We start from the raw sequence: 142,630 nt of genomic DNA, 5'->3' as shown, positions 1-142,630 counted from the left end.
ATGCCATCTCCCAGGAGTACTGCTTCAAGCTTCCCCAGGAGAGTCATGATCCTACTACCCCTCCTGCTTTTAGGGAGATACCCTTATCTACTTAAAGGTCTTCCTTATGCCTTGGAGATTGTGGTGTACATGAAGAAGCAGAGATCTCTTTATGAGGCTCTGAGATATTCTTGAAACAGCTCCCCCATACCTACTCATGAAGAGATAATCAAAGCAAAGTAAACTTACAAAGGTCAACAAGATTCTGTGGGCTGGAGGAGTTGGCCTCAGATCAGATCGCCAGCCTCTTCCCACCACACTCAGGCGATTATGCAGCATATACAGCAACAAAGTTACATTGGCTGGAGTTGCCTCTGCCCTACACAGGGACTTACACTGATGGGCAAAGAATGATGTGGGAAGTTGATAAAAAGAATGAGGCTCAGAACGGGGCGGTGGTGGCACACACTTTTAATACCAGCACTTGGGACGCAGAGACAGAACTCTGTGAATTTGAGGCCAGCCTGGTCTACAGAGCGAGTTCTAAGTCAGGTTCCAAAGCTACAGAGAAACTCTGTCTTAAAAATCCAAAAACAAAAAAAGAAAAAAGAAAGAAAGAAAGAAAGAAAGAAAGAAAGAAAGAAAGAAAGAAAGAAAGAAAGAAAGAAAATAAGGAGGGTCGGGACCTCTCTTTCTTAGAAAAGTTACTGGTGCAAGGTCACTGTGGTGTCATATGACCAAGAAGCAAACAAATGCTAGGCTTAGACCTATAAAGAAATTCTGTAAAGATATAAAATGTAAACTTTGAGTCATAGCAGAAATTGAATAATAACTGGAGTGAGCTTGGCCTGAGGATTTTTCTTGGGTGCTCTGACCATTAAGAGTTAATAATACACTGCTCAGACATGGCAATCTGCCCAGGCTGGCTTGGAGATTTTCTGTCTAGTGTCCTTGAAACCGCAAGAGCTGCCTAGAATTTGGGTTATGGGGTTGATGAGTAAAAATGATTGTAAAAGATAGCTCTGTTGTGTCATGGTTTATCAATGATGATTAAAAGATGTACAAGAGGAAGTTGAACGTGTGTCCAAGGACAGAAATGATATGATCTATGTATTCAAACAACATGAATCTATCCCTGCTTACTGAATTCTGTACAAATAAACACTCTGACTGCAAGTCAGTCAGGCTATGAGAGTCTCCTAACCTCCATGGCCTGACTCGGTCCTTCCCTCGCCTGCTCCTTGCCTCCTCTCAGGAACTTGTCCACTGATGGGCTGGACCCTGGCAGAAGACCTCAACTCTGTCATGGTGGTTTGAATGAAAATAGCCCTGCAAGCTCATAGGGAGTGGCACGAGTAGTGTGACCTTGTTGGAGGAAGTGTGCTACTGGGGGTAGATTTGGGGGCTTCAAATACTCAAGGCAGGCCCAGTGTCTTTCTCTTCCTGCTGCTTACTGATCCAAATGTAGCATTCTCGGTTACCTTTCCAGCACCAAGTCACACCACCATGCCTCCCACTATGATGATAATGGACTAAACCTCTAAAACTGTAAGCCAGCCCCAGTTAAATGTTTGCCTTTATAAGAGTTACCATAGTCTGGTGTAAGGGCCATCTGGCTGTGACATCTGTCACCCCATTGATCGCCAGGGTTGATTCGGCTGATCTAGTGGCTAGGCGGGTGTCCCCTTCCTCCCTCACCGCTTAATGGGCCATACTAGTAGGAACATGGAAGACAATGGTGCTGAGATTGATTTGAACTGTGGGGGCTGGCTCAAGAGGTTTCAGAGAAGAAGAATTTTAGAGATCATTCTTGTAATATTTTGGTAAAGAAAGTGACTGCTTTTTGTCCTTGTCCAAAGAGTCTACCTGAGGCTAAAGTGAAGAGAATTGGATTAATGAATTAATGAACTCTCAAGACAGCCTAGCACAGACTCTGTCATGTGGTTACTAGTGTTCATGATTATAAAGATTTATAATGAAATTGAACAAGCTGAGCAGGGGATAAGGGAGCACCAAGAAGTGTAATGGAGCCAAATTCTCTGTTCAAAGTGATAAACAAACTAAGAAATGAAATAAAGGGAGTGGTGACCTCAGGGAAAGAACCCGGCCAGCTAGGTTTTCAACTTGTAAAAAGGAATTAAAGAAAAGCTTAAAGCTGAGTGGTGGCAGCACACGCATTTAATCCCAGCACTTGAGAGGCAGAGGCAGGCAGGTCTGTGAGTTCAAGACCAGCCTGGGCTAGAGATTCAGTTTCAGCACAGTCCAGGTTAGGCAGTGAAGGTGGAAAATAGAAAACTGGTGAAGATGTAGTTGGATGAAGGGGACCTGTTCCAGCCCCAGCAAGCAGCAGAACTTGGCAGCTCAGCCATGTGGTTCTGGCTTTAGAGCCAAAGATAGAAGAAAGGCATTATGGATTCTCCCACCGCTACTAAGGAAAGCTGCTAAGGCCAGGCATGTGTCGGGGGTGTAACTGAATGGAGGTCTAGAGAGGCCATTGTGCGAAGCTAAGAAATTGAAGTCTTGCCTTGGAGAACTCAAGATCTTAGAGATGCCAGAGTCATGAGATACCTGATGAGGAAAGCTCCTAACAGGGAGTGGAACAGCCCAAGAGAAAGAAATGTGTTACAGTCAACAAAGCTGAAAGGAGTTGGAAATCTGAAGAGAGTTTTAACATGACACATGGAGATACAGGTTTGGAGTTTTCCCAGATGGTTTTTGGTCTCACGTTGGTCCAGTATTTCCTTGCTATGCTTCCTTCCCTATGTTTTGGAATGGTAATGTATATCCTGTGTCATTATATGTTGGAAGTTTGTGATCTGCTTTTTGATTTTAATTTTATAGGTGATTACAGTTAAGATATTGCCATGAGTCTCAGGAATAACTTTGAACTTTAAAACAAACTTGAGACTGTTAAAGACTATGGGGACTTTGAAGTTGAACTGAACGTATTTTTGCATTACGATAGGACTACAAGCATTTGGGGACCAGGGAGTGCAATGTGGTGCTTTGAAAGAAAATGGCTTCCATAAGGAGTGGCACTGTTAGGAGGTATAGCCTTGTTGGAGTAGGTGTGGCCTTGTTGGAGGAAGTGTGTCACTGTGGAGGCAGGCTTTGAGGTTTCATATATGCTCAAACTACATCCGGTGTGGCACATAGCTCACTTCCTGTTGCTTATTGATCAAGATGGAGAACTCTCAGCTCCTTCTCCAGCACCATGTCTGCCTGCATGCTGCCATGCTTCTCACCATGATGATAATGGACTAAACCTCTGAAACTGTAAACCAGGTACAATGAAATGTTTTCCTTTATAAAAGTTGCTATGGTCATGGTGTCTCTTCACAGAAATATAAACTCTAACTAAGATAGGTGATAAAAGAAATTGAGAATACATCTGAAGGTGCCTATGGTAAGTAGGCAATTAGTAACGGATTTGGCAGGGTTTATTTGCTTTGCTTGAGACAGAGTCTTATGTAACCCAGGCTGGCCTCTGATCATCCTCTGCTTCCTCTTCATGTGGTATGCACCACACACCAGCAATATTACTTTTTAACTTTGGACTTTGAAACCAGCTTGAGACAGGTCTATAATCCTAGCCCTTGGGAGGTAGACAGGAGGATCAGGAGTTTGAGAATAGCCATGGCTACCCTAGAGTTGAGGCTGGTATGAGTGTTTGTTTGCATGTATGTAAGTGTACCGTGTGTGTATCTGGTACCCAAGGAGACCAGAAGAGGGCATCACAACCACCTATAACTGGAGTTATATACACCAGTGAGTTACCATAGGGTGCTAGAAACTGAATTCATAGTCTCTGCAAGAGCAGCAAGGATTCTTATCCAATGATCCATCTCTTTATTATTATCACTATTATTTAAGATTTTTATTTTGAGTATGTGTGTCTGTGTGTCTGTGTGACTGTTGTGTTATCTTGGAGTACCCTTGTAGATCAAGGAGGGTATCAGACCCCTAGAAGCTGGAGATACATGTGGCTGTGACCTAACTGGATGGGTGCCAGGAACCAAACTCAGGCCTTCTGTAAAAATAAGGAGTTCTCAACTACTGAGCCATTTCTCCAGCGCCCTACCCTGGGGTCCCCTTTTTCCTTGTGGTCCACTGGCCACCAGTCCATGAGGACAAAGGGGCAGAAGCAATGACAGAGAACTTTGTATGGTCTCTGAATATGACAGAAGAGCCTTCTGGGATATTGCTTCAGTGAGATGGCTCAACTTGATTCCAGAGTGAGGGGAGATTTAAGGGAAGGGGACAGTGGCTGAGGCATCACCTAATTTTCATTCAACAGCGTGCTCCTCTCGTAAAGCTCCCAGTACAAGTCTCAGTTATCGCCTGTGGAAGCGTGATTCTATTGTAAAGCTCCTGGCACAGTGTCTAATTACCATATGGGCAGTAGGAGGAAGGCTTCTGCAAGGAATTTCATCAAGGGTCATACCAGAGGTAAGTCAGGCATCTGGACTGGGAAGTCTCCCAATAAGGTCAGGTAGAGAATGGGGCACCTTCCATGGATGGGAGGTAGTCCTCCATGTTGCCAAGCTCAGAGAGAGAGGTGCCAGGCCATGGGAGACTGCAACCTCTGACCAACAGGGCCTCCTAGCCCTACCCCCTTTTTGAGATACAGTATCACTATATAGCCCTGGATGGCCTGGAACTCTTTATTAGACCAAGCTGGTCTTGAACTCACAGAGATCCACTTGCCTCTGCCTCCCAGGTGCTGAGATTAAAGGTGTGCAGCACCGTATCTGGCCTAATTTTTTTGAAAGTAAAGCAGTGAAGCATAGTGGCACATGCCTTTATTCCCAGCTCTTGGGAGGTGGAGACAGAAGGATCAGTGAAGTATCATGGCACACGCCTTTATTCTCAGCTCTTGGGAGGTGGGGACCGAAGGATCAGCGAAGTATCATGGCACACACCTTTATTCTCAGCTCTTGGGAGGTAGGGACAGAAGGATCAGTTTAAGGGTAGCTGTGGCTACCTTAGAGTTGGGGGCCAGCCTGCGATAAGTGAGACACTGTCTCAATGAAATGAAATAAACCAAGTACATATAAGAGTAAAATGGTTTGACAGTTATACACACCTTCGGTTCCTCCGTGGAGTCTGAGGATTGTGAATTCACAGTTAATCTGGATTCAATAACTAGACCCCGTCTCACCTAAATGAATAAATAAAGGCAACATTAAAATGTTTAAAGTGAAGCCCCTGAGGCAGAGTCAAGGAGAAGCTGTTTGTACGCTGTTGTGTTTCCCACGTGCATTCTCTCATCACCTTTAAAGGTGCGTTGTTGTGATATGACAGTTACATTCCTCCAGCAACATCTCACAAGGCGATACACACATCTGACACAGGTCACGTGTGAGTGTTCTTCCCCTTGAATGGAACTCCCCCAGCCTATGTTAGCTCAGCTGATGAAATGACATGCGTGCTATCACAAAAGATAGATCAGGCCAACACAAGTCAGAAAAGAAAATGTACAGATCACACTGACACCATTCAAAATAGACAGGCAGAGTTTAATTGTTGTTAGCGTGTTGCCTCTTATGACATTTTTAAGAATCAAGTCACAGCTGTGTGAACTTTACACTGTGACCATCATAGGCAAATATGAAAAGAAGCAGTCACAACAGATGGACCCATGGTTGCCCATCAGTCCAATGTCATCTAACACGAAGGACCAGTAAGAGACATGTGAGTCAGTGGGACAGAATTTCAACAGGGCCTGCCCTGGCAGCTTTAGCTGGTGCCTGTGGTTCGGTTTGGTGAAAGTTATAATGCTTCTGGTCAATACCAGAGAACCAGAGGAGAGTTAGATATGTGTTGCCATGGAAAACACCTACCACTAACAATACCAACTGATTTCAGTCGTTTGGCCAGAAAAGGGTTTCTATTGTCTTTGGTTCCCACTTTTTCTGCCTTCAATTCCTCATCTCTCATTAACAAGTAGAAATACATTCTCTGGTTGGTACTAACCCCCCCCCCCAGAACTGTTCTGCATTTGAAATGATTGATTCTCAGAGTGACAAATTTGGTCAGATGGATATCACCATATCAGAGCTCTTGACACCATTAGAAGAGTCACTACACCAGAAGTCTGCCAGTGGCGCTTGAGCGCCCTGCTACAGGAGGATGTTGCATACTGCTCTGGTCTCCACTGTGGGAAAATTGTGGAGCTGAGCATTGACTTTTGCCAACTGCACAGCATTGCTGTATTTTTTGGTTGTAACGATTTGTGTTGGTTGTCTGCTGTGACCTACATTGCCTCCCTGGGAATTGTTTACAGAAAAATCTGAGTTGGTAGGTTCAGCTGGGAACACAGGTCAAAGATAAAAGACACCTGGACTGAGGTGGGGGAGTACCAAGCTTGGGGAGCCCTGTTGGTTCCCTAGAGCTGAGGCGTGTGTTCAGATGAAGCACAAAGCTTTTCCAGGACAGTGCGGACTTCCTCTGGATTGTAGTTCCAAGGACCAGGTTTACCCTGCAAGAGAGATGAGTCAGGTGTCATCGATCCCATCCTACAATGTTATGTCTGCGGCTTGGCTGAGAGATCAGGGCTAATGATGTCTACGGAGTTGTCAACACGGGGCAGATGCAGCCTTGAGGTAGGTCATGCCGCTAAGGGAAATTGTGGAGAGTGTCACCAACATTTAACCTGAAGACTGGGCAGGGAATTAGGAGAGAGGCCAGAGGCAGAATGTCAGAGGTTTAGGAGAAGGGGACAAAACCATAAGTCCTTGCAACATCAACCTTCACATTGAGTTCTTCCCATTCTGCAGAACCACCTCTGCCCTCACTCAGTCCTCTCCATCCTGATTGGGACAACCACAGTACTTTCTGTCTTCGGTCCCCAATCCCTTTGTCCTCTCTCCACAGACACCAGTGATCTTTCTAAAGTGTAGATCTGATCAGATTATGCCTGTCCTGTTCAAAACCTTCCTGTGACTCTTCTTGGCCTTTGGAGGAAGATGAAATTCTCTGGTTGTCTAAGTGCTTAATTCCCTCCCTCCTCACACTTTACCCACCTGCTTCCAATAGTTTCAACAAATTTCCCTCCTCATGGTGGCTGGCCTGACTCCTTGCAGCCCAGGGCCCAAGCAGGCCAGATCCTTGAAAAAGCCTGTCCATCCCCCAGAAGCTGGGAACCTGAAGTCTGAGAGCCAGATCAATCCTGACACCCACGCTCTTCCATTTCCATGTTGCCCCCAACAGCTCTGGTGTTCTAACAGCAGCGTCAAATTGCTGTGGATTCAGAAACTTGGCTCATAAAGTCAAATATTTACTCATCGACAGAAAAGTTTCACTGATCCCTGCTCTGGCTCAATATCACTGCCTCCCCCCTCCCTCCCTCCTTCCTCCTCTCTCTCTCCCCATTCTCTGTATGGAAAGGGGGATGTGCACTCCAGAGCAAATACTCATGGAGTCCAAAGGAAGGCGTGAGAACCCCCAAAGCTGGAGTTATCGGAGGTTGTGAGCTGCCTGGCTTGGGAGCTGGGAACTGAACTCAAGTCCCCTGGAAGAGCAGAACAAGCTCTTAACAACTGAGCCATCTTTCCAGCTATAACCTTGTTTTTTGAGGTAGGGTCTCTCACTGGTCTGGGACTTAGCAATTAGGTTAGACTCTGTGGCCGCAGAAACTGCCTGAATGCAGCCTCGGCAACCCAGTAACAATGTCTGTGTGCCGGGATTACAGGCATTCGCCAGCACCACCACCCCAGTAATGATATCTGTGTGAGATTGTCAGTCCAGGGCAGTGTCCAGCTGCCTGTTTCCAATCCCTAGTGTGGGAACTGCAAATACATGCCACTGGGCTCAGCTTTTTCACATGGGATCTGGGTACGAAATTCAAGGCCCTGTGCTTGTGCGACAAGCTCTTTAATGGCTGACCCATCTTTCCATCGCCACTGCTCTTGCTTGGATCTTTCTCAGCCTTTAGAAGATGGATCCCTTTGACATAAGTCAGGGGTCGGTCATTTTAAGCGCATTCTATATTTCTTGTACCTGCACAGGGCCGAGCCCAGGGTAGGAACTTGGAGACCAGTTTGTCTTAATAGTGGCATCAAAAGATGAGGTTTCAGGGGGAAGAGAAGATGGGTCTTCTACTGTGACCCTTGCACCCTGGGGCTCCAACTGTAGGCTGTTCTTTGTTTTACCAGCAGACTGTAGAGGCAGTCTGTCATCTATGCGACTAGGCATTCCGAGTCTGTTCTCAAGGTTTGAAATCCACTCAGAACTATACATTTTAGCTTCTACCCTCCAGGTAGGCCAGTTGTGCCTGATGGGTCATGGCCATGCTTACCCTCTTTACGCCAACCAGGCAGAGACCCACAGGGGAAACTGTGGCTAGGAAACCGTTGCTATGAAGCTGGCCTGACTCGGTTTCCAAGTCATTTTCCTACTGCATTTCTAGCTTCTAGTCACCGGTCCTTCTCGGCAGTGACAGCTCCAGAGCCTTCCTCTTCTGCTTGCCTGGTGACCATGGGCAAGTTATCCCTTCTCTGAGCACCATGGATAAAATAGAAACATTTTCCCACTCATCTTAAAGCCAAAGGCCACTGGGATGGCTCAGTGGGTAAACGTGCCTGCTGCCAAGTTGGATGACCTGAGTTTGCCTGTCAAGACTCATCTGGTGAAAGAAGAAACTGACCCCCAGAGGTTACACTCTGACCCCCCCACACTCACAGTAGCATGCAGGTGCCGTCCTTCACACATGGAAGATAAATAAAATATGACATTTAAAGAGTTAAAAATAAAGACTGGGCATGGTGTGCACACCTTTAATCCCAGCATTCAGGAGGCAGAGGCAGGTGGATCTCTGTGAGTTCAAGGCCAGCCTGGGCTACAGAGCAAGTTCCAGGATAGCCGGAGCTATGTGTAGAAACCTTGTCTCAAATAATAAATAATAAAATAAATAATAAATAAACATGAAGAAGAGATAAGGACTAAGCCAGACTCTGGATGCTGAGGCAGCCAGGAGGTTGCAGCTCTGCTCAAATCTGGCATGTTCGGGGGCACTTTTCACACTGCATTGGGTTGAGACCAATCTCATTTTGCAACAGAGAAGACCGGAAGGCTTTGAGGTGAAAAGATCTTCCCAGGTCACATGGTGAGAAGCAATGGGATATAGCTCTCCCTGGGCTGACATCCTCTTCTGCTCCCGGGACACCAACCCCTTACCCTTCCCTGGACCTCTGAGCCCAGGTCACCTTGTAGCAGATCCTGCCCTCCTGTACCACGTAGAGCCTCTCGGGTAGAGCTGCATAGAGCTGACTGCTCTGGTTCTGCATTGTGTCCACCACCACGGGGCACTGGGGACTCCTGTCCAGCAGCAGGTGTGCCGCCCGCAGGCGGTCCTGGAGGCTCCGGTGTTGCCTGATGTCCACGTTGTTCTTAAAAGCCCAGCCATCTGCAAGAGGAAGGTTAGGCTGCAGCCCCGTGGGTGTGCCACACAGGGACTGTGGTCTCAGTCCCACCCACTTTTAGCACAGCAGATCAGTCAAGTTCTCCTGTCAGAGTTGAAATGCAAGGCCAACCAGGGGTTACCAGGATTCACGCGCTACCTGGGTGCTGACTGACAGACCTCGGGTCTTCAGTGAGACACGGCTGGGCAAAGTGTTTCTTGATTGTTAGCCTACATTTGAGCCACGCTGGGCTCTGTTAGAGGAAGAGCCTGTGGGGGAGGGAGAGAGTGTAGCCCTCAAGGTTGTTGGTGCCTCAACTGCATTTAAAGGCAAAGGTCAGAGCAGTGGTTATGCAGGCCTGTGGTCCCCCTGGGAGGTTGTTAGTCACCGGAATTCCCAGTCCCGCCCTAGGCCACAGAGGAACAGTTTCTGAAGTGTGTGTTTTCACAGTCTTCTCTGTGATTCTAATGTACATGACAGTTTAAGAACTACTACCCTGACTGAGTGACTGAGCAGTGGTAGCTCACGCCTTTAGTCCCAGCACTGGGAGGCAGAGGCAGGGGGATGTATGTGAGTTCGACGCCACCCTGGTCTACAGAGAAAGTTCCAGGACAGTCAGGGCTACACAGGAAACTCTGTCTGGGAAAACCAACAACAATAACAACAACGAACCCCACTACTGTGGAATCTAGACAACCTCCCTCCCCTAACTCTTCCTCACAATGCTGTCCTTTCCAGTATGCAAACCTGGCCTTGCTACGCTCCTGCCTAGATTTTTTGATGGGTTCCTATCACCCTCAAGTTCGATCCCAGGCTCCTTAGTGTCTTCCGGCATGAACGCCTACAGGAAGGAGGAGCTGCGGTACCTTATTTCACTCTCTCTCACTGAGCTTGAGCCAGTGCTGGTTGAACACGGTCTCTGAGGCAGGGAAACAAGCCTGAAGGTTGACCAAGGTCATATGGCCAGCATGTGATGGAGCAGGAACTACACCTAGGTCTAAAACCCAGTCTGTGTGACCACTCTGTTGCCCTGTGCCCATACATCTTAGCTGGATAAACACGGCAAAGCCAACCGACTTTGGCTACAGACCCCTGAGCCCCTAAGGTTGGTGGACCCTTGACTCTGCACACTTTCTCTCTCAAGTTCATGTCCAGTTCTGTGTAACTGACAGAAAAAAGCATCTCAGAGCAGGAGGCAGGGAGGAAGAACTGTCTGCCGCAAGGGAGCAAGACGCATGGGGTGACTACGGTAGGGCAGCGACAGGAGGCTTTTCCTCCGTGGCTCAGGTGGACAGGTCTGGGCTCTGGAAAGGGTGGGACTTGCTGGGTCTGACTTCAGGGAAAGTACAGCAGGCATCAGAACCACAAGCCAGTCTGGGGGTAATCCCACCCCCACTACAGCTAGCAACTTGTTCTTCTGGAAATAACAGCTGGGTCCTCCCGGACTCAGTTCCTCAAAGTGTGGTCCCTGGACCAGCTGCCCCGGCTCCACCTGGCCACACTCCTGTCCTCCTGCATCCCAGTAGGATCTCTAGGTGACCTTACGGAAGTCTGAGAAGTGCCACCCCAGTACCTGATCGGCTCTGTCATCTTGGGGACTGTCCAGGCCCTGTCTCATCTCGGCTATGGAGACTCTCATAGGTCTCAGTGGACTGCCCAGGGCCCACTGCTCACAAAGAGATTCACTGGCCTTGTGTTTGAGCTCCTGCTGCCTAAGCTGTTCTTTAAAAATTCTATTATGAAGAAGTTTACACATACTTAAAACTGCAGAGAAGAGCATGCCATACCCACGCACTTACTACCCCATGATATCTTAGTTGTCCCCTGAATGTGAACGAGAGCAGACGCGTCCTCGGGTAAGAGCTGTCCTACAGCACTGCTCCTCTGAGTGTGGTCCTCACTCCAGAGGCAGAATCATCTCCTAGATCTCAACCCAGATCTGTGAAGGTGTCCGCCATAGCAGGGCCCCTAGAAGCATGGGGCCTCCCTAAAGTTTGGTGAGCTACAATCCAGACAGGTATGTCTTTCTGATCTTAGGATATAGCCTGAAAAATAGCTATAGGGCAGCCATGTTCATTTGTGACACAGCAGGTCTCAATTCCTTGTAAGTGGAGTTCAAATCAGTTGCCCTCCCTGGAACCCTCCCCACCTTGTCTAGGTTCCTCTTCAGACTATGTGTGCCCTGATTAAAAGCAGACTATGTGTGTGGGGGTGGGGGGGGGAGGCAATGCAGGGCTTCTCTGGTCCTCCCCTCTCCCTTGCCAACTATAAGATGGACTCAGAGGACGGGAGAGAAGGGGTGGGAGGAGAAGAGGCAGAGTCTCTGTACCTGTCGCATGAGCTTCTTCAATGTAAATGATGAGGAAATCTGCTGTGGAAGCGAAGTCATCTACAAGTCTCTTGAATTGGTCAAATTTGAAAAGAAAGGAAGGTCAGGTGCAGCTGCCAAAATTCAACACCAGCGGCCGGTTGCCTGCAACAGAAGGAGCCATTGGGAGCTATAAACTGCACAGTTGTCTTTCTGCATGTAGCATCTTCCCTCCTGCATGCAAATCTGTCCCTTCTGTCCCTGTGGGATGAGTCCTGGGCATAGTGTAGCGCCCAAGCCTACACACCATGACTACCGGGGGCTAAGCCTGGTTTTTGCCCCCTGAAACCAGACGTTTTGTTAGTGGTCTCAGTGACCACTGTAGATGCTAATTGATAATTAAAATAACAGAAGAGTCCCTTCCCCTCAGACCGCAGTTTATAAGTAGGCAGATATCTATCCCCCATGCAGTGTGGTTGCTAATATTCTAGGTGAGCAGTTACCCCCCTCTTTGAGACAAGGTCTCACTATGTAGCTCTGGCTAGCCTGGAACTCACTATGTAGACCAGGCTGACCTCGAACTCACAGAGATCTGCCTCTTAAGTGCACCACCAGGCATGGAAATTCTCTCTTATGTTCACGAAGCATCTGAAATTTATGGACTTGCTTCAGCACCCACACACAGCAGGTCAGCGGTGAAGTTCAAATGAACTTGCAAGCCAGTGCTCTTTCTGTGAACAGTACCTCAGTTTCCCTTCACAATGGACATGATAATACACATTCTACAGGAAGCTGAGACAATGGCTAAGCAGTTTAGAGCCCTTTCTGACCTTGCACAGGTTCTGTTCTCCACACCCACATTTGAGGACATTAGGTGACTTACAACTGCCTGCAATTCTAGTTCCAGGGATCAGACTCCCTCTTCTGGTCTCTACAACACAGGCACACAGCTGGAACACATACAGATACACAGGCACTCACACGTACACATACAATAAAAAAATAAATCTTAAAAGAACACACACTTTACAGCATCATTATGAAGATTAGGTAAACTAATGCTGCTAAGGCCTTATACAGTGCGTGGTACAAGCAAGACCCTCAGCAAATGTACACCATTGTATCTACTCCTTGAGCTCTCGGGTAGTGAAACAGCTTAGAGTGCATCTCAGAGGGAGTGGAGGGTGGGACGTGATGCAAAATGAAATCTTCAGAAATGAAGCTGATGCTGCTAAACTTGCAAAACAGATGCCTCATGCTTTCTGTGGTCTCTCTCATCACCCGGGACGCTGCTGTTTAATGACATCCTCCCCTAAGCCAAGGACATTGGAAGGGTGAGAACGGTCCCCCATGGTCATCTTGCAGCCCCATAGCTCAGTGGGCTTCTGCATGTATCTCCCATCCCCTCCAGACCCTAGCAGATCCTGCCTTTCCTGGTCAGTGATCTTGCCCCTTCTGGGGCAGAAGGTGGCAGCAGCCACTGTGGGAGCAGAAAGACACACCCAGCAGTAGAAGAGTGAGTCCCAGAGGACATGCCTCAGGCATTCAGAAAAAGGCTGCACTTGTGTGGGCTGAGGGTCCAAGCCCTCAGAGCTCATCCACTGTCCCACAAGGCTTAACAACTAAATATAGGCGCAAGGATGGAAACCCGGCTGGACGCAGAGGTTCAAGCTTGTGGAGAAGGCCACCAGACGCCAAGTACAGTGAAGTGTGTTCAGCAGGGAGACTAGCCACAAGCAAGTAGACAGTAAGTGGAGTGTTGTGAAAATGTTATAAATGTTAAGAAAGAGATCCTGAAGGAATGACCCAGTGCAGACACATGGAGCAGGGAGGGCTTCTGGGGAGCGGGCATTCAACCCGAGAGGGGGAAGGGCAGGAACAAACCAGCCCCGGGAATGGAAGAAGGGCATTCCAGGCAAAACCAGTCAATGGACAAAGTCCTGGAGGAAGGACAGAGCCCAGTTTGTTTAAGGCCCTGCAAGACCGCTGTCTGGAACCTGGCAGGGGAGCACCAAGGATAGAGTTGGCACAGACTGCCATGGGCCAGAGCAGGAGTTGCTGGGTTTTATTCTAGCTGCGGAGGGAAGTCCTGGAGCTGTAAGGCAAGGATGGTAGCTGTTTGCTGTAATTCTTGCCCGTCTGTCCTTAGTCCTTTTCCTCATGTGGAAGTCCCTATTCTGTGTGACTGATGAGACAGTGCCCAGCTTTGCTATGTGGAAGATGGAAGAAGCAGGAATGCCCTCTGCCCCAGCAGCGGGGGCGGGCAGCACTCTCCATCCAAGTCTTTCTGACTGAGATGGAAGAACTCATTCACGGCCTGGTGGTACCTCAAGGATGGCGATGGGTACCCCAACCACGGTGACTGCAAGATCTGGTCTAAGTGTTGATGTTAAAAGAGGTCCCATACTCAAGTCTCCAGAGGCTTTGGGTTCTGGGGAGCCCAAGCTCCTTCTCATTTGTTCCTTGGTGCTAGTGCAAGTGTGCATGTGTGTGTATATGTGTATGTATGTGTATGTGTGTGCATGTGTGTGTATGTGTGTATATGTGTGTGTATGTATGTGGTATGTGTGTGTATATGTATGTGTGTGTATGTAGATTGGTAGGTGCCTATGTGTAGGTCAGAAGATGACAACTTGCAGGAGTCTGTTCTTTCTTGCCGCCTTGTGTGTCTCGGGGATTGAACTCAGGTTGTCTGACATGATTACAGATACGCTTACCCACTGAACCATTTTGCTGGGCCACAAGTTGTTCTCTGACCTCCACACATGCATCATAGCACACTTGTAGAAAACTTGTACCCATATCCATGTACATTTACGCACACATCCATATAAAAATAAATTAAAGTATGTAATAAAATTTTAGAAAGGAGATCAGGATGAGGTATGTGGCTTGCAGAAATCCCTAGCTTCACGTAGCACTCGGATTCACACTTGAAAGGCACACTGGCTGTCGTGTGGAGAGAAGACAGAGTGGGGATGGGGGCAGGCAGCAGCTGGGCAACACTGGAGAAGTGGGAGTATCAGCTAATGCACAGGCAGGGGGCAGGCAGAACCAAAGGACATGCTGCTAGATGGTGGCAGAGGGCTCCTCAGCTGCTTTGTGCTTTGTGTCACCAGTTATACATCTCCCTTCTTCTGCACAGGATTTGAAGCAGCTTGCACACATGTTGAAATAGCAAATAGTAACCAAGGGAAGAGATCCTGGCCTTCTGAGAAGTGTAGAACAGGAGAGGAAACAGGGCAAAGAGGCTCTCGGGTGCTATGTGCCTTTGGAAATTCAGCTTAGCTTTTGGCAATGCTGGAGATCGAACCCAAGGTCTCAAACATGCTAGGCAAGAGTTCTACCACCGAACTGGGTTCCCGGCTACTGTGCATTCATTATGACGGAGCTGCACATTTGACTGTGAGTGTTCTAGTAGTCAAGGAAAAGGAGAAGCACGAGTTGTTATAATTTCCTAATACGGGGCCAGCGAGATGCCTCAGAAGTAAGGGTGCTTGCGGATGTGTCTGACACCCTCAGTTTGATTCCCAGAACCCACATGGTGGAAGGAGAGAACCTGCTCCTTTGTGTTGTCCCCCTGACCCCACGTGAGCACTGTGTCATGTGTACATGTAAACACACATTAAATAAAAAAGTTTTCAACCTTCAGGGTGAGAGATAGACACGTTAGTTTCTCTGCAGACACAAAACCCTCCTTGTTTGGCTTGCAACTGTTTTCCTAGGTGGCCTGAGGAGGTCCCAGAGTGGGGCCTTCTCTCTCCCTGACAGTTGATTGCCTGATGATTCCTTACCACATGACAGGGAGGCCCCGACTTTAGCAGGGGAGGCTCTGAGGCCAGTCACACTGACAAGTGTCTGGTCACTGGACTGTAATAACCCTAGAGACTCGCTCTTCAGATAAGAAAAGTGCTTTCAGGTCAGAGCAGCTTGAAATGTTAGCCTTCCGGAATGTTGCTTTCAATGGGCAAAAATTCAACAAGCCCGAAAAGGGACAGAATTATTTGTTTACTTATCCAGAGAGTGGTCGTCATGGTGATGAGTAGTGGTGGGGGGCAAAGTCTACACTTCGTGCCCCGCTGACCTGGCAGCAGAGAGAGGAAGGATGGGTGCTCATGCCTGGTGTCCTGCTGGTGTCCACAGGCCACAGTCCACATCGTGAGGGTGTCAGGTAAGGACTTGGAGTTAGGTCGGCTGTGTTACATAAAGAGGAAACAGTTCTAGAGTGCCGCTGGGCTGGGTTCATGCTCCTGCCTCCGGGGCCAGCGCGTGAGCCTCTGGGGCAGGCTGTTCCTAGAGAAGCCATCCTCTGTGCACTTGGAGAGACTGCAGACCCCAGTTTACGCTCTGTGTGTGTGTGTGTGTGTGTGTGTGTGTGTGATGCTCAGGAGTACGCACATACTGTGTGTGTGCATCCTTGTTCAGGGCCATCGTTCTCTCTCTGGCATGCTGGGGCAGAGGCCAGCGGCATTCATGTCTGTTTCACCAGTGCCAGTGACTTCAGGGCACACCGGGTCAAGGTGCCAAAAGTCCACTCCGTTTTATAAATGAAGGTTAGGTGGTCTAGCTCAGCCTCTCACATGGTTTCTTCTCTGATGCGGCTGCAGGGATCAGGCAGAAAGTGCACACTCCTTTATCTTTTCTTTAAAAGGGCTTGTGTGTGTGTGTGTGTGTGTGTACACACGTGTGTACAGAGACCAGAACAGAGAGGTAGATAGATCCCCTGAGACTAGAGTTACAGGCAGTTGTGAACTGCCCGACGTGAGTGCTGGGTGCCAAACTTGGGCTTTCTAGAAGAGCAGCAACCATTCTCGGCTGCGGAGTCATCTCTCCAGTTCACCACATCCCACTTTCTTTGTTTTAATGAGTGTCTCATGTAGACCATGGTGGCCTACAACTCTCAAGGTAGCATGGCCTTGAACTTCTGATCCCCTTGCCTCCACTTCCAGAGTTCTAAGATAACAGGCACCTGTCACCATGCCTGACGCGTTCTTATTTCTGTACTGAATGAAGATCAGACCTGAGGTCTTGGGTATGCTAGGCAAGTGCTCCACCACTGAGCAAGTCCCCAACCAGTAGTTTTTGATGTGGCTCTCATTACACATCCCAGGTTGGCTCTGAACTCCAATCCTCCTGCCTCTGCTTCGCTAGTGCTGGGACAGCGGGTGTTTGCCACCATCCTGGAAAACTGACTTCTATTTAAGTCAGAGTGGACAGTTAACGGATACCGTGGATTCCGTGAACTGGCCCTGAGGCAGGGTGACTTCCAAGGAACTGATCTTCAGATAAACACCCAGGACATTGTTCTGTTCCTCCAGGGTCTGGCACACAGCAGACACAGCATAAAAGCTGCTCCTCCTATTGTTCTTTTTTCTTTTTCTTTCTTTCTTTTTTTTTCTCTCTCAAGACAGGGTTTCGCTGTAGCTTTGGCCCGTTGTCCTTATTGTCAGTGCTTGTGTGCTAACTGTTGGCTGACCAAATTAAGATTCTTTCCATGCTATACTTTAAAATCATTAAAGAGGAGGGACAGGGAGGGAGGAAGGAGACAGACAGACTTGCCTTTCCTCTTCTACTTTGAACAGTCTCCTTCTCATATTCTAAACACACCTCCTCCAGGAAGCCTTCCAAGTCCTAAAGGCAGTCAGGTCCTCCTGGCCCTCCCGGCCCTCCCTGACCCCTGTATTTCACAGGATCATTGGATTAACTTGTTCTGTCCTTCTGTGCTTGTGGAACCGTAAAGCCCTTGAGTCTAGGGTCTTGCCTAGGCTCCTGAGGTCTAGCAGACAATCTGGCGCCGGCAGGGACGGCTCCCTGAGAAAGGGGAGTAAGAGGTCTGATCCTGGGTCTGATTGGTCACTCAATCAGTCAGTCAGTCAGCTCAGCCTCTTAGGTCTCTCCATTCCCCTTCTAGAGACAAGGGGGCGCGGTCAGGTCAGCGTTTCCCAAAGGGTGGTATTGGGAATCAGCCTGCTGCGCAAAGGCTTTCCTTGAAGAGAGAGGAGTGTTTGGAATGGGGGCTTGCTTTACCGATCTGCTTTTAAGTCTCAAACCTCTCTGGACCCGCCACGTGCCCACTTGTCTCATGGCATCACAGGAGCTGACACAGGATGTGGGGTTTCCACACTGGTTTGGCAGGGGATCTCTATGTAGTGAAGCTTTTCACGGGGGCTTGGGTCCCAAAGAACATGCTGTGAAAAGCAATAGGTTACCCCCGCGTCTCGGAAACCAGGGGGTTAACTGAGTCAGGCACAGCTATTTCCCGAGGAGCTCTGCTGGTGGGGAACAGGGTGGTGGGAACTGGGTAGGAAGCGGCAGTTCTTTGAGGGGAGGGGGAGGTAGGGAAGCCTGGATCCAGAAGGGAGAAAGCAACTCAGCGCGTCTTCCTCGCTATAGAGATCTGAGGTGGCATCTCAGAGGATGAGGAATAAGAGCTGGGTCCTCATTCCCAGAGGAAAGTGGCTGACCACACAAAATGGTGTTCCAAACCATTTCACGATGTTAGAAAAGGCACAGAGAAGCCAAGCCCAGGTGGGCAAAGCCCCACGTTGGTCTAACGGAGCTCTCGTGAAGGAATCTTGGAAATAGCATCAGGGTAAACATTCCAAGCTTGACCAGGCCAGGGCTCCTCTGAATGCCGATGTGGGATGCTACAGTCACACACACACACACACACACACACACGCGCGCGCGCGCGCGCGCGCGCCGCACTGGATAATCTTAGGATGAAGTGATCAAGCAGCCATCAAGGGGAGTCTGAAAAGAGACAGGAACTCGAGTAGAGAGTTCTGTCAGGGAGGGGAGCAGTGAGGACTAGTTAGGGCTTCCAGAACCCAGACAGACCGTTATGGCAGATGGGGAAGAGGCCAGAGGGCTGAGAGATCTTCTCTTGCTACTATGTGCCCACATCAGACATGGGGCCCTGTCGTGGGTTGCAGCTATGGTCCTCTGCTGTGGAATTTATAGGCTAGTGAGGGTGGCAGGTGAAACTTAGGTACCCACTCATATCTGCAAACATTCAGTGCGGATAAAGTAAAGTTGAAGATGCTGGTTGGCATATAACAAGGGTAACCTGGGGAAGTGAGGACGGGCTTCTTGCAGGAAGTGGCACTGTATGTCAGACTAGAGCCTGAAAGGATTTCATCAGGTAAGGATGAGCTGCCTACATCCAGGGGCTGGAAAGCCAGAGTGGACGGCTTGTGATAGGAACTCTGGAGAGATATCAGCTGAGAGAAAAAACCTCGGAGTATTCCGCCCCTGAGCAGCAGGACAGGAAGCCCCACAGCAGCAGCCTGAGCAGTGACAGAAAATTTGGTGTTTTCCAATTTACCTCTCCACCCCATTGGCCCCCCTGCTCCAAGCCCCTGAGCCGGAACAGCCTGCTGACCTTGAATGAAATCCCAGATGTTGCACTTCTGTCCCGAGAGGCGGATCACCGTGCAGTTAGGGGCCAGCCCCCCAAGCTCAGCCCTGTCCTCCAGTCTCTGCCACCGGACCTTCAAGACGAACCAGAAGTACTGGATGCTGAAGAAGGTCGGGACCCAGTTGTCGGGGGAGAATCGGGGATTCCTGGTCATGCTGGTCTTTTGGCCCATGGCCAGGATGTTCCGCTTGGCTCTCTCTGGGAACAGTGTCATAAGCACCTTGCCCACAGCCACCTCCACGGCCACCTGCAGGAATATTCCTAGCCGCTTCAGCCACAGCCATAGCCAGGGCAGCCCCATCTCAGCAAGGGGTAGAGCTGACTTCGAGATGGATGGACAGACAAGAGGGGCCCCAGACAGACACCGCTGGGCGGAGCTGGACAAAGGTGCAGGGCATAGCAGCCAACCCTGACAAGAGGACTGGGGCAGACAGGACAGCAGGTGTTTGCCTTGCTGTCAATTGGCTGGAAAATTGCCATATGTGCAGAGGTCTCGCTTAGTTATTATCTCCTCGGGCTTTGGTACCTTTGGAGAGATTCTTGATGTCCCTCTGGTTGATTTCTTTCTTTCTTTTTTTTTTTTTTTTAAACAAACACTTTAAAGGATCACACTGAAAGGGACTTTGTTGAGTCATAATGAATCCCACTATTTTATACAATTAATATTGTACAATAAAAAAATACAATCATTTTTTTTTAAGGAACAAAAAAAGAGAGCCTGTTAAAAGATCTCTTGCTGCTGTAGTGGTCCACACCTTTAATCCCAGCACCCGGGAGGCAGAGGCAGGGGGATCTCTGTGAGTTTGAAAGCAGCTTGGTCTACAGAGTGAGTTCCAGGTCAGCCAGGGTTGTATAGGGAGACCTGTCTTGAAGAAGAAGAAAAAAAGGAGGAGGAGGAAAGGAAGAAAGAAAAAGAAAAAAATCTCCTACAAATGAGAGCTTTCAATGTCAGCTGTCTTTGACCACGTGCACGTGTGTATCATATAAAGAGTGGCCGGGATTAGGACCCAGTGATAGCACGAGAGCCAGGCATATACATATATATAGTTCTGGGATGTATCCCCAGAGCTACAAAATAAAATAAAATTGGGTTCTTTCAGTAATGAAAATTAGTTTTCTCAATCACACTTATAGTGGACGGTTGACTATTTCAGAGACAGAGCCCTTTGGAGAGGGTGTGGCCTGGACCTTCCCCATACCCTCAATTTCGTGTAGTCACGGTCACAGTTTGTAGCGTTTTCTATTTCCTTCTTTTTCTTAGTCGTATTCATTTAAGTTTCCTGACTTGATAGCTGATTTCTTCTGAAAGTTGTAAATAATTTCTCATTGTCTGGCTATACCAAACTCGACCCATTCATCAACTGGGGAACATCTAGGTTGCTCCTAGGATCATAGACAAAGCAGATACAAACATCACATGAGGATGGAGACAGTTTGTCGACTAATTTGGATCAGTTGATGCAACTGATGAACTGTATAGTAGAGTGTGCTTGGTTTTGTTAAGTTTCCACTCTCTTGCAATGTGTCAGGGGTATTTTACATTCCCCCAGCAGTGAGCAAGAGTCCATGTCTGTTGCTTCATATCTTTGCCAATATTTGATGATATCAGTACTTTGGATGCTTACTATTCTTGTATGTGTGTTCTGGCATCCCTCTCATTACAATTTGCAAGTCTCTGATACATATGATATGGAGCACCTTTTGATAACAGATAGATAAATTATATCCTGATAAATATGCTGCAGGTCACAGTTGAAAATGCATTTAATACAATCAATCTATCAAGCTCAATAGTAGTGTATCACTTAAAAATCAAATTACATTTATATACATGTGTGTTGCGTGGGGGGGGGCAGGGGCCATGCTTCCCTTGGCACATGGATAGAGCTTAGAGGATAACTTTGTTAGTCAGTTCTCTCCTTCTACCATGTGGGTACCAGGGATTGAACTCAGGTCATTGGCCTTGGCGACAAACGCCTTTGCCCAAATGTACACCTTGGCACCACAGTAAAGTTAAGTGAGCTAAGTGAGCATTGAGAGTCCAGCAGCATATTTACTCTTGGATGAGGTAGCGACCACAGCTTGATTTTTATTTGTGGTTCTGTGCACCACATGCATGCTGAGGGTTTTGTGCATCCTAGGCGAATTCTACCACTGAGCTATATCCACAGCCCCATCTTCTGCCCATTTTGAAGTCAGATGTCCATTTTCTTGCTGAGTCTTCAGAGTTCTTTGAATATTTTGTGTAAGATTCTTTCTCAGATGTGTCTTTTGCAAATGTTTTTCCCCATCTAGGCTTGTCTTCTCATTCTCTTGATTGTTTTTCATTTGTGTGTCTTTTTGGGGCAGAGTCTACCTATGTAGCCCAGGCTGGTCTCACTCTGTAGCCCAGACTGGCCTCCCTACCCTTGCTTCCCAAGTGCTAGTACTATAGGAGTGTACACTATACCTAGAAATTACTCTGTCTTTATAATAAATCTTAAAGTAAAATAATGTTTGTCCTCTGATTTTGTTCTCCTTAATTATTATTATGACTCTTCTAAGATCTTTTTCTGCTCATAAACTGTAGATGTGGGTTGTATTGAATCTGTAGATCAACTGGAGAAGAATGGAAATCTTGGCTGTTGGGTCTTCCTGTCTGTAAGCATGGAAGACACACTGATTTCTCAGCTGTTCTTTGATTTCTTTTGTAGAGTTTTGTAGATCTTGTTCATATGTCTTTAGATTTATACTGAGTTGTTTTACTTTTTGGATGTTAATATAAATGATATTGTGCTTTTAATTTCATTAGTCAGCTGTTTACTGATCTTAATTGTCAGTTGAGAGAACCTAGGGTCACCTGGAGAGGGTGGGCCTCTAGGTTTTCATGTAGGAGGTTATCCTGCTTGCATTAAATGAGGTAGGAAAACCTGCCCACTGTGGGTGGTGCCATTCCCTGGCTGGGAGCAACAGCATGCATTCATCCTTTTCTCCGACCTGGCTAGTGTTGCAGTGTGGCCCACTGCCTCAAGTCCCTGCTGCCGTGGCTTCCTTGTCATGATGGACTGTGACCCTGAACCGTGAGCCAAAATAAACCCTCTCTCCTTGAAATTTGCATTTTGTTGGGTATTTTGTCACAGTAATGATGTAAGTAACTAACACACACACACACACACACACACACACACACACACACACACACACAGACCCAGTTATATCCCCAGTCTGGATACGTGTGTGTGTGTGTGTGTGTGTGTGTGTGTGAGAGAGAGAGAGAGAGAGAGAGAGAGAGGAGAGAGAGAGAAAGAGAGAGAGAAAAAGAGATCATCAAGTGCATTGCTGCCATTGTTGTTTTGAATAAAAAATCAAACATTTTACTTTCTCCTTTCCCTAGTGCTGTTTTCTTTATGTAAAACTAAGGTTCTTGCTGATACCATTCTCCTTCTCTGTTAAGAAGATGGTGTTTCTTTCAATATAAACCTTGGGCAACAAATTCTCTCAATATTTCTTGCTTGAGAAATTCCTTATTTCGCTTTTATTTCTGAGGGATAATTTCTTTCATATGCTGTTCTTGTTTTCTTCCTAAGGTGTAGATATGTTACTATTGGGTTTTCTTGGGTTATATCTGTAACATATGTGGGTGGTGATGGGTGTGTGAGTAGGGTACAGGTTACATGCCATGATGTGTGTTTGGAGGTCAGAGGACACCAGTAGGGGACAGTTCTCTTCTGCCATGTGGGTTCTCAGGTTGTCAGTCTTGGTGGTGAGCACCGAGCTATCTCCCCAACACTGAATTTGTCTTTTGTTATACATCACATTAATAAGAGAAAGATATGCTTTCTCATTCAGCCTAGAAAAAGCATCTATAAAATTCATTTTTTTGATAGCTAAAGAGATGGCTCAGAGGTTAAGAGCAATGACTGCTCTTCAGGAGGTCAAGAGTTCTCACTGGGCTGCCCACTGGAAGATGCAGCCCAGTGAGAAATTCTGCTTCAAAGGAGGCGGATGAGGAGGGCTCAAGAATGACACCTGGGATTGTCCCCTGGCCTCTACACATACATGTGCATGTATGCACACTCATACATTGACCATATGCTCACTCATCAACAAAAAGTATAATTAAGGGCCAGTGAGGTGTCTCTGCAGGGACAGGCGGCCTGCACACCTGATGACCAGAGTCTAATTTCCCAGAGCCCTCATCAGTGTGGAGGGAGAGACCTGACTCACTCCACAAAATTGCCCTCTGACCTCTACCCAGGCACTGTGGAGTGCGTGTGCGTGTGCGTGTGTGTGTGTGTGTGTGCACTCACCCACTCACCCCCAATAATAATAATAAAAAAAGATAAAATTGTGATTTTTTTTTGAGAGCCAGTTTTACCATGTAGCCCCAGTTAGCCTAGAACTTGCTATGTTGACCCGAATGGTCTTCAACTCACAGAGATTGACCTGTCTCTGCCTCCCAAGTATTGGGAGTAAGGGCATGTGCCATCATGCCCAAAGATAAAAGTTTTTTGTTTCTTTGTTTTTTGTTTATTTGTTTGTTTGGAGTTTTTAAGTTTGCGCTGTTCCTAAACATCAGGAATCCTCCAGTTCCTGTGATCATCTTGTGCCTCATCATGTCCTTGCTTCTCAGTCTGGTGGAGCCCAATGAGGGTGCAATAAACCAAGGAAAGCAGAGGACTCCGAACTGTCTGGTATGTTCTTATTTCTTCTGAAATAGGGTCTCATGTACCCTTGAAATTCCGGTGGTCCTGCCTCACTGGGGCTGGGACTTCAAACATTGCCACATCTAGTGCTGGGAACTAAACCCAGGGCTTTTGCACGCCAGGTGAACACTCTGCCAACTGAACTGTGTGCCCAGCCTCTGTTTGAGATCTCCTATTACATTAGCATAATAAGGGCTAGAAAAAGCAGGGAAAGCTAAGTCAAAGGCTCAGTATCAAGATGAAATGCCACATCTGCTGACATCTGAATGTACAAAAGGACTCTTGGGATCATCTGTGAGGAAGTGAGAGATGTTTATCTACTGGAGCTCATCCCTTTTGGTCAAAAGTCTCCCAGAGCAGGACCTGACGGCACACTCCTGCAATCCCAGTGCTTTAGAGGCTGAATCTGGAGGATTGCAACTTCTTTTTGTGTGTGTGTGTGTGGTTTTATTTATTTATTTATTTATTTATTTATTTATTTATTGAGACAGGGTTTCTCGGTAGCTTTGTACCTTGTCCTGGAACTAGCTCTGATAGACCAGGTTGGCCTCGAACTCACAGAGGAATCTGCCTGCCTCTGCCTTCCTAGTGCTGGGATTAAAGGTATGCACCACCACTGCCCAGTGAGGATTACAACTTTGAGGCTAGCCTGTTTGTCCCTGGGATGTTATGTGTTAACTCCATCACATTCCAGGACATATGTTAGGCAATGAGAGGGTCCCTGTGGAAGAGCCCTGAAGCAGGCTCCTGTCAGGTAGCACCCATGAGGAGCCTGTTGCGGGCTACATCAGTCATAGCAGAGGTGTCTGGAAAACATGAGACGGAGCCAGAAAGATAAGAAGCAGTGATTGACAGGTGTCCAGTGCCGCTTGCACATCCCCTACTCTGTTACACTGGTTTAGTTACATCAGGACCTGGTCCCTGCCTCATCAGCACTGATAAGGGCAAATCAAATCTCTCTGAGTCCTTTCCACTGAAGAGGACAGCTCAGTATGCAATAAAGAGGTGTAAAAGGGCCATTAAAACACCTTATGTTCTATGATGCCGCAAGGGGTGCCGAGGCCAATCAGAATCCATCATTTTCTCCCTCCATTGCCTCTCTCCTATTTCCCTCACCTTCAGCTGGCATTTTGGAATGACTCAGCCCTTAGAGGCCCTTGCCAGGATGCAGAGGCTTAAGTTGCCTTTATTCTTATTGCTATGTGTGAAAGTCCCAGGAGATGTCCGAGGAACTCCCTTTTGTGTCTGCTCTTGCTATGCAGCTCAGGCTGACCTTGAACTCACAGCAATCCTCCTGCCCCAGCTTCCTAAATGCTGGACTTACAGGTGTGGGCCACCACCTTCTCCCAACTTTTTTGTCTTAACACAATGTTGTATTGACTCTTTGGGAATTTCACATCATGAGCCCCAATCCCACTCATTTCTCTGTCCCCTTATATCTGCCCTTCACCCCCATAACATCCCCTGAAAGGAAAACTTTGAAAATACTAATTTAAAACAAAACAAAGGTGGGTGGTGGTGGTGCACACCTTTAATTCCAGCACTTGGGAGGCAGAGGCAAGTGGATCTCTGTGAGTTCGAGGCCAGCCTGGTTTACAGAGCTAGTTTCAGGACAGTTAAGGCTACACAAAGAAACCGTGTCTCAAAAATCCAAATAAATGAATAAACAAATAAATAAATAATACAAACTAGCAAAAAGCCATTTTGCTCCTCCATCTTTCCCGCCTCTCTAACCCGTCTTCATTTACCTCAGTGGCACTGGGAGCTGCGGCGTGTCACGCAGTAGACCATTTTGTCCACGCAGCTTTACTTGCAAACGTTCATTACAGGGAGTTGTTGCTCTAGTTCACGGTTCTGGCTTTGGTACACCATCAATACTGGACCCTCACCTCAGTAGATGATGGTCTCAAATGTCCTACTGTTGCCCCTTGACACGGAGACCCTGTAGCTGTGGTTCTGCAGGACCAGTTCCTTCACACACACACACTCAGGCAGGTCATAGATGGGGTAGATGCCGGGGTGGGCCAACTCAAAGCCCCGGATGTGGGTCTGGGTGGTAGCTGATTTAGTGGGTCCAGGCTGCAGGCACCGACCCCATCAGGCAGGGGGAGGGAAGGGCAGAGGCAGATCTACACCCATGCCATCTGGGCCAGCTCTCTCCTGCCTGCAGTGAGGGGTGGGGCCAGCTCTCCTGTGAGGAACCAGCTCTCCTGTGAGGGGCAGGGCCAGCTTTCCTGTGAGGGGCCAGCAAGGGACAGGGCCAACTCTCCCAGGGGCAGCAAAGGGTGCTCAGCACTGACCTTGGATTTCAACATACATGGTTTTATGGCTCCCTGTGATAACATGGGCCACAGAGATAAACACAGATCCCAACCTCAGCAAGGCCACAGACCCAGACATGGCCCTCAGCAACAGCTCTGGCCACTCAGATCAGCATGGTGCCAGCAGTGGCATAGCTTCAGACAGCAACATGGCCACAGGCTTTGTGGGAACATAGGACACAGATGTCAACACAGACCCTGACTGCCTCCTAACTTTTCAAAGCATTCATGATTGATTATCCCTACCATATAGCCTTCCTCTCGTGCACTGGAGGGAGGAAATGTCGAATAAAATGACGAAAAAAAATGTCAGGAGATAGTTATAGCCTCCAATTTCATGAAGCTGGCTAGGGAACAAAATCATTCTCTTTATAGTGCCTATAGCTTTCCTGATGTCAAAGGTCATTGTTCCACCCAGGTTTGTTGTAGCTGATTATGATAAAGTAGTCCCACACTAGCTTAGAATGGAGTATATAGGCCTCTTTATTTAGGGGTAGACTCACAGATCAGCAGTCCTCTGCATGAGTGGGGAACAGGAACCAAATCCAGCAGCCAAGGGGCTTGCCCATGCCCCCACCTCTGCCCATACAGTACCCAAGACCACGCCCAAAGTGGGCCAGCATCTCCAAGGCCATTGGCTGAAGGAGTTCCCACAGCATTTTATCTATCAGTCAACCATCTTAAAGATAAGGCTGTTGGTACCTTTGAAAGATCAACAGCTGTTGTCCCTGCTTATGTACAACCTAAATGTTTGCTCTGTGACTGTTCTTTTAATTTCTTTGTGGATGAGTTTCTCTGATGCTGGCAGGGAGTGACTGAACCGAATTTGATATTGGGGCCTGTGAGAGGTCCCCTAAGGTGTTTCCTGACGGCAAAGGGTTACCTTTCTTGTCCCTTGTTGATCTGCAGTCATTAGTCCAATGCTGGCTTTGCCACTCTGCGTCTCTAGAAGAAACATTCTTTCTACGAATGTCTTGTCTACAATCCCTTTTCAAATGATCTTGTTTGTCACAATTAAAATGTTACAGGATATTTTGATTGGAATTTGACACTCTCGAGACTGACAGTAAAGTTTGCTTTGAATCAGAGGATGGAGCTAGCTACTGGCTGACCAAAACCGCCATAGAGGTTTTGGAGGACTGAGGATATATAGAAGACACAGGAAGTAATAAGGTAGGGTTGAGAAAGATCCTTGGCTCTTTTGGATAGAGGAAGGAGAGAAAGAGGAGGTCACTGGTTGCTTTCCTGCTTCTCTGATCATTCAGGTTCTTACCCTGGTATCTGACTCCCAAGTTTTTATTGACAAAGAATAATTAGAAAAATATTTAATTAAAATAGGATTTTAAATTAATTAAAATAAATTAATTAATTAAATTTAAAAATTAATTAAAATAAATTAATTAATTAAATTTAAAAATTAATTAAAAATCTGGCATTCTGATTTTTTTAAATTTCTAGAACTTACTTTTATCAAATCAGCATCATTCATAAGTGTGAGATCCAGTATTAGCTGTATTTCAAATCCATTCATCTGTTGGTGCTGATCTTGCCTTTAAAGGCTTAATCATTCTGAATTAGTATTTTCAAAAGCCAAATATTCAATTAATATTCATCTGACTTCAGAATCGGGTACTATCCTATTTATAGCTGAAGTCAATCTTTATTAAAAAAAATCAGAGAAGGCTTCTTTTGGGTCTTGTATAATTTTAAGTAAATGATTCAAATCTCTTTCCTGATTCTTCAACCTTGTCCCAAGCATTTAAGGCTGCTAAACTACCTAGGACCAATGTGTAATCATCTAATTCACACTGTCTTTGCCAGTCAGCATACTGGCCTTCACCTAGAAGCTAATCTTGGGAAATATTAATGGCTCAATCCCTATTTTATTGTTCTATGGCCCTAGCTTCCTCTTTCCACCATGTTCACCATTATAACTGAGGACCAGCTCCCAATATTTCCATAACTAAATTCTTCCAACCTTGGTGGATAATTCTATTCTGAGTTGCTCATGAATTTAACATGTGCTTCACACAGGGTGAGTGTATACTGCTTCCCTAAAGCTCCTTAAATTTACTATTTCTATAAGATTCCATTTAACTTGGGTGATGTAGGATGTCCTTCTGTATGCTGTGACTATGTGTTTCTCTTATTGGTTGATGAATAAAGCTGTTTCAGCCAATGGCCAGGCAGAATATCCCTAGGCAGGAAATCAAAGCAAAGATAGGAAGAGAGAAGGCAGAGTTGGGGAGATGCCAGGGCATCACTGGTAAGCCACAACCACTTGGTGATATATAGATTAATTGAAATGGGTTAATTTATAAGCAAGAGCTAGCTAGTAAGAGGCCTAGATCATTGACCAAACAATTGTAACTGATAAGTCTCAAAATGGTTATTTCATAAGTGGCTGCAGGGACCTGATGGACAGAGAGAAATCAGTTCAGTGGGACCGGTGGGATGGAGGAAAATCTCCATCTACACTTGGGGGTGCCTTTCACCTGCTGGTTGTTCTTGTATAGCACTTAACTCTCTCCTTAAGAATTTCCCAGGTGTAGACGGAGACTGCTCATTTGTTTCCTGGCCGCCCAGACCCAAATAATCACACAGAAACTATATTAGCTATAACACTGTTTGGCCAATGACTCAGGCATATTCCTTACTAGCTCTTACATCTTAAATTAACCCATTTCTATTAATCTATGCATCACTACGAGGCTGTGGTCTGCCTAGAGGTAAAGTTCTGTCGTCCTTCTCCTTTGGCAGCTACATGGCGTCTCTCTGACTCTGCTTACTTTCTCTAACTCTGTTCAGATTTCCTGCCTGGCTTTACTCTGCTAAGTCATTGGGCCAGACAACTTTATTCATCAACCAATAAAAGCAACATATATACATAAAGACATCCCACATCACCTAGGTGTCTCACCAAATCTGCTGACTTCTCAGTGGTGATCTCAGGGTCACTTCTGCAGTTCCTGAGAATGAGCCTGCCCTCTGGAGTTCCAGTGAGGAGTCCCCATGAGTGGCTTTGGCAACTGGAGCAGAGTCTCAAGAGAGTGGCAGCTGATGTGGGTGGTACCAGCTGGCATGGCTTCTTCATGTGTGTGGTCATGCCCAATGTTGGGTGCCAGATGTTGTTTTTCCGTTAGCTTAGCAGCTGCAGCTGAAATTTAACTGAGTATCATTCTATTTACCTCTAAGACTCAGGTGTCAGCAGACATTTGGATGAAAACCTGCTGGCTCAGAGAGGCCGAGAAGCAATCAGCTGACCTTCCTTTCTGACCAGAGACCCAGTCAGAGAGCATCTCTCCAGCTATGTCAAAACAAACAAACAACAACAACAACAACAACAACAAAACACCAAACCCTCAAAACCCCAAGTCCCTCCCTGCTCCTACCTGTACACCTCTCCATCCATCTTCCTGGCCCTGCCATACTCTCTACAGCTAATTCCTGTCAACTAGTTGCTGGTTCCACCTCCCAACCCAAGGTTGATTTTGTTAGTACAATCTTGGGTTTCACAGTGTGATCAAATATCCCAAAACACCCTGTGGCTTACAGAGCTCTGAACACTGCATATTTCCAGCAAAGCCCTTTCTAATTGAGAAGCCATTTGTTTAATGCCATGTGCTTTGTGATGGAGGACAGTGTTGCCATCCCTCTGGTTTCTTCAAATGTGCTTTGGCCGTATCCTCGACAAGTGATGACACAATTCTGCAAGGCTGACTACCTCTGTGCCTGAGTTCCAAGTAGATCCCAGGTCTAATGTCCCTGTTGAAAGCTTTTTCTGATTAACGTGATCCTTTGGTCTGAAACAATGATGAACAAATTGCTATTTTTCGTGCTTTGAATCAGAAATCCCTGCAGAGGCTAGCAGGTTAAAGACTGGTGGCTGCTCATGGGGCTTTATGGAAGTGACTAGATCATGAGGGCTCTGGCTTCATCAGCAGAGTCATGCACGGATGGATCATAATCACATGACGCTATTGAGAGGTGGGGGTGGGGAAGCTTCAGAGGTAGGAGGAAGTATGTCTCTCAAGAGCATCTTGCTTCTTCCCGTCTGTCCCTCTATGCTTTCTGGATGCCATGTGATGCACAGCCACTGTCACATGCTCCTGCCACTATGATATTTTGCTTTTTTTTTTTAAAAAAAAATATTTATTTATTTATTATGTACACAATATTCTGTCTGTGTGTATGTCTGCAGGCCAGAAGAGGGCACCAGACCCCATTACAGATGGTTGTGAGTCACCATGTGGTTGCTGGGAATTGAACTCAGGACCTTTGGAAGAGCAGGCAATGCTCTTAACCTCTGAGCCATCTCTCCAGCCCCCTATGATATTTTACTTTATCTTAGACTCCAGATCACCTTAGGCTGAAATCTGTGGAACCAGGAGCTCACAGAAACCTTCTCCCTTTTAAATTGCTTTCCTTGGGTATTTGTGGCAGTAAGAAACTGCCTGGAACTCTGACAATGTACAGTATGGATCAAAAGAGGAGCTTTCTTCCTTGGGCAATGGGATGAATGGCTTCTGCCTCTCTGGGAGACCCAGGAGAACTGGGAGTAGGGCTTAGACAGATGTGTCTGTCTTTCTCACCTGGTTATCCACATTCAGTGCTCAGGTTTCCCCTTCTTTTGTCCACACTGGGACTCTGATGGAAGCGTCTAAGAGACTGTGCATTCAGTACCCTTAGACGCTTGGCCATCCTAGCAATAAACTGATTTTTCAGGCAGCTTTTCTTTAAAAAAATGCAGAGCCGGGCGGTGGTGCCGCACGTCTTTAATCCCAGCACTCAGGAGGCAGAGGCAGGTGGATCTCTGTGAGTTTGAAGCCAGCCTGGTCTACAAGGACAGGCTCCAAAGCTACAGGGAAACCCTGTCTCAAAAAACCAAAAAAAAAAAAAAAATGCAGAATAAGTTTCCTTCTCAGCTTCCGCAGAGGCTCTGCAGTGTCCACAGTGCCCCTTGAAGGACAGCTGGCTGGCTGACCCTTCTTTCTCAAGGCTCCCAATGACGTTAAGAAAAGCCAGTCTTCGGGCTAAGCATGGTGTCACACACTTTTAATCCCAGTACTCAGGAGGCAGAGGCAGGCAGATCTCTATGAGTTCAAGGCCAGCCTGATCTATGGATCTATGAAGTGAGTTCCAGGACAGCAGGGCTGTTACACAGAGAAACCCTGACTCAAAAAGAAAGAAAGAAAGAGCTGGATACGGTTGCACATGTCTGTAACCCGAGCCTTTGGGGCTGTGTGGAGATAGGCTAAGGCTATCCTAGCTAAAACAGTGAGTTCCTCCTAGTTCAGGGGCAAACCCTGACTTAAAAGAAAGATAAAAGATGATGGAGGATGCCTGATGCTCAGTTCTGGCCCAGTACCAGGTGTGGGATATTGTCCTTCGAATTGTGGGGGGTGGGGTCCCCACCTAGGACACTGCTCATGGTTACCCACCAGAGGTAGATGAGGAAACTCTTGCTGCAGCCTCCACACATAGGGTCATGGGACATGGAGAATTCAAGGAGGTACTGACCTCAGTTTCCTGCCCACTGCCTAGTGTGCATAGCACTGTGCTGGCTGGTATTTTGTCAGCTTGATACGAGCTATGGGTCATCTCGGAAGAGGGAACCTTACGTGAGGGGTTCCCTCCATCAGATGGCCTGTAGGCAAGTCTGTGGGGGCATTTTCTTGATTAATGATTGATGTGGGTGGGTCCAGCACACTATGGGTTTTGACACCCGTGGGCAAGTGGTGTTGGGTGCTATATATAAGAAGGCAGGCTGAACAAACCATGGGAAGCAAACCAGTAAGCAGCACTCCTCCGCAGCTCCGCTTGAGTTTCTGCCCTGGCTCCCCTCAGTGGTGGACTATGACTGGGACACGAAAGCCAAGCCAAGCTTTCTTTCCCAAGAGGCTTTTGGTCATGGTGTCTCTCACAGAAACAGGAACCACACCAAAACAGTGTCAGAAGGGGCTGTGCAGGTGGCTGGTAGAGGAAGCTTTAACCTACCTGTGAACACTTACACACTGTGTGCGTTTCCACCCCCCGCCCCCTCCCCTGCCGGGACTCTGCTTGAGGCCTGTGCACCTCAGTGTGGCTCTCACGTGGGTAATTTAGGACTAGCAGAGAAAGAGGAGTAGTGGAGGGGTAGGGTAAGTCAGGGGAGAAAGCTTAGCCATCGCAAGTATGCATCATCAAAGGGCTCTGACTGCTCCATCCTCCATCGTTTGAAAGCTGCAGGAGGCACCTGTGGGGATCTATGTGCTGCTGAGTGTGAGGTAGAGGTGTTGGGCACCCCTGCAGGCTGAATCCCTAAGCCGATGTTCACCCTGACACCCACCCAAAGTGCAGGCACATACCTTAAGCAAGCCCAGTTTTTCCTTTAGACCGTAAGGACGGTCCCTTCAAGTTTGCAGCATTGCTCCGAGAATCAGAGGTCCTGCCTGGACAAAGCCTGATCAGGGTGTCTGTTCAAAAACAAAAACAAAAAAAAAAACCAAAAAAAAAAACCAACAAAACCTTTCATGTGGCTGGGCACGGTGACACAGGCCTTTAATCCCAGTTCTTGGGAGACAGAGGCAGGTGGATCTCTGTGAGCTTGAGGCCAGCCTGGTCTACAGAGTGAGCTCCAGGGCAGCCAGGGATACACAGAAAAGCCCTGTTTCAAAACAAACAAACAAACAAACAAAAAAACAAAAAACAAAAACCCCAACTCCCAACTCTTTCTTTTCTTTTCTTTTTTTTTAAAAGCCCCTTCATATGAATTATAATGACTAATGTGTTATTACATCTGACTGCTAGCCAGTTAAAAAACCATTATCAACAATAATTAACAAGCAGAGTATGTTAGAAGTCAAATGGGAAGTACCCTGTGTGGTGAGGCCAAAGACACTGGTCTCTTTGTGTGGGTTGTGAATCAAGCGTCTGCCGTTTACACTGCTCCAAACAGCGAGAACTATCTATAGACCCTTTCAGTCCGCGTTAGAGCCGTGAATAGTTAACTGTGTGCTGCCGCCCTTGCCTGGTACTGGCCTCCCAGAGAATAGAATCCTTCCAGGTCTCTGTTCTCCAAGTGTTCACAGGATGGCAAACATGAGCAAACAGTAGCAATTCAGGCGAGCATTGCTAGGGCAGAGGGAAGCCCAGGGCATTAAAAGAGCAACAGGAGGAGAAAGTAGCTTCCTCTATGAGGAGGAGGCGGTCCCAGAAGTCCGGAGCAGTTCGTAACATTAACCAGGTCCAGGCAGGAGACCGGCCACAAGGTTGCTTGCCAGACCACTCCAATGTTGCTGAGTCCTGCTGTTTTCGAGGTGGCTGTCAGACACTTGGGTGGCACAGCTGAGGGAGGCCATCCGCAGCCATCGCCCACGCTAACAGTGATCAGGAGGACTCCTTTTATTCAGAAATCAGACTGCTTGGACCCTTTCTCGCTGGTTAAGTTTTCCAGATAAACCTGGAATTAATGATATATTTTTCTCAATTATTTTTCATTGCTCTATTTTATATTTACATAAGAAAAAGGTATAAATAGTAAGTGAAACACTCCCGAACTCCTGAGAATTTCCCTACTTGCGTCTGTCTCTTTAAGTCCTTCGGATGGGCGGGGCCGGCTCGTAGAGCTTCACAGCTCGGAAGTCTTCCAGGGCCGCGTTTGCTTTAAGAGAGGGGGCGGTGCTCCGCCCGGAGGAGGCGGAGAAATTTCCTTCCCTCCCCCGGATCTCCGGCTTCCGGGAACCGGCTGGAAGGCCCTTAGTGCTGAGCATCCCAGGCCCCAACATTCCCTGGACAGCTGGACCCTCTCCCAGCGAGGTGAGGCTGTCGGGGCTTCTGGGCCAGTTGGGGAACCTCCTGCCCGCCCGGACCACTTATTGCTCAGCATCCCTCTCCCCAAGTCGGCCTGTATATCCCCCGGGACCCTAGCTTCAGGGTCGCCAGCCAACACTCAAACCTACTAATTGCCTGGCTCTACGCTAAGCACCCTATACACACTATACCTTACACTCATTATCTTACTGCATGGTCTAAACACCATCATGAACCCATTTTACAGATGAGGAAGCTGAGGCCTCGAGGAGCGCACACACAGCAGAGAAGCAACAGAATCAGGACTCAAACCCAGGACTGTTTGACCTCAGCTTCTAAAACTGGCTGCCTTGGAGTGCCTTCCCCATCACTACTTCCAAATCCTAGTTTCCCCTTCCACTTGCTTCCATCCCCAGGCTTCACCTGATCCCTAAACAGTTACCCAGTGAGTGACCCTTGCAGCCAGTCAGTTTTTTGTTGATATGGGGCCTCGTGTAACCCTTACTGGCCTCACCAAGTAGTTTAGGATAACCTTAAACTTCCCGATTCACCTTCCTCCACCTCCTAAATGCTGGAATTACAGGCATACACCAGATTTTGCAGGTTCTGGGTATTGAACCCAGGACTTCCAGCATGCTAGGCAAGCTCTCTCCAATAAGCTACAACTCCAGCCTTCAGTTCCTTTATAACAGTTTCAGTAATATCTGATGTTTAGACGTAATCCTTAAATAAGCTATCAGTCTCCCCTGGAAGTAGGCAAGGGAAGGCATTTGTGGTAGGGGAGATTGCTCAGTAGGTGAAGGCGATTGTCCCCAAGCATGGTCAGAGTCCCATTTGGAGACTCACGTGGCGAAAGGAGAGAACTGATTTCCACCACCACACACGATGAAAAAGTGTGCATACAGTTTTAATTTTTAAGACAGGAGCTCACTGTGTAGAGCAGGCGGGACTTGAGCTCATAGAACTCTGCCTGCCTCTGTCTCCGAGTGCTGGGGTAAAGGTTGGCGCCAGCCGCTGCAGCTGGCTGTAGAGGTTTCTTTTACTGTGATTTCTTTTTGTAGATTGTTCCCTTTTCCTAAGCTTATGTATTTCTTTGTTTTAGGCCCCTGGAAATTCTCTTCCTCATCCTTGGGAAGGAGCCTCTGGCTGAATGGCAGCCGCGGATGACTTACAGTTTGAAGGTATGGCAGTGGGTGCCCGCCTTTGTCCTACGGTCATGGCTTCCGCTGCCACGGCAGTGGATTTTATTATTGACACATACGTTAAAGGATTTTATTTCAAACATCGTGGTAAGAAGCTGTTGGCCACACCCAGGTTTTTCTAGTTTGACCGTCCCAGCTGCTCAGTTTTCTCACAGAATTCTTCTTATTGACAGCAGGCATCATGACCTGGACACAGTGGTTGCCTTGTGTTTTCTAAGCACATGCTGTACGGACGCTGTTGTAAATACTTTACGAGTGACAACTTATGTAATCCTTCTTATGTCGAGTTTATAAAGTAGTCACTCTTCTTGGGTTTTTAGTACGGAAACTGAGGCAAAGAAAAACCCAACCTGCCCAAGATTCATACAGTTAATAAACCAGACAGCCAGGACTTGAACCCAAGCGGGGTGACATCACAGACTCTCCATTGTCTGAGGAATACTTGATGTTTGGCAAACACTGTGACAACTATAATTCTCTACCTTGTATTTGACACCCGTAAGAGCACTTGCTGCTCTTTCAGAGGACCTGAGTTGGGTTCCCAGCACCGATCCACATCAAGTGGCACCCAACTGCCTATAAATCCAATTCCGGGGGATCTGATGCCCCCTTTTGTCCTCCAGAGACACCCCCACACAGGTGGCATACACTTACCCAAACACACACACAAACACAAATAAAAGTAATCAAGTATCCGACTGTCCCGGCTGTTCCACACCCCCTCTTCATCCCATCAGGTTCAAGGTACACGGTTGTCTCTGGCATTGTGTCTAAATTTCAGTCCTGCCTTCTCGGGCTCCTTGCTTCCCGTCTCACCAGGGCGGAAGCTTGGAAAGCCAGACGCCACTCACTGCCTCTAATCTTTTCATTATCCTGTCTTAGCCCGTGTCCTTCTTCTCTTCCTCTGCCACACCGAGCTTGTGACCTAATAGAGTCCCGGCTGAGGGCCATTGTGCTGTTTTCTGTTGGAAGTCATCTTCCAGAGAGTTCACTCCGCTCCTCCTTGCTTTCTTCAGATCTTGCTTTGTTGGCCATGCTACCTAGAAATACAGTGCAAGGAAGTGCAGGTGTTGTGAATGGCGTTTGCAAAGCCTCTGGGGATGGAGGAAGGTTGTTTAAGTTTTTTCTCTCTTTAGAGGGCTAAAAGTTGGCCTGTGTTCCAGATCATAGACTGGACAGTGGAGCTTGTCAGCCTGAGGTGACTTGAGAGGAGGCCAGCAATGCTGAAGATGAAGCTATAAAAATGGATGCTAAGGACTCCGGCTTCAGGAAAGAGCGTGTGGTACTGAGGATAGCACGGAAGGCTGTTCTGAGGTGATAGAGTGGAGTTCAGGAGCCTTCGGGCAGGAGTCACTGTACTAGGAAAAGATGGAAGCCAAGGAACTTCTGATAGGCCAGAGTGTAGAGGCAGAAAGCATTACTGTCACAAGTCTCACCATCCCAGCCTTGCTTAAGGGGTTGAGGTTGACGAAAGCACCGAGCTCAGAGGAGCGTCTGTGGGTTATTGTGGCAGGAATACACAGCTCACACTCCAGAGAGAATGTGTCGGTCATTGTGGCAGGAATACACAGCTCACACTCCAGAGAATGTGTGGGTCATCGTGGCAGGAACACACAGCTCACACTCCAGAGAATGTGTGGGTCATCGTGGCAGGAACACACAGCTCACACTCCAGATGGTACTGTCGGCTGTCCTTCCAGAGGGCACACACTTCTTGTCTGCACCTGCTTTATAGACCAGGATGGTCTGGAGCTCACAGAGATCCACCTGCCTCTGCCTCCTGAGTGTCGGAATTAAAGGCATGCGCCACCACTGCCGGCCTGGTAGTAGCCTGCCTCTTAAACGTGCTGTATTGATTTTCTGCATGAAGTATTCACGGAGCAGTGGGCACTAAGAGCTAGCTGAACTAAGAGTCTCATCCCCCTGCTGGGCCCTAGGAGTTACAGAACCACTGGTGCTTCTTGGGTAAGCTAGGTGTGGTCGCACCTACCTGTAATCTCAGCACTCAGGAGGCAGAGGCAGGAGGATCTCAGGTTTGAGACCAGCCTGGCCTATGTAGTGAGATCTTGTCTCAAAGGAACATAAAGAAATTTTAGTACTGTCCTGAACCTCATTCAGTACAAAGTGTTGGGTTGTTCAGAAAGTCTCCATCACTGCTGGTGGAAGTTAATGAGGATGGTTCTTCTGGACAAAATTTAGCAGAATAGTTCAAGAGCCTAAAAAGCTTGCCTAGGGCTGGCAAAATGGCTCAGATGCTACGCAAGTATGAGAGCCCTGTGAAGAAAGTGGGCAGATGTGGTGGCTGCCTAGAATTCCAGCACTAGTGACTAGTGAGGCAGAGACAGGATTTGGTTTGAGTAGGTTTGGCCCCTATGGACTCATGTTTGAATGCTTGACCTATAGGGAGTGGTGCTATTAGGAGATGTAGTCGTGTTGGAGTAGGTGTGGCCTTGTAGGAGGAGGTGTGTCACTGTGGAGGCAGGCTTTGAGGTTTCATATATGCTCAAGCTACCACCAGTGTTGCAGACTAGTTCATTTCCTGTTGCATGCGGATCAAGATGTAGAACTCTCAGCTCCTTCTCCAGCACTGTGTCTCCCTGCATGCTGCCATGTTTCCAGCTAGGATGATAGTGGACTGAACCTGTGAAACTGTAAGCCAGCCTCAGTTAAATGTTTTCCTTTATGAAAGTTGCTGTGGTCATGGTGTCTCTTCACAGCAATAGAGACCCTAAGATATCAAAATTGACACACTTTGGGTTTTGTAAGAGTGCCTGCCTTGCAAGACAGTGGTGGTGCATGCCTTTAATCTGAGCACTTGGGAGGCAGAGACAGGTGGATCTCTGTGGGTTCGAGGCCAACCTGGTCTACAGAGAGAGTTCCAGGCCTGGCTCCAAAGCTACACAGAGAAAAAAAAAGTGCCTGCCTTGATAAATAAAGTAGAGAAAGATGGAAGAAGATGCCTGATGTCAACTTTAGGCCCCCAAACATATACATACATGCACAGATGATTACACAGAGCCCCCCCACCAAATACACAAAGATGACTTAGTGGTTGTACTGTTTAGTGGCCATCTTAAGACTGTAGCCACCAAATTCTCATATTCTCTTAGTTTCCTTCTTTTCTTGTTCCTTTGTTTACAGGTTATCTTTCAGGTTAGCATGGAAAGTAATGGATTTCACCATGGCATCTTCATATGTATAAGTCATAGTGTTTTTTCCCCATAGTCTCCCCCCAAAAACTTTGCCTACACTGTTATTTCTTATAGACTTTAAAAACTATTATAATACAAAAAGTCATTGTTAGCCAGGTGGTGGCACATGCTTTTAACCCCAGCACTTGGAAGGCAGAGGCAGGTGGATATCTCTTGAGTTTGAGATCAGCCTGGTCTACAGAGTGAGCTTCAGGACAGCCAGAGCAACACAGAGAAGCCCTGTCTTGATAAAACAAAGACAAGAAGTCATTGTTTCTATATAATCACCTGTAGACAAAACATGTAATAGAGTTGTTTGTTAGATGTTAGCACACCGAAGAGCAGGACTTGGGACCCTGTTGACTGAGGTAGGTGTTCGCTGTGTGAGAGCGTGACTATCGCTGGCAAGAGTCTTGCTGTGCATAGAAGGGAAACTAACCAGGATCTTCTAGTGCTTGCCTTTGTGTGATAGACCAGAGTGATTTGTTTTTCAAGATAGTGTTTCTCTGTCCTGGCTCTCCTGAAACTCACTGTGTAGCTCTGCCTGGCCTTGAACTCACAGAGATCTGCCAGCCTCTGCTCCCACCAAGTACTGGTATTAAAGGTGTGCACCACTACCCAACTATAAGCTGAGTGATTTCTATTCTATTATTTCCACTTTGTTGTTGGTCCTCATGGTTTCTATGGTGATTATGTAGGATTTACTTGAATCAGAGATGTTCAGATGGATCAGGCACCCTACTAAAGATTTTAGATAGTACTCCCCATTCCCCTTCTTCACTGTGTTGTATGGTCAGGGGGATCTTGAATGCAACCCTCCAGCTTCAGCCTCCCTAGTGCTGAGCTTGTTTTCAAAGCCCCTTCTGCTTGTCATAGATAAGGTTCGTAGCAGAACTGAGACAATGAGGAAGCATGAGGGCCGGAAGCTGGGTCCTTAGGCATGCTGGACGTGTGTTCTACCACTGAGCTTCACCCCCAGCACCTGACTGCAAGTATGAAACGGTCTCCAGGCCTCTGTGCTTTGCTTGGTTTCAGAATTTGGCGATGGAGCCACTTTGCTAGCAACAAATCCAGACGCTACCACAATAAATATTGACGACCCCGATGAGCCTTCCAAACCCCACCCCCGACCCCGAGGAAGCTCGGGAAGAGAAGAAGACGAGGAGCTGCTGGGGAACAACGACTCTGATGAGACTGAGGTTTGATTTACCATTCGGTTTTGTTCCTGTTACCTTTCTCAGAGCTTAGGGTCCATGCGTTTACTCATTACTTTTGTGTGCCTTGTGACCCGAAAGTAGGTGACCCGTGACATCACTTTGTGGGGGAAACAGACAGGTAAACAGGCCGTCCCCTGTGGGAAGCACTTGTGTGTGGGGTGTGGGTCAGGGGAACAGAGGGGAGGTAAAGGAAGGCTTCCTGGGGTCAGAGGCGCCTGGCTAAGCCTACTGGAAGAGGGAAGATGGCAAGGTGGATGGATGCAAAGGGAAGGGTCTTAGTAAAGACCCAGAGTATGGAAGAGCATGGCGAGGGCCGGAACAGCCTCATCGTCTGCGTTGGAGCGAAGGGTCACAAAGGCTGGAGGTGAGGCTACAGACAGGCCAGGACCTAGTTTGTTCTCATACATTCTGAAAATCATCAGGAGCCAGTGAACTATTCAAACCATCTATCTAGATGAGTTTAAAGATAATTTAGAATCGGTTGTCTTAAATAGATGTTGGAGGAAGACAGACTAGAGTGCAGAAGACCTGAGAGAACCAAGCAAAATGGTCTTGACTACAGCGGTGGGTGAGGACCCGGGCAGGACTTGTGAAGTGGTGGAGGTGAAGGAGAGAGCAGAGGGCTGCAGAGAGACGTGGAGGTCTCTGTCCCTGTCTCTCTGGTGTTTCCATCGAGTGGGTCTTTGTGACCATGGGCACAGTTGGAGTGTGTGAGGGGTTAGTAATTCTTCAGTATTTTACCCGTTGAATTATGCCCACAACTCCTGAGAGGGACACTTGCTCAGTGTGTAGCGTTGGCTTCACCGTGTAGCCCTTGGACACCACCACCAGCCTTGTGGGTCCTTTTGTCACAAGTAGGATGGATACCAGACACTGACTAGCCCTGCAGTGATGGGAATGCGAATCTGTCAACGGAAAGACATCCAGGAGACTGTGGAGAACTGGGATTGGAGAAGTGAGCCATGGGCTGCCCCACCAGGGGAGTGGCCAGGAGCAAGGGCTTACATCTCATTTGGAGGGGAGATTTTAACTGTCGTGTATTCTCTGAGAAAGAACAGAAACTCCATGTAGATATGCAGAGTATATCTGTATACATGTAGATATGCAGCCGTGCTCGTGGCTCAACACGTAATTGTGTGTGCGTTACAGCTCCTGCTGACGGGGCTCTTAAAATGCTACTGTTTTACTACAGCCGTGTAATGAAGCTCGGGGAAGCCTGCATGGTTGTGTGTACCTGAAATACAAGGCGCTCTAGAGGTTGAGGCCGGACGATTGAGAGTTCAAGGCCAGCTTAGTGAGGGCTACAGAGTGAGCCTCTATCTCAAAGGAAGACAAAACTAGAAAAGTCTAGGAACAGTCCTGTCCTTGGTGAGAACGAGTGGTCACTGGTCTTGACCAGTTTGCCCATAGCTTCCTGTTCTTATTTTTCTTGGCTCGCGTGCAGGCTGCTTGCAGTTCCCTGTCTCACACTCTTCTTAGAGGTTTCCAGAGGCCAGGACAGAAGATGGGTTACTAACAAAATTATAGCCATGAGAGGGCCAGCCTAAGGGGGTAGGAACCAAGTTGGAAGAACAGGACAGTTTTCAACCAAGTGGCCTTTGGGTATGTGACATCGTACCTAAAGAGAACCGAGTAATCTAGAGAGAGGTGGCTCAGTGGTTCAGAGCAGTTGTTGCTCTGCTAGAGGACTAGCATTTAGTCCCCAGCACCCCATCAGGGGACCCTAAGCTACCTATAACTGCAACTCTAGGAGATCCAACACCCTCTCCTGGTCTCTGTGAGTACCTGCATGAATGTGGTGAACACACAGATACATACACATAAACAAGAATAAATTAAAAAAAAATGTAAAAAGTTAAAAAAAGAACCAAATATTTAGTCTTAGGGTAGAGCACAGAAAAGAATTCAGCTTGGCAGAAGGCTAAATGAAGATATTTATGCTTTTGTGTGACCTGTGAGCATCAATCATCAAATAACACAGCCTGAAAAAATAACTTCTGTTATGGACCCAAGCCCTGTCATCTGGACTCTATTCTGTAAACCTAAAGATCTTTGTAGTTACTAACTCTAGATAATTCAAATATAGGTCTGAAAGAGACAATACTTACACAGCTGAAAAAATATATATCAAAATAACATAATTGCAGCTGGGCATGGTGGTGCACGCCTTTCATCCCAGCACTCGGGAGGCAGAAACAGGCAGATCTCTGTGAGTTTGAGGCCAGCCTGGTCCTCAAAGTGAGTTCCAGAACATCCAGAGCTGTAACCCAGGGAAACTCTGTCTTAAAAAACCTAACCAAACCAAAACAAAATCACAGTGGCAGCTTGGTAAGAAGAACTCGAAGTCCATTTGTAGAAGAGCCAGTGGAAGTGGATCCAAGCTTTTCGGGGCTGTAGGTAAAGTCACAAGGAAGTGACTAGAGATTGTTGGGGTCCGTCAACTTTTCTCACTGAACACTGGACACTGGTGTTCTTTTTGAGCAGATCCTAAAATAAACAGCTGACATAACTCTCCCATTTTGTCTTATTTCTTTTCATTTTCCTTTTTTGAGACAGGGTTTATATAGTTCTGGTTGGCCTGGAACTCGGAGGTCCACCTACCTCTGCCTCCTGAATGCTGGGATTAAGTGTGGGCCACCATGGCCAGCAATCAGTCTCTATTAGATTTGATTTTTCTTCTCACTGATTTGAAATCTTACTACGTTTTCCATCTTCAACTGTGCTTTCCTGTGTTTAAGCCTGAGAAGGTGGCCCAAAATACCCCTTTTCCTCTAATGTTAAGGTTAGTTGAGGTCCCTTAGAGTTGTGTTAAGCCTGTGAGAAGCCCGTTGGCTCTGTTAACCTTTGTTATGTGTTGGCTCTTCTGCTGGGACATATCAGAGTCTCATGGCCATGTCTTTCCGTGGAAGCATGGGGGTATTCCCTTTTCAATGACCCTCCTCTTTGCTGAATGACTCTTCGTTAGAGACCAACCTCAGATAGCTACTGCCTCTCTGACCAAGAGGATTGGTAACTTGCTGGGGCTGCAGACCCCTTTAGAGGGAGCCCCACATCCTCTGGGTGTTGTCTGACTATAGGGGCCAAGCACTGAACATTGACTTTTCAAAAAAAATAAATAAACAAAACAAACAACCCCCCCTCAAAACCTTCTGTCTTTCTTGGCAGTGCTTCCAAGCTTTGGTTGTGGAGCACTGGGGTCAGTTCCTCCAGTCTTGAAGGGGAGTAGTGGACTCTAGTTTTACTTGCTATGTGGCCCTGATTAGTTTGAAACTCATTGTGCAGACCAGGTTAGCTTTGAATTTGCAGCAATCCTCCAGAGTGATGGTAGTAGATGCATGTGTCTTTGTCCCCTACTGGACAGAATTTTAATTTGGCTTGATTTTTTTCACTTTGGGGCCATCGTAACACAGAGCAGGGTCAGAAGTGGAGCCATAGTCCAGATAATTCAGGCCTCTGAGAGGAATCTTAAAGTGTTCACATTGTCACCTTTTAATTAATAGGCTTTCATTATTGTTATTACTATTATTATTATTTGGGTTTTTTTTGTGACAGGGTTTCTTTATGTAGCCCTGTCTGTCTTAGAACTTGCTCTGTAGACCAGGCTGACCTCAAACTCAGAGATGCACCTACCTCTGCTTTCCAACTGCTGGGATTAAGGCTCTCATTGTTTTTATAAAATCCATTTTTTTTTCCTCCGGAACTGCCAGGATGGCTCCATGGGTAAGGTGCCTCCAGCACAAACCAGGTAGCCTGAGTGTGATCTCTAACCCATGTAAACCAGGTAACTTGAGTGTGATCTCTCTCTAACCCATGTAAACCAGGTAGCCTGAGTGTGATCTCTAACCCATGTAAACCAGGTAGCCTGAGTGTGATCTCTACCCATGTAAAGCAGGTAGCCTGAGTGTGATCTCTAACCCATGTAAACCAGGTAGCCTGAGTGTGATCTCTAACCCATGTAAAGCAGGTAGCCGGAGTGTGATCTCTAACCATGTAAACCAGGTAGCCTGAGTGTGATCTCTAACCCATGTAAAGCAGGTAGCCGGAGTGTGATCTCTAACCATGTAAACCAGGTAGCCTGAGTGTGATCTCAAACCCATGTAAAGCAGAACAACTCCACAAAGTTGTCCTCTGACCTCCATGCACCCTTCCTGCACAAAGGAAATGAATAAATATAAAAAACTTTTGCTTTGAGACAGTGTCTCGTGTAACTCACGCTGGCTTTGAACCCATTGTGTACTGAAGCTGGCCTCAAACTTCTCATCCTCCTGTCTCTGTCTTCTTTGTTTCAGAATTACAGGCACATACCACCATGTCTGGCCCCATAATTTTATTAAGAGGTTACTTTTTAAATCAAATATTAAATGACATAAATCCATTTCCTGGATGGGTATGATGGGCATATTGTAGCCCCAGCACTCCTAGCCCTTAAGAAGGTATAAGCAGGAGAATCTAAAATCTAAGGCCAGCCTGGGCTACATAGCAAGACTCTGTCTTAAAAAAAAACAAACAAGCAAACAAAAACAAAAAGAAGGAACTGAAGCCAAAAGGAAAGAGAATAACCTTTACCCTTTGTTCTCATTTACAGAAAGACTTCCTAGGTGACTAATGTCCAATTCTTTCAATTATCAGAATGCCTCTTCCTTCCTGGAGTGTCAAGTGTTCGGGCAGGAATAATTACCTCTGCTTGAGGATGATAGTCATTACTTAATTAAGAGCATGCAGACAAAGAATGGCACTGTTAGAAAGTGTGGCCTTGTTGGAATAGGGGTGATCTTGTTGGAGGAAATGTGTCACTGTAGAGGCGGGTTTTGGGGTCTCATATGCTCAAGCCACACCCAGTGAGACAGTTTACTTCCTGTTGCCTGCAGCTCAGGATGTAGACAGAGCTCTTAGCTTCTTCTCCAGCACCTTATCTGTCTGCGTTACCATGTCTTGCCGTGAAGATAATGGACTAAATCTTTGAAACTGTAAGCCACTCCAATTAAATGTTTTCCTTTATAAGAGTTGCCATGGGGGCTGGAGAGATGGCTCAGTGGTTGAGAGCACTGACTGCTCTTCCAGAGATCCTGAGTTCAATCCTCAGCAACCACATACCTGTCTATATGAGATCTGGTGCCCTCTTCTGGCCTGCAGGCATACATGCAGGCAGAATACTGTATACATATTAAATAAATAAGTCTTTTTTTAAAAAAAGAGTTGCCATGGTTATGGTTTCTCTTCACAGCAATAGAAACCCAAAGTCACATGGGATCCAATGCCCTCTTTTGATGTGCAGACATATATGCAGACAATTTATAAAATATATGCATATATATGAAATATAAATATATATAAAATACATAAATATATGTGTAAATAATTAAAAGAAAAATAAGTTGGGTCGTCTACTTGGAGTTAACCATGTTTCACTTCCCCTCTGACAGTTACTTGCTGGTCAGAAGAAAAGCTCTCCCTTCTGGACATTTGAATACTATCAGACATTCTTTGATGTGGACACTTACCAGGTTCGTGAACCAGCTTCACTCTTTATTTTCCATACTGGGGACTTGTTTCTTCTGAGATAGAGCAGCCATCATGTGAGAGCCACTGTACTGGAAGCGGCCTTCCTAAACACAAGGCTCGCTGCACATAAAAGCGCTGTGAGAAAAGCTGAAATGACGAACTTAGTTGCATAGATTAAAGCCTAAGGAAAATGAACCTTCCGCAGAATTGCTGCTGTGTTGCCTTGCAGGTCTTTGACAGAATCAAAGGGTCTCTGCTGCCGGTCCCTGGGAAGAACTTTGTGAGGTTGTATGTCCGCAGCAACCCAGATCTCTACGGTATGTACGATGCCCTCGCTTCTCTCCCACATCCCGCTAAATTCCAGTAAACGTGGGGGTTGCCTGGAAGGTTAGAGAATTGCACTGTTAGTAGGGTGTACAATGTTTTCTTGGCTCTGTGAGGTTAAGTAACAATGTTTGCAGAGAGTTTGGAGGGAGAAGGAATTTCATCTTTCGTGAGTGCTGCAGCTGCCTTAGTGGTCCTTTACATCTTCAGGTGACTTTAGTGTAAGCTTGAGGCAGGTGGGCCTTTCCGAGTTCTGTTGCTTCTCCTCCATGGAGAGTTTGGTGGGGTCACATCGTCTCAGGCATTTGAAAACCTGGTCCCCGGTTCGTGGCACTGTTTGGGTGGGATTAGGAGGCATGGCCTTGCTGGAGGAAGTATGTCACTGGGGGCAGGCCTTGCGATTTCAAAAGCCATGTACCATCTCCAGTTCGCTCTTTCTTCTTACTGCTTGTGGTTCAACGTGCAAGCTCGCGGCTGTTCGGCTTGCCTGCTGCCATGCTTCACCCCTGTGATGGCAATGGACCATAAGCCTTCATGAGCCTTCTATGAGTTGCCTTGGTCATGGTGTTTTAGCACAACAGTAGAAAAGTAACCAGTCCAGGTCTGTCTTTGTTACTCATGTTGCTCTTTTCTCTGTTACAAATATTTCACAATATAAAATTAATCATATAATACATTATATTATCAATATTTTATTAATTCATATACTATATATTAAAACATATTGGTGTTGTCTGAGGTTTTCTGTCCTGCCTGGTTTCTGTCCTCACACCAGGTCCCAAAGAAATCACACAGAGAGTCTGCATTAGTTATAAACTGATTGCCCATTAACTCAGGCTTCTTATTAACTCTTATAACTTATATTAACCCATTATTCTTATCTATGTTAGCCACATGGCTCGGTACCTTTTTCAGCAGAGCAGGTCACATTCTACTTCTTCCATGGTCTAGGCAGGACTGGGAGGGATGGGCTTCCTCCTTCCTAGAATTCTCCTGTTCTCATTGTCCCGCCTCTACTTCCTGTCTGGTTGTCCTGCCTATACTTCCTGTCTGGCTACTGGCCAATCAGTGTTTATTTAAAACATAATTGACAGAATTGTCCCATACCATATTGACTGTAATAAAATTAATATGTAATAATTTAAAATGTGCACTTAATTATAAATGTAACCCAAATTAAGGTTTCATCCCACGTTTACCACATAAGAGTTGGGATTTGGGAGGAAGGGGGAGAGAGAAGGCAGAATGAAGCCACCTGGCAGAAGCTGGGGTGAGTGTACGTTGCATGACACCGGAGCAGATAGCTGGAAAGGGTACTGAGCCTTGATCATCGTGGGTTTTTTCTATCAGCCAGAGGGATTTCGATTTTGTTCATAAGCAGTTGGAGGTTCATTAAAAGCCTGCAATTAGTAGAGAAGGTGTATAAAAATACCTCAGTAGGGGGCTGGAGAGATGGCTCAGAGGTTAAGAGCACTGACTGCTCTTCCAGAGGTCCTGAGTTCAATTCCCAGCAACCACATGGTGGCTCACAACCATCTGTAATGGGGTCTGGTGCCCTCTTCTGGCCTGCAGGCATACACACAGGAAAAATATTGTGTACACAACAAATAAATAAATAAATAAATATTTTTTAAAAAATACCTCAGAAAACAGTTTAGAGCTAGGGCAGATTTCTTGCTTCTGTCTGAGGGCGAGTGTGTGCATCTGAATTAAACTGGCAGAGTAGTAGGCAGGAATCAGTGACCTTTTAGGCCTGAGGTGTCTGTGTTATTAGCTTAGGGCTTGGGACAGCCAAAGAATGGCAAGAAAGGCTCCATGGGCACAGTGGGCTTCTGGTCCACAGGATCTGTATCTGTGACTCAACCAGCCAAAGCTCAGAAGTAAATTTGGGAAGTAGTGCATCTGTGTTGGACATACACACAGATTCTTTGTCATTATCCCCCAAGTGGTACAGTATGGCCACCTTACACAGCACTGGCACTGCCTTAGGTATTACAGGTTATTGGAAGGTGATGGAAGTGTGTGGGAGGCTGTGTGGTGATGATACACAAACAGTGTATCTGGTTCTACAAAAGGACTTGAGCAGGCCAAGGGTTAAGTGTCCTTGAACCAATCCCCTGCTTACACAGAGAGGCTGCAGAAGTGCCTCCCACACCAGGTTTCCTCTGGCGCAATATAAGTCCCTCTGTCTAGCAGGACTCCTTCAGCCTCTGTGATCTGGCCTTGTCTCTCTCCAGCCTCTGGTTGTTCCCTTGACCTTGAACAGTCTTTTCTTGATTTTGGTCTTTGTTCGTGCTGTTCACTCTTCCTGATATAACTCTACCTCTTCCCTGGACTCTTGCTCTTCTTCAGGTCCAGCTTGGACATGCCTGTCTCGCGGTTTGCCACCCTTCTGATGTGTCCCTGGCAGACGCTCAAGGTTCGATGTTGTACTGTATCTCCCTGTGGTATCTGACGTACTACAGGCAGGAACTACACCCTGACTCACTGTGTGCTGAGTGCCTAGCTCAGGGCCTAGCAGTGGTGTGCATTAGTAAACACTGGCAGTGAGCATGCTATGTTCTTTGCTTTCAAGTTATATGACACTATAATATTTGGCCACTTGTGTTCTTCTGTTTGAATGGCCTAGCAAACCTTTATTATTATTATTACCTTATTGTATGTATATGGGTGTTTTGTCTGTGTATGTGTTGTGCACCATATAAGTGCCTGTGGTGACCAGAATATCACATCCCCTGGTACCAAAATTACAGATACTAGTGAGTGCTCGGAATCAAATCCGGGGCTTCTGGAAGCGCAGCCAATGTTCTTAACCACCGAGCCATCTTCTCCAGCCTTAGCCAAGCTTTTTGGTAGTGGAGATTTTGTAGATTTTTGTGTGTGTGTGTCTCTTGTGGTATAGGAAGTTACAAATAATACTGTGAGATTTACCTGGACCCTGGCACAGCGCTGCACTCTTCGTGAGGAAGCAAGTGACTTGCGGAAATCGGATGTTGGTGGCTCCTTGGGGTCGCTGACTACCCAGGTTCCCTTTCTTTCCTACCTTCAGGAGTCAATACTCGCCTTTGAAAAGCCCTCATCCATCTGTGTTATTCTCCCCAAATGTAGTAATTGTATTAATTTTATGATATTTCAAGATGTCTGAAATTAGCTCTGAAGATACTACCAAATATTAGTGAAAATGAAAATTTTAAATCTCTCAATTTAAAAGTTGCTATTTATTCTACATAGTAAATTAATTTTTGTATCTGTGTGGTGTTGTGTGTGTGTGTGGTATATGTGTGTTGTGTGTGCATACATGCAGGCATATGCACATGTGCATACATATGTGTTTGTGTGGAAATCTGAGGTGACACTGGATGTTTTTCCTGGAATATTCTCAACCTTTGTTTTTTGAGACAGGTTTCTCACTGAATCTGAAGCTCATCTATTTGGCTAGTCTGTCTGTTCAGGGAGCCTCAGAGATCGCCCTGTTTCTGTTTCCTGCCCCTTCTCCCACCAGAATCTGGGGCTGCAGCAAATGATGTTGTGTGTGGTTTTCACATGGGCGCTGGGGAGCCCCACACAGATTGTCAATCTCGTCTGGCAGGCTTCTTACTGACTGAGCTGACTCCAAAACCCTTGGTACTTTAAAGAAAAAAAAAACACGTTGTTTTGTGTTTTTTTGACACAGGGTTTCTCTGTATAGTCTGACTGTCCTGGAATCCCCTCTGTAGACCAGGCTGACCTCAAACTCACAGAGATCTGCCTGCCTCTGCCTCTTGAGTGCTGGAATTAAAGGTGTGTACCATCACTGCTCAATTTAAAAAAGAAACTAAGGTTTATCTGTTTTATTTTCTTGTATGTCTGAGTATTTTGCCTTTCCAGGTAGAAGGGGAAGAGGATGGTGTTAAGAAATCAAGCATGCTGGACAGTGGTGATGCACACCTTTAATCCCAGCACTTGGAGGCAGAGGCAGGCAGATCTCTGAGTTTAAGGTCAGCCTGGTCTACAAAGGGAGTTCCAGGACAGCCAGGTCTACACAAAGAAACCCTGTCTTAAAAAACCGAAACCAAACAGAGCAAATAAAGAAAGAAAGCAGACAATGGAAGGACTTTCTGTTTTTCTGCAGAGCTGTGGTAGAATCTCCAGGGTAGATGAAGGTGCAGGTGGAAAGGGGCACAGCCAGATGTGTGCCTTGTCATCTGTATGGGATATGCATGCACATGCACACAGATGCACACACGTACGCACACTACCACTTATATGTAGTGTTGACTGTTTCTGGCAGGAATCTCTAGGAACTGTGGGGAGCTCTTGGGATACAAGTGCCGTGCTGGAACAAGAAGGAAGAAAGCTTCTTGCTTTTTTCCCTGTATTCTCTTTTGAACCTGGAAGTATTATTTTTTTTTTGTATGTATGCAGTAGGGTCTTGTGGGCTGTCTGTCTGACTTGGAACTCACTGTGTAGACCAGGTTGTCCTCACACTTGCAGCAATCCTCCTGCCTTTGCCTCCTGGGTGCTGGGATTACAGGCCTGTGCGACTACCTGACTGATGAATTACCTTTTCATTAGAAAGGGAAAGAAGGAGCCAGGTGGTGGCGGCACACACTTTAATTCCAGCACTCAGGATGCAGAGGCAGGCAGATTTCTGTGAGTTTGAGGCCAGCCTGGTCTACAGAGTAAGTTTCAGGACAGCCAGGACTACACAGAGAAACCCTGTCTCAGAAAAAAAAAAGAAAAGAAAAGAAAAGAAAGAAAAGAAAGAAAGAAATAAAGGTAAAGGAGAACAGCTCCAAACATGTGGTCATATGGATGACCCTGGTTAAACTTCTAAATTTGGTTTAAAACAAAACAAAAAGTGAGAAAGATCTGTAGGGAACGGATGGGGGTGGGGAGCTACTATCGTAAGGAGACGGGGGACGGTGGGCTGTGAGAACGATCATTGTACACTATACATGTGTAAAACTTAAAAAAATAGATGTTTGTCCAAAAGAAGAAAAGGAAAGGAAAAATCACAGCATTTAACTGTGTCTTTCTATCTCTATCTCTCCTTCTCTGTATGCCTCAGACACACACAAACACGTGCATATGTGCACACACATCTCTGCCTCTGTATTTCTCAAACACACACAAACACATGCATATGTGCACATATATCTCTCTGTCTCTGTATGCCTCAGACATACACAAACACATGCATATCTGCACACATTTTTCTCTGTCAGTGTATGTCTCAGACATACACAAACACATGCGTATGTACACACATATCTCTCTATCTCTGAATGCCTTAGACATACACAAACATGTGCATATATGCACATAATGATGGTGATTAATAGACTTCTTTCCTTACAATTTGTATATTTATTTTTTTATGTATATATGAGTGTTTTGCCTTCGTGTGCACCACATGTTACCTGGTTCCTGTAGGGGTCAGAAGAGGGCATTAGAGTCCCCTTAATCTGGAGTTATGGGCAGTTGTAAGCCAATGTGTAAGTGCTGGGAATCAAACCTGAGTCCTCCGGAAGAGCAGTCAGTGCTCTTAACCACTGAGCCACATCTCCAGCCCCCAAGCTGACTTTTGCCTGAAGTCTTCTCGCACTTTTCTTCATTTATAATGCAGAAGGGCCTGGCTGGTTCAGCCATGTGTTCTCTGATATTATTTTTGAGTGCTTGGGTGCAGGAAGTAATCTTTGCTTCTTGTATTCTGAAGGCTTAACAAGAACTTGCGCATGTCTGATGATCCTTTCCTAAGGGAAAGCATACATCAGTACCTTCATTCACCTAGCTGGGAACTCTGTCTTGGCCATGGATTCTGATTACCCTTGCTTTTAAGGCATCTAATTTCTGAGTTGTGTTTTGACCTTTTGATTGTGAACATTCCCATTAAGTGAGTGTTGATTAGATCCCAAATTCTTTTCCTCTTGCCTGTCTGACGGAGAAGAGGCTGGTGAAAAGCGATTCTGAGAGAGTCTAACAGCGAGCGCCTCACCCCCTCCCTGTCTTCTTGCTACTTTCTCTGCAGGCCCTTTTTGGATATGTGCCACCTTGGTCTTCGCCATAGCGATTAGTGGAAACCTTTCCAACTTCTTAATCCACCTGGGAGAGAAGACATACCATTATGTGCCCGAATTCCAGAAAGGTGGGTATATTGTGTGAGTCGTTTAGGATATGGACTGTCTCTGTGAGCTTTTACCCTCTGAGCACAGCATCCAGTCTCTAGGCGCTGCACCCCTGCTCGCAAATACAGCTCCTACCCCAGAGTTCTCCACATCGCATCTATATGTCTCACAGTCCTCCCCACGATGGTAAAAGTCTATTGCATATAACCCTTCCATCCTAAATGTTTATTGTTCAGTGGCACATATATATTCACAGTGTTGTAAATCTATATGATTTTTAGGGAAGCTGTCAGACTGAATAGTGCATGACTCGAGTTTATTCTAAAAATATACAAAATGACTAACACGGTGTACCTGAAGCTTGACTGAGGCAGTGTTTGCGTTATCTGGGGGCTACAAACAGCAGAGCCATTGTTCTCTATGTTCTGAAGGCTCAGCTAGCTAAGATGCCTGTAACCACTAATTATAAGCCATCTAGAGCATCGTGGGAAACCAGTAACTATGCCAAGCGGGTGCCTGTTCTGTTGGCAGTTTTGCTAACGACAAGTCCGCAATGGTCAAGACTTGGAGAGGACCACACAGAATGAGACCCAGCGTGGGCTCGTAAACGACATTCTTGCTTTAAAATGTCCTTCTTCTTTCTCTTCCTCTTCTTTGATTTGTGTGTGTGTGTGTGTGTGTGTGTGTGTGTGTGTGTGTATGTGTGAATGCGTGCCCATATATGAGTATGAGCATTTGTGCCACATTACACACGAGGTCAGAGGTCATCCTGGGTGTTTGTTGGTTCTCACCACCTTGTTTAAGGTGAAGTTATGTTGACTGCTGCATGCTTCAGACTACCTGGCCTGTAAGGTTCCAGGGTTCCCCTGTCTCCATCTCCCATCTCATCATAGGCACACTAGGGTCACAGATTCCACTGCATCCGGCTCTAATAGCATCTAGGGAATCCTAACTCAGTACTCAGCTGTACCGTCAGTGTTTGCCCACTGAACTGATGCCCATCACTAAACTGCTTATCTTAAAAGCAATGACAACCACTATTTGGCAGGGAAAACAGATTACAGGGACTTGCAGGCGACATCCAGCCCAAAGTGAGGAAGGTTGGGCTTATTAGCTTTTATCCAGGCCTGGTGTCCTACCCTGCCCACGCCCTGCTAAGAGACTGTGTGCAGCCTGAATAAGAGCACAGGCTCCCAAATGGAACACCAGCCATAGGTCCCAGCCCTGCCATTCACTCACTTCTGCCTCTTAGGCGATGTTCTGAGTCTCAGATTCCTCACTGGCCAAACGGAAATGATAATACTCACATTATAGGGCTGGTGTAAGAATAAAGAGTTGGTCGGTCGTGGTGGCGCACACCGGTAGGATTTGCTGAAGGAGGAAGAGGCAAGAGGATCATGAGTTCGAGGCCAGCCTGGGCTACATATAAAAAAAAAAGAATAAAGAGTTGAGCCAGGTGTGGTTGCTCACGCCTGTAATCCCTGCAGAAGCCAGAGGATCAAGAGTCTGAGGGTAGGCTGGAGAGATGGCTCGGAAATTAAGAGTACTGCCTGCTCTTCCAGAGGTCCTGAGTTCAATTCCCAGCAACCACATTGTGGCTCACAACCATCTGTAATGAGATCTGGTATACTCTTCTGGTCTGGTGGCATACATGCAGACAGAACACTGAATACATAATAAATAAATAAATCTTAAAAAAAAAGAGTCTGAGATTAGTCCAGACAGTGAGTTCTAAGACAGCATGAGCTACACAGTGAGGCCTTGTTTCAGAAGAAGAAAGTTTTAGATGTGTAAGGAGGTTAGAATAGTGTTGTATGTGAAAGAAATTCAATAAATATAATTATTGCCATGTCTGTATGCATGTCTATGTATAAAGGCATGTATGTATGTGAGTGCATTCATGTGTTCTTCCTTCTTTTTCTCCCCTTTATTCTATGTAAATTGTGTATGTGTGTGTGTGTGTGTGTGTGTGTGTGTGTGTGTGTGTGTGAGAGAGAGAGAGAGAGAGAGAGAGAGAGAGAGTCAGAGTCAGAGTCCATGTATCCTTCTTTTTCTCCCTTTTTGCCTTGTTTGTTTGTTTGTTTTGAGACAGGTTTTTCTCTGTGTATCCCTGGCTGTCCTGAAACTTCCTCTCTAGACCAGGCTAGCCTAGAATCCAGAGATCCACCTGCCTCTGCCTCCCTAGTGCTGGGATTAAAGGTGTGTGCCACCACTGCCTGGCTCTCTTTTTACCTTCTGTATTCCTCTTTCTTCCCTTCTGTTCCTTTAAGCATAGAATCAGACATAGATTCAGTACTGTTTACTAACAAAGTCTTCATTTGACTGTAAACTTGGGTGTGTTCCCTGAGAGGCATAGGCATTGCCTTCAGGTAGCTCAGTGGTTGGCAGAGCAAGACAGCGGCTATGTTGCTGTAAGTAGTTAACTTCTACCCTGCAGGTTCATATAGAGCTACCAACCAAGAAGAGTGGCCCACCTGCCTGGGGATGGAGCTGGAGCACAGGAGGGTCCTTACTGTTGTTAGCCCTTTAGCTGGGCACCCAGTGTCAGGAAGTGCTGGCTGATAGAGCAGGAAGGTGATCCTGGCTCTTTCCATGACCATTCTCCCAGCTCATGTGAAGAGTGGGTGTTGTAAGCCTGTGGGTGGCTCGGTTAGGGAAGGTGCTTGCCTGAGTCCAGAAACCAAAGCAGTAGGGAGAACTGACTCCTGAAAAGGTGTCTGGTGGACATGCACAGACACACCCACACACCCACGTACACACCCACACACAGATGCATGTACACCCCTACGCACAGACCCACACGCAGACACACCCACGCACAGACGCGTGCGTTCACACACACAAACACCACGTATACATTAATAGTAATTAAAACTCTTTTTAAAGTGTGAGTCATATCTGAGGTTATATCCTGCTCTGATCAACTCATCAAAATGCTTGACATCTCTGGTCCTGTTTTCTTCTCTAAAGGGAAATAGATACAAATGAGTTACTGTGTTTATACATTAGCTAGTAACATAAAGTGGTAGTTCTGTTTTTTTAAAACACTGAACTTTTTAAAAAAAATTAACTTTATTTTATGTGCATTGGTGTGAAGGTGTCAGTTCCCCTGGAACTGGAGTTACAGACAGTTGTGAGCTGCCATGTGGGTGCTGGGAATTGAACCCGGGTCCTCTGGAAGAGCAGCCAGTGCTCTTAACCACTGAGACATCTCTCCAGCACTGGTAGTTTTGATTTTTAACCTAGTTTTCTATATAGTTCAGGCTGTAAAGTTGTCATTGTGTTGCCTTAGCCTTAGTTCCAAGTGTTGGGATTACAGTCATGTGCTTGTATCATTAATAATAACTTAGATTATTATCCTTTATGTGTGGTGTAATGCTGGGAATTGAACCCAGGGTCTTGACATATTTGCCACTCCATTCCCAGTCCATGTTCTTTTAAGACAAGACTTCTCTTGGCCCAGGTTGACTTCTAGTTCACTGTGTATCTGGAGGTGGTCTTGAACTCTTGATCTTCCTGCCTCTACCACCAAAGTGCTGGGATTACAAGCTCTGACACTATGCCTGGCTCAAAACCTAATTCTTTTATTTATTTATTTACATAGATTTATTTTTTTGAGATAGGGTCTCTCTCTGTATAGCTCTGACTGTCTTGGAACTCACATGACTGGTCTTGAACTCACAGAGATCCACCTGCCTCTGCCTCCTGAGTGCTGGGATTAAAGGCACATTTAGCACAATGGCCAGCCTCGTTTATTTATTTTTTAAATTTATTTATATAAACAGGTGTTTTGTCTGCATGTATGTCTGTGTACCACTTGCTTGCCTGTTACCCTAAGAGGTCAGAAGAGGGAATCAAATCCCCTCGGATTGGAATTATGATTGGATTGGGATTGGTTGTGAGCCATTGTGTGGGTGCTGGGAATCACACCTGGGTCCTATGGAAGTGCAGCCAGTGTTATTAATTGCTGAGCCATCTCTCCAGCCTCCACATCTAACTCTTAACTGAATCTGTATTGTCGGCCAATCACTGCTCAAAATAGTTCTCACCTGTGTCGGCTTGTTTGATTTTCCTGATGGCCTCATGAGGTAATCTTATTCCCGTTTTGCAGACAGGAAACTGAAACGGGAATGTTTGGTAACTCTCCACCCGGAGTTGCTTTGCCTCGGGTTAGAACCTGTGACTTAGAATCTGCTTGGCCTCAGACACCGTGTTGCCTTTCACAAAGCTCTTAGTGCAGGGTCTGATGTCTAACCACTGCTTAGTAAGCAGTAGCTACAGCCAGGGTAGAATTTCCTTCTGCTTCCCTTTACCACCCAAAGGAAAGGGATTCTGTCAGCAAAACTGCGCGTGGCTCAATCAGGGCATTCCAACGTGAGAGAAAACCGCCATGGAGGGGCTGGAGAGATGGCTCAGAGGTTAAGAGCAATGACTGCTCTTCCAGAGGTCCTGAGCTCAATTCCCAACAACTGCATGGCGGCTCACAGCCATCTGTAATGAGACCTGGTGCCCCCTTCTGGCTTGGAGGCAAACTTAGAGGCAGAATGTTGTGTACATACTAAATAAATACATTTTAAAAAAAAAAAAAACCTGCCATGGAGCCCTCAAAGACTCTGGACAACGGCATGCTTTCATCAGAGTCTGACCGAAATCGCTAGCCTGGGCCTGTTTTTACAGGAGGTGCTAATTGAATTGTTTGCTGATTTTCACGTTGGCAGGGCAGGTGCCTTGGCTTAGCATGTTCTAGGACTGTCACCCCAGTTCTGGGAGTTGGCGCCCTTCAGGAGAGGAGACCAGGAGACCGTCCAGTGACGGCTCCCAGGAGCTGCTAACAGGTGCGTCTGCTGCCGAGGCAGAGTTATTTACGGGGGAAGAAGCCAGTGTGGCGACACGCCTGAGCTGGAACTCCGTAATTTAGAGACAGATCACTAGATGGCATGCAGAGCAGGTTAATCTGTACCCAGGGCATTTTAATGCATTTGCTAAAGAAATCAGTGTCAGCTCTTGTTTTCCTAGGGAGGAAAATGTGTTCTTCCGGGGGAATCGTTGGATTTTATTTGATCTAAAAGCTCAGTGTACTTAGACACATTTAGAACGGCTCTCTGAAGTATTTTAGTTACATAATTCAATTGTTTCAAAGACTAGTTTTTAGTCACTAAGTCCTATAAAACCATACAGGAGACACTGGTCACTACCACAGAGGTACATGCTAAGGATTCATTAGATTGAAAGACATTTCTAAAACACCTACTGTGTGCCAGGTGCTGTGCCAGTTCCAGCAGACACAGAGCAGAAAGGGGTGTGACGCAGCCAAGTGGTGGTGGCACACGCCTTTAATCCCAGCACAGGCGGATCTCAGAGTTCAAGGCCAGCCTGGTCTACAGAGTGAGTTCTGGGACAGCCAGAACTATACAGAGAAACCCTGTCTCAAAAGAAAAAAAAAAAAAAGGGCACGTGAAGCGCCCTGGTAGTGTGCTTGCTAAAGGCTTCTTGGGGACGGAAGTGTTCTGTTATCTGCAGTGTCCATAGCGGCTACCATCATCTATGCCTACGCCTGGCTCGTGCCTCTGGCTCTCTGGGGCTTCCTCATATGGAGAAACAGCAAAGTGATGAATATCGTCTCCTATTCGTTTCTGGAGATCGTGTGCGTGTACGGCTACTCGCTCTTCATTTATATTCCCACAGCGGTGAGTACCATGCCAAGTCGGGTGGAAAATTCAACAGAGTGCCCCACGGGGCTTTGTTACTTCCAGCCTGCTGCTCCCCTGTCCCTGGAGGTTATTTTTGAATTTAAAGTACAGGACAAATGGGTGCCAGGAAGGCAAGGGCTTTGCTGTGTCAGGAGCCCTGGGTTAGGACCATCCCCCTGCATGCTGGTCGCATGCTCTACAAAGCCGCGTACATCCTGGGAAGGAACAGACACCCCCCAGCTCAACCACATGCTCTCTCCTTTTCCAGGTACTGTGGATCATTCCCCAGAGAGCTGTCCGTTGGGTCCTCGTCATGATTGCCTTGGGCATCTCGGGGTCTGTATTGGCAATGACATTCTGGCCAGCTGTTCGCGAGGATAACCGGCGCGTCGCCCTGGCCACCATTGTGACAATCTTGTTGCTCCACGTGCTGCTGTCTGTGGGCTGCTTGGTATGTTGTCACTGTACCCTCTTGGTGTGGTTTTAAACGTTTACCTGTAGTAGATGTACAAGTGTAGGCACGTGCACACGGTACATGTGTGGAGGTCAGAGGTCAGCTAGAACCAGTTCTCTGTTTCCATCAGGTAGGCTCTGGGGGTCAGGCTCACGCCAGCAGGCTTCCCCGTGAGCATCTTTACCTGACGCACCATCGTCCAGCTCTCTGGGTGTGCTTTGCGAAATCCTCAAGCTGTTAGGTGCAGTGGCTCTTTTCAAACTGACACTGGGACCTAAGCATCAGAATCGTCCTAGAAGGTGCGAGGACTTGGTTGTAATGTGTGACTTTCCTGGCTGCTGTGATGTGGTTAAGATTCAGTGTCTGGCCAGAGAAGGATGAGTGACCATATGTCTCTGTACAGGGCTGGGGAGCAGGACTGGGGGAGGGAGGGGCTCTGCCTGCTGGTGCCTTTTTGGTTTCCTGTCCATGGCTAGACAGATGTTGGTCATCTGGCTGGTTAGAATGAAGGGGACAAAACAGATTTCATGGGTGGGAAGCTTAAGATTGGAGTCAAATTAGACACCTGGGTTGTTGCTAAGGGGCACAGTGTTTGAACTGTTTGAGTCCCCGTGTCTAGATATCCTTTCAGGAAACGCATGTGCTCCTGAGTCATGCAGACCCAGCAGAAGGGTCTGTTGTGTGGTGGCTGTGTGTGAGCTTGGCCACGGCTCTGTGCTCCTCTGAATCCTACTCCTTCATCTGTGACCTGACTGGCATCTTCCCGCATCGATTGTCCCGAGAGTCAGACAAAACAATACACAGGAAGCATGTGACGTGACATAGAGCTTGTCCGCTGATGAGCTATAGAGCTGTTGTTTGTTTGTTTGTTTGGTTTTGGATCCTGAGGAGACATTGCTCAAGCTCCTGCGGTGTCCCTCTGGACCCTTCTGTCCTCTCTACTGCTTCCAATTGACATCTTTTTCCTCCTCTGTGCTTTTAGCATTGTCAGGTAGGCTGAGGCGAGGAAGGAGGGAGGGAGGGAGGGAGGGAGGGAGGGAGGGAGGGAGGGAGGGAGGGAGGGAGGGAAGGAGGAAGGAAGGAAGGACTATTTTTTTCGTTTGGAGGGGGGGTTAAAGGCCATTTTTTGTTTGTTTGTTTGTTTGTTTTGTTTTTTGAGACAGGGTTTCTCTGTGTGACAGTCCTACCTGTCCTGGAACTCACTTTATAGACCAGGCTGGCCTCAAACTCCCTGAGATCCACCTGCCTCTGCCTCCCAAGTACTGGGATTAAAGGTGTACACCACCACCGCCCAGCTGGAAAGGCCATTTTTAAGTCTGTGAGGTCTAGAAAGGAGCAGGGCACATTGAACACAGAGGAGGGAGTGCCATTATCATTAAGAACACACTTCAGGGGCTGGAGATGGCTCGGCTGCTAAGAGAACTAGCAACTCTTACAGAGGGCCCGGGTTCAGTTCTCAGCCCCCATGTGGAAGCTAACAGCCATCTGTAACCTCAGTTCCAGGGAATTCAATGTCCTGACCTCCATGAGTGCCAGACACACATGTGGTACACATACATACGTATATGCAAGCAAAATATCTTACATATGAAATAAATAAATATGAAAAAAGAGCCCATCTTGAGGGGGTGGGGAAGTGGCCTAATGGGTAAACTCGCTTGTTCTGCAAGCCTGATAACCTGAACTTGGTTTCCCAGCACCCACATAAAAAGCTAGGTGTGTGGACATGGTGGCATGTATCTCCAGTCCCAGTTCTTGAGAGGCAGAGGCAGGCAGATCTCTGAGAGTTCCAGGTCAGCCAGAGCTACGTAGACCCTGATTCAGGAGGAAGCAAAACGGCATGACTCCATGTGCGTGGAACTCCAGCACTGGAGGTTGGAGACAGGTGGATCCAGGATCTCACTGGTCAGTCAGCCTTGCTGAGTGAGGGCTGCTATCTCAAACCAGTAAGATGGGAAGTACATGATGTTCTGCCCTGTTCTCTACATGAATGTAGCGTGTGTGACTCTACACACTTACTGCATATCACACACATACACACACACAGACCCCAAACACATTAAATTAAAATGTGAAGGAACCCATTTTGGGGTTGGGGATGTAACTCTGTGGATACAGTGCTCGCTAGCCTGCACAAAGTCCTGGGTTTGCTTCCCTGTGCCACATGAACTGGGTGTCATGGCGCAGGAGGAATGGAACTTCAGCATTGTCTTCAGCTACATAAGGAGCCGGAGGCCAGCCTAAAAGCTGCAGGCCTCACCTACAAAAAAAGAAAAAGAAAGAAAAAAGTTGTGGTAGCTGTGTTAGGACCTGCAGGATCTTTTACTGCCCAAGACTCTCCCTTCTCAGGTAATGTACTGGAGGTAGAATTTTCTTGCCCATCTTGCTGCAGTAGAATTTTCTAGAAGAGAGCCAATGAGATGAGGGATTGCTTGCTACCAAGCTTCATGACCTGAGTTCAAGCCCCAGGACCCACATGATGGAAGGAGAGAACCAACTCCTTTACATTGCTCTCTGATCTCCAGACTTGCACTGTATCCCTTGTGCTTCCCCCTGCACTAATAAATATAATTTAAAAGTAAAATAGTTTTGTAAAAGAGAGCATCGTTACGAAGTAGAAAGAACTCTGACCAGGGAGGTGCTTGGTGATGTAAGCTGAGGCATCTTCGCTGTCATAACCTCAGTTTTCCTTTCTTTCTGGGCTTCAGTGAAAGTCAGCATATGGCAGGAAACCCTCTCCTGAGGAGGGTTCTTCGGGTCAAAGGCATCAGCAGAAGTTTCCAGGGCCACTCTGCTGCAAATTGTAACCTGATTCCCTAGTAGGAGTGACCCAAGGTCACACAGCTCATAAACTGACTGAGGCTCTCGTTTCACACTGTGGCGGAGCCCTTCTTTGGTCCCTCTCCCCGGGCCATCTGTGCCCTGAACTTTTCACATTGTCTACTGGGCTGAGAAGTTGGTAGAGAGGTAGGGAGGAGAAGGGCACATTCCATCCAGCTCTGAAGTCGCCTAACTGGGGCATGTTGGACTGTGGACAGAGGTGTCCACCAGGAGAAGGGCTCTTCTCATGGAGGAGCCACTGTGTATCTGGACAGCTTGTGAGCCCAGCACCAAGGGACTGGAGGCAGGTGGGTGTCTGAGGCTCCCTGCCGGTCAGCTTAGCCTGCTTGTTGAGTTCTAGTGAGAGAATGGGTGTGCTTTTGAAGGAGGAGGATAGTGCCAGAGGAGTAGGCTTGGGCTCGTACTCTGGCCTGCACACGCGTGTCCACATGTGTCCACACACCACACACAGGTAAGCATTCACATAGACACACACAGGTAAGCATTCACATAGACACATACAGAAAAGGAGAGGAAGAAAACTATGTCTAGTCATGTCCTCAGAAGACATTCTTGTTATTGAAAGTGGGAGGAGGAGTTGGCTGGGGAGTTGCTTGAGATGAGGGGTGCCAGCTGAACCAGACAGCTGAGCCCGGCTTTCTCAGTCTCTCCTGGGAAAGCTGGTCTGGCATCTTCCTCTCAGTGCAGTGATGTGTGTGGCAGCCCCACGCCTGCCGAGGTTCCCCCAGGACTGCACTTGAAAATTATCTCCAGGTCCTCACTGGAGGCTCACACCTGGTGGGGACAGTGAAGGAAGCACCCAGAGAGTGAAGGAAGGGTCCTCAGTGGGCTCGGCGAGAGTCAGACAAGCCTCCGTTTGGAGACACCAGTGCCTACTGGCCCACAGTGCTCAGGACGGGCAAGGCCGGACATAGACCCTGCGTCATATCACAGGCTGAGTAGAGACTGAAAGAAAATGCCTTATCAATCTTTTTAACTGAAGGGGGGGGGCTTATCTGCAGGCACAGTGTTAGTGGTTAGTGCAGATGAGGGACCTGGACCATTCAGCTCTGACCTCAGAGAGTCCTGAGGAACCCCGGGATAGGGTACTCTGGCCTTTGACTCACTCATGTCCCCCAAATAGAGGAAATTCCTTCCTTTGTGTCAGAAAACAGCTGCAAGAAAAGTAAGTTTGCTCTGAAGAGTTGATAAGCTAGAGGGGTACCCGGGCAAAGAGAAATTGAAGAGATTGTTAACTTTCAAGGTTGGACAGTCTGGGAAGCCCGAGCATGTCGTGTTGGCGCCCTCTTCTGGTTAGTAATGGCAGAGCTACTGGAAATAGTTTTGCTTTTTACCTTTGCTCCTTTCTGAGCCCCTGATGCGGCATCCCAAGCATCTGGTAGCCCTTGGCATAGTAACAGTTTTACTTACTCTTTGAAGGGAAGCTCAGGGCTAACAAGATGGGTGTTTTTCTGGGCTAACACGAGCATCCTCACACCTCAGGGCAGGAGGGAAGATCTTTGCTGCCTTCTCCCTCCCACTACCTCCTGATTCCTGACAGCTAACCTGGATGACTAGTGGAAGCACTTGTCACACACTGTCTTCATGTCGCAAGTACTAGGAAGTTAAGCGTGCCCAGCACTTTCTTTCCAAGGTCCCTGCAGAGAACCAACCGACTGGTTTAGCAACAGCCAGCTCAGAAGCTTCTGGCTACTTAGTATCACGCCAAACCTGATGAGATGCAGGTAACACAGACAGTCCCTGTGTGGCTCTGCAGTTGCAGAGGCGAGCTTTGGAGTCAGGTGAGCACAGCTGTGGGGCCTGGCTCCACTGCGCATCCGGGCATACTGACCCGAGGGCAGTCTCTGTGAGCCTCGGTTTCTGTACCTGTCAGGTGAGGATACCGTACAGGCCCTCGGGGTCGTTGGGAAGATTTGGGCATACAACTAGCGCAGCCAGTGAATAGGAACTAAGTTTTAAAATGTTGGGTAAGTGAGACGGACAGACAGACTGAAGGACTGACGGACGGACAGACCCGTGGCTGCCGTTTGGTGTGATGACTCGTGGTGGGGGAGGGGAGAGGCCCCAGAGACTCTTCATCTGGCTCCTAGAGGAATGCTCACCTGGCTCCCTCATGTGTCTCCTTCCTGCAGGCTTACTTCTTTGATGCCCCAGAGATGGACCACCTCCCCACAACTACAGCCACTCCCAACCAGACAGTTGCAGCAGCCAAGTCCAGCTAACAGGGAACGCAATTTTCATCTTGTGGGGTATGTTACAAACGGGCAGGGGCAACGGTTCTGTGTTAGCCTGAAGGACAGGAGGCTAACCCTGTATCTTTCTGCACACCTTCATGTGGGTATGTTTCTATTGCTGAAAATTCCATTTTGAAGTCCATGCGCCAAGCGCGGGCTCTTGGGTTCCAGGCAGTGGAGTCCTGCTCTGTCTTTACACCTACCTTCTCTGCTTCCTGTGTACTTTCCAGTGCACGGGAGAGCTTCTCCCTTTCCTGATTGTCCCAGTGATTTCCCTGTACCTCTGTGACTTCTCAGGCCCATCTCTGAGACCTGTGTTGCTCTCTTGAATGACCGCCTGGAGTCCTCTAAAGGCTTCTGAATTTTTTTTTTAAATATTTATTTGTTTATTATGTATACAATATTCTGTCTGTGTGTATGCCCGAAGGCCTGAAGAGGGCACCAGACCTCATTACAGATGGTTGTGAGCCACAATGTGGTTGCTGGGAATTGAACTCAGGACCTTTGGAAGAGCAGGCAATGCTCTTAACCACTGAGCCATCTCTCCAGCCCCAGGCTTCTGAATTTTTGTGCCTCATTTGTTCAGGCCTCTGAAGTTATCCCTCCATGAATGGTTAGCTGAGTGAGTTAGAGTGCAGAAAAAAGGATCTAGCTTCGTAATTTATGCTTCCCCTCCTGTTCTACCTCCTTAGCAGACCAAGGCTGAGCCTGTTTTTGGTTGACAAGTTTCCAGGTAGCTCAGGGTAGCCTTTCATTCACTACGTAGCTCAAACTTGAGCTCTTGATCCTCATCCTGCTGCCCCTGGTTTTCAGATGCTGGCATTACAGGTGTGTGTCCTCGTGCCTAGTATGCTCCCCCCCCCCCTTCCTTCTGGGTGAGAATTGAACCTGAACCCAGGGCCTTGTACAAGCTAAGCAAACACTTTATCGTACACTCCAGTTCCATTGTCTAGAACATTCTTCCCTTCCCACAGACGTCACTTACCTGGTGTTCCTATTTACACTATGCATACTCTGTTCTTGTGCTCAGGACCCTGTCTGTCCATCTGCCTGTCTGCCAATAGGTTCAGTCTTTCAGCCATTGTTTGTCCTCCGTGTACCCGTGTGACTCCCTGGTTAGAACTGGCTTCTTGAGAGCAAGGGGTGGATTTCCTTGTCCACCACATAACCTCGCGGTCCACAGTGAGTGCTCAGTGTTTGTGAGCACACCTGGCCTCTCGGTGGGCCATGAACCTTTACTCTGGTCTGTAAAGACCGGCTGTCTCTCGGTTCCTGTCTGCCTGAGCTGCTGTCTCATGGTGAAGGACATATGCCAGGACCTGCAAGGCTAGTAGTCAGACCGAACTAGAGCGAAAGCCTGTTCCTGCCTACGAGGTGCATCTGAACCTGTCTATAAAATAAGGACGACACAGCCTTATTTGAGAAGATTGTCAGGAAGCTGAGAGACAGTTTTTATAAGCTCCTGGCAGCTAAGCACTCAGTGGTGAAATGAAAGCCACTGCCCTGACAATGGCTGGTGATTTATATTGAAATTTGCTGGGCCCCGTTGACTTTGCTCTGATACTTTATCTCCTTTTCATAAAAGGTATAGGAGTTTTCTTTCTTCATTGAGGAGTTCCAGTTGTAAGCCCTTCAAATTAACAAGATGTTGTGGTTAGAGGAGCCTCCAGTGGCTCCCTAGCTGACGCCTGCCTTTCTCTCAAGGATGCGCAGCTTAGAATCAAAGGCCAGAATAGGGTGGATTTCTGTCCTCATCTGTGTCAGTGCAGCTAAGGCCGAGAGCATACAGTTCCTTGCTCTCAGTCACCCGAGTGTGGTGGCAAACTAACACCTGTCACCGTCTGCTTCTCAGACCACTTTCCAGGTCGCTGTGTCATCAGCCTCTCCTACCAGGCTTGCCCATGATTGCGTGGACAGGAGGGTGAATGTGTGGGGATCTATTGTGGTCGTCCGCTGCTGAGAAGCAGAACTGGGACTTGAACCCAGGTCTTGCAGAGCCAGCTTCTGAGTTTGCCCATCTGCCCCAATTTTTAGAGATGGCATTCTTTCTAAAATCGAAATCTGCGGGCCACACTGCTGCCATTCAGAATTTTGGGGGACCCTCTTGTCTGGCCTAGAGAGCTGTGGCTTGTAGTGCCTGCTTCTTGACTGCATGTCTTGGTCGTGGCAGGTCTGGATCGTGTGTCCATTACCTGTTTTGCTGCTTCCCCCCCAGTTTCGTGTGCTGGGGAATCTGGGCACAGCTTAGCCTCTTCCTCACTTTCAGGTCCTCTTACAAGGCTGTGGCCTTGTGCGGGGTGGACTGGGGCTCATCCAGAAGCCAGATCTGGGGAAGAACGCTTCGATTAGAAGCAAGCCACAGGTTAGCCCATACTGAAGGCAGGGGAGGGGCTCTTACAAGGGCCTGAGACAGCCATTATTGAGGCTGTTTTCCATTCTTTGCCCAGTGCAAACCCGTGATGTAGGCCTTAATTATACTATTGTCAATCCGTATGGTAACTATCAAGACTTAAGTCCTTGAAGAAATATAAATAGAAGTTCTAGTATTTTCTTGTCAGTCTTCAGTGGGTTGGTGTGGGGCCTCCTTCCTTTGCAGGAACACACCATGGCTTGTTTGCATCAGGACCTAATCACTCACCCAGCTAATCCTGCAGATGGACTCTTCTAATGTTAATGAAGAAGGCCTTGGCAAGGCAGGTCCCTTCCTTAGGCCAAAAGTCTCAGGATAGGACAGAATCTTGGTTGACTTGGCCTCTGTAGTATTCGGCCTGGGTCTTGGCTGGCTTGAACAGCGTGGGCGACCAATGCATGTCGGGAGGGTGAGCCAGCCTTTGCGAGATGAAGGCACATAGGGATGATGGTTTCTCCGCTGAGCTCAGGGCTTCACTGCTGCTCATTACACTCGATAAGGCAATTCTTTTGGACTTAGAAAGACAGTCTCTGCCTCCGAGATCCCCAGTCTGATGGCATGATCCAACCTAACAGGTCACACCGCATGGTGTGAGAGAGCCACAGGAGGGAATGGCTCAGGCTTCACAGGCAGGTCTCGTTTGAACTGTGTCCCAGAAGTGACACAGTTCTCTCTTTTGGAGGAGTAGTCACCATCCCGTGGCTTGGGAAAGGGGACGGTCCAGGCTGTTCAGTGGGACACAACGATACCCCAGAGGCACATCTCTCAGTGACAGACTCTGAGTCCAGCTAGAGAGGAACAGAAAGAACACAGGCAGCCATTGCCTAGCCCCGGTGCTGTAACCCTCCAGAGAGTTGGTGCAGGGTACACAGAGCTGGCTCCTCTGGGCTGTGCACAGATCTGTAAGCTGGGGTAGCTCCATTTAGGTGTCAAGTCTCCAAATGAGGTAGTGATGAACAGCTTCTTTGCAGCCTCCCTGGCAGAGCATCCATCGCTTTGCCAATAAGAGGGGCTGTTCAGAGGCCCGGGCACTGTGGATTTACGAGCTGGCAGTGTCTTCTACTGTAAGCTCCGGGCTCCTAGCTTTCATGGAAGAAAAATGGCTTCAAATCTCAACAATAACCTTCCCTACATAAATCTGTGTATGAGGACAGCTTAGCATGGAATGGGTTCTTGTGAGAACATTAACCTCTTCTCTCCCGGGAGCACCAGATCCTAGGGGAACCTCTAATTACTGGTAAACAGGGAAGCTGCCCCTGAATAAGTCACTAAGGGAGCAACTGCAGCTGTCCTTTCTTGTGCACCAGCTTATTACCTGAGCATCGCTGCTGTTTTTCCCGTGTCAAAGCCCTGGGGAAGTCCAGAAACTACCTGGGAAGGTCTGCCCGCTTGTGCTTGTGGGATTGCCTGGAAGACCACCCCGGGCTGAGGCACCCTCCCCCAGGCGGTGTTCGGTGTATGTGTGTTCCGAGGAGAGCAGCCAGCAGTCACCGTGCAGTATGACGAGGGCTTTAATAATAGATGAGCAGAGGGTTTCCGGCCAGGCCTTTGTAACTAAAATCCTCCTGTTGGGACACATGGGGTCATAAGCTGCGTCCTCATACTCACTCACACCACCAGCGCCTACTTCTTTCTCTCTTTGACATGCCTGTATGTGTGCATGTATGTATGTATGTGTATACATGTATGTATTCATGCATGCGTATGTGGTGTGAGCGTGTGTGTGAGAGAGATGGTACCTGTGTGGAAAGCCAGAGGACATCCCGAGGGAGCTGTTCCTCTCCTACCATGTGAGTTTCGGGAAACGAGCTGACAAAGGCAACAAGTTCCTTTATCCTCTGAGCCATCTTGCTGGCCCCAGAGTGCTTATTTCAGAGGTTAAAGGTATAAACCATTTCCCAGGTTTCTACACATTAGTTCCTTTATTATTAAATCAGCTTTGACTTTGTGGTACAAGACCCCCTCTCACCCCACCATTTAAAAAAATAGGTGGGCTGGAGAGATGGCTCAGAGGTTAAGAGCATTGCTTGCTCTTCCAAAGGTCCTGAGTTCAATTCCCAGCAACCACATTGTGGCTCACAACCATCTGTAATGGGGTCTGGTGCCCTCTTCTGGTCTACAGGAATACACATAGAATATTGTATACATAATAAATAAAAAATATTTAAAACAAATAGTTAGGTGTGCTTTTAATCCCAGCAGTTGAGGGGCGGGAAGATGCAGGCAGATCTCTGAGTTCAAGGTCAGCCTGGTCTACATAGCAGGTTCCAGGCTAGTCAGGGCTATGTAGTGAGACCCTCCCTTGAAAATAAATTATAGTATTTTAATTAATTCCTTGAGAATTTTATACATTTGATCATATTTACTCTCCACTTCTCCTAACCCATCTCAGGTTAATCCTTTGTGAATCCCCCCTTGAGATGCTCCAGCCTGCATGGTTTCACCCCATCACACAGGAGCCTGTCCTCTCCCTACCAGACGTGGCAGCAGTGCCCCGCCCAGAAAATCTCTGTTCGGTCCCGCATTGTTGCTTTCTCAATTGTCCCCTTTGTTCCCTTTTTTGGAGATAGACTGAGGACCTGGGATGCTAACTCAGAGTGCAGAGCTCGGGGCCTGACTTCGGGATCTGTGGGGTGGGCGTGGCGGGCACCTTTTCTGCTGCCTATCTCCAGGGATCTTGATCTTGAACCTCACTTTTTTTTTTTCCAGTTCTGTCATGTTTGGTGGTGTGTGGCTCTTCCGGACACAATGTCCACTGTCAGAAGCCAGGATGGACAGCGTCAGCAGGGAACTCTGGTTGCATTGAAGCCTTGCCACCTGTAAGAATCAGTGTTGGCCTAGGGGTAACAGTCACATGCTAGAGCTGTGTCTAGCGTGTGTGAGGCCCTGAAAGTCCAACCCTGGAAATAAAATGCAGTGGTGTTCGACCTGTGTCCGTCCGCTCTTCTTCCCCACCCCCACGTACTGATCATCGCTGTGACAAAGGCAGTGCTGTGTTCGGGAATGAAAGGTGGCGGAGCGAGTCGGCAGGAGGAGGGCTCAGGTAGGGATCGCTGAGTCTAGAAGATGGAGGCCGGTCTGGACAACATAGGAAGGCCTTGGCCTCCAGCCGCTCCCCTAACCCCATAACAGTTAATAGAGGGGGGACCTCATATCTGGGGGACATCCTCACAGAAATTAGCATTTAGACACAGTCTAGTAAGATGAAGGAATTTTTGTTTTGTCTTGTTTTGTTTGAGACAGCACCTTGCTGTGTAACCCAGGCTAGCCTTAAACCTGTGATCCTCTTACTTCAGCCTCCCAAGTACTGTGATTACACATGCATCCCATGTGCCCCGTTGGAAGCATGGGATTTGATACTAAATCCACTTTAAGCAGAGTCATAAAGGGATTTGAAGTCCACCATAAGCAGAGGCACCATAAAAACAGAGAACAAATGCTTGGGGGCCACAAGGGATCTGTGAGCAGGTAAGTTGCAGTTTCTTTAAAAAGTGTTTCGAATATTCTGTGTGTATTCTTCTCTGTATCATGTCTGTGTACAGTGTGTGTGTCTGATTCTCTCAGCGGTCAGAAGAGGGTGTCAGGTTCCCTGGAACTGGAGTTACACAGTTGTGAGCCTCCATGTGGGTGCTGGGAATTGAACCCAGGTCGTCTGGAAGAGTAGCCAGTGCTCTTAACCACTGAAGCATTTCTTGGGCCCCCAGTTTCAGTTCCTCAGACCTCCACTTCCCATCTTGGTCCAGTGCCCAAGCACAACATGTAAGCTGAATGTTAGTAACCAGCTCTTCCAGGCGCATTCGTTGAATGCCCATGAGGACAGACGGTGACCAAAGGTGAAGCTTGCGTACCAGGCAGAAGCACCCAGCACAGCGCCTGGCTCTGCTCCTGGCTTAGTAAGTGCTGGTGGGTTAAATGGATGCACAAAATGAGTTTCTCAAGAGCTTTTTAAGTCTTGACCTGGACCAGCAGGTCCTGAGAGGGAGAACAGGGAAGCAGTGAAGGAGACAGGAAAGCTGGGGTCATGAAGTCTTGCACAAGCTATGGTTCTTGCTGAGCAAGTTTTTATTTATTTATTTGTTTGTTTGTTTGTTTAATTGTTTTGGTATTTTCGAGACAGGGTTTCTCTGTAGTTTTTGGAGCCTATCCTGGAACTAGCTATTGTAGACCAGCCTGGCCTCGAACTCACAGAGATCTGCCTGCCTCTGCCTCCTGAGTGCTGGGATTAAAGGCATGCGCCACCACTGCCCGGCTTGCCGAGCAAGTTTATTAAGAAGTGCAGCATCTGCTATGCAGTTTGCAGGGGGAGATGGGGGACAGAGTCAGCAGAGAGCTAGCGCACAGTGAGATGACGTCAGCAGGACGCTAAGCAAGCAACAAAAAGAACACAGTCTGTCTCAAGTGTGTCACAGACCGCACACAGTGGCCTTGGGACTGATAACTCTGGCCTCTTCAGGAGAAAAAGCCAGGTTCCCGGAACCGAAACCTTAACTTCTTTGAGGTCCTGTCGCCAGTCCCAGACTGGACTTTGCCAAGTGTGCCCCTGGGCAAGGACACAGATCTAGTGTTCTCTTTCATGGGCATCTGAGAGAGCCTTGGATAGGTATGGCTCTCAACAGAGACTTCTGAATTCGTTAGCGTTGTTTGATGGGTACTATGTTATTTTATGGCATCCACCGACTCCAAAGTATCAACTTAAAACATCGGTGTTGTATCTCTTGTTCATATTATAAATTCCTCCCAAGCGGGCGGGGGTATGGTACATTCCATCACTCAGGTACTGGGGCAGGGGTACTACCAGTTCTAAAATCTTTGTGGTCACTGTATTAGAGGGAAAGATCTCTGGGGCATCTCACAGCGCAGTGAAGTCTGCCAGCTATAAATGCCTCTCAGCACTCCTGCTCATAAGAGCTCAGACAGCCATGCAGACAGGGTATTTGAAAGGTGGGTGACAGGGCTCAGGGCTCAGTTTCAGTGTGTTGGTGGAAACAAACAGAAGACACGACTGTCCCCTTTTTTACAGTCGGGGACCATGCTGAGGTTGGGTGAAGCCATCCGCAGGGTTCTGGGATTTTCCCTGCATTTGCTTCTCTTCAAGCCTTACCTCTGACCTGCATACTCTACAGTGTCTGATGGACAGCTTTGACACGGCTTCTTCCTCACACACCTGCAGATGAGATGCCATTGGTTGTATTCTTAACCTGTGGGTCTCACTTGACCATCTGTATCCTAGGCTCAAATCCATCTTTGTAAGAAACCTATGCAGTGTTGAAAAGGGTGAAGGTTGGCGTGCGCAGCCTGGATTACATTTTGCTCAGCTCATGTGGGTTTCCCCATGGTTCTCTCTTCATTGGTTTTCCTCATGAGTCTGACCCCCAAAAAGCAGCAGAGATGGCCCTGCCACATAGCCACAAGTACAATCTGGCCGTGGGGAGAGGGGAGGAGCTTAAGCTTGCTTATCAGTGGACTGAACCTTACAGAGTCTTTCCCAAAGCCTGGGGTTGGGTCTTTAGAACAATGGCCTGCTCTTACCCTGGCACAGGTGTTCCCTGCACCCCACAGGAAAGCATCACCTGTGTGCTTCAATCCCTTTGGCTCCCTTCACTAACTATGCTTGCACAAGAACTGCGGGTGTCCCAGGAGCTGTCTTTCAAAGCAGGTGCCTTTGATTTTCCTTTTGCAAAGACTAATTTCATGAAGAGCTGGTTGCCTTCTTTCTGGAAGGAACTGAGCCTGCCGCTAACCGGATGGATAGAAGGAAGGGTTATTTGTCACTCTAAGCCTTTATATTTTACAAGGTTATAAAACATAAAAATCTATACAACTGAAGAATTTGAAATGATTTAGGAAATTTTTAGTGTTTTTAAAATATTAGGGAAATTGAAAAACAAAAGGAAATTTCCACACTTCTGTGTGTTGCTGGGTGGTTCAGGATTTTTCAGAATTTTCCATTATTCAGAGGTTAGAGCTTCACCTATCTTCTCTAGTATTCACTTTTACTTTTTAAGAATGTATTATTCTCTGTTAATCACTTAAAAACATAAGACATTTATTTTTATGTGTATGGGCATTTCTTTCTGCAAGTGTATCTGTGCACAATGTGAGTGCAGTGCCCTTGGAGGCCAGAAGGGGGCGTTGGATCCTTGGAACTAGAGTTACACATAGACGTGAGCCACTATGTGTTCGGAATCAAGCCTTGGTCCTCTGGAAGAGCATCCAGTGCTCCTAACCACTGAGCCATCTCTTCAACTCCCTATTAGTTACTGATAAAAAAAATCCTTTTTTTGCCAGTTGTGGTGGCACACGCCGGTAGGATTTGATGAAAAAGGCAGAGGCAGGAGGATCATGAGTTCGAGGCCAGCCTGGGCTATACATTAATTTGAAAAAAATCCTTTTTTTGTTTTGTATTCCTTTCTGATTAAAAAATATTTTGCTATACTTTTGCTGTTGAAATTTTAGCTCTTGAAATCCTTCTAATTCAACTTTCATTTATGATTTTTCTTTTATTTTGATTTCTTTCCTAAATTCTATCATAATGATTGAGTTTTTATACCACTCGTTTGTATTTTTTCCACATCACATATGTTAGTTAATTTTATTCTGTTCCAAGAGGAGTAGGTTATAGTTTCATGTGTCTTGTGCACATTTTCTGAATTGCTGCTTGTCTGAAGGGAACACCCCTCTCTGTTTTCCCAGGCAGGGGAAGAGAAAGACTTAACAGCTCTGGAGTGGTCAAGGAATTAGTGACACTTATTGTCACCTGACCAAGAACCTGTAACTTTCTATAATGTACCGGATAATTTCTGAGCAAAACCTCATTCAGTACAGCATCTTTCTAGACGGTTTCGTTATTGGCAAGGAAGCCGGGGCTCAGTCAGCGACTGTGGATGGTTGTGGGTGCTTGTGACAATTTTGACCATTTCAGGGAACTAACTCCTCAGTTCCTGACCCACCGCTGTGGTGAGCTGGGAGCATCTCCCTCAGCAGGTTGGTCCTGAATGTGGTCTTGCAAGGTGTGTGCAGGGGTTTGTCTTTTGTCTTCACAGTAGCATGGCAAGCGCTTTGCTGTTTATGAAAATCTTTCTTCTTTGCGGAAGCCGCTGTTTCACATACTCCAGCGAGTCTCACGCTCACTGTCTAAGGATGACCTCGAACTTTGTGTACTCCTGCCTCAGTTTCTTGAGTGTTGGGATTGCAGGCGTGTGCCACTGTGCTATGATTTTGGGGTGCTGTCGATCAAACCTAGGACTTGGTGCACGTTAGGGAAGCAGTCTACTAACTCAGCCACACACCCCTTCAGTTCTTATCTTTTTATAGCATAATATTTACATCTTCACCCCCATGACAGGATGTTGTGTTGTGTTTTTATCCTTATTTTACACTTGAAGAAGTAGAGGTTCAAGAGGATCAAGTCACTGCACTTAACAAGTGTTATATCTTGGGTTAAACACAAAACACACTTTCCTTAGCAGTAAAATCCATTGAAAAAGATTTCAGTGAATTGCTGAGTATTAAAAAAGAGGGCTGCAGAATCCTTTGCTTTCACTTTTTAGAAAGGTGGCATTCTGGAAAAAAAAGAATTGAAAAAAATCACATTTCAGCTATTTCTGATGTGTAATATTCTTACTCACTCCCAGGACTAGTATAGCTTTATTTAAAAAAAAAAAAAAGGCAAAAGGAAAGGAAGGCAGAGAGATGGCTCAGAGGTTAAGAGCACTGGCTGCTCTTCCAGAGTTCCTGAGTTCAAGTCCCAGCAACCACGTGGTGACTCACAGTCATCTGTAATGAGATCCTATGCCCTCTTCTGGAAGGCAAGCAGAACACTGTATACAATAATAAACAAATAAATCTTAAAAAAAAAAAAAAGAAAAAAAGAAAAGAATAAGGAGAAAAAGAAAAAAGGACTACAGTTCCCAGCATGCTTCACGTTACATCTCGAGCCTATACTTTGGAACTCCAAGTTCCAGAATGCAACGCTCCTCCCTTTGCGTTGCAGGGGTTGTGGAGACTACAGTTCCCAGAATGCAGCATCGCCGTCCCTTGATTTTGCCGCCCCGATGGACCCTGCTTCGTAAGGACCTTTTGAACTCCAGAGTACGGTTTCTCGAGTCACAACCCCCCGGGGGACATGTGACTAATAGACAGTTCTGGCCGGTCGAATCTGTTCAGACGACGCCGCGGAGAGATGGTCTGGCGGCTGTGGAGAGCTCTGCTAAGGCAGTGTTTCGGGCAGCCCCAGCGGGGTCCTCGCGGGGTCTTTCTGTCTTTGAACACTGGTGGCGGGCGTGCACTCAGTCCCCGGCACGCTTGAGAGCAGGGGCCGCCATCTCCATGGCCACAGCTCCGAGTGGGCCCTGCGTCGGCGGGGCGCGGGACATCCTTTGGCGTGTGAGTTAGCGCGTGGTGACGCTCACTGCCTCCCTGTGGCTGGGCGGGCGGGCAGGCTCTGGCCGTGTGGCGCTCTTGGCTGGAAGTGGCCTGTCTTCGGACTGTTCACCTGAGGGATTGGGCGCAGAGCTGTGGGGGTGTCTTCAGTGGAAGTTAGGTTTGGGGTATTGATCTGGAGTCCGAAGTGGAAGTTGGTCAGCGCGGGTGGGATGATCGAATGGGAATTTGGACAGAGCAGGAAAGATGTATTGCAAAATGTTAGTGATCCGAGCTGCTGCGTAATAAATGCCTTGATTCCCGGGATTGCGAAATGGGAGTGGGTGCCCTATGCAAAAAAAATGTGATGTGGCATTAGCAGACGGTGGGGTTGGAAAGAACCCAGTCGAGCATATATTCTTGGTTTAAGACTGTCCCTGCAACGATTCTTTGTATGGGCGGAAAGAGAATAGTTTCATTCCTTTCCAATAGTGTTTCTTTCTCTTTTTTTTTCTTTTTTCTTTTCTTTTTTTAAAATCTGGAATGAGCTACAATCCAATAGTGTTTCTACCTGAATGTACTGTAATCTATCCCAGGCTAAAAATAAAAGGATATTTGGGTCTGTTTGTTAACCACTTGTATCACCAGTCACATTAAATCCTGTGGAATTTCTTCCCGTGTTTTCTTTTTCCGTGTACATGTGTGTGTTAGTGAGCACGTGTGTACACCCAGAGAACCAGGGAAAAAAAAATGAATTCACCCCCACCTTAAACGCACTTGGTGTTACACTTGACTCTGTCCCTGACAGTCCACGGTTCAGTAGTGGTATGTGACATTACAGAGAGTGGACTATGATTTGGATATAAATAGTAGTGGTTAATGTTAGTAGCCTATATGAAAAGGCAGGATTTGCATAGCTAATTAATCTAACGGACTTCATGATTGAGGAGTTCTGTTCAATTGTAGGTTTTGGGTTGGAGGATAGTTAGAAGTATCATTTGGTCGGTGTTGCTTCTGCCCGTCTGTACCACAGCCTTTATAATCTTCAGCAGCGTCGATGTGTTCCATCCTATACAGTGGCTGTCAGGTAAGCAGGGGAACTCCGGTTACTGCCCATAGATTGTTGATCCATCAAGACATTTACTTTTAGATGAGGTAAAGGCATGCCCTGCATAACACAAACTGCATTTTGTTATATAAAAATCAGTAAGTGTGTCAGACTTTGTATGATGATCGAACAAAAAGCTCATTAGAAGACTACATAAATAGCTAGGTATGGTAGTGTACACCTGTAGGCCCTCTGTGTCACTTGGAAGGCAGAGGCAGGATGATATGAATTCAAGGCCAGCCTGGGACATATAATAAGAAAAAGAAAAAGACTACACACAAATAAAGACTTGTCCTTTGTCTTTTCCTTTAAAAAGATGTATTTTTATTTTTTATGTATAAGTATTTTTACCTGCATGTATCTGTGTTCATTGCATGCACGCCTGGTGCCTATAGATCTCCTGAAGCTGGATGGTTGTGAGCCACCATGTGGTTCTGGGAACTGAACCCTGGTCCTTTAGCAGAACAGCAAGTGCTCTTAACTGCTGAGCTATCTCTCCAGCCCCATTCCCCCTTCCTTATTTTTTGTTTGTCTTTTCTTTTGACAAATTTATTGATTTTTTTTTAATCTTTTAGAGAAAGAGTACTGTCCCTGTCATCTATTTAAAATTGTAGATAGAAACTGTGACCTATAGTCTTAAAGAAAAAGGTCCGAACTAGCTGGTTAGTGGCACATTGTTTGTTTGTTTTGTTTTTTTGAGATTAGATTTCTCTGTGTAGCTATAGCTTTGGAGCCTGTCCTGGAACTAGTCTTGTAGACCAGGCTGGCCTCACCCTCACAGAGATCCACCTGCCTCTGCCTCCTGAGTGATGGTCTTAAAGGTGTGCACCACCGCCGCCTGACTTAGTGGCACATTCTTATAACTCAACTCTTAGGAGGCTGTTGCAGGAGGCACTGGGGTTCCAGGTCACCCTGGGATTCCTATGGAGAAACTATTTCAGAAGCAGTGAGTGACAAAACAGAAGCTATATAAATATTTAAGGAATACTGCCTTCTTTCTGTGGCCAAAAAAGACAGCGAGGCCCAAAATAAAGAATATCAGGGAAGACTTAGGGGAAAAGGTAGAAGCAGGCTGAAATGTTGGTCTCTTTGGATGTAAAATGAAGTTAGGACATTCAGGAGCCGGAAAGATGGCTGAGAGGATAAAGTGCTTGCTGCTCAAGCGTGAGGACCTGAATTTAGATGCCCAGCACACACATAAAAGCCAGGTGTGTGTCACGCACCATAACCCCAGCGTTGTGGTGGAGCTCACTGGCCAGCCTAGCCAGCTGCTGAGCTCTGGGTTCAGTGAGCGAGGTTCAGGTCAAAACAGAGGATGGAGGGCAGCAGAGGAAGAGACCTAGTGTCACCCTCTGGCCTTCAGGTGTGCATGCATGAGCAAGCATGCCCACCCAAAAATAATTTAAAGCAATCAGTGAGTTCATTGAAATGTAGTTATTGATTTATATCAGTTGTAGCCATTATTGTGTGCCAGGCCCTAAATACCTTACGTCTGTTACCTGTTTCCTATATTGCGGCTTAATGAGGTGTTGTTGTATGTGCTTTGTGAATTCAAAACTAAGGTTCAGGCTAAAGTGATCTGTTCAACATCCAGCTAGTAAATGACTGAAGTCTCTGTCTTCAAATTTGTTTTCTCGCTGTGTGACATAATAGACAGTTTTAAAAAGTATTTAATCTGAGCAGTGATAGATTAAAAGAGCACACACTTTTAATCCCAGCACTCAGGAGGCAGAGGCAGGCGGATCTCTGTGGATTCGAGGCCAGCCTGGTCTACAAAGGGAGTTCCAGGACAGCCAGAACTGTTACAAAGAGAAACCTTGCCTTGAAAAACAAAACAAAACAAAAAAGTTAAAAGACATAAATATTGTCAGACTAGGTTTTGAAGTCTTGAAATTATTCTCTAATATTAAAAAACATATTACTTTGGGAATTTTTTTCCCCACAATATGTTCCTTTCTTTTTCTTCTCTTATAAGAAACTGCCAGCCATCAAGGAGTTAGAATTTTGTGTTGTTTGGCCTTTGGAAGTATTGCTATTAATCGGTAGAGTCATGCTTTTGTTGATGTGTGTCAGCCTTTGCTAAAGCACACCAGACTGACGAAACTAACCCATGAACTAGTGCATGGCAGATGATTAATTGTAGAGGCCTAAGAAATGTTGTAGTTAATCTTAGTCTCTGAATTCTACTTTGAAAAATAATTACTTTCATTATTAAGTGAGTCTGTTCAGCAAACATGTCCCATGTCTCTTTCTTTTGTTCATATTTTTAGACAGTAACATGCATAGTTTGAGCTTGGAAGCACGTTGGTTGCTGGGTTACTCTGAAATGCGAGTGTTTTGATTTTCACGGGGACATTGCTGGTCTTTGTTATTTAGCCCTTTAGATGACTTTTAAATTACACCGTTCCCATGTTACTTTGACTTTAGCTGTAGGCACTAATTGCATTTACTAAGTAGAGTTTAAAAATTCTGTTTACGGTTTGAAAAGAAACTTGGTATGTTGCTGTGTAGTTCTTCGTGGTGAGATGTTTGCATATGGTTGTATTTTCTCTGTTACTGACATCTGTGTTATTTAAAAGAAATTCTAATACCATTTTTTTCCAGTACCCGGAACAAAGTCTAAATTTCCTTTGGAGTTTTTGTGTCCTATTGGACATGTCAGCAGTGTACAAATAAATGCTTTAAAAACAAAACAAAACAAGGCAGACTTTTAATGTTAAGACTACAGTTGTGGATTCTGCTGAGATGGCTCAGTGGAGAAGGGTGCTTGCTGTGTAATCATGGGGACCAGGGTTGGATCCCAAAATTCACAGAAGAAACCAGGTGTCTCATAGGTGCCTGTAACCCCAACTCTGAGGGATTCATGCTCTCTGTCCTGTGCTGTGTGTACAGATACACATACATTCACATAGTCACCACAGCTAGACATATATTCGCACAGACATCACAGGTACATACATGTTCACACAGACATCACAGATACACATACGTTCACATAGACTTCTGTACACACATAAAAGCACTAGTTGTATTTCTAGCTCTTGTTGTATTGCCTTGCACTGACAGAACTGTCAGACCAAATGGACCGTGCTAATTCATTTCTCTTGTTGTCTAGATTCGTTCAATGACTTATGTAGTTCCCGTGTCATCTTCTACCTCCTGCTGCTGTCAGTGGTAATTATAATAATAAGTATTTTCAATGTGGAGTTCTATACAGGTAGGTTTCTGAATTTTAATCTTTTTAAAAGTTTGAACATCAGGGGTATGGCATGTGCTAGCCAGTCCTAGCGCTAAGGAGGTTTGAAGGAGGTCACTACAAGTTTGAGGCCAGCTTCAGCCGTGCGGTGAGTTAGACAGTTGACTAGGTTAGATGGCAAGACATTGTCTCAAAACAAAACAAAAATAATTTATTCTACCCAGGGCAGAATTTCAACAATGTGTTCATAGTCATGTTCTGTTATTTCTTCAGTGTGACACTTACTATTATCTTGGTGTTTCTCTTTTGAAGATACATTTAGGGCTTTTATGAGAGACATTGTGTGAGTCTGCTTACAGAAGTGGGGTATAGACTCTGGGCAGAGTCATAAAGACAGAGTGGAGGAGTGGCACCAGGGGCCAGAAGCGATAGGTCATTGGCCACTGGGTAAGGTTTGTTGGGAGGATGGAATGGTCAGGAGGTTGTGCCACGCTGCTTGCCAGTAGGGTGAGTGTCCTCATGTCTCAAAACTGGGTATTTATAAAAGATTCAAATCATAGATTTTGTTTTTTACCACATTGAAAAAATAGTTGTAACCCTTTTAATAGTTCACAGTTAGTGTTAAAGCTCTGAGTTAGCAAATGAATTATGAAATAATTCCTTATGGGGTACAGAACCAAATCTGGGCTGACCTCAAATTTTATGATCCTCCTCAGCCTCCTGGATACTAGGATTACAAGCATATGTCACTGACTTTGTGAGGTTCTTCCTCCACTCCCCACCCTAACCAAATAACAAAGTCTGTAGTTTTATAATATTTAATTTTAAAAAAATGGGCTTTGCCTTGGTAGGATCCTGAATTCCAGGGCATTTTTTACTCAGTTTATTCCTTTCGTACCTTTTTAAACTCCTGAATTTGTCACTTAAGGTTATTTCGATTATTTATTTATTTGTTTTCTATGACATCTTTCCTCTCCTTTTAGCTTTTTAGTATTAAAAAGAAAGTTCTATATTTAAAAAAAGAGCAGAATGTAAAATTTGAAGTCCCGACTGGATGTTGCAACATACTGTTTTTCTTTGTTTTCGTAGTGTTTCTTGTTGACTGGGTCTCTCTCCATTCTAACCCTGTTCAGAGCTCCCTGGCTTATGGGCTGTGTTCTCACACTCTCTTCTGTGCTCCTGGGTCATTTTCTGTATGTAGGTGGGCCAGGTGAGGGCGCTCAAGTTAGTATTTTTATTTTACTTTATTTATTTTTTGGTGTTTTTTGACACCAGGTTTCTCTGTCCTGGAACTTGCTCTGTAAAGTAGGCTGGCTACAGACTCAGATCTGCCTGCCTGTGCTGGGTCAGAAATGTGCACTCGTGTTTCTACGGCCTCACTGGTCGTGTTGGCGTGTCCTGTGGGAGTAGGCTTATGCTTGTACTGTGTGCCAAGCATCATGTGCTCCCAGCTTGCTCCAGAGGATCTGTGAAGTGTATTTGCTCACAGGTACACTGGGCAGGTATGACAGAGTCCAGGGAGCCATCTTTGACCCAGCGTGGGAGCAGCCTAGAGGAGCCAATGGCTGGACCAGATTTTGAAGGATGAGTTGTAGTAAGCAGACGACAAAGAAGAAAAATGATTTTCTAGGGAGAAGATGGAACTTGAAAGAATGTTGAGTGACATGGCAGGGTTTGTCACAGCAGGAAGTCCGGTCACATAGTTGGCTCTCAAGGCAGTTTTAGTGGGGAGAGGAGATGATGGCAGCTTCCTCCCTAAAATGCCGAGTGTTGGAGCCCTCCCTTTACACTTCGTTCTTGCCCACACAGCATCTGCAGCACCTCTTTTCTTTGGGTAAAATAAAAGATTATCGCCTGTCTGTGTCAGGCAGCCTAGACATAAATATTCTTCACTTCATTCCCACAGTTGTCTTCCAGGTCACTTCAGAGTACTTTTTGAAATACCTTTATAGAAGCTCGTGAGCAGGCTTAGTGGGGAAAGGAGAGGGCCGGCTCTAACCTCTACATAGACCTCCTTGCAAATAAATAATTTGTAATAACTATAAGCATTTGATATTCATTATTGTGATTTTTGTCTTTGTGGCTTATTTTTCAGAGATGAACTCTATAGTGAGTTTCAAATGCTGAAATAAAGGCAATTTGGAGCTATCTTCTAAATTATTTATTTTATAGCACTTAGGAAAATGTCAGAATTAGCATTATATTAGTTACTTGGGAATATTAATTTAAAGAAGTGAAAAGGCCATGTGTATGGGTACACATCAGTAATCAGGAGACAGGCAAGAGTGGATATCAGTAGTTCAGATATATCCTCCACTCTGCAGGTAGTGTGAGGCCAGTCTGGGCAACACGAGACCCTTGTCTATAAAACAATAACAAAAGCAAGAAAAATGGAAAATGTTAATTATGTTCCTTTAAGTCCTCATCTCTAGATTCCCTGATTTTTCTTGTATGTGTGCCTCTTTTTATTTCAACTTTTTAAAAACTAGAATTGTTAGCATGAGAGCTTTCTGTACTGGATTTTCATTGCTTGGGTGTTTGCAGTGAAAGGGAAGGTTCAGGTTCAGCTTCGGGTTGCGTAGTTACAAAGCCACGGTGCTATGCTTTCTCTGCAGTTGTGCCCTCCATCCCCGGCTCCCGACTGGCCCTGATAGGGAGGATCCTTCACCCTCAGCAGCTCATGCACTCCTTCATCCATGCTGCCATGGGAATGGTGGTGGCGTGGTGTGCGGCCATCATCACCAAGGGCCAATACGGTTTTCTCGTGGTTCCCTGTACTGTAACTGAGAGGTATAGTAAGTTTTTTTTCTTCTTTCTAGGAACCGTGTTTGCTTACCAAGTCAAAGGAGCCCTATGGAGATCAGTAGTATAGCGCTCTGCCTTCTAGCTTCTCACAGAAGTTCCTGTTTCTGTGTACGAAGTGTTAGTGATAGTTTATGTTTCAGGAAATTAGCAAAATTTAAAGACAGTTGGATGTGGAAGAGGCTCTGAGGTAATGTTGGGTCTCTGGGAGTGATTCAGGGACAGTGTCAGCTGCTTGAGAGTTGAGAATGATAGCCATGGAGGCAGACATATATATAATGGGAGGAGGTCCAGTGTGGTGCCCCCTGATTTCGTATCTTCCCAAGGAACGCTGTTCAGAGGCCCAGAGAGGGATGCCCAGTTAGTGCCATGAGAAGCCCAGAGCTCCAGCACCTCCAGTAGGTGCATGCAGATGAAGTCAGCTTGCCTTGGAAGCAACATGACTGTTGTGCACATTCTTACCTCAGATTTCCAAGGAAACAGCAAGAGTCAGGATCTCGTGCGTCAAGGGAAAATGCTTTGTTAATCTTTTGCTTCTGTTTACCTAAAATGAGTCATTTTGTTAGAGTTGAGGCATTTCTTAAGTGATTAACTTGGAATCTTGCCTTCTGGCAAGTAGCCTTAAAACAATGATAATGTGTTTTTGACTGTTGAATTAATAGCCTAACTTTTCCCTTCAGCTTAGAAAGCCCTGCTGCCCAAACCTGCATGAATGAACATCACCTGTTTTTCCTCCTGGCTGGAGCATTCATGGGCTATAGCTACAGTCTTCTGTATTTCATTAACAACATGAATTATCTTCCGTTTCCCATTATACAGGTAAGATATAATTTGAGCATTTCCTTACCTATAATATTAATATCACTTGTCTATACATATGGCCAACTTCATCTGATTAAGTCAAGATTTGATCAGTAAAACTGGAATTCGTCAATAAAACTCTGTGGGTAAAATTGCCTGACTGCGAGTTCAGGTCCCATGAGAGTGCAGTAGCACAGGTGTCTGATCCCAGTTTGCTTGGAGGACTCCCGAAGCTCAGAGTCAGCTACCCTGGGGTGCAGGGTGAAGAGTCCCCATCTTAAACATGGGAACAGTGCAGAGCAGTGCAGCACACAGAGGTTGTCCTCTGCTTCCACAAATACCCGTTCCCACTCATACTCGTCTGTCTTCTCTCTCTCTCTCTTACACACACACACACACACACACACACACACATTCTTTAGCACCAAAATCTTCAAAAGGCAGTTTGGAAGACCTTTGTGTCCATGAGATTTCTGTGTGTTTTGAGAGCTCCAGTCACCCTTTCCTGCTGCCACTCTGAGAATGCTGCTCCCGCGCTTGCCTTTCCTGGTTGTGGTAACACTTGCTGTGGTCCAGCAGGCTGGAGGGTGATGATGACATTCATGTGAAGGGCTTGGTGTAGCCATCTGCTTAGGGATGTGCAAGACATTTAAGACCCTTTTAGAATAAGGCATGCATGTGTAAATACAACTCTTTCATCTAGTTTGAGTGATGTAGTAAGACTGCTTCAGTTAGGGTGTGAGTGTGTTGCACGAATGCATACATGTGTATGGTTGCTCACTTGCATGTGTTGAGGCTAGTGATTGAAGATGGATGTTTTCCTCAATTGATTCTCACTTTAGATTTCAAGACAGAGTAGCTGCTCCTGAGCTCCAGGAACCCTCCTGTCTTGGCCTGTGTAATGCTAAGCCCATAGGCATGCACTGCCACTTCTGACTCTACGTGAGTGTGGGGGATCTGAACCCAGGCCCTTAGGCCTGGATGACAAACAAGTGACTGACTAGTCCATTTTTCCTGCTCATTCACTGGAGTTTTTTAAAAATTTAATCAGAAGCAGGTGAGATACTCAGCAGGCAAAAGTACTTGGAGCACAAATCTTATGATCTGCACTGACTCTCTGGATCCCACAGTGGACCAACTTGCAAAAGTCATCTTCTAACCTCCAAATGTGCATTTTGACACATGGCTGCTTGCAGACAGATGGACAGACTGACAGACACAGACACAGAGGTTTTAAAAAACAAAAGCCCCACCTATAGGAATACAGCCTGGAGCTGAGGCATGTGTTTCTGCTATTTCTGCTTGTGTTTTTATGCACTTCATTTTGGCCCTGGCTGTGAGGCCTGGGCACTGGAATTAGCTTTAGACCCAGTCTCTTCCCACTGGCTCCCTCACTGGTGGAAAAGAAGTGAGGTGTAAAGCAATCGTGTACTAAAGCGAATTTCGTCCATGAGAATTGAGTATGAGGGTTCTCCCAGCTAACATGTCACATGCCTGTTGCATCGGTGAGCAGGAGCTGCTGAGAACACATCTGTGAGAAGATCTGTCCCTCATAGATGTGATCCTTATCTTCCTGAGGTTGTGTGTGAAAAAAAGCTTCCTTTTTTAGGAACTCTTTACGTTTTAAGAGGGTTTTAAAAGTAGGGGTGACCCAGAACATCTTGAGAAAATTCCATACAGGAACACTCTGTTGTACATGACCGTAAGGCCAAATATAAAAATTCAGAGAAAGAGAAAAAAATAAGTGTCAGAAAAAATAAGACACTTCTGATCGTCTTGCTGGACCTCCAGGTGAAGTCAACCGTCTACTTAACGTCACAGATGTGCAGTGCACACAGGAGCTAATAGTTGACAGTGCTGAAAATGACTGTTTCTACCATATAATGCTAAATTTTAGGACTTTTTGTAATTGCTTTTGATCAAAAGTTTATTCTGAAATAATAAACTCTCACTTCACAGTAACTTTGTAAGAATCTATATATTTAGACAGGGTTTCACCGCATAGCCCAGGCTAGTCCTGAGCTCTGGCTCTTCCTGCCTCAGGTCCCCAAGTGCTAGTGACAGGCACGTGCTACCATACCTAACTTTAAAATCTTAATATTTAGCCAAAATGTATATTTGGGACATCTCTTACAGCTACAAGTGTGTAGCTATCTGCCTGGGTAGGCACCATTTTTTGACGGTGGCAGGACAGTGGGGTCAGAGAGGCGAAGATAGGATGATAGCAGTTGAAGTGATGGATCTGGGTGACTGGAGCTGTCTTCTCGTCAGTCAGATTTGTGCCTTCGTTTTTATTGTGGTAAGTTTCCCTCCCTGAAAGGCTGAGGTGAAGGAACACACTGGCTTAGGCTTTTCACTGTCTGAGAACATTGCTCATGCACAGTGGTCTTGTCTTGTGCGTATTGAGTTGGTGATCAGAGTAGGGTGAACTGATAGGAAACGAGAAGACAGGCCCATTCCTTTTCCTCTCTGCCTCTAAAGAGTGGTGAGATACTTGTCATTTACTTGATATTGTCAGTGTTTTTACTTCTGATCTTAGTTATGGAGTGTAAAAATTAACTAAACATTAGAATGGTTTGTCTTATTGCGCAATTATTGTGGATCTTTTAAGTTCTAAATTTACAGTTTTATTTCTGTGTGTGTGTGTGTGTGTGTGTGTGTGTACAACTTGTACCATATGGGTCTCCTGTGACCTAAAATGTAGGTAATCAGGCTTGGCAGGAGGCAGCTTTATTCAGTGAACTATCTCATGGGCTCCCAGTTATAGTTTCTTTTGTTCAGATTTAACTCTTTCTGGTGGTAGTACAGGCGTGCTCCTGTACCATCTAGCTGCAACCCTCGCTCCTTGCTCTTAATGATTGTGTTTCAACTTCTGCCTCTGCTAGAGTGTCCATCCCAGAATGATACTGAATGTGTCCTTTGACTTTTTTCTTGTTTTCCACAGCAGTATAAATTTTTGCGCTTCAGAAGATCTCTCCTCTTACTAATTAAACATAGCTGTGTGGAATCCCTGTTTGTGGTCAGAAATTTCTGCACTGTGTATTATTTTTTTGGTAAGAATTTCTCCCTTCTAATATAGTATATTATTAGCTCATAATGTAGAAAATGTTGCAAAAGTTGCTCTTTAATGAATTATTTTTTTTATAGTTGTGCTTGATCAATTAAGGGGAATTTTTATTAAAGGAAATGTGATATATACATGTAAAATATTCATTAAACAGAGAAATCTCTTATGTTGCAAAACAGCATAAACTGTTCACTGTTGTGTTCACCTCAGAAAACCAGATGCTGCACAAGGCAGCCAGAACGGAACAGTGGTTCTGAAAGCTGAAAGCTGGGGGAAGGGAAGGGACTGTTTAGGGCCAAGTATTCAGGCATGCATGCGGTGAGACAGTTCTGGAGATCTGTTGCACAGTGGTCAGCCAACAGCTCTGTGCTGCACGGCTAAAGATAGTAAACATGGCAGGGTCAGAGGACAGCTTGCAAGAGTTGGTTGCCTCCTGTCATGTGGGTTCTGGTGCCGAGCTCTTACTTGCTGAGCCATCTCACCAGCTCAGAAGCAACACAGCTACACATTTTGCTCTGTGTGAGTGAGAGACAGGGGTGAGTGACTGCTCACCTGTGGATCCGAGATGTACTGAAGAGTTGGAAGTGCTACGTAGAGTCCGTCCCAGCTGTCTTGCCTTTCTTTGTTTTTAATAACCATGGTGACTAAGACTTGAATATCTTATAGTTGTACAGTGGAAGGACTTCCAGTATTTAGGAATTATTCTCTTTAACTCTCCATTTCTAATCAGACAACCTAACATTTTAACTGAGGTCTCCTTGTGTACTTGAACCTTGTAATCTAAAGCACGCTGAAGAGTTGTTCTTCTAACTTCTCATGTTCCTGTCTTGGTGTTCTTCTCTGCAGGCCATATTCCCAAAGCTTGGATTAGCACTGCTATGGACCTTCACATAGATGAGTAAGCAAGTCTAATTTTACCTCTGTTTCCTTCCTTTTAAATTTTGCTACTTTCTAGATGCTTTGTTTAGGTTTATCCTTTAATTTTCTCTTTAAATTGAAATAAGAAATGGCAGAAAAGAGGTAGGTGCTTGGTGTACAACGTGCTGGCTCATGCCCTGTACTGTTTGGAGGCTGGAAACCACACTATTGCTCACACTCCTTAGCAGCCAAGGTGGGGTCAGGTGAAGGCTAAGCTTACCTTGACGCTGCGCCCTTCCTGGCTTCCCCACCAGTCTCTCCTGTGCTAGACATCTCAGCTCCTCATACTTCAGTTTGGGTGTTTAGTGCCATGTATTGTGCGCCATTGGACACCCACTTCACTATAACCTCTAAAGATGCTGGAAATTACCTAATCTTTCCAATATATGTTTGAAAATTAAATCATTAATAAGTCACTAAAATTTCTGAGTCATGCACTCGTATCATCACAGTGAGACTACTGCTCATCCTGTCTGTAATTTATTAAAAAATAAATGCAGTTTTTAGCCAGGCAGTGATGGTGCACGCCTTTAATCCCAGCACTTTGGAGGCAGAGGCAGAGGCAGACAGATCTCTGTGAGTTCCAGGCCAGCTTATTACACGGAGCAAGTTTCATGAATTTACACACGCATACAGTTCTCAGATAAAAAAAAAAGTATTTATTTTGCAATGCATGTGGCTCCCATAGTATAAGGATATGGCCCATAGCTTTAATCCCAGCACTCTGAGCAGAGGCAAGCAGATCTCTATGAATTTGAGGCCAGTCTGGTCTACATAGTGAGTTTTAGGCCAGCCAAGGCTACATAGTGACATCTTGTCTCAAGATCCCAAAACCAAAAGAATACACAGTGAAAGACCCCGTCCTTCTGCACTCACTCAGACCCTTGCCCAGACTTAAGAAATAGCTGTCCGTTTTGTTGCCGCTGCTGTTAGGTATCTTTCTTACTAAAGGAGAGTGGGCTTTCTGAGTTGTGTGGCCCATGTCTGTCTTTGTCATTTATTATACGTCATAAAATTTACCCTGTTCATCTATGATTTATTTAAAAAATAAATGGATTTTTTTTTTTAAACTGGGCAGTGGTGGTGCTTGCATTTTAGAGGCAAAGGCAGGTGAATCTCTTGAGTTTGATACCAGCCTGATAAACAGAGCAAGTTATTAGGTCAGCCAGGGCTACACAGAGAAATCCTGTCTCAAAAAAACCACAAATAAGTAAATAAATAAACAAACAAATAAATGCAGTTTTTTTCTCAATTTTTTTTTTAACATTTATATATTTACTTAATGTGAGTATGTGTGCCCATCAGAGGCATCTTGTGGAAGTTCTGTCCTTCCACTATGTTCTCCTTTTACCATGTGGAGTCTAGGGATGAAACTTGGGTATCAGACTTGGTAGTGATACCTTTACCCACTGAGCCCTACCACCCTCTCTCTCAGAACTTTTAATGATGTAGCGATGGTTTAATCATCAAATAAATATGGAAAAAAGTTACACACTAGTAATGTGTCATTCTTTCACTTTGCCTATGACACAACCTTAACTGAGCAAGGAGTCAGCCTACGGAGCTCTGGAGTGCACTGTTTTAGTTACCTCACGCATGCTTTGCACACAGCTGTGGGTTCATCCGTGGGTGGAGGTGCATACCTGCGACCCCAGGACTATTGGGGCTGAGGCAGGAGCACCATGAGTTTGAGGTCAAACTGGGCTATACAGAGAGATCGTCTTTCAAATAAACAGATCAGAAAGGGTTTACCCTGTTGTTGCTGGATAAAATCAGCTTCCTCTATGTGCGTCCTTTTGATTTTGGTTACTTCACTGTGAGACTTGTATCATATGTGGAATTCACTACGTTCGAGTTTAGAGAGTTGGGATTTTGACATATCTTGAAATTTTAGAGGTACTGTACATTTCAATTTTTAAAAAACAATTTTTAAAACTTTTTATCTTTTTATATTTTCTGTCTGAGTGCTCTGCAGGCCGGAAGAGGGCACCAGATCCTATTGTAGATGGCTGTGAGCCACCATGTGGGTGCTGGGACCTAAACTCAGGACCTTCTCTAGAAGAACAGCCAGTATTCTTAACCATTGAGCTATCTCTCCATCCCCAGATTTTAATTATTTTTAAAAGTTCCTAGGTAAAATTTAGTTTTGTCTTCTGCTTAGTTACTAGATGAGAAACCAAATGCACAGGCCATTTATTCGGTTAGCTTTCTGTGCAGCCTGAGTCAACTGGAAAGAGGAAAACAATATTTGATAGAAATGTAAGTTTTTGTTCTTTCACTCAGAAAAACTTATAATATAGACAATCTCCTAATATTCTTCTTTCATGCAAGTCAGACCCTCCTCAGTCAGTATTTACTTAGCAGCTAAACAATTCTGTCATGTATTGGCCTTCCCCATGAATACCAAGTACTGAGTGGTCAATCTTGTTGTAAGGTGATTGAAATCTTGTGAGCGCCTGAAGAGTTTGAATGAAAACATTATACTCTGTTGTATGGATAAGGAAAATGAAGATGAACATATGGTTATAGGTGGTGGTTTATCTAACGGCAGTGTGTAGGTTGTGGCCAGATTCAAATCCTGTTTTTGCATAATTGCTAGTTTTGTGATTATAGGATTTATAGCAGTACTAACTAAATCACTCAAGGCTTTGTAGCACTCTAATAGTTTCTAAAGTCGTTTAAAAAGCAGAGATCATTGTTTTTGTAACGTGTGCAATACTCTGAAACTGTTTATATGCCATATACATGGAGCTGATATCTGATCCACAAGTCACCAGTTTCTGAGACTATGGTGGTCTTGACCTTCAGATCCCCTTGTCATACCCTGCTCCCTAGACATCTAATGGGTTAAAGAATCAAGCCATGAATTAGCAATAATAAGTTTCTGCCTGTGCTAAATAGGTTTATAGATATGGCTCTGACTTCCATAATAAATGGTACTGCAGATTTAGAACTCAGGGACCTGCAAGGCCAGTTCCTGCCAGCGTTTTCCCTATGACTCTCCTACATACCTCTGAGGGAATGTTAGGGAAATAGCTCTAGAAGGGTACTAGCAAATAGGGTGTATTTCTCAGTGTGGAGTCCTTGTCTTTGCTGTGGGAATTAATGGTACTTACTGTTTTCATAGGCAGGCTCACAGGCCTCTTGACACAATAGGCGGCCTCCTTAATGTCTCGTTACTCTACCATGTTTGGCTCTGTGGTGTCTTCCTCTTGATGACTTGGTACATCTCATGGATACTCTTCAAAATCTATGCCACAGAGGTCAGTATTTGTTTTTTGTTAACTACTGTTGTGTTTCAGAGTATAGGAAGTTGTGCTTCCAGCAGATGACTGCTCAGAGCCATGTTCCTTAGCTGGTTTCAGTTTCCTCATTTACTTTCTGTTTCTAAGGAACAGAGTTGGTGCTCATAGAGTAACTGGGCTCGAACAGGATAGGATTTGCTATGCTCTACTTAAAGCCTGGCTTTCTTCCTGGTTATTTTGAGTACGAGTTGGGCCTAGATTTTAAATTAATTTTACGTGCTATTGAAATAGTTACTATCAATGTTTAAGTATGCAGTTATACAATACTTGGTTTTTGAAAAACATCTTGAAATTTGTTAAGAAATTCTGAAAATTGAATTAATCTGGACAATTCTCACAAAAATATTTTTAAAAGATTTTATGTGTATGGGTATTTTGCCTGCATTCATATATGTGTGCCACATGCATGTCTGTTGCTATGGATACTTTGAAACTAGAGTTACAGATAGTTGTGGGTTGCCATGTGGGGGCTGGGAATTGAACCTGGTTCTCTAGAGGAGCAGCCATTGCTTCCAACCGCTGAGCCATTTCTCAAGCTCCACAAAAATTTTTGTTTTAAATTAATTTATTTTATTTCATGTGTATTGGAGGTTTGCCTGTGTGAGGATATCAGATCCCCTAGAACTGGTGTTGCAGATAGTTGTGAGCTGCCTTATGGATGCTGGGAATTGAACCTGGGCCCTCTGGAAGAGCAGCCAGTTCTCTTAACTATGGAGCCATCTCTATTTAGCTCCACAAAAATCTTTTTAAGTGAAGGGCTGCCATTTTTTTAAAAAGTCATCTGATGTGTCTGTCACAGAAAAGAAGTGTTCTATTTGATTTTACCATCTCTGGTAATTTTCAGTGACTTCATAGAGTCTTTGTTCCTGGAATTTATTTCTGTTAATTGATGTCAGTTTGATAAAATTGGGACAGTGATACTTAAGAAAATATATATTTTTTTATCTTTATTTCGTTTTATTTGTTTTGGTTTTTTGAGACAGAGTTTCTCTGTAGCTTTGGAGCCTGTCCTGGAACTCACTCTGTCGAACAGGTTGGCCTCAAACTCACAGAGATCTGCCTGCCTCTTGCCACCTGGGTGCTGGGATTATATGAGTGTGCCACTACTGCCCAGTGAAAATATATTTATTTTTATTTAAAACTTTTTGTACATATGAGTGTGTTTTGCATGCATGTATACCTGTATCCCATATGAGTGCCTGGGATCTGTGGAGGTCAGAAGAGGACATTTGGTCCCCTGGGGACTGGTGTTAAGGACACTTAAATCCATGCAGTATGTCTGCTGAGAATCAAATCAAGCTTGGCTAAACATAGACAAGAATTGTGGATTAATTTAAGTTGCAAGAGCTAGTTAGTAATAAGCCTGAGTTAATAGGCCAAACAGTTTATAATCATTATAAGCCCCCCCTGTGTTTCTTTGGGACTGAATGGCTGCAGGATCAGGCAGAATAGAAACTCAGTTTATTGAAAGAAAGTTATTAAAGAAAGAAAGATCCTCTGAAGAGCAGCCAATGCTTTTAACTGCTGAGCCATCTCTCCGGCTACCACAGTTCATTTCTTAAACAATGCATTTACAAGGAACACTGAAGATGCTGATTTGACTGTATTCTCCTCTCTAATCTCTGTCAGTGCTCACTGATTATAACAAGGTCATGAAAAGAATTCCTTTCACATTCTTTGTATCTGATTGTATCCTACAGGCTTATGTGTTCCCTGTTCAGCCTCCATTTGCAGAGGAATCAGATGACTGCCTCCCGAAAGTCCTAAACAGCAGTCCTCCTCTCATCATAAAGGTACCAGAAGTGTTCAGCATCAGTTTCCTTTGCCTTACTTAGAGAGTTTGAGGCAATTGTTAGCACAGCTAGGCCTTTAGATAGACTTTTTGAGGACCTTGAATGGGTTCTCAACCTGTGGTTGAATGACAGGGTCACCTAAGACTGTTGGAAAGCATAGATTTTTATGTTATGATTCATAGTAGCAAGATAACCATTATGAAGTAGCAACAAAAATAATTTTATGGTTGGGTCATCACAACATGAAGAACTGTATTAAAGTGTCGCAGCATTAGGAAGGTTGAGAAACACTGGTATAGAATATTCTAGTGTTGGTATTGTAAACATTACCTACTTGCTAATGACATTTTTTAAAAAATTTCATTTCAAGTGATTAAATACAAGGGTAAAGTGCCCTGTGTATGCACCAGCTATGTGCATATGTTTCCCAGGATGGTTTTGAACTCCTGGATTTATCCTGTACGCCTGTCTCGGCTTCCTGAGTAATGGAGACCACCAGCCTGCTCCACCACACTCAGCTAAGCTAGCTAACTTTTTATAAAACATGTACAATTCTCTCAAGCATAATATGCAGTGGTAGCCCTCTAAGTACATAATCTTCACAAACCATTAGAAGCACTAGAAACACTGGTGAGTCTTTACATTGCAGGATCAAGACACACTTATTCATGCGGTGTTTGTCACTCCAAGGTAGTGTGCTTAGTTGTATGTTGACATATGAATTACTGATAATTCTGAAACAAATCATAATCATGAAAGTTAAAGAAATTTAAAAATCAAGCTAAATGAGAATAATTTAACAGTATATATCTTATCCTGCTAAAAGATCATAGGGCCTTACTTACTGTATTATTTTGGTTGTTTGTTTTTGAGACAGGATCATGCTATGTAGGCCAGGTTAGGCTTGACTTTTCAATTGTCCTGCCTAAGCAACCTTCTAAGTGCTAAGACCTAGGCACATATTAACATGCCCAGCTAGCTTACTAATTTAAAAATATTTTTAAAAAATGGCTGGAGCCCATTGTTTTTGTCATTGTCTAGGGAAACTATAAACAAATAAGAAGATGATTCTTCGAGACACTAATTGTTCGTAAGCATTAGCTACTCATTTGGCCACTCACTAAATCTTTATTAGTAGGCAAATGTCAGACACTGCTGGTTGCATTGGGTAGAACGATGACTAAGACATAGCATAGACTAATGGAAAAGACAGACACACAGCACTGCTAAATTAATACTGGCAAGTGCTGTGGTGCCCCTTACTCCCTGTGGTTCCAATCCCTGTGATTCTGCTTCTCAGAAGGAACAATGCTTTGGAATACTTTAATAAAGAAGCTTGCCAGGGAGAAGGTAGATTTTCAGTAAAAAGCAATAACTATGTGTTTTATGTGTTAGACTCTGCCTTTGAGTTTGGCAGTGAGCAAGATAATGTCCCTGTTCTTGTGGGCCTCGTAGTGTGGTGAGTAGGGGCAGAAGAAGCAGCAGGTGGAAGTGCCACAGCTGAGAGCTGTGAGTATGTGTGGGAGGACAGAGAAAGTTCCAGAAGTTCTGTGGAAACTGCTCTTGTCCACTGTAAAGATTTGTCAGTCATACTGGCTTAATAAAATACTGATTGATTAGTAGCCAGGCAGGAAGTATAGGTGGAGTAACCAGACTAAGAGAATTCTGGGAAGAGGAAAAATAAAGTCAGTCACTAGCCAGACACAAGAAGAAGCAAGATGAGATGCCTGTCTGATAAAAGGTAACAAGTCTGTTGGCTAAACATAGACAAGAATTGTGGGTTAATTTAATTGCAAGAGCTAGTTAGTAATAAGCCTGAGTTAATAGGCCAAACAGTTTATAATCATTATAAGCCCCCCTGTGTTTCTTTGGGACTGAATGGCTACAGAATCAGGCAGGATAGAAACTCAGTTTATTGAAAGAAAGTTATTAAAGAAAGAAACGATATTGGAGTTTTCCATTACAGAGCTATAAAATTACAAAGCTCTGTAGTTCTTGTATGTAGCTGGAGCTAACAGTGTATAGAGAGGTAGAGGCAAGAGAGTTCCAGAGATCCAGAAAAGGTTGTGGTTCTGAAATTTTTTTTTTTTTTAAAAGTCCATCTGATTCTCCTTGGTTATGTAATGAGTCTAGTTCTTATGTATGATTTTGTTAAAGCTTCAACATCTTTCTTTCTTTTTTTCCTTTTAGTATTTGGCCTTACAAGACCTGATGTTACTTTCTCAATATTCTCCTTCTCGAAGGCAAGAAGTTTTTAGCCTCAGTCAACCAGGTATTGCTGAGAGTAGTAGACTTAAATGGGTGGTGCACAGGTGTGTGTGTGTGTGTGTGTGTGTGTGTTTAGTGTGAATTTTAATTGGTCTTAATAATAAAAACCTGGATTCAAATATTAGGGTGTGTAAGCTGAAAGATGAGAGAAGCAGAGCAGCCAGTCACTGGTTCTTACTCCTACCGAATCCTAAGGCCAAATGGGCGATCTTATCTCTAGGAATCCTCAGACTGAGTGCACTGAGCTCCTGTCTCCTCCCACCTTCTATTCTTCTCTCCACCCAGCCATATCCCTTCCTGTCTCCACCTTCCTAGTACTAGGATTAAAGGTGTGAGCCATCCTCACCTGGCTCTGTTTCTCTTTTAGTCTGGATCAATTTCATGTAGCCCAGACTGGTCTTGAACTCAGAGATCTGTCTGTCTCTACCTCTCGAGTGCTTGGATTCAAAGGTATGTGCCACCACTGCCTGGTCTCTGACTAACTAGTGGCTTAACTCCGCACTTTGATCTTCAAGCAAGTTTTATTTGTTAAACCACAAACAAAATATCACCGTGTGTATGTGTGCATGTGTGAGTGTGTGTGTGTGTGTGTGTGTGTGTGTGTGTGTGTGAGAGAGAGAGAGAGAGAGAGAGAGAGAGAGAGAGAGAGAGAGAGAGCGTTAAGGGTGCTCCAAACTTCTTGAAGAGAAATCCTGAGTCCTTAGATGAAGAATGAGCTAAATCTTACATGACTTATATGCTATAGGTAGAATTCATGTCACCAGGAAAAATGTTTATTTGTGGGTATTCATTTCTTTCAGCTTTTAAATACCTGAATCTGAGGAAATTATGTCCCAGGTGTCGTAGCAGAAAAGCGAGCCAAGAGTCTCAGCTGTTTTAGCGCTGTCGAGGCCTTAAGACTAGGTGGGAGTAAGAACTGCACTAAGATTTTCTTACTCGGTTCCATGGACAGAGCTCTCTGTTCCTGCTAGGTTATTCTGCCTCCCTTAGACAGGGACTGGCTCTGATAGTGGCAAGTGACTCCCTACTGTACTTGCCAGGCAACTCAAGACTGACTTTGCTAGAGCTCTTGCCATGTTCTTGGCAGGGAAGTAGTCCAGCCCCAATGGGAAAGAGCCTGGGTAACCTTCATCTGCTTTCTAATTAGCGCTCCATTATTTTGCTTAACTAGCCAATTCCAAGATTGTAAAAAGAGTTATATAAAATATAGTTGATTAGAGCTGCTCATTTTTAGTGAGGAGAAATCCAGAGGCGCTGTTGTGGAGAGCAGGCGACTGCGGTGCTTTTCGGGCACACTTGGGCTCATCTTCTGCTCGTTATTTTTTCAGAGATCCAAGCGACTGACAAAATGGCATGTGTTCTGCCGAGAACTGTTCTGGGGCATGTGATCAAATCTAGAATATTACACAGCTCCCAGCTGTCCTGAGTTCCCAGTGCAGTGCATCAGTGTACTAGCGACAGTGTCGTGTGCCCCCGCTGGTTAGGTGATGGTCCTTACAGGACACGAAAGGAGCAGAAGAGTGATCCACTGACAGGGGAGGAATGACATGAGATGGGAGAAGACGTTTACATCGCTTCTGCTGTTCTTAACACCTAACGGAACATGCTTGGTCTTTATGTGATAGCTGGAGTAGACAAAGATCTTGTAAAATCAAAGACAGATAGTGAGAAGATATTTTTATTTTTTAAATAATGAGAATTGTTAGTTCATGTTAAGTAGCATTATAGCACATCCGTAAACTCTACAAGTACACAGAATTGAGTTGTAGAGTCTGGGTCTGCTTGTTCTTGGTGTATGATTCTTTTGGCCTCTTTTTTAATATAATAAAGTTTAAAATCAATTTTAAAAATTAAAAAAAAGATCATTATCAAATAGCCAAGTCACTCCTAGAGATATCATAGTAAATGCTGGTTCTCTCTTTTCTTTTTAATATTTGAAACATTGGTCCCTTTCTAGTCCTGGCTGGCCTATAACTAGCTCTGTAGGCCAGGCTGATGTTGAACTCAGAGATCCGCCTGCTACACCACCACACCTGGTGCAAACACTGGCTCTTACATGTGGTCTCTCTCCTATCAGTGGTACATGTTCCAAGGCTCCCAGTGGTGCCTAAAACCATGGATGGTGCTGAGCCCTCTGTACCATGTGCTTTCCAATGTATACCTGTATACCTATGATAAAATGTATAAATTATGCACCTTAAGGTATGAACACCAATAAGAAAAGAGAACAATTATACTGATATACTATGATAAAATTGGTACTGTTGCTACTCCTGTACCAGGGGCCGTTATTAAATAAAGTAGGGGCATTTGAACACACTCAGTCAAATACTATGACACTCAGACAGATCATCTGGATGATTACTTAGTGACTGCCTAGCAGGTGGTGTATGCAGCGTAAATGTGTCAGGTGTGAGCTGAGTTAATGTCCCAGGCAGTTAGTTATCATTAATGGCACTAGATTAAATAACGTTATTCAGAATACCTGATTTAAAAACCTAAAAATTATTTTTGAACTTTTCTATTTTTGGGTTGTGGTTGACTGGGGAAATGCACAGTACAACTGGATGAGCAGGAGCTCCTATAAATGAAAACGTAAGGAAGCAGTCCACAGCCAGTGGAGCGAGCACTGGAGTGTTTGCATCCTAGCTCTCTTTGCCTTAGTTCGTTTTTAACAGACTTAGCAGTTTTCAGCATTTCTAGTGAAGTAACTCTGGTCTTTGAAAAAAGCATGGCCTAGTATTTGACTTAGTTTTGGCAGTCAATTTGGGAGCTTTTAAGAGTAAAATCCAAATTCTTGTTTGCAGACTTTTGAGCAAATCGATTAAACCAAGTAGTTGTTAAGTTGCTGTGTATAGATGTCGTGACTACCAATAGTAGCTTAACTGAGGAAAGCGGGCCCTGATACAGAGTGTAATCAAGGCTTCCTTATTGAGTACCTCCCACCCCAAGCTTTGAAAAGTGAGTACAGTGTATTTTACATTTTAAAAGCTGTTGTTTGGCTATCCTAGGTGGACATCCTCATAACTGGACTGCCATTTCGAGGGAGTGTTTGAGTCTTTTAAATGATATGACTCAGAAGCTGGTTCTCTACCAAGAGGCTGCAGCTACAAATGGGAGGATGTCTTCATCATACTCAGTGGAGCCCAAGAAACTGACTTCCCCAGGTGACTCCTAGTTCTAAATGGGAAGAGAAAAAAAATAGCATGCATGAGGTTTTTATGTTTAGCTGAGATTGATCCAACATGACAGCAAATACCAGATTGGACTAAGAAAGATAGACCTTTGATATCATTGTAGATTGAAAAGCAGCAAGTCATTGAGTATTAAAAAAAAATACAGTTTTTCATTTTCCAGTTAATAAAATGCTTTAAATTATGTCCATGATAATAGTAGCTTTTAAAAGATTGATTGAGCTAGGTTTGGTAGCGTATGTCTTTAATCCCAGCACTCGGGAGCCAGAGTCAAGTGGATCTCTGTGAGTTCAAGGCCTGGTCTACAAAGTGAGTTTCAGGACATCCAGAGCTACATAGAGAAACCGTCTTGAAGCCCTGAAATACAAGTTTAGCACTTTGAATATCTCTCTCTCTAGCACAAATTCTAATTGTACTTAATAATAAAAACTTAGACTTTTTATTGAAGGTGTTAAAAGCTGAAGGATCAGAGAAGCAGAGTGGCCAGCCACTAGAGAGTTCTTACCCCTACCAATGCTCAGACCAAAGGGGCAATTCTGTCCTCTGACAACTGCTCATACTGCACTGAGCTTCTGTCTAATCCCGCCTTATATTCTCCTCTCTCTGCCCAACCATGTCAGTTCTGTCTCTACCTCACTAGTGCTGGGGTCACCTTTGTGTCAGCTCTGTTTCTCTTTTTGTCTGGATCAGTTTTGTGTAACCCAGGGTGGCATTGAACTAACAGCTCCATCTCCCTCTGTCTCCTGAGTCCTGTAATTAAAAGTGTGTGTCACCACTGCCTGGCCTCTAGTGGCTTAGCTCTGCACTCTGATCTTCAGGCAAGCTTTATTTGTTAAAACACAAAATATCCCTCCTTCCCTCCCTCCCTCCTTTTCTCTCTCTCTTTTGAGACAGGGTCTCACTATGTAGCTATGGCTGGTCTGGAACTCACTATATAGACTAGGTGAGCCTTGAATTCACAGAGATTTTCCTGCCTCTGCCTCCTGAGTATTGAGATTAATGTTTAATGTTTTATTGCAGTTTTATATAAAACAAAATCCGAATTCAGTATGTTTGTCTTAGACTTTTGTGTCAGAGTTTTGGGAAAGTTCCTCTGATTTTGTGTAGCATACTTGAAGTGAACTGGTCCTTACAAGCTGATTTTCTGTTGTTATTTGTTGTTGATATTTTGTTTTTCTGCTGATAAGTGATTGAATCAAGATCCTCACACAGGCAAAAAAAAATATGTTCTATGACTTTGCTACTTTAACCCAATATAAGATGGTTTTTGATGAAGCTGTGTTTTGGTCAGATTAATACATATCCTGGGCAAATTAATTAGTCTTTTTATTTGATGCCCAGGATTGTGCATGCTAGACAAGTGCTCTAACTTTGAGCTACATCCTCAGCTCTTTTAATTTTTCATTTTGACACAGGGTCTTAGAAGTGTCCCTGGCTAACCTTAACAAACTTTAGCCCAGGTAGGCCTTCAGCCTGTAATTCTCCTGCCTCAGTCCCCTGATTAGCTAGGATTACAGATCTGCCCTACCAGACCCAGCAACAAATTAGTCTTTGGTGGCACTCTTTTTGGAAGGTGCTAGCATTTTTTCCCTGCCCATTTTTTACCATAAATTCGATGGGTTTAGCTAAATAAGTAGTAGTTAAAATAGGAATATACAGTGAAACTGGATAGATTCTGATGCAGTCGGTTTCTCCTGTTCAAAAGTAAAATACATATGATGAGTTCATTTGAAAATGCTTAGAGAAATGAGACTTGAGATCAGGATACTTCTGGAGGGGAATGAAACCACACCGATGTGATAGAAGACAGAAAGTGGGTACAGGCTAGTGAGGTGATTCAGCAGGTAAAGGTGCTTGCTGCGCAAGTCTGATAACCTGGCTTTGACCCTGGGACCCATGGTGAAAGGAAAGAACTAACTCTCAAAAGTTGTTGCTTGACCTCTCCACATGTGGCTGCTCTTAAACACACACACACAATAATAATAATAATAATGCGTAAAACAAACAAACAAATCTAAAACTCGTGGAGTGGTTCCTGGATTACAAAAGTAAAATCTAGACATTGGGACTTAAATCCAAGCAGAAGCCATTGTGCTTTAGTTTAATGCTTTAAGGGGGGGCAGGGTGTAGAATTGAGACCCTCTGCTGGCCTTCCTGGACCGTGTGGCCTCGTCTGCATTGTATCTGTTCTTTTACAGAAGAAACCACTTTTCAGACACCAAAATCTAGCCAGATGCCTTCAGTGCCACCGTTAGTTAAAACATCACTGTTTTCTCCAAAATTATCCACTCCCGATGCTTCAAATCCTTTTGGAACCCCATTTGGCTCCAGTGTAGTGAATCGAATGGCTGGAATCTTTGATGTGAACACCTGCTATGGGTCTCCCCAAAGTCCTCAGCTGATAAGAAGAGGGCCGCGATTATGGACTCATGCTTCTGGTGAGAGCTGTTTATTTTCTAAACTTTGAAGTCTCATAGTTGCAGGATCAGACAGCCTAAATTCTCATCTTAACTTTTTTTTTTTTTAATAGATCAACGAATGTCTGACTTTTCTAATCCTTCTCCTTGTACTTCTGTCACTGCTGAGCATAAGACAGTGAGACAGCCCAATGTGATTTACTCATGGATTCAGAACAAACGTGAACAGGTAGGATGATAGATTTATAGGTTTCATAGTTGCATCACTGTAAGGATCTCACAGCAGTAATAACTTTTTGTTTGTTTGTTTGTTTATGCTTCAAGTGTCAGATTGACTCATGAAATCACCAGTGTTTGAGTGTTTTGAGTTATAATACATTTCGCATGACTTAATTCTTTTTAAGAGATAGTTGGGTTTTAGGGTCTGGGTTAAACAGTAATTAAAGTCCTTCCCACATGTTTATATCTTAGTAAAGGAAATAGATGAGTAAGAAAATATATTACTCTATATTTCTTTTAATGTAAAATGCCACTGATTGGGTTAATGTAAGGGTCGTTCTGGGATCTATTAAAGGCAAACATTGCTTCATACTGTGACATGCTGTTAACACTAAGCTGCATCCTGACAGAGCATGACCAAGATAGGAAAAGTATACTTGAAAAGAATTTTGATGTCTTAAGTATTATATAGAAAAAAGTAGAGCAGGTAAGACAGTACTTAAAGGAGGGGGTACTGTTTTATGTGGTCTGGTCAGAGAAGTCTCATTGAAAAGGTGGCACTATGAGAGCAGAAGGGAGGATGGGAAGACTCACAGACCCAAGGGAGCGAGTGTGCTTGGCTTGTGTGAGAGGCAGCGGGAACTAGTGTGCCTGGAGCAGGGAGAGGGACAGTGGTCAGTAGGCAGGTGAACTCAGGGAGGTGGCAGGCTCCAGAGTAGCACTTGATAGTGCTGAGACTGGCCTTTTCCCTCAGTGAGATGGAAGACCACCATATTGTTTTGTTCATAGGATGTTATAATGTCACTTTCATTGTGAAGGAGCTATTACATAGTGGGTTGAGGTAAGATTTTCCTTGTCTGGACTTTGACTGCTAAGCAGGCATGGAAGCTGAGAGCCAGTGCTAAAGTTGCTGCAGTCATCTAGTGGGAATGGTGGTTTGTGATCATGGGGTTATAATGGCAGCTCTAAGGTATGATCAAGGTCTGGATACATGTTTTAATAGAATTTGCCCATCATGTGCTTTTGGTGTGCAGGAGAAAGTATCAGTATTCACTCCAAGGCTTTTGGCCCGAGGCACTAGACTTGCATAGTTGCAGGTGACTGGGGCAGTTTACCACTGCAGGAAGAGATAATAGAGGTGAAGTGGAAACCTTAAGGGTTTGGTTTTAGATGTGGCAACTTTGAGATACCTGTTTAGAAAAGCAATTAGATTGAATTAGATATGTATCTGGAACATAGAAGATTCTGGGGTGATAATGTGCTTTTGGAAGTCATCAGGGTACAGACAGCATTCAGAGCCTCAAGATTCAGTGCTATTGAGTGTGGCCACTAAGGAAAGAGCTCTAAGCTGGACCCTTGACTGATTAAGGGTCAAAGAGATGAGAGGGGATAGCAAAGGACTCTTAAGGAGCAGCAACTGAGGTGAGAAAAGCACGTTTCTCAGAGCAGCCTCAGCACAGGGTGGGAGTGATGGGGTAATGTGGGAGCGAGGGAGTGGGTCACCAGGTCCACTGTTGGGAATGGAACCCACTGAGCTATATCCCAGCCCGTTTTTATTTTATTTGGGACAAGTTCTCCTAAGTTGCCCAAGTTGGCCTCAGACAATCTCTGTAGCCCAGTCAGGCCGTCTTTGAACCTCAGTTTCTGAGGCTATAGGTCTGAACCATCTTGCTGAGTTTTGACAGGAGCTCTTGGGTAGAGAAGGGTGGGCTAGGAGGGATTAGGGGAGAATATCTCCTAAGAAGCCAGTCTTTTAAAGACTTTTGCCTTAAATGGAGAGAAAATGTCCAGTAACTGGAAGGAGTTGAGGGGTCAAGGGCTTGAAAGAATCTACTTTTTTTAAATGGGAGACATAGAAACATGTTTGCTGATGAGATGATGTGGTTATGTAGAGTAAAGGAACCGGTGAGACACAGTACAGTCCTGCTAGTTTTGTATAGTAACCAGACAAGTTCTGCCTCCCACATTCCTATGACTTAGTGTAGCTTTGGGTGAGAGTATAGCAAGGCATAGATTGACTTTCAACTATGTGGATTTAGAGTCTGATATAAGAGAACTTATTTTCTGTAAATGTCACCTTTAGAAAATGTCTTGGAGGGGGATGTTAAAAGGATAGCGTTGTATTGAATTGAGAAAAAAATAGGTTTTAAAAAGTACTACCCGAACGTTTTAGATTTCCTTCTATTACAGCAAGGCTGTAATTGGGTATTCAGTGCATGTACGTGGAAACACAGTTGAGGTTAGGTGGCCCTCATGTTTATCCAATCCATAGCACAGAGTTATTACTTACATAGTTCATTTAAATATTGCTCACTGCTACATTTACATTTAGAGAATTCTGCAGGAAGAACTTAGAAATGTATATGATGCTTGAGTAGATGTGAAAGAATAACCATTTAATTCTTTTTTTTCCAACTCAGATTAAGAATTTCTTGTCAAAACGGGTGCTGATAATGTACTTTTTTAGCAAGGTAAGAATAGAAAATGACAGAGTTGAATGGGTTGAGGAAATGAAGTGGGAGGTAGCAGGGAGGATCTGACTTGTAGTATTTTATAGACACAGTCTCAGCAAGCCATGCTGAGATCACTGTCCTGCATTTGAACAGCCCTCTCCCTAGACACACATGTCACACCACGATTCCTGGGCCTTGACTCGATAGTTGTTTCCCTGAAACTTTGTGGCTGCTGGCAACATTGAGCCTTCCGTGCTTACTGGTGCCTCGTGACTCATTTTCCCGTTCACATCTTTGTGGTCTATTTGGTATTCGAAAGAGAGGAGACTGAATTAGATGATTTAGGTTGAATTTTTGGTGGATTAAAGCGTTGCATTTCAGGCCACAAAGTTACATTCTGTGCCAGCATTGTGGCTTACATTTGTAATCCCAACACTCCAGATGCTGAGGCAGGAGGATTGAGAGTTTGAAGTGAGACAGAAACCAGATGTAGCAGTTTTGTGTCAATCCTTAAACACAACCTTTGTCCATAGAGGACTGAGTACTTTTGCTTTTAGTGTTCAAGTCTTACCTCTCTTTCTGTACACACTGCAGTATTAGTGAACGGGCTGATGGAGCCTCCAGCACTTACAAGCAGAGGTTTCCATCATTCATCTGTGCTCTCTGAAGCCATATGATAATGGCAACAGAACTGAGCAGCCCTGATGTGCAAGAGCCATTTCAGCCTCTTCACGTTGCTTTTTCACTACAAGCAAAGGGGAGATCTGCCTAATGGTCAGTTGCCTTTCCAAAAAACAGTCAACCTAGGGCCATCTTTTAGTAACAAGTGTCTTATCCTTCGTGAAGGGATGAGAGTTCTCTGGAGTTTTACTGTTCTTGGTCTCCAGAGGGGAAAGCAAACTTACTTTGAGTGTCTTATGTGTGACATGCACTTTCTTAAATTCCTTCCTGTAATTCTAACCATGGTCCGCTGGCCTCATTTTATGGAGAAGAAAGTTTCTGCTCTGAGCAGAGTCTTTTCCTCTGTGAGTGAATATCTGTTTGATTTTAGTTCTGTAAGAGCTGTTGTGAAATACTGTGGACAGTGTCGTATAGTGAAGATGCCGACAATTGAGAATCGTCTCTACTGGGCACTTTCATAAAGCCAACGTACTTGTTTTTAGTTTGGGTTTTGAGATGGTCTCAATAAGTTGTGGTTGGTCTTAAACTTATTCTGTAGCCCATGTAGGCTTTTGACCTTCCTGCCATTGCCTCCCTAGAAGCTAGGATTCGAAGTCTGTGCAGCACAGCCCTGCTAGCATTATTTAGCTAGGCCAGTTGTTGTTCCATACTCCCTATGCAGGGCATAGTAAAGGAAGTCTCATAGGTTATCTTTTTATTGGGTTGAGAGTAATAGACAGTCTAAGAGAAGTAACCCATAGTTCCGATGTTCCTTTCTTTTATAAAGAGCCTTAGCAGCTCTCCTTGAGTGATCACTGTGCTGATTGTCTGGAGTGGACTGATTGATCATAGGTAGCTCTTACTTTAAATGAGACGCTGAGGCTTGGGGTTGCACAGTAAGTTTGGATGCTCTGTTGTACTTAAAATTTATATAAGAAATTTCAGTTTTTAAATTTGGGGAGCAGCTGTGAGTCTTACTGTTACAGATCATACAACTGGTAAAATGGCAATTTTTGTACAGGGGACTTTACTTAAATATTTTTGTTTTATTTGTAGCACCCAGAGGCCTCCATTCAGGCTGTTTTTTCAGATGCCCAAATGCATATTTGGGCTTTAGAAGGTAAGAAGCATCTTTGAACTATAATCTATAATTGACTTTAATCAGTTAATTTTGAAGTCTGGTTCATGAGTGATTACTTCTGGGATTTGACTCTCAATTCTTGAATTTTCAGCCCAAAGCTTCATACCTGCTAGGCCAGTGCTCCCACCGAGCTGCAACTACAAACCTAGATGGGGTTTGATTTGGGTAGAATTTTTCCTGTACATAAATAAAGATGTCTTTCTATAATTAAAGTTCAACCAGTAGATAGTGTTTACCTTATGGTCGCTTACATTGAAATATGAAAACTTAGCTGTTAGAGAACTATTTCACCTTATAGACACTACCTTCTCAGTGCTTTAGGGAGCCAGGCAGACCTGTCTAGATCACGCCATGGGAAGTGTCCTAAGGGCTGTCAGGCCTTGATTTTTTTGTATGTTTTGTTCTGTGATGCTAAGGCAGTTGAATACTTTTCAGGGCTTGTCCATCTTTTGTCCAGTTTTGTTTTGTTTGGTTTTGGTTTTTTGAGATAGTGTTTCTCTGTGTAACTCTGTAGACCAGGCAGGCCTTGAACTCACAGAGATCTACCTGCCTCTGCCTCCCAAGTGCTGGGATTAAAGGCATGTGCTACCACTGCCTAACCTGTCTAGTTTTGTGTTATAGCTCTTCTTTGTAGTTCTCTTTCTATCTAGACTATTGGTGTCTTCTCAAATAGACATAGTCAGGTGAGTTTGTCTAATTTTGCTTCTGTTTTCTCCTCCCCTTGAGGTCTGTCTCACTTAGTAGCAGCATCATTTACAGAAGATAGATTTGGAGTTGTCCAGACCACACTTCCAGCTATCCTTAATACTTTGTTGACCCTGCAGGAGGTAAGTGATATGTCCTAGTGTTGGGTGTGGGTGCAGGCTCTCCTCCAGTGCCCTGTGTTTCTGTTTGTTTCTCCAGTCCAGTAACAAAGTGTCTTAGAAAGTAAGATCCTTGTTCTGTTTTCACCCTTAGGAAATTACAATCTAAAAGAGAGAACAAGAAGAACAACTTTATTTGTTTAAAACTTAAAAAGAAACTGGAAACTTTTAAAGAAGCCTACTCTGTGGTAGGCTGCTGGAATCTGGTAGATAGTCAGGCTATTTTGTGCAAGTTGGGTTCTGTGTTGTTTTTTGAGACAAGATCTCATATATCTCAGATTGACCTTTATTAAACTCATTGTATGCCAAAGATGACATTGAACTTCTGATCCTCTGCCTCTACCTCCCAAATGCTGGAGTACTAAGTGTAAGCCGTCATACTCTACTTCACACTCAGTTTTATGTGGTGCTGGGAATCAAACCCAGGACTTCATATATGATCAGCCAGCATTTTGCCAATGGAGCTTCATTCCCCAGGCCAAGAGCTACTGAAAGTGACCTGTGATTTCGTCATCCAATCAGATAAGTTCCCTGCTGGCCACTGACTCAACAGCTAAGGCCACTGGGTGTCCATCTCAAGGCGTGGTAGTTTGTTTTCACCACAGGCCTTTTTTAGTCCTGTACTTATAGGAAGGCAGAAACAACAAAACCCTATTTCCTGATTTCCAGCAGCCTTCCTCCCCTCTTCTCTTCGTTCCATCATTCTTATTTTTTTTCCTGTCCTTTTCATTTTTAGAAAAGGTCTTGCTATGTAGCCTTAAATTTCCTGGCCTCAAACTTCGCTTCTGAGAGCTGTGCCCAGAAGACTTCCTTTCTTTTTTGTTCTATTTTACATTTTTTGTTTTGTTTTGGTTTTGAGGCAGGATCTCACTCTGTGTTCCTGGCAACCAGCACTCATAGAGATCCACCTCTCTGCCTCTTCAGTGCTGGGATTAAAGTCAAACGCCACCACGGCTAGCCGTTCCTTTCTTAATCTAAATGATTTGTTTTATGCTACCTTTTGTTATTATGGCCATGGGAAGTATAAACAGAGAGCTTGGGGCATTAGAAATAGAGTTTGGGTGCAATAGGCTCTTTGTAGGAGCTGCTTAGCTGAGCCTGAAGAGTAACAACTGTTGCATTTTTCGATTTTGGGAACCTTTTAGGAAAGGAGGGGAAAGCTTGCTCCACAGTGTGTTGTTTAAAATTTAGTTCATATCACCACTTAAGAAGTCATAATAAAATCAGTGATTTCCCCCCCTTTTTATTACTGTTGTTACTTTGAATATTTTGTTTGAGTTTTTTTGGGGGGTGGTATGGGGGCTTTTGAGATAGGGTTTCATTAGGTAGCACACATGGCCCAATAAAGTCCTAATCCTCCTGCCTTTGCCATCCAAGTTATGCACTACTCAATCTCAGTCCAACAGTGCCTAAATGGACAACAGGGCAGCTGAGACTCGGGCATGTTTTCTGTCCTCATACATCTTCATTTCTATCTTGTAAAGTCAGTGATAGCTCTGAACAGATATGGGAGACTCACTAGTACAGTAATGTATGTCTGAGTTTACACACAAACTTCAGACATAGCAGAGCTAGATCTTGAACGTAGGCTAACTGCATGGTATTGACAGTGGAGAAGCCTAAAGGAGAGCAGCAGATTCACATCCCTCATCTTTGACCCTGTCTAACATCATGTCCTGGGAATCCCACTTAGGATTCTTGAGAGAATGATTCTATTCTTGAAACTTTTTGGCTCATGATTTATATAGTATGTTATATTCAACTTATATGTGTATGTGTGTAATAGGAACAAGATTCTTGGCACAGTACTTACTTAACTTTAAGTATGCAATGTATCTTAATATTTTTTTGTTTAATTTCCTTAGAACGTGCCAACTGGAACCCACTGTAATTGAGTAAATGATGCTGCCCCAAGCGTGCTAGATGACCTCACTGCCCACCAGTGTTGTGTGCTGCAGTTACTCTGCTCACCCCTCCCCCACTGTCAGAATCCCTACTCTTCAGAGTTTACTAGGAGACCAGTCTATTTATGTGGGTTGCAGTTACTCGTACATTTGGGTGGGAGGATGAAAATCCCAGATTTGTCAAATCTCAGTCCTTTCCTTGTAAACAAAGGAGTTGAGATGGAAAATACTGTTGAAAGGTAGAACAGAAAGGCAAAGAAGCCTGTGCTGTGCAGTTGAGAATCAGAGGGACAAAGCAGGACCAGGGAACTGACACTTCCTTTGTGTATTACAGATAGTCTTTTTGTCATCCTCATGTATATTCTCAGCCTACACCCAAGCACTACTGCCTGCTGAGCCATCTGATCAGTCCAAGAATGTCCTCAAAGTTCGTAGGGTTAGAAAGGAAATGAATTATATTGCGTTGTAATTATCAAGATACGAGTTTATGCTGTAGCGCTATGTGCTTTCTGATTGTTTCATTGAGTAGGAGGTTCTGTCCGTCATTTGAAGCAGTAATATGATGAATGGTATTTCAAGATAACTGCAACAGCAGGACTCGGATTTGGAGACAGTGCTGACTTCTTTGATATAGAAACTGCAAGTTACTGTGGTCTGATGTCCCTATTCATAATTAAAGCCAATGCTAAATTTTAATTTAGAGCTTTGGGAAGGAGCCCTTACTTCAAGCACAGCCCTCTTGTGCTTTTGCTGTATGGCCCTCTTCTTCTGGTTCCTTGCCCTCATGTTGCCTTTCAGCTTCTTCTTTTCCTCTCCGGGTTAGGCCTAGTTTGATGCTTTAACTGCTTTAGTACTAGATCCTTGAGTCCTTTATCTTTGTGTTTTTAAGTCCCTCCCCACACTGCAAAATTCCTTTGTCTGCTATCCATCAATAGCCTGTCCCATCCTTCCTGTCCCAGCTTTGCTTCAGGCCCTGAATTATTACTTCAGCTTCTCACCTGGGATCCCTCTCATTTTGACCCTAGATTCTGCCGTTCCACCTTGAGCCATCTGCTACAAAATGACTGTAGAATATACCATTTTTCTTCAAGAATGACTTACTTTCTTACATGACTGTTATTTTCTGTTATTTTTATTTATTTATTTATTTATTTATTTGTCTAAAACATGCTTTTCTTATTTCTTCTGTCTCTACTTTGTAATTCCCGTGCCAAGATACAGTTAATCAGAATAAAGGCAGGGATTGATATTGTCTCATTTTCTTACTCCTAGCATGTGATACCTGGCAAGTGACAGGTGCTTATTATTAAAATACTTGTTGAATGCCTGCTGATTTGCTTGTTTACTGGCTAAATGAGTGAAACCATCTCTTCAGGGCCTTGAATTGAGTGGCAGTTCTGATGCAGTGGGTTGATTATAATGACTGCTTCTTTACTTTGAGGAGGCAGAGATGTTATGTGAATCATCTTAGTTCTATTTTATGTTCTGTGATCTTGAAGGGATAGTTGTTCATACTAAAGATCAATTTCTAAGTGTCTCTGTAATGCAAGGCAAGTTGTGTAGTATCGGCTTCTGGCTCTTACTAAGGGAGGTTTGTGTGGCACTATTAACTTCTCGCTGTCAATAGTATCAGTCATTTAGCTATGAATCATTAAAGGCCAAATGAAAAGGATGGGGAGGCTCTCACTCTTCAAGCTATCCAGAGGACAACGAGTGAAGAGATGGGTATCCAGCATCCTGCTGGTGGTCACACCATCCTTCTAGGTTGCGGTTACTTCAAGTGACTCACAAGGTCATACACATCCTTGCCATCTGAATTAGTTAACATGTATCCTAACAGATATTCAGTTGTTTCCCAGAGGTTTTTGTATGCTGTTTTGGTTAGTTAAAATAGAAATTCCTATGAGAGCATTACTGAGTTCATGGTATTTGTTATCAGTGGGTAGTCTTCTTGTTGAAATTCAGTTATTTTTGTTGCTGTCTTTGAAAGAGGTCCTTAGAGGTAAAATGTTGTAGGCCAAGATGAATATTTTTTTAATTATAAAAAATTTAGTTATGGTAATGTATAATGTAAAATACACCATTGAACTATTTTGATGCCAGGCGTGGTGGTGTACATTTTTAATCCTAGCACTCTTTAGGTAGAGGCAGGTGGATCTATGAGTCCAAGGGCAGCCTGGTCTATATAGCAAGTTCAGAACAGCCAAAACTACATAGTGACATCCTGTCTTTAAAAAATTCCATCTTTATCGTCTTATTCCTCCTCCTCCTTTCTTCTTTTTTTGTCTTCTTCCTCCTTCTTCCTTCTTCTTTCTTCTTTCTTCGTCTTTCTTTTTTTCCTTCTTCTCCTGCTCCTCCTTCTCTTCTTTCCTCTCCTTCCTTCCTCCTCCTTCCTTCTTTCTTCTTCTTTTTGGTCAAATTGGGCCTAATAGTGCAGGCACAAAATCTCAGTTCTTTGGGAGGATGAGATAGGAGAACTGCAACTTTATTGCTCACCTAAGCTATAAAATGAATTCAAGATTAGCCTGGGCAGCTTAATGAGACCCTATCTCAAAATTAGAGTATCAAGAGGGCTGAGGATTAGCTCAGTGGTAGAGCACTTGTTTAGTATGCTCAAAGGCAAATCCCTGAGCTGCATTACCCAGTAGCAGGGGAGAAGAGTCAGTGGGCAGTTGTATGGCCTAGACTGTATTTCTTCACACTGGGTGACCACTCGCACCATCAAGCTCCTGGTCCTGTTCATCTGGAGAGCCTCGTTCTGAAAAGGCAGTGTCACTTTGATACAGGAGGTCAGTCCTGTAGTTTTTTGCCTTATCTTCTGCAAGTTAGATTTTTATTTTAGAATATTAAAATTTATTCCATTCACAGATCCTTTTATCCAACAGAGACTTAACTATCTAGGAGTTACCATGGAATGACATACAGAGTGGAAAAGACACATATGATTCTTTTCCAACAGAAGCTTGCAGGCTCAAACAGAGCCACACCAAGAGCTGATTACTGAAGTTGGGTGGTGGTGGGACACCTTTAATCTCAGTATTCAGGAGGCAGAACCAGGTAGATCTCTGTGAGTTTGGAGCCAGCCTGGTCTATAGAGAAAATTCCAGGACAGTCAGGGAGGGCTACACAGATTAATCCTGTCTTGAAAAACAAAACAAAAACAAACAAACAAAAACAACAGCCAAAACCTAGTTACTGTTATAAGGATTCTATTTATAGAACTGCAGAATGGTGACAGAATGTAACAGATGATTCTAAACTAAGATTGTGGGGGGGGGGGTCTTACGTTTGAGTATATGTGTTTGTACATGCTTGCATACATGCCTGTATGATGCAGGTCAGAAGACAATTTGCAGGAATTGGTTTTCTGCTACCATATGGGTCCTAGGTACCAAATTCAGTTCAACAAGGTTCAGCAAGTACCTTAACCCATAGATCCGTCTTGCTGGCCCTAAACTAAGATAGTTTTGGAAATGAGGCATAGAAATGAATTTGAGGGGCTAGAGAGGTAGCTCAGCAGTTAAGAGCACTGGCTGTTCTTCCAGAGGACCGAGGTTTAGTTCCGGCAGCTCACAACTGTAATTCCAGTTCCAGGGGATCTAACTTCTTTACACCAATGCACATAAAATAACGTTAAATTATTAAAAAAATAAAAAAGAAAGAAAAAGAAATGGATTAAAGTGACCAATGGCTTTCTTCAAGACAAAAAAGTTGGGAAGAAATAAAGGTGGGGGAAAAAAACGTTCTTGCAGGCCAGAACTTTAAGTTTGAAGGTATATTAGTTAATTTTCTTATCACTGTGACTCCGACAAACAGCGACTTAAGGGAGGAAGGGGTTGCTTAGGTTCAGAGGTACACAGTCCATTATGGCAAAGAAGGCATGGTGGTACCAACCAAAAAGCAAAAGAGAATGCCAGTGGTCATTTGTCAGTCGCTTTGTTCTCTTTATTCAGTCTCAACATGTCTGTGTCCCTGGGATGGTGCCACCCACATTCAAGGCAAGTCACCCTTCCTTAGTTAAACCTCTGGAAACCCCTCCCGCATACACGCACAGAGGTGTGTCACCTAGGTGATCCTTAATCCAATCAAGTTGATAGTGGAAATGTCAGTTTCATAAAGGCCCAGAGAATTTTCACCAGTAGGGTATATATCTCGTTTCTCTAGAATTTTATGTAGTTTGTCCTAACTTGTGTGTAATACTCCAAAAGAAATGCTTTATGAAAATGTTTGTAACAGCTTGGGAAGTTGAAACAAGGCTTGTTTTGCACGACTGAATTCCTCTTGAAAGACATATTGCTATGATTTATTCAATCAAGATCATACCCAGTAAGTGGTTGAGTCAGAATTGGCAGCTGGGCTTAGGACTCAACATATCAGATTCCCTCTTGAAGGCTTGGCAAAGGTATACGTTTCTTCACTTCCTTTCTTTAGACAACTGCCAGAATGTCAGAGCTGGAGTCAAACATAGTTGGGTTTTATTGGAAAAGATGGTTTTTGCATTTCTTTGCATTCAAGATTCCATTATCTGGGTGGGAGTGGTGCACACCTTTAATCCCAGCATTTGGCAAGCAGAGGCAGGGGAATCTCTTGAATTCTAGGACAGTCTACAGAATGAGTTCCAGGATAGCCACGGCTATACAGAGAAACTCTTGTCTCAGGAAAACAAAACCAAAGACAAGACTCCATTAATAATTAGAGGCTCCAAATCCATGTTAGAAATTAGGAAATGTGGGGGCTGGAGAAATGGCTCAGCAGTTAAGAACATTGCCTGCTCTTCCAGAGGTCCTGAGTTCAATTCCCAGCAACCACATGGTGGCTCACAACCATCTGAAATGAGATCTGATGCCCTCTTCTGGTCTGCAGGCAGACACACAGACAAGAATATTGTATACATAATAAATAAATAAATATTTAAAAAAAAGAAATTAGGAAATGTATAAAAGGGTACATTATAGGAGCATATCTGGATGATTGGAGTAGTTCCCAGGTGAGGATGGTGAAGTGGACCACCCCTGCATAGAGCTCAGCCACCCAGTTTGTTCTTAGCACTGTGCTGTCTTCTCTCCGGTGCTGTGGGACAGGACTCTCTCTGTGGAACAGAGCTTTGAATTGAAAGGAACATTTTTCTCTAAATTCCCAAAGAACCTTTGGTAGTGCTATAAGGAAGCAGTCTAGGAGACACCGCATGGGACAGCTCACTCCTTTCTGAGATCAGTATCTTATTCATGTCAGTTCTCACTTCTGAAATGCTTGGTACTGAAAGGGTTTCAGGTTCTGCGGGGAGAAATAGTTCAGTAAGTAAAGTGCTTCTCACATAAGTGTAAGGGTGTGAACTTGATCCTCAGTCACCACAGAACAGCCAGGGATGCTTGATAGTCCAAAGATGACATCCTGGGGCTCACTGGTCAGCCTAACTCCGCTCGAGAGGCCCCCCTCATAAAACAAGGTAGACGGTGGCTAAGGAATGCCACCTGAGGTTGAGATGTTTCAGATTTGAGAATATTTGGATAGACTTTAGTGGTTGAGGTTCCTAATCTGAAATAGCCCAAAATCCATTTTGGAGCATTTCAGGATTTCAAAATATTTTGGACCTCTAAATTTTAGATTGAGATACTCATATTTCTGTTCTTTACATAATCATGAGGATTATCAGAAATAACTATAAAGGGTCTAGAATGGTTTATTGAGGAGCTGAGAGCATGGTAAGTAGCAGGTGCTTTTGGTATGAGCATAGCTTGTTAAGTGTGGCTGCTTTAGCAGATTGTTATTTGAGATGACACTTTTGAAGCACTTCCCTCAGGTGCTGGCACACAGTAATTGTTGTCATATTTTAGCCAAGTCAGTACTTTGAAAAGAGTGAAAAGAGTGCTTTTCAGCCAAAGGCCCTTTTGTCCTCTTGGAGACATTTAGCTCATGTACAACCGTGTAGCCTCTTTGTAGGCTTCCTTAGGCCCGAAGTATAAGCAGCTTTAAACTTTTCTCCAAGGATGTTGTACTGGGTGTTACTGCTCACTCTTCTCCATCAGAGATACTCGGTAGTCATCTGAGTGGAGAGCAAGGACCACGTTCAGTGTATAAGAGACGTGCTCAGTGGATGCTCATGCGAGTCACGGCTGACAAGAGTTTAGTTTTAACTGTAGGTAGTGCATTGGTTGTTGTGAACCACAGTTGTCTATGCTGAACCTGCTACTAAACCCCCTTCATACATTTGACCTTAGTCGCTCCTAACCACATTCTTTCGTTGTACTCGCCCTACTTAATCACTTGCACTTTTATCTATTTAGTATTAAGTCATTCCATTTAGGTTAATTACCTAAAGAAAACATACCTATTGTTAAAAGGAAAAATCTAGTTTGGCTTCCCATAGGTAGAATACAGATCTAAGATACTATGGTATCCTAAGCCATATTATATATTTTATTTTATTTTTTTTTTTTAGTAAATTTTATTAAATTATAAAAGTTTCCATTTCCGCCCCCCCTCCCAACACCCTCCCACTCCCCCCACTCCCCCCCATATTATATATTTTAGAATTCAGATTAAGAATTCTTTTTTTAATGATGATTTTTTTTATGTGCATTGGTGGTTTGCCTGCATGTGTGTCTGTATGAGGGTATAGAATCTCCTGGAGCTGGAGTTTCAGACATTTGTGAGCTGCTGTGTTGGTTCTGTGAATTGAGCCCTGCTCATCTCTCCAGCCTCTAAAAATCCTTTGAAGTGTGCCATTTTAGAGTTAAACATACTTAGTGTCTGAGGTAGATCCCCTAAGAAGAAAACGGAGTGGTTTTTCCTCCCATGAAGTAGCTGAGCACGTGTAGTGGGTGGGGCGTGGGATGAGGACTATAAATAACCTGTGTCAGCTCGGGTCAGGGTTTTCTGCCACATGAGGTAAGTTCAGGTCAGTTTCTGCCACCAAAGGAGCGGTAAAAGGTTTTAGTTTTCAGGTCGGTCTTTCTTTCTTTCTTTCTTTCTTTCTTTCTTTCTTTCTTTCTTTCTTTCTTTCTTATTTGGGGTAAGGCAGTTAAAGTAAGAAAAGTCAATGGTTTTAATGTGTCTGTAGATACTATTGTTTGCTGAAGTCCCTGAGCCTGAGGCCTCTCTGTCCGTTTTCACGTGGAGGCTGGTGGTGATAGTGACAAGAGGGTGGCTGGCTGCTTGATGGAACCCAGTGCATTTGCCGTTCTAACTGTAAAGATCGATGCTTTGGACTGGAGTAAATACCTGCTATATAAGCTTTAGGTTCTGAATTTGGATCTCTAGGACCCAGGAAAAAAGCCCAGTGTGGCAGCATGTGGCTGGAATCACGTCCTTGGGAGAAGGACTCTGATGGGCAGATTCCTGAAGCACGTGGGCCAGCCAGCCTAGCTGAACTGATGAACAAGTTCAGAGAGAGACTTCCCTTGGGAAACAAGGTGGAGAGCAGCTAAGGGAAAGTCAGCACACTACACACAAGAGACTGGGAGTTTGGGGGTTTACTCCTAATTAGAAGCCTTTTAAAGAACAATTACTAAAAGTTTAATAAAATAATTTTCTTGCAGTTACCCTTCAGATATCTTGGATCCTTTTAAATCCAAGGGCAGGTATATTATGGGAGCACAATGATTTGACGTTTCTAGTATCTTGAACAATTTGTTGTTTGTCATCCTAAAAATTATATTAGGTTTTTTAAAAATATTTTATTTTATGTGCATTGGCATTTTGCCTGCATGTATGTCTGTATGAGGGTGTCAGTAGGTTCCCTAAAACTGGAGTTACAGATGGTTGTGAGCTGTCATGTGGGTGTTGGTAACTGAACCCAGGTCCTTTGGAAGAGCAAACAGTGCTCTTAACCACTGAGCCATCTCTCCAGCCCCAAATTATTTTATTATTAATAATCATTTTCCTCCATTTCTGGTAAGAAACTAATAAAACAGAAGAATGTTAAAAATCATGTGATTTTAAGAAACACTATATAAGAAGTTTATACACACATTTTTGTAGTTACATATTCATAAAGGTTCCATTGAGTGCAATTGGTAAGCAGATTTTAAAAACTTTTTTATTGTTGTTGTTGAGCTATATATTTTTCTCCCCTCCCCTCCCTGACTCTCCCCTCTCCTTCTCCCTTCTCCCATGATCCCCATGCTCCCAGTTTACTTAGGAGATTTTGTCTTTTTCTACTTCCTATGTAGATTAGATCCATGTATGTCTCTTTTAGGGTTCTCATTGTTGTCTAGGTTCTCTGGGATTGTGAATTGTAGGCTGGTTTTCTTTGCTTTATGTCTAAAAGATACTTAGGAGTGAGTACATATGATACTTGTCTTTCTGGATCTGTGTTACCTCACTCAATATGATGTTTTCTAGATCTGTCTATTTGCCCACAAATTTCAAGATGTCATTATTTTTTTCCGTTCTGTAGTAAGTACTCCATTATGTAAATGTAACACAATTTCCTTATCTATTCTTTGGCAAGGGACATTTAGGTTGTTTCCAGGTTTTGGCTATGACAAACAATGCTGCTTTGAACATAGTTGAGCACATGTCCTTGTAGTATGATTGAGCGGATTTGGGTATATACCCAAAAGTGATATTGCTGATTCTTGAGGTAGGTTGTTTCCTTATTTTCTGAGAAATCGCCATACTGACAACCAAAGGGGCTGTACCAATTTGCACTCTCACCATCAATGCAGGAGTGTTCCCTTTTCCCCACAACCTCTCCAGCATAAGTTGTCATCAATGTTTTTGGTCTTTGCTATTCTTACAGGTGTAAGGTAGAATCTCAGAGTTGTTTTGATTTGTTTTTCTCTGATGACTAAGGATGCTGAGCATTTCCTTAAATGTCTTTCAGCTGTTTTAGATTCCTCTGTTGAGAGTTTGGGTCTGTACCCCATTTTTAAATTGGATTATTTGTTCTTTTGATGACCAATTTCTTGAGTTCTTTGTATATTTTGGAGATCAGCCTTCTATCCGATGCGGGTTTGATGATTTTTTTTTCCCATTCTGTAGGCTGTCATTTTGTCTTGTTGACCTTGTCCTTTGCTTTACAGAAGCTTCTCAGTTTCAGGAGGTCCCATTTGTTAATTGTTTTTCTCAGTGTCTGTGCTACTGGGGTTATATTTAGGAAGTGGTCTCCTGTATCAATGCATTCAGGTGTACTTCCCACTTTCTCTTTTATGAGGTTCAGAGTGGTTGGCTTTATATTGAGGTCTTTGATCCATTTGGGTTTGAATTTTGTGCATGGTGATAGATATGGGTCTATTTTCATTCTTCTGCATGTTGATATCCACTTATACCTGCACCACTTGTTAAATATGCTTTCTTTTTTCCAAGGCTTTTAAAAACTTCTTTAGCTGAGTGTGCTGTGCATTTCTTTAGTCCCATCATATGGGAGGCAGAGGCAGGCGGGGTCTACATAGCAAGTTCCAGCATAGCCAATATCACACCCTGTCTCACAAACAAACAAAAAATCCAAGATTTTTAAAGCTTTTTTTTAAAAAAAATGTGTATGAGTGCTTTACCTACATGTGTATATGAGCACCACGTGTGGCTTGTTGCCCATGTTGACAAGAAGAGAACACTGAAGCACCTAGAATTGGGGTAACAGGTGATTGTGAGCTGCTATGCGGTGCTGAGAACCAACCTCAGTCCTCTCCAAGAACAGCTAGTGTTTGTGATTGCTGAGCCATCTCTTATCCTGAATAAAGAATTTTCCTTCTTTCTTTTCAAAAACAGCAGCAAAAACCTTGTGTTGAGAATGGCAGAGGATAATGCCACTCCTATTACAGGAGTTACTTAGACAAACCAGAAGAGTGCAGAGCCAGGCAGCAATAGCTCATCTTTGTAAAGTTACATTTGTTAGTAGTTACATAAACAGACTGTAGTTGTTAATAATGGAAACCAGTGTTAATTTATTTTACTTAGCTCAGTCATTTTATTGTAATCAGGATAAATTGGTTTTTGTGGGGGACTTATTTATTTATTTATTTATTTATTTTGTGTTTTTGGGACAGGGTATCTTTGTGTCACAGCTCTGGCTGTCCTGGAACTCGATTTGTAGATCAGGCTGGCCTCGAACTCACAGAGATCTGTGTGTTTCTGCCTCCTGAATTCTGAGATTACAGATGTGTGGCACAACTATCTGGCAGGTATTTTGTATTCTTTTTTTTCACACTTCCTTTGGAAATGTCATGTGTTGCTCACTGTACAGCTTATCTCAATTTCGTGCTGTCACAGTTCAAGTTCTCGGCAGCTATGGCTGACTAGTGGCTGTTGAGTTTGGCAACGTGGCTCTGAAACCTCATGGTTTTGATGACACTGATCTTACAAGAATTGGAAAGCAGGCATATAGGTGCAACCTGTAATCTTACACTTGGGCAGCTGAGGCAGGAGAAATGCTGGCTTGAAGCCAGCCAGCACCGCACATGAACTACAGATGGGCTTCCAAAGCATAGAAAGACCCTCTCCAAAAATGACAGACAGGGGGGCTGGAGAAATGGCTCAGTGGTTAAGAACATTGTCTGCTCTTCCAAAGGTCCTGAGTTCAATTCCTAGCAACCACATGGTGGCTCACAACCATCTGTAATGAGGTCTGGTGCCCTCTTCTGGCCTGCAGACATACACACAGACAGAATATTGTATAAATAATAAATAAATAAATATAAAAAAAAAATGACGGACAGGTCTGGGGAGATGGCTCAGTGGGTAAAGCACTTGCTATGTAAGCATGTGGGCCTGGTTCAGATCCTGAGAGCTCAGCCCATGTAAAGCTGAGCACGGTAGTGCACATCACTTTCTTCATTATTAAGAAATGATTCTGTGTGTATGGGTGTTTTGCCTGCATCTATATCTGTATACCATTTGCATACTTAGTGCCTGCGGAAGCCAGAAGAGGGTGTTAGCTCCTCTGGAACTGGAGGTTGTGGGCTGCTGTATGGATGTGGAATTAAGCATTGGTCCTGGAAGAGCAACCCGTGCTCTTCAACTGCTGAGCCGTCTCTCCAGCCTCGGTCTGCATCTTTAATCTCAGTCTGATTATGAAAAGATGGGAGGCGGGGACAGACAGGAAAATCCCTGAAAGTCCCTTGGCTATCTGACTTAGTGACAACTGTCTTAAGGTGGAAGGTGTGGTCTGATACCTGAGATTGTCCTCTGACCTGCACAAGTACACCATGTCATACGTGTCATTTTCATACATGAAAAAAGACTTCAGACAGATCGGTCTTCTCTCTCTCTCTCTCTCTCTCTCTCTCTCTCTCTCTCTCTCTCTCTCTCTCTCTTTCTGTGTGTGTGTGATTTGTATGCACTGTAGAGGCCAAAGAATATCCTCAACTTTCTTTTTGATAGGGTTCTTTGTTGGCATGAATGACCAGTGAGCTCCAGGAGTCCACCTGTCTTCACAATTATAAGCTTGTGTCACTATTCCTGGCTCTAGAACAATTTATATTTTAAGAACTTTATTACACTTTTGTGTATGTCTATGAGGTGTCTAGACCACTTTGACCATGTGGGTCCTGAGAATTGCACTCGTGCATCAGGCTTGGTTGTGAGTTCTCTTACCTGGTGGACTCTATTCTGAGCTCTAAAACAGTTTTTGTTTTCATTTTATTTTATTTTTGAGACAGGGTTTCTCTGTAGCTTTGGAGCCTATCCTGGAACTCACTCTTTATACCAGGCTGGCATCGAATTCACGGAGATCTGCCTGCCTCTGCCTCCTGAGGGCTGGGATTAAAGGCGTGTGCCACCACCGCCTGGCAAGGAGAACAGTATATTTTTAAGAAAAAGGAGACTATATACAGTAGTGTCGCTAGCAAGTCACTCCACAGGAAGAACATCCCATAATATTTTTTTCTGGTCTTACAATATTTTATAAAGTAGTTATCTATTCCGCAAAGACGATACATGGCAGTTTTCCTTCATCTATATAATATTTGTGTACCAAACTTAGCATAATTTACAAGAGTCTAGCAAATAATGCAGTTGTTCAGATAAGAAAAGGGGCGATTATGAGGTGATTGCAGTCCTTGTGTGGGTCTTGTGGGTTTGTATTTATAAATCTCACAGTGAAGTTGTTTGTAATTATATTGCAAAGGAAATGTCTGTGATCTCTTCAAGATTCTGAAATTTAAATATAATTGTATTTTGATTCCACAAACATAACAGCTAGAACTATTTGATGCACTTGGTCCTATTAGGGATATACTTTCGATTTTAAATCAGCATTTATGGACAAAATGTGTTTCAGATTTTGCATGGCCGCTGTTGGGCAGCTCATTGCATACAGAGGGTATTTCCCATTTCAGGTGCATCTTACCTTACATCTTGAAAAATGAACCAGGCGTGTGAGCCCAGACCTTACAAAGTGGCAAAAAAGAGTCAGAAGGGGGTGATCTCTGAGTTCAAGGCCAACTCGGTCCACACAGCAAGTTCCAGGTCTGTCAGGATTGTATAGTAACACCCTGAATTGTTTTTGCTTTTAGGCTAAAACTGCAAAATACTGGATAAAAACTGAACTTGCTACCTTTATATTCTGACTTAGTTTGCGTAGTTATTTCACATTATCATGTCATTCTTCCATTGGTGTATTAAAGGCTTGTATGTGCCCGTGCATGCGTGCGTGCGTGTGCAAGTGCCTGCACATACATGCTTATGTGTGTATGGTACTAGGAATGGAATCCAGGCGGTAATGTAACTAGACTATAAAAGTCAAAAGTTCAGTGGATCCAGATAGTAAAGAATGATGGCCGTTTTTTCTTGGTATAAAGCATAACATCAAGTGTGTGAGGAAATTACAATGAGAATAACCTCTCCAAATTGTTTCTCTGAACACCACCTCCCATGCTGCCTAAAAGTATTTGAACTATGCCTAGTCTTAGGAAATAGTTCTAGTAAGTGACCATTGTGAAAGAACAAATGATTGGACTAGAAGTTACCAGGATACATTCAACATGTACATCAAATTTTGTTCCTTTTCCAAAATTCTAGGTATGGTAAAAGAGTTGTTAAAATACATAATCCATAAGCAGTGGCGGGATCAATAGCTGCTCAGTTTGTGGGGCTGGTAAGCAGATGTTGATAGGTGTAGCAGACCCCAGAGGCGCATCCTAAGTTGGCAGTGGGAAGGGCGCTTGTTACCTTTGCAACCAAGACCAGGCACCAAAGGAGGTTCAGAAACCAACCAGTTAGGACCTAGGTTCTCTGCTGCTAATTGCTCCTTCCCTGCCCCAGCCTGATGGCCATCCTCTAGAGGCCAGGACGTGGGCCTGGACTGGGAGGGGCCTGGCAGTGTGAGACTATGCACAAGGTGAGTTCCATTGAACACTGGGGCCCAGCCCTTCACACAGGATAGTAGACGACTGTTCTCAGGGTGATCTAGGGATAAAGACTTGAGATGACTGAGTGTGGCGTTCACCTCAGAGTCCATGCTGATCACCTTCCGGGAAGCCTGTCAGCTTCAGGAAGCTTTAGTCAGCTCCTTGGGAAGTTCCACTTGCACTCAGGAGCCAAACAGTTCCGGCTTTCTGAGGAGAAGCTCTAATATGGCTGATAGAGACCAAAGGAAGCAAAGGGAAGAAAGTATTAAAAAAAAAAAAAAAACAACCAAAAAACAAAGGAATAAGGGATAGCATATCCTTGAGCAAAAATAGGGTGCTAAAATAAGAAAGAACAACAAGATGACATACAAGGGCTCTTGAAATTCAAAACACGATGGCTGGGGTTCCTTCAGTCCTGGTGATTGTGTGTGGCTGTGAGTACCGGGCCCATGACATCCTCCTTACCGGGCACTCTGGCTGCTGTAGGCTAGCATCCTTCAGCTGTGCTTCTCTCTCCTCCTACTGTAGTAATTGCTGTCTTAAAATTAGATTATTTGGGCTGAGAGATGAGGCAGTTAAGAGCACTGACTGTTCTTCCAGGGGACCAGATTCAATTCCCAGCACCCAAATGCAGCTAACAACTGTAACTCCAGGATCTAACAAGCTCACAGAGACAAAAATATGGGCAAAACATAAAATAAGTATAAAATAAAATAAGTGCACATAAAATAAAAATAAATTTTAAAAATTAAATTATTTGCTCTTGGCCTTTCATTTTTTTAATTGTTATCAACTGTAAATAAAGTGAGTTTCGCTGTGTAGGCTGTCTTGTCCCAGGTACTACTGCTCACTGGCGCTCATCCTCTAGACCTGTAAAACCTAATTTAGAATTAAAAAGAAAAGGAAAAGTAGCTTAGTCATGGCTTTCTTCTGGTCTTTTTTGCTGAGATTAGGATTAAAGCCATCCTCTGTCACCAGTGATAAGCAGAATATGGGGTCTTGGGACTTCGCTGGGCCCTGGAAACTTGAGATGTCCTGGACAGGTGTTTTCAAAGTGTTGTGACTATTCACTGAGGAACATACATGACTTTGTAGATGTGTACATTATCTATAATAAAAATTTTGTTAGACTGACTTGACTTTTTAAAGTTATTTATTTATTACATTTATATGTGTGGACAGGGCATGAGGAAGTCAGAGGGCAACTTGTAGGAGTCATTTCTCTCCTGTGTGGGTCCAGGGAGTGACCTCCAGTGAACCTAGGTCATTCAGCTTTACAGCAAGTGCCTTTTCCCACTGTGACATCTCAAGCCTCGCCTACCCTGGCTTTCACAATGATCTGAACTGTGTTTTCTTTCTTCCTGGTCTAGGCTGTCGACAAGTACTTCAAGCTGCCTCATGCTTCTAGTAAGCCACCCCGAATTTCAGGAAGCCTTGTGGACTCCTCCTACAAAACATTAAGATTTGCCTTCAGGGCCTCACTGAAAACTGCTATCTACCGCATAGCCACAACGTTTGGTGAACATCTGAAGTAAGTTTACCCATCTGATCCACACTGATGGCCTAGCTCAGGAGTTCTGAGAGCTGGGTACAAGAAGGTTTGTGGATCAAGGTTTTCTTATAGGTGTTTGATGGTTCTCTGTGAATAGAGCTTACATATAGACTTGGTATTTATGTTTAAAATTTTTGTTTATGATTATCTTTGGGAATGTCTTTCAAATGATAGAAAGTTGTAAAAGCAGCAAATATATATATGAATGATATATTTGATACATTTAAGTTACCAAAAGAACCTTAAAGGAGAAAAAAAATACTAAGTGCCTTTCCAGAAACCATATTAAAAATAATTCTCTTTTTACATTTTGGTCAGGAAACTAAGACTTGGGTACTTGGGTGAGCAGAATATTCCATAAATGAGGCTGTGGTGTTTTGTGAATCATGCTGGAAAAACACCGGCAGATCACAACACCTTCAGAAACTGAACCAGAGAGAAACCACAAATGCCAGGCCTGTTTATATTTAGTTTTCATTGATGTTTACTGCTTTGCTCTCATGAAATGCTCTAGCTGGACAGGATGAAGGATACTGGTTTCCTAACTAAGCCGTGTTTATTGTAATTAGAAATGAGTTCTAGAGGGCATGAGAGGTTGTCCCGCCTGTCTGTATGCAGTCAGTAACAGAATACTGTGTACCGCCTGCTTTTGTTTTCTTTTGCTTCCATGGCACAAGGCAGTAGCAGTAGCAGATATTCCGGGCACACGTTGGTTCTGTGTAAGAATAGAAAAGGACTGTAAATGACCATGTATCATTGAGACGTTTGTTTAAAAGCAAACAAACTTTGCTGTCCAATATGATGGCATGGATTGTAGCTTTTTGTTTCTTTTTCTCAATAATTTTGTGAGGGACAGGGGTTATCCTAATTACATAGGTGTGTCAGCGGAGGCACAGAGCAGTTAAGTCTTGTCAGACAGCACATTTATACCAGAATGTGAATCTGAAAGGCAGTCATACTTGCTCTAAGAATTCTGTCTTCTTAGGCCAGGTGGTGGTGGTGCACACCTTTAATTCCAGCATTTGAGAGGCAGAGGCAGGCGGATCTCTTAGTTCAAGATCAGCAAGGTCTACAGTGAGGTCCAGGACAGTCAGGGCTACACAGGGAAACCCTTTCTCACCTCCCCCCAAAATCTGCCCTCTTTCCATTTACAGCACTAGTCTGCTTCTAGGATGTGAGCTGGCATATAGGATGTGCTCCAAATGTCCTCACTGGTGATATAGAAGATGAGTAGGTGTGTGTGTCTACTGTGTCCACTGACAGCAAAAGTGGACGCATGGGGGTGGAGATAAGGGTTTATTAGCTAAGAAAGGTAGGTAGGTGGCTGATTGAAAGTTCTGAGAATGAAGTTCTGTTTTTCTCTTTCCTCTGAGGAAAGCCATATTTTATGTCACTGACACCAATGAGCATAGTCAGGACAGGGTGGAACAATAGGAAGAGTCTTAGTTCTGGAGTTGCTAAAACATGTGGGTTTATGTCTGATTACAGGATTGCTGTCTGTGGTTGTGGGGAAGTTCCTGAAGCAGCTTAGCCAAGGTTGGGTCATCCAGGTAGCCAGTTATAGAGCCAGCATTCAGACCAGATCTTGCTAACTCTGGTTCTAGCTACAGTGTCTGCACTCTTAACTAGTGAGCCATGTGGTCCCTGTAGATGAACCTGTAGATGGTATTTAGGCTCCGACTTTGCTTTGTTTGTTTGTTGATAGAGGAAAAAAATGGAATCATTTATCTATGTAAAGCCAAGCATACAATATGTGTTATGCCTGTGTAAATTACGTGTGTGATTATTCACCCAGAGCTCTGCCCTGAGAACCAGATACAGATGAGGGAAACTCTGGGTTTTTGAGATAGCGTCTCTCTATGTAGCCCTGACTGTCCTGGAACTTGCTATGTAGGCCAGGCTCCAACTCAGAGCTCTGCCTGCTTCAGCCTCCTTAATGCAGAGATAACAGATGTGAGCCACTGTAGCCAGCTCCATTGTCTCATAATTAGGCAAATTTGGTTTACTTCCAGCTTATAGCATCAAAATGTACTGAGTGACAGAGCTTAGAACAATTCTCTGCCTACTAGTGGAGGGAGAGTTAAGTAAGGGGCAAGATGTTGGTTAGTTAGTGACAGCCACCTCATGAGTACCTCCCTAGGTGGCATCTTTCACAGTGAAGTGGCTCCATTGGAGTTTCTTTGGGGATCAGGAAGCAGAGATGATCAAGAGGCATTGTAGGATAATCTGTAGCAAAGGCATTAAAACAGGATTTCTTTGGTACTGAAAAGGGTGATCTTCAGGTGTCTGGAATCTTAATGAAGAACTAGAAGCTGGACGGTTGCGGTGGTGGTGCACACCTGTAATCCCAGCACTCAGGAGGCAGAGGCAGGTGGATCTCTGTGAGTTCGAGGACAGCCTGGTCTACAAGAGCTAGTACCAGGACAGGCCCCAAAGCTACAGAGAAACCCTGTCACCCTGTCTTGACACCCCCCCCCCCCAAAAAAAAAGCTAGAAAACCACTGGTCGTGGTGGTGCACACCTGTAATCCCAGCACTCAGGAGGGAAAAGCAGGCGGATCTCTGAGTTTGGGGCCAGCCTGGTCTACAGTGCGAGTTCCAGGACAGCCAGAGCTGTTACACAGAGAAACCCTGTCTCAAAACAACAACTATAAAAATCAACATTTTTGTTATATTCAATTTTTGTTCAAAAGTTTACAAAGAAGTTGTGTACTAGTTGTAGGGTGTATTTGCCTGCATTCTGCCAAGATAACATGCTTTTGTGAGGGAGAACTGAGTCCCCATCCATAACATAGTGTATGTTCAAAGGGAGAAATAAATCCAAGCCACCAAGCTGTTACCTTTGAAAACGATTAATGGAATCTATTGTGTTTTAACCAAACATTTTAGTTTAAAGGATTTTATATTAAAGGCAATTCAAATACTCCACAATTCAAAGATAATGTTTAAATCTGGTTTGAATAAAATAATAAAATCCAGAAAATCTACTGCAGGGCCTGGAACTCTGCACAGCAGGTTCTGTAGTGGAGCAGGTTAGAGCGCTGCCTGCACTTGTCAGTCTGAATTTGCTCTGGTCTTTCAGACGGTAGAAACATGCCATTGCCCAATGCAAGCCCTTGCCTTCATTAGATTGAAAAAGGTTTTCATCCAGCCTTTTCAGAAGTACTAAATAAGTGAAGATTTCTATTCATTTTTAATTGTTTTGAAAAATATTGACTCTGCGCTCTGTGGTTCACTTAATATGCTTAATGTAAAATAAAGCTTATGCTTTGCATTTATGTTTCATTTAGTGCTGTGCAAGCATCTGCAGAACATCAGAAAAGACTTCAACAGTTCTTGGAGTTCAAAGAATAGTTAAGTAATATAAACTGTGTTCATTACCCTGCTGATACAGCTACAGATGGGACAGTAAATGTTCAGCATTCTTGGATCAGAAGAAAATGGACTAATTAGATGCTTCCTTTGTCGTGGTGCTTGCTTTGAAAACTATACTTTAATGGGAGAAATCATGGAAAGAAATTCTCAGCAGAATAACCGAAAACTGCCTTTTCTGTACCAAATGCTTTTTGTGTGTGTGGTATAATAAAATCTTTATTTAGTTTTACAGGAGCATCTATGGCAGCCGAGCTGTCTCTCGCTCATATAACTTGATAATAATTATTCACATTTTTTTAGAATTAACTTTTGAAAAGAGTGGAGCCAGCTCAGAAGTTAAAGTAGGGTGACTTGATACAGTCTTTCCTAATCGCTTTAAGAGTTTAGCTCTTTGTAAACTCAAAATACATAAACTTAAGATTAGTTTGTTTACTAAAGGATAAAAATGGTAACAGTGGAGAAAAATTCACAGTAAAAATATTGTCTACAGGACATATTTTGTTAATCTGTTAGGTTGTGTTTTTGTTTCCAGGGACAAATTAAATTTGCATGATTGTCCAAAAAGAGTCTCAATTTACAGATGCTAACTCTATATAAAGGAATGTGGAAAAATCGAGTTCTTAAGTTACACGATTAAACATTCACATTTGGTTTTTGAGAAATAATTGAGCAACATCTATGAATTCATTTGTTTTATGCTAGTAAACAATGAGAATATGGGCATTTCCCAGCCAGTTTTGCTTTCTGTTTTGAAACACTATTAAACGATTGGCAGAGGTTTTCAAATGAGGGAAAAGGTTTTGTAAGAAGACCTTGGAAACTTCTCATTCCCCTACTGTTTGTCTTTACCAGATCAAATTATGTTGTGAGTCTAGTCTGTCTTCACACAGGGAGCAGCCTCAGCCGTGTTAACTGGCTAATTAAAATATAATAGGACAATCTTTGAAGCCAGAAACACCCAGTCCTCAAGTGACGAGTAAAGCCAGTATGTCCAAGGCACACTGTACTCAGGAGCATGTATGTCCCAAATGTACATGTGGTCATTTTATGACTTATTAGATCATTTCTTTGGAGATAAAACATTGGAGGTCCTGCTGGTAGATATTCATTGGACTAGCTTTGGACTAAATCCTCCTTCATAAATCCTTTCCTGTTATCTTTTCCCTCTAATGTCTCCAGAAGATTTCCTTTAAAGTCAGCACTGTATTGTATATGAATCTGAAATGTGATGTGTATGCCTAGCCTTTGTCGGCTTCACTGACGTATTATGTCTTTATGGTAGTGTATTTTAGCTCCAAAACCTATCACCCCTTCAAACGGCACACGGCAAATTATAAATGAACCCTGCTAGGCTTAAAAGCCTCCTTATGGAACAATTCCCCAATTGTCAGGTTTTGGGTTTTTAAGTGCCCTTTGACCTTGTGTATGAAGTTGGTTTGATTCTTTTTTCAGTGTGAAAGTTGGATTTCCAGTGTGTTAGTTTCTTACAGATGACCAGAGAAGCATGGCTAGATAATGGAGAACTGTTGTGTTCTGTGAATTAAAGCCATAAGCTTCTTATATTCCCTGACTGCCTCTGACTGCAGCATTTCAGGAGACAAGCCCTTAATCTTCTGTTTCCATAAAGAACCGTGACATGTAACTCACAGAAGAGAGCGATTCCTTTAAACTTTGACTTACTTCTACGAAATGTCTGGTTCGGTTTAGGTTCTTCCCATTTCCACGTCTTCTGGGTGAAAGTGTGTTTGATAACAGTATGAATATTTCTGGATGTGCTTGCTGTGAATGAGATAGAGACCACAACACTGTCCCTCTCTTCAGATCTGCATTGCATTTGGAAGGTGGCAGGGGGTCAGCCTTTTTCTCCATTCTCTGTTGGTGGGCGAGGGTATTCTTAAAAGGCACCCTTCTTCCTGCACAAAGGAGAGCCTGAGGAAGCCGAGAGGAGAGAATCGTTTCCTTTGGTGAAGTTGCTTCCTGATGACAAGTCTACTGATGTGATGGCCTGAAAAATCAGAGTCTTTGAAAATCTTCCTCTGGCTGTGATACAAAACATGATTTTATCAGCACCTATGTTTGCGACTCTAATGGGACTTTGAGAACCACAAAGCTGCTTTTGCTGAGTCGTGGGAAACTTGTAGAATAAACCTTATACTGGTGAGTAGACATGGAGAAATCACACTGGGATCCTGTGCTGGATTTCTTCATGAGTGTTTGTGTGTCTTCCTGTTACTATTTATGATGATCTGTTTATATGCTTTTGTATGTCATTGATACTGAATTGGTTGAAGAATAAAAAGACAATTCTTAACTGAGACTGCTCATTAGAGTCTGAATTTCTGTGTGTTTCCTTTGCCATTGCAGGTTAGCCTCAGAGTTGTTGGTATAAAACCTGCACAGGGTTTAACTGTTTGAGTAACCAGCTGGTCTGTTGGGTGATCTGTGTTTACTAGTAATTTCAAAGAGCCTGCATTCTGACCTCTCTCTCTCTCTCTCTCTCTCTCTCTCTCTCTCTCTCTCTCTCTTTCTCTCTCTCTCCCTCTCTCCTTTTTTTGTCTTAGCTTTCTTACAAAACTAAACAAAGAGTGCAGGTGCTGAAAGCTGTCTCTTAACAGAGGTTTCTTTTCTTGCCAAAGTAGTATTTCTAAACACACCAGATTTCCCCAGGCTAACAGTTCCTTCTGTCAGCTTTACTTAATTAGTTTGACCTTCACCTCTAGGGACCTGGGTAGTAGATGCCTTGCTCTCCCAACCCTCAATCATCTTTAAATCAAATCACTTTATATATTCATCAGTTACCAATCCAACTAGGCTTAGCAAGTTGTTCATTACCATTCTAATTTTTATGACTTTTAGCCTGATTAATTAGATTGTAGATAGCCTTCTGTATGACCAGGGTCAACTTCAAGCCATGGTAATTCACCTGCTTCAGCCCCCTCAGTGCCAGGTTCTGTACAGATATGTTTCATGCCTGGCTTCTGCCCATCATTTAAAAGTAAGCTGAGGCTACAGGAATGTGCCACCATGCCCAGTGAGAACTTGCTGTCACAGCAGTTATGAGACTCTTACAACCATTAGGAACTGGTCCTTGTTCCCTTTACCTGACTTCTGATTTTTGCAAACTTTTCTTTTTCTTTCTTTTAAAATTTGTGTGTGTGTGTGTGTGTGTGAGAGAGAGAGAGAGAGAGAGAGAGAGAGAGAGAGAGAGAGAGAGAGAGAGAGAGAGAATATTCCATGTGTGTACAGATACCTGTGGAGGCCAGAAGAGGGCACTGGATCCCCTGGAGCTGGTGCTACAGGTGGCTGAGAGCTCTCTAACAAAGGTGCTGGGAGCTGAACTCAGGTCCTCTGAATGAGCAGCAAGTTGCTGAACCATCTCTCCAGCCCTCAAACTTCTGAGCCCCAGCTCTTTAGAATGAGCTTTGACCTTCCCACATAGTCTGTGTATTTTAGTGTGATCCCTCGCCTCCCTGCCACACACCGAAAGTTTGGGTATTCTCTTTTTGGGCCTGGTTGATATTACATCAAGCCGAGCATAGATTTGCCTCCCCTTGGACACTAGATGCTCTCCTCCTACCCTGGTTTCCATCACCGCCCTCAGTACACTTTCATCTGCAGTCCTGAAACCCAGGGACAGTTCTTTTGGATTCTTTGTCAGCCTCTCTTCCCGGAGCTTTTCATCTTTAAACATGGAGTGTCCTTAGGTGTCCTGGTGCTAGCCCGCTCTGCTGGGTTTGAGCAGCTGTACAGCTGCTGCTTGCCATTGGGTGCTCGTGTTCCATCTGGCTTGCACCCACAGCTTTTCCTGGTTACTGTTGAGCTTTCCTCAGAAGTGATCCTGCTGGTAGAGGGGTTTGGGAAATCCTACGGGCATCGCTGACTGAGAAACAATTGGGAGGTGGCTTCTCTTGATGGCTTTTTGAAGCCATGTTGACTCTTGATTTATTCGTTTGTCTCTGAATCCACTGGTAATAGTTCACTGGTTCCTTTCTCACAGCATCATTGCTCTTAGTTACAAGACAGTTTCCACCCCAAATCATCATAAGCTGGACAAGGCACAGAAAACGTGAGTGAGCCAAAGAATGAATAGGTTGCTTCTAGGCCCCCTGAAGAACTCAAACACTCAGTATCTCCATGTGGTTCTTTGCTTTCTTTGCCTCTGACTGGCTTTCTACTTCAGCTGCCCTCTAGCTCCCAAGTTTACATGTAATGGAAACTGACCAGCTGTTTCTGAATGTCAGCCGGATTCCTGATGGAAAGAAATTGGTCCAAGTGGATCAAGTGTCCAGTTATGCTTGAGGCCAGGTCATGCATTGCTAGCATGACTTCTGAAAAGTCTGTCTTTACTGATGAGAGCTTGGTGGAGGGTAGAGGTGGGTCCTAGAGCCTCTCAGGATAGGAGACAAGATTTGGGGCTCAAGGCCTTCAAAATGGACTTTATCCTTTTTCAAAAGGGTAACAATACCTCTAGTTAAATTGAATTAAGATGATCTCTCCCAGTACCTCCAGGTTCTAGTAGAAACTGTCACCGTCCTCTGGAGGAGAGCAGCTCCCTGCCACTGATTCCCTGCCACTGATTCCCACAAGCACCGGTTCAAAGTAACCAGACATAGGAAGATGGCAACTTTAGTGAGAACCAACAAAAGCAACAGTCGATCCATATAGATGCAGAGGGTTTCCCGATAGAGCTGTCAGACATACCAAAGTAATTAAGATTCCTCGGTGAAATTACAATTCAGTAGAGAACTGGAAACCTTGTATATACACAGAATTCATGTAATTCATTTTTGTTTTTACAAACAAGATTTGAAAAAGCCATAAAAATTCTGGAATAGAAAATTATCCTGAAAGGAGTTTATTAACCTAGTATTCTATATTCAGTTTTTGTTTGTTTGTTTGTTAAGACAAGTAGCTCAGGCTGGCCTCCAGCTTCTTGTCTGCTTGTCTCCACTACAGGCACCTGAAACCATGGTGGGTTTATGTCATGCTAGGATTGAACCCAAGGCTTCGTGTGTGTTAGGCAAGTGCTCTGCCAACCGAGCTACATCTCCAGGTCCCATATCCAGCATTGATCTTCAAATATGGTGAGGGTAAATAAAGACATTTCAGACAAAAACCGAGAAATTCTTACATGAGAAGCTTTCTTATAAAGTAGCTTTTTTCCCCTTCAGGAAAATGGAAGGATGGTGAGGAAAAGAGAAACAGACAAACATGAACACTGATTTAGAAAACAATGTCTTGCAGGCTTTTAATATGTAGAGAATTAGTATAGACACAGAAAAACACCTGGGAGTGGAAATGCTCTCAGGTCTTTCATTGTCTGGAAAGACCAGCGGTTGGCTGTTGGTAAGGTAGACTCAGCGCCACGTGCTGTGGAGCTCCAACGGCTCTCCGCTGCGTGATCGCCAGCCTGTGCTACCATGACCAGCGTGCCAGGCTTCGATATGTTAGAAGAGGCGCATTGTAGCGTAGGGATAACCACTCAAAGAATAGAAAGGAATGAATGAAGACCTTAAAGCCAGGCACAGTGGTGTACGTGTTTAGTCTCAGCACTCAGGAGACAGAGGCAGGCAGATCTCAGCGTTTGGGGCCAGTTTGGTCTGCAGAGAGAGTTCCAGGCCTACACAGAGAAACCCTGTCTCAAAAAACCAAACCAAAACCAAGAACCATCCTTAAACAATTTAAAAATCTTTTTGCTATTAATGAAAGACACATGTAAAAGTATAAGGCTGGATATTTTGGAAATAAAAGGCTAGGAAAAGATAAAGATGACAACATTTATAAAACCAAGTATTACATATCTTGACAAAGTATACCTTAAGGCAAAAAAAAAAAATTTTTGCTATAAATTAAGAGAAGTGCTAAAAAAAAGAGATTCAGTTTTTCACAAAGACCTCAGTACATTTGGTAACAGCCTCAAAGTACAAAAAAACATTAGCGAAACCAATTTATCTAAATTGCTCAAGGAAGATAGGTGTTCAGTACTGGCTAGGGAGATAGAAAATGAAACTATCATGAGATACCTTTCCATATTCATCAGAAAAGGACCGATGTGGAGAAAGTAAATCTCACAAAATGGTTGAAAGGAGTGAAAAAATGGACAAGATCTCTCCTAATACTAAACAGGACATTTCGGTTCCACCTGCTTGTATAAGCCCTAGGACATTAAAGGACTGTACTCTCCAAAACTATGTCTTCAAGATGCTGATGGTGGAATTGCAGGGTTCAGGTGTGTAGCCTTGGCTGGCCTGGAATTTTCCAAGGTCACGAAGACTGACCTTGAGTTTACAATGATTGCTCTGCCTCTGGAATGCTCAAGTATAGATGTGTGCTGCTTTTCTCGTTTCTTTTCTTATTTTTATTTTTATTTTTTTGGCTGTTCTGGAACTTGCTCTGTAGACCAGGCTGGCCTTGAACTCACAGAGATCCGTCTGCCTCTGCCTCCCAAGTGCTGGTTTTTTTAAATTATTATTTCTTAAAAGGTTTATTTATTTATTCTGTATACAACATTCTGCCTCCATGTATGCCCGCATGCCCGGAAAGGGCGCCAGATCTCATTACAGATGATTGTGAGCCACCATGTGATTGCTTGGGAATTGAACTCAGGACCTCTGGAAGAGCAGCCAGTGCTTTTAACCTCTGAATTGTATCTCCAGCCCGCAAGTGCTGGGTTTCATGGTGTGTGCCACTACTGCCTGGCCCTTTCTTGTTTTTAAAACCACGATTTCTCTTTGTAGTTGAGGCTGACATAGAATTGCCATTCTGGGGTTACAGGTAAGCCCCACCGTGCAAACTAATCTTGCAGTGCCAATAGTCATCCAAAGAGCAAACTGCAACAGTGTAAAAGAACCACATAGACAAGGGAGCGCATGTCGTGATTGCTTTCATATGCATTTCAAGAAAAGGTAAAAGTTAATGGTAACAGAAGTCAGGACGGTGCTAGGGGAGGCGGCTGTGTACTGATGTGGAAAGGAATGAGACAAACTCTGAGTTTCTGGAATGTGTGTCTTCATTTGAATCACCTGGGTGTTTACCTCATTGAATTGAGAATGTCACGTTTGTATACTTTGACATACATAGTGCCTCAAGGAAAGAAAATACATCAAGCTTAACAAAACTACAAGGAAAAGGGGACAAATCATTCATTAGAACAAGGCATTTTATATTTTCCAGTTCTAGATAGATGGGACATTACTTTAAGAATCAAGGTTGTGGATGACAACCTAATGATCCATAAGCAACACTGCACCCGCCTCCGGAAGAACTGCCGCTCTAAAAGACATTCGTGTAGGGCGTTCACAAATCCGGCCAGATGTTGATTCAAAAAGCAAGACTCAACCAATTTCTGAGGACTTAAAATCACTTAAAAGCATGCCTTTAATTTCAGTACTCGGGAGGCAGAGACAGGTGAATCACTGAATTTGAGGCCAGCCTGACCTACAGATCAAATTTCAGGGCAGCCGGGCTGCACAGAGAAACCCTCTCTCGGGAAAATAAAAAAATGAAAAAATGTCTCATGACAGCACACACTTTTAATCCCAGCGCTTGGGAAGCAGAGGCAGGACAGAACTGTTTGAAGCTAGCCTGTTGTACTTAGTGAGTTCAAGGACATCCAGAGCTACATAGTGAGACCCTGTCTCAATAAATCATAGAAGTCTCAGTAAGGGTACCAAGGTAGATCCAAATGATAGAGTATCCAATATATTTTGAAATTTAAAAACTTGCTTTTAAATCACCCACAGCCCAAGAAGAAAATTTGGTAAATATTAGAAAAACTATTTTTCAGTTGAAACTTGTGAGATTTCTTTAAATATTATTAGAAAAGAATATATTAGGAAAGAAAAGGCTGGACATGAATGTGTTAAGTATGACTTCAAAAAGCTAGAGTCAGTGTGCTCACTGCAGTCTGCCGCTGCTTCCAGTGCCCGAGCATTGCACCGTGCGATCATCAGGCTGGTCTCGGAGTTCCTTGGGTTCAGGGACTGTGGCTCATTCATGTCCCTAGTGCCTACTAAAGTACCTTGCACTTGGTTGATCTTTGTTCAGACTCCGTCTCGTCACCGTGTTAGGGATGTTATTAACCCAGGGTCTCAGACCTAGTGTTTATGAACCTGAACACAGGATGAGAATGAGCTGAGTGAGGCTGATTGGTGCAAGGGGCAGGCAGTTTGTTTATGAGAAGACAGAAGGCTGAATCACGATACCACATCTCCACTTTTAGCATGCCAGACACTAAAATGGTGATGATGGTGGTGATGATGATGATGCTACAGTGGCCGCCGACATAAAGCACAGCGCTGTGATGCCAATTTACTGCTCCTGTTGGACACTACACCTTAGGAGATGGACGTGTGCACTGGATGTAAACATCTCGGCCAACAGACTGCCTGGAGGAAAGGGTCCTGACTCCTTCCTAGCTGGGTTTCTGGGCCCTCTGTGAAGAGGATTGTGGGGCCTTTTAAAGCCTTTGTAGTGAGCTGTTCACTCCAGCTGAGTCAGACATGGGCTCCCAGGGATTTTTCCTTCCTTTTGTTGTAGCGTTCCTAATGATGCGTTCTGACTTTTTCGCTCTGTTTTCTACACATTTGTCACCACTCTGCGTTTGGATCTTCATGCTGGAAAATCTGAGGCTTACATGGAAGATTGATTTTTAATGCCCCTTGTGTTGTTTTTCTGCTATAACATTTGCATGCAATTATGTTATTTTAAAAATAGGAGACCATGGAGCTTGAAAAAAAAAAAGAATCTTCTGGGTGGATGAGCAAATGGAAAGGCTGGCCTTTAATTTTGTTAACACCCCAATTACATCGTGGTAACCCTTATGAAGATTTCTGTCCCTTGTAATGCAACACCTGGTGTTTGTTCCAGCGACAGGGACTGGGGTCTTGGTAGACTCATCCCTTGCCCAGTCATGGACGAGGTGATCATCAGAAGACTCATATTTCCTCTGGCCAGCAGAGGTCACTATTTCAGAGACGTTAGAGGAAAATTTTCCATAGTTCACATGCCTCTTTTGTTTGCAGGAGAGAGAGGTTTTTAAATTCACCCCCACCCCGATTTCTAAGTACTTTACAAAGTGAGTTATTCATATATATTGTGTTGAAAAGTGGTGATAGCTTGGGAAGGCTTCTCTAGGCAACTGCTTACACAGGAATAATAGCTACCATTTATCAAGCACCTACTACGTGCTGAGGGCCCGTGCTCCGCTTGCTACAAACATTATCTTTATGTGTGTAGCCCATCTGCCTGTCAGGTTTCTTGGGTGACTTTGGGGAAGACGGTGGGGAGGGGAAGTGAAATGATTTGTTGGGTGGATTTGTGGAAACTATTTTACCAAAGGAATATTTTAGTGGAGCTCAACAACAGTCACACAGCATGTATCAGGTACGTATATTCTTTTTCCACTTTAAAAATATTTTTATTTAGGGGTGTGTGTGCGCGCACGCCACAGTGTGTGCAGGTGCTTAATGAAGCTGGAAGAGGATGTCAGATCTGGAGTCGGAGTTACCAGCGTTTGTGAACTGCCCGATGTGGATGCCGGGAACTGAACTCAGGTCCTTTGGAAGAGCAGTAAGATCTTTTAACCATTGAGCCATTACTCCAGCCCTTTAAAACAAAACAAAACAAAAAAATTAAAATAAACCCTGACTATATTCCCAGCTCTGTTTTTTTGTTTTGTTTTGTTTTTTGTTTTTGCTTTGTGTGTATTTTAGTGTGTGTGTGAATGGCGGTGGGATATGTTTGTGTGAAGGCCAGAGGATAGCAGTAGGTATCACCCTCAGGGAGAACTGTCCACCTCCTTTGAAACAGGAGGTCTCTTTGGCCTGGAACTCACGAATTGTGCTAGCTGAGCTCTACAGATCCTCTTGTCTCTGCCTCCCCAGCACTAGGACAGGTGCGTGTCACATACATTGCATTTTTACATGGATTTGGGACTGGAACTCAGGTCCTCACGCTTGTAAGGCACACCCTTTCCTGGGCGAGCCATTTCCCCAGCTCACTTTTTGAGATAGTCTTATTAAATTGCCGAGGCTGGCCTTGAGGACTGATTCAGGCTAGTCTTAAACTTGCAATTATCCTGTCTCAACCTGCACCACCAGGACTGGTTGAGATGTGTGCGTTCTTAATTTATTTTGTTTATTGTTATCTTATGTGTATATGATTCTTGTGCGTGTGCTGTGTATGGTGTGTGTATGGTATGTGGTGTATGGGGGTGTATGTGTGTATATATGCAGGTTTGTGCATGTGGTTCATGTATGGTGATCAGAAGCCAACTTTTCTCCGTGCACTGTGGGATCTGAGGCTGGAGCTCAGGTAATCAGACCTTTGTGACAAACATTGTTACCTGAGGAGCCATCCTGCAGGCCTCCACCTCCTGCAGGCCTTCGTCTCCGCCCGAGAACTGTGCAGCCTTGAGGCAAAACCATAGAAGTAGCTTGATTTTTGTATTTTCTTTCCTTACAGAAATCTAGTGTACTTTCTATTTAAGAAGCTAAGCCTTATGAAATACGTCACCGGTTTCACCAAGGCTCGGAGAGGAGGGCAAAACAAGTGGAACTGATTCTGTCCCTTCAGGCAAGGCAGGAAAGCGAAATCACCTTTCCTTCCCTTCTCGATGTACACTAAAGTCGAGATCCTCTCGCCCTGAGAGGCTGGGGCTGTTCCCCTCTCCCACCGTGCCGAAGCCCTAGTATTGTGTTTGTGAACCATCTTACATGTAAGGGAAATAAACACCTGGCCCGAGAAAAAAAAAAAAAAAAAAAGAAGCTAAGCCTTAAGCTGGGCGGTGGTGGCGCACGCCTTTAATCCCAGCACTCAGGAGGCAGAGACAGGTGACTCTCTGTGAATTCGAGACCAGTCTGGTCTACAGAGCTAGTTCCAGGACAGACTCCAAAGCTACAGAGAAACCCTGTCTTGAAAAACCACAAAAGGAAAAAGGAAAGAAAAAGAAACAAAAAAAGCTGAACCCTGCTTTTTGGTGTCCTTGAAACTTAGAGCTGTCGTGGCTCAGGTCCCCTCCTCTGGGAAAATAAACACGAGCGATATGTTTACCCCAAAGATGTCCCGAACTTGAGACCTGTCTAGTGGCTAAAGTTTACTAAGGAGTTATCGAAGCTTTAAGGAAGGATTTGTTACTCAAGCTTCCTACTTGAAAAGAAATCCATTATTTGTCAATGAAATGGAAAGACCAGTTCTCCATAGCAGGCTTTATGTATTCATGTATTCATGCAAAGGCAATCACCAGGGCGTTCCTTGAAGCTAGAGAGACCCGTGAGGATAGCTGGGTCACCACTGGGTGGCAAGTGGGCAACTTGACCCCTCTTCTAAGAACAGTAATAAAAACTTTGTGGGCTTTCTTTCTTTGTTTGCTTTTGTTTTTTTGTTTGTTTTGCTTTGCTTTTTTGAGACAGGGTTTTTCTGTGTAGCCTTGGTTGTCCTAGAACTTGTTCTGTAGATCGGGCTGGCCTCGAACTCACAAAGATCCTCCTGCCTCTGGGATTAAAGGCGTGTGCCACTACCGCCTGGTTAGCATTGTGTTTTGGTAGCTGCTAAAAAAAGGCCTTTCGATTTCAAAGTCTCTCATATTGGCCTGATGCACTGCTGGCTCTTAGTCTGCAGGTATTTTTGTGTTGCGGTTAGCCATTAAAGTTATTCTTGGAGTAAGAAATTATATTGTCTTTTATTATTTTCTTTCCTTCTTTGAGACAGGGGTTCTCTGTGTAGCCCTGTCTCTCCTGGAACTCACTCTAGACCAGGCTGGCCTCGAACTTACAGAGATGCACCTGTCTCTGCTTCCCGAGTTCTGGGATTAAAAGTGTGTGCCAGGCAGTCTTTTAGATTTTTATTCTTTTGGTTTTTTGAGACAAGGTCTTACTCTGTAGCCCAGACTGGCTTAGAGCTCACCTAATCTGGCCTTGAACTTGCTGGTGAACCTCCTGGCTCAGCCTCCCACATTTCAGTTCTTCTCAGGGAGAGAAGCAGACACTTGTCGTCTGGGGTTGGGTGACAAAGATGGCTGGTGGAATGGTTAAGGGCTGTGGGCGTGAGGGAAATGGAGTCGTTAGTACTGGTTAGTACTGACTCGAAGACTTTTGCCTGGAGCAGTTGGTTGAGTGGAATTGCCTTTTGCCAGGTTAAGGGACAGATTTGCTGGGGGTAGGGCTGGGAGCAAAGAGGCTTAGTTGACTTTGGCTGCATATTCCAAAAGCAACAGCAATAACAAAATGGTGGCCTAAGGGACAGACATTTCATTTTTTTTTTATTAAAAGAAAATTGAGACAGGCTATTGGTGCTGTTACAGTGATTCCCCGAGGCTGTCGGGTTCAGGCTACTTGTAGGCAACAAGAAGAGAAATGGAAGGGAGTTTGGCTTTTCCCTCATTTTTAAGGAGACCTGAAAGTCCACACTCTTATCTCATTGGCCAGAGTGAAGCTGCGTGGCCATATCTGATAACCAGAGTCTGGAAAATGTCTTTTAGAGGTTGCAAGCCGTCCCCTAATAAAGCTGTGGCTTTCTTGTCCACAAGGAACAGTGGACAGCCAGATGGGTTGCCAGTCATCCTTCCTCGAATTAAGTCTTGGAAGTGAGTTCTAGTCCCGTCTCTGGCCATAGCTAGCTGTGTGACCTTGAACTGCAATTCCACCAAACCTTCATCTCAAGAGCAAAGCCAAGAATTGGACTGAACAATTTGGAAGTTCACTTTCAACTATAACATTTGAGTCCTTGGGCTTTGCGTACAGATGGCAAACACAGAGTTTATAAAAGAGATAAGATGTGTTGGAGAACGGGCTTGTGCAAGGAGATGTCAATCAAGCCAGCATGGTGGCATGTGCCTGTAGTCGCAGATATGAGAAGGCCATGACAGCAGGGCCAACTGAACTCATGAGTTTAAGGCCACTTTGGACCGCATAGCAAGAGCCTGTTAGGAAAAAAGAAAAATGTTTTTCAAATGCCTTAATAAAGCTGATTTTTTAAAATAGATTTTATAATTGTACTCAGACTTACTGATGCATAGTTTCATCTTCATCTTGAGAATGCTTTGTGCGTGTCCAAAGGACTAAGATGTGCCTGGAAAAGGCGTATGAATAACAGTGCTATGTGCGCTGCAGCTTGTTGTGTAAGAGGAAAATGAGTGAATGTGAGCCGTAGGCTTTTCTGCTCCCTTGCAGAGGCACCGCTGCAACCTCACCGACCTACTTTTTGACCTCATGAGCCTGTCTGCTATGTACCAGCCTTGTTACCCCCCTCCATGCCTTCAAGGGGGCTTTGGTTTAGTATCAGCAACACAGCAAAACCACACACAGGTTTGTAACCTGGCAGAAAGCAGGTGTTTTTAGATGGCTGATGAAGGTAGAGTTCCAGAAAGGGGCAAGGACAGAGGCTGTGTGCCTTTGGCTTGCTGCTGGGATGGAGCAGGCTGCGTGGAGAAGTGGTCATTAGGAGTACTGGAGGGATAGGGGGTGGAGCAGCCAGTCAGGAGGACCAGAAGGGCCTACTTCAGCTGGACACAGGGCATGAGGCCTACTTCAGCTGGACACAGGACACGGCATGATGGAAAGATCATAGTATTTCAGGCTCAAGGTGACCTAGGGCTGAGCCCTGAACCTACTGATCTCCAGCTCTAAGTGTTTGGAGCTCCCTTTGGCATGTGATAGGAGGCAATGCAACCCTTGTCATTGCACTGCTGTCTGAATACAAGGTATAATCGTCTGCAGTTGGCTGTGGGACGGTACCTGCCGTGGGGGCGGTGCTGTGATTCCAGCACCCCCCCCCCTTTATGGGCAGCTCTGATTGTCCCTCATCGTTTTTCAAGCTGTCAAAACCTATTGTCTCCGTTAGCAGCATTTGATGTGCATTCTGTATTGTCTTACTCTGTTTTCCCTGTGAACACAGTGACTCGCTGAAAACCAATTAAAATTGCTATAGAAAAGCAATAGCATGTAACGAGCGTGAGGAAGGGATCTGCCTTCGGAGCCTGTTGGCCGTGACATCCCCTTTGCTTCTGGAAACCACTATTAGGGCTGGAGAGTGCCTCGGGCCACCCAGGGACTATCCCAAACTTCTGTTTTCCCAGTCCCCCAGCCTCTCTTCTCCTCTCACCCGTGGTCCAGTGTGTCAGACTTGCATCTTCCACACCTGCTGCTCTCCGGACCACCTCCCCACCACTCCTGGTGCCTGTCCAGGCTCCTCAGCGCCTCTCTTTGGCCTGCTGCCTACTCTTTCCACACCCACTCTTGCCTCCTTCTCTCGCCATTTCCCACACGACAGCTGGGCTGCTATTTTCAGAACAGATCTGATGGTGTCTGTCTCCAGCCTCCAGTCTCTCTGTGCCTCTAGGACCCGGCCTGCTCCGTCCCCCAGTGTCATCTGGTGTCCTGCTGCCCTCACTGCCATGCCATTCACACTGCTCTGCCACTGCCGCCCGGAGCCGCAGGGCCTGCGTGCATGTTTTCCAGCTAGCTGGAAGACTCCACAGCCCATAGCCGTTTATCTTCAGAGGGTCTAGTTTTAGCCCTCGCCTTCAGATGGGGCTTCCCTCCCCAGCTCACATCTTCTCAGCACGGACCATTTCTGCCGCAGGTCTCAGTGTGACTGTACATCCATCTGTACGACTGTGGCTGTACGACCGCCACACTGCCGTCCTCTGGACCGAGGGTCATGATCGATGTGCAGCCAAGGCTGTCAACGCTGCCGTCTTCCTCTGTCGCTCTCCACCTTACTCTTGGAGACAGGGTCTCTTATTAAACCCGGAGCGTACTAATTCGCTAGACTCCTGGGTGTCAAGCCCCTGGCTTCCTTCTGTCTCTCCTTGTGGCACGGGAATTACAGGTGTGCGTCACGCCCAGCTTCTGTGGGTTTGGGGGTCAGGACTCATGTCCTTACACAAGCGTGGCAAGCACTTTTCCCACTTTATCTTTCTGCCTGAGGAGGCATCTTACTTTTCTAAGATTCTGCGGGATTTTCTGCTTAGATCATCATGTACACCATCTGGCAGTAGAGACTGCTCTTTTCTTCCTTTCCAACTTGTACACTTTTTACACTTTTCCTTGCTTTACTGGACCCGCTAGGACTTCCGGGGTGCTGCTGGAGAGGAACGATGAGGTTCGACATCCTTGCCTGTTCCCGATCTTAGGGGAAAGTAGTGTTTACACTAAGTGCAGTGTGCATGTGTGATGTTGGCTGTATGTTCAGTGTTTTTTGTTGTTGTTGGGTTGTTTAATCATAAAATTCCCTTCTAGTCCTAAAGTAGTTCTTAGTCTTTGATCATGTGTGCATGCGTATCTAAAACATCTTTAGTATCTGTTCGGAACAGTGATTTGATCATGTGTGCATGCATATCTCAAACATCCTTAGTTGCTGTTCAGAACAGTGATTTATAAAGAGTTGTTCCAAGGTTTTCTTCTTTTTCTCCCTGTGTGTGTGTGTGCACGTGCACATGTGCGCGCGTGCATGCATGTGTGCTTGCGTGTGCACGCCAGAGGTCAATATCAATGTCTTCCTCTGTTTCTTTCCACTTTCTCTTTTGAGACAAAGTAGCTCATTGAAGCTAGAACCCATTGACTGGCTAGACTAGCCGGGTAGCAAATACCCTCCTCCCTGCCCTTGGTATTCTCCTGTCCCAGCCTCCCTAGCATTGAGATCACAGGCTCATGCTGCCATGTCCAGCCCTTTAAATGTGTGCTAGGGGTCCAAACTCTTGCCCTCATACTTATCCAGCAAACACTTTACCCACTGAGTCATCCCCCTTTTCCTGTATTTTATTTTTAAAAGCACCTTTGGTGTTGGGGCGATGGTTCAGTGAGCAAAGCTATGCTATGCAAGCCCGATGACCTCAGTTCAAATACCCAGAACTCATGAGTAGCCCAGTGTGCGTAATTCTAGCACTTCTCTCTGGGCAGAGACAAGCTTCACTGGAAGTATGGGAACTCCGGGCACACATACACACAGCATTTTTGTTAGATGATTATTAGAATGGTGGGTGGGCACTTTATTAATATTAACCGTCTCTCATCTCCTGGCTTGTCTTACTTTCTGCCTTTGTGTGAAGTCCCTGGCAGCCCTGTTGGGTCAGGTATTGCCATCTTTATTCGGCAGGAGTAGCATTCAGGAACCAGAGATCGGCTTGTTCATGTCCCCATCTGGATGGCATCACAGCCACAGCCATTGTAGAAGCCTTGCTCTGGGCCATTCCCAGCAAATGCCCACAGTGTCGTGATGGAAGCCCTGGCTTTGGACTCAGGCACACTTTGTTCTTCTTAACTTTAGAAAAATTGGTTTAATGCAGTGACATTCACATAACATAAAATTAACTATTTAAAAGTGGGCAGTTTAGTGGCATTTAATATATTCCTGGTGTTGTAAAATGTCACCTCTATCTAGTTCCAGATTTTTTTTTTTCAGGTCCTAAAAGAATCCCATGCCCAGTAAACAGACTCCGCCTGACCCCATCTCCTCACCCCTGACAATCACCCTTCTGATTTTTATCTCCATAAAATACCTACTGATTATTTCATGTAAGTGGAACTACATAATTTAGGGCCCTTTATGTCTAGCTTCTTGCACTTAGTGTGTTTCTGAGGCTCATTCACAGTGTGGAATAGCTCCATGTGTCTTCTGTTTGGAAAGTGGATTACACCCCACTGTATGTTTGTAACAGTTTATCAGAACATCATCAATGAGCATTTAGGTGGCTCCTACCTTTTGGCTCTTGTGAAATGAGCTGCAATGCACACACTTGTGCATGTATTTGTTTATGTTTTTAGTTCTTTAGGGTTGACATCTAGAATTGGAGTGACTGGATCACATGATAATTCTGTTAAGTCTTTGAAGGACTGCCAAGCTGTTCTCCATTGTGGCTGGATCATTTTACACTCCCACCAGCAATGGGTGAGGGTTCCCATATCTCCACACCCTCCTTCCTCCCCCATCTCCCCTTTGCACCATTTTATCAGATTTAGAGTGATGTTCCATTGTGGTTCTGCATTTTCCTAATGGCTAATAACATTGGGTATCATGTTTGTCAATCTTCTTGATGAAATGGTAATTCAGATCCTTTACTTGCCCCCCTTTTCAGCCCCAAGGACTGAGCCCGTGGCTTTGTGTGCTAAGCAAGCCCTCTACAATTGAGCTACATTCCCAACCAAACCTCTTTTTACTTTTTATTGTGAAACAGGGTCTCACGAAGCCACACAGGATGGCCTTGAACTTACCCCGTATTCTTGTCTGTGCATCAGGTCCAGCCTTTGTCTTTTATAAAAATTGAATCGAATTGGGCTTAGAATTTTTTCTTTGCAGGCAATGTTTGTTTGAAATAGAGTCTTAAAATGTAGCTCAGGTTTGCCTCAAATTCCAGGTCTTTTTGCCTTAACCTTCCATGGATTGGGATTAAAGGCCTGTGTCAACACAACTACCTCTATAAACTACTGAACAAAGTTCCTTCCTTCCTTCCTCCCTCCCTCCCTCCCTCCCTCCCTCCCTCCCTCCTTTCCTTTCCTTTCCTTTCCTTTCCTTTCCTTTCCTTTCCTTTCCTTTCCTTTCCTTTCCTTTCCTTTCCTTTCCTTTCCTTTCCTTTCCTTTCTCCCTTCCTTCCTTTCTCCCTTCCTTCCTTTCTCCCTTTCTCTTTCTCCCCTCCCCTTCTCTCGTCTTCCTTCCTTCTTCTTCTTTTCTTTTTCTTTCTTTCTTTCTTTTTTTTGGGGGGGCAGACTTTCACTCTGTTGCCCAGGCTGGCCTTGAACTCTGGAACTCGAGCAGTTCTCTTACACAGCAGCACCTGGCTAAGTCATCTTTTCACTCTCTTCTGATGTAGAAATGTTTTAAATTTGGATGACATCACGTTTATCTAGATTTTCTTTGGTTGCTCATGTTTTTAGAGTCCCATAAAGAGTGCACTGTCGATTCCAAGGTAAAGACTTATCCCTGTGTTTTCTGGTTTTCACGCAGGTTTCTGGTCCATCCTAAGTTCCTGCTTGTCGACGGTGTGAGAGAGCGGTTCCCTCCCCTGCATGTGGCTATCCTGTTGTCCTAACAGCATTTGTCAAAGAGAGTATTCTTTCTTCAATGAATGGTTATGGTGTGGCCTGAAAATCAGCTGTTCACAAAGCCAGACACTCTGAACTATGAGAACTTAGATAAATTTCTTAACCTTGAGCTTTTATTTCCTTTATGATGGCCTCTTATCTCAGAGGCCTTGTCAGGACTGCATGAAATCACACACCGGGCACACAGCAGGTGCAGACAGCAGAGGCAGAGTAAGCAGTGGAGCATCCCTCACCTCTCCCTCCTGGAGCTCCAGGGCACAGGAGACTTCAGACAGAACTGTCTGCTTTTGCCCCGCCCATTTTTCTGAATGTAAGCTGCCCTGGATGTAAGCTGTCTTCTAGGGAGGCTGCTTACCTAGCCACGTGGGCACAGGTGAGTTAGTGCTCCGTCTTTAACAATCCAGATGCTCCATGCTGACTTTGTGCATGAGATTCTTCTAGTCTTGGGGATATACAGGCTCTAGACTCCCTCTGCCTCTGCAGGACTCTTAAGATCATTAAACAAACAGATAAAACAGTGCATACGTGTGAGACAGACTCAAGTGAAGGGCTCTGAGTGTGTACATGGAGAAGTAGTCCTCGCCGGAGGACTTGGGAAAGGCTTCTAGAGGAAAAGGGCAGTTGAATTGGGCACTAAATGACTTGTGGGTAGTAGAAGTGTGTAATGTGGATAAGAGGGAACCGTGTTAGCAGAGGAAACAAGCCCCAGCTATGAAGGCATCTCTGTAAGCTCTGAGTTCTAGATGAAAACTATCCTGCTTAGGTAGGTAGGACTAAGGGTTAAATAGCGTTCTGATTAAAGACCATGGCGCTGGCTCAGTGGGTAAAGG

At 44.7% G+C, this 142,630-nt stretch overlaps 3 protein-coding genes and 1 long non-coding RNA gene across 9 annotated transcripts; 2 read left to right on the top strand and 2 right to left on the bottom strand.

Moving 5' to 3' along the window:
• Positions 1-5,477: 5,477 nt before the first annotated feature.
• Positions 5,478-19,489, bottom strand: Dio1 (iodothyronine deiodinase 1). Its single transcript, XM_048453281.3, has 4 exons — positions 19,073-19,489; positions 11,710-11,853; positions 9,186-9,385; positions 5,478-6,460 (listed from the first exon to the last, which is right to left on the bottom strand). The coding sequence occupies exons 1-4, from the start codon at positions 19,407-19,409 to the stop codon at positions 6,368-6,370; spliced, it is 774 nt and encodes a 257-aa protein (XP_048309238.3). The 5' UTR covers positions 19,410-19,489; the 3' UTR covers positions 5,478-6,367.
• Positions 15,720-68,004, top strand: Yipf1 (Yip1 domain family member 1). 2 transcript variants are annotated; one of them, XM_048453279.2, is made up of 10 exons: positions 15,720-15,859; positions 35,008-35,086; positions 39,334-39,497; positions 44,939-45,019; positions 45,247-45,334; positions 51,352-51,468; positions 56,969-57,135; positions 57,407-57,589; positions 62,566-62,682; positions 67,787-68,004. In XM_048453279.2, the coding sequence occupies exons 2-9, from the start codon at positions 35,056-35,058 to the stop codon at positions 62,653-62,655; spliced, it is 921 nt and encodes a 306-aa protein (XP_048309236.1). In that variant the 5' UTR covers positions 15,720-15,859; positions 35,008-35,055; the 3' UTR covers positions 62,656-62,682; positions 67,787-68,004. The 2 variants fall into 2 exon arrangements, with proteins under 2 accessions (XP_048309236.1, XP_048309234.1); XM_048453277.3 differs by lacking the exon at positions 15,720-15,859 and adding an exon at positions 33,756-33,911.
• Positions 32,823-33,804, bottom strand: LOC125412486 (uncharacterized). Its single transcript, XR_007235607.3, has 2 exons — positions 33,672-33,804; positions 32,823-33,555 (listed from the first exon to the last, which is right to left on the bottom strand). It is a non-coding gene; the product is annotated as an uncharacterized LOC125412486 (long non-coding RNA).
• Positions 68,005-73,081: 5,077 nt separating the features above from the next.
• Positions 73,082-141,838, top strand: Ndc1 (NDC1 transmembrane nucleoporin). 5 transcript variants are annotated; one of them, XM_048453287.3, is made up of 18 exons: positions 73,082-73,462; positions 74,405-74,525; positions 77,662-77,763; positions 80,358-80,532; positions 81,225-81,363; positions 84,293-84,398; positions 85,259-85,310; positions 88,458-88,593; positions 90,336-90,428; positions 92,619-92,700; positions 95,708-95,863; positions 98,089-98,328; positions 98,421-98,536; positions 100,947-100,997; positions 102,696-102,759; positions 103,507-103,607; positions 120,207-120,367; positions 141,703-141,832. In XM_048453287.3, exons 1-18 carry the CDS (start codon positions 73,097-73,099, stop codon positions 141,785-141,787), a joined length of 2,346 nt encoding a protein of 781 aa, XP_048309244.2. In that variant the 5' UTR covers positions 73,082-73,096; the 3' UTR covers positions 141,788-141,832. The 5 variants fall into 5 exon arrangements, with proteins under 5 accessions (XP_048309244.2, XP_048309243.2, XP_048309246.2 ...); XM_048453286.3 differs by having other exon boundaries at positions 84,290-84,398; positions 141,703-141,830; XM_048453289.3 differs by lacking the exon at positions 141,703-141,832 and adding an exon at positions 125,686-126,079 and having other exon boundaries at positions 84,290-84,398.
• Positions 141,839-142,630: the final 792 nt, after the last annotated feature.

This window comes from Myodes glareolus, chromosome 3, assembly GCF_982192425.1.
Source record: "Myodes glareolus chromosome 3, mMyoGla1.1, whole genome shotgun sequence".
Taxonomy (NCBI): Eukaryota; Metazoa; Chordata; class Mammalia; order Rodentia; family Cricetidae; genus Myodes; species Myodes glareolus.
This window is presented reverse-complemented; position numbering and strand designations above follow the sequence as displayed.

Bases quoted from the DNA above. Each gene is read 5' to 3' on its own strand.
- Yipf1 (XM_048453279.2), top strand. From the start codon at position 35,056: ATGGCAGCCGCGGATGACTTACAGTTTGAAG. The intron at 39,498-44,938 runs GTTTGATTTACC...CCCCTCTGACAG, and splicing joins ACGACTCTGATGAGACTGAG to TTACTTGCTGGTCAGAAGAA. The intron at 57,136-57,406 runs GTGAGTACCATG...CTCCTTTTCCAG, and splicing joins TCATTTATATTCCCACAGCG to GTACTGTGGATCATTCCCCA.
- Ndc1 (XM_048453286.3), top strand. From the start codon at position 73,097: ATGCAGCATCGCCGTCCCTTGATTTTGCCGCCCCGATGGACCCTGCTT. The intron at 74,526-77,661 runs GTAAGCAGGGGA...CTTGTTGTCTAG, and splicing joins TCCTATACAGTGGCTGTCAG to ATTCGTTCAATGACTTATGT. The intron at 81,364-84,289 runs GTAAGATATAAT...TGTTTTCCACAG, and splicing joins TTCCGTTTCCCATTATACAG to CAGTATAAATTTTTGCGCTT.